Raw genomic sequence first — 126,663 nt, forward strand, 5'->3', positions numbered from 1 at the left:
AATGTGGGAGCTGGTCTCCCACATCAATTCAGACTCTGTGACTGGAAGGAGTCTATCATTGTTGAATGAGAGGTTGTGACAAACATGGTTGAGAAATGAGAATTTCCAGGTGATGCTTTTGATCCAGGTGGAGTGTCTCTAAAATTCCCCCCTTGTAATCTGGAATGCTTGAAGAGGTCAGCATTGGGAAATCAAAGACCCACTTTTCCTCATCCCTCTACTCCCGCCCTTTGTCAGACATATCTACAATCAAATTCTGCTGTACTGTTGAGCTATATGCCTATCCAGACAGATACTCTGGATCAAAACAAAAGCAATTGGAGTGGCCAGTTTCAGTTCCTGGGACTGTTCAAAGCATGAATACCTGTCTTGGGGTAGTCTGAAGGAGCTACTCCATCTCCATGTGAGAAGAATGGGAGCAGGGGTGTGCTAAAAGGAGCAAATTCTTTCATCAGTGCAGGATTATAATTATGCTGAGTAAAACAAATGTTTTATGTGTTAAGTGTTTGCTGGCCAGTCAGAGACATCCCCACTAATGAAGGAATGAAGTCTGCACCACTTCCTGATGAGAAGCTGACTCAAGTAAAGGCATCAGCCTCACCTTCACTCTGGTGCCTGGAAAGGAACAAGGTCTCCACATTTGTGGATTTCTATCCAGTGCCTCATATTATCCTGCTAGTCTGGGCACTTCAGAAGTAGCCGTGGAATGCTTGAGTATGGCAAATGATGACTGAATTCTGTTCCCAGAACCCATGTAAAACAAACAAACAAACAAACAAGACTTGGAGTGGAGGTGCTTGTCTATCATCCCAGCACTGAGGAGGTAGAGGCAGGTAGATCCCTGGGGCTTGCTGGATTACCAGCCAGCCTAGCTTGATCAGTGAGCCCAAGGTCCCACTGACAGACCCTGTCTCAAAAAATAAGATGGATGGCTCCTGAAGAATGACACCAGAGGCTGACCTCTGGCCTCCACACATGACAAGAGACACATGTATTAGACTCCTGCCTGAGAGGCCTATGTTAGGGTAGCTGACTGAGCCAGGGAGTCCACTGTCCTCGAAACTGTCATTCTCTGAGATGATCCGGGGCCCCTGTGTGTGAGATAGGACCTGCTGTGCTATGCTGTCAGGACTGGTGGCCAGGGTACTGTTCCAGTGAATGTTCCTCCCCTTCCTTTGTGGGTTCTGGTGTGAACTCTGAGATGGAATCCCCTGGAGTCTCCTAGGACCAGAGGGGCGATGGCCTACTGAAGAGGGAGCACCCTCTGCCAGCACCTGGCTCCACAAAGGGCCCAGTGAGAAAGGCAGAGGGAGCAGCAACACCTGGGTTTTGATAGTGATGAGGCTTGGAGATGCCCACAGCCATCTGCGATCAGTTATGTAGCTACGTGGCTGATTTTCACTTCTATTCTGCTGTAATTATCTGCAGGCATCCATTCATCTCCTGACTTAAAAATATAAAAACTCCTAACGTGCCTTTCTTAGACTTTTTAGTGCTGAAGATTTGGGGTTTTATTTTTTTTTCCCCTGAGGTGTTGTCTACGGTTTCAGAAAATTAGTCTTATTTAGAGTCCCACAGCTAGCTTATCCTGTGGGTTAGACATGCTGTTTGGCACACACGTAGGAGATGCGCTGAGAAGTTTCCATGAGGTCAGTGCTGCTGCTTGGAGAAAAGCTGTGGGACCAGGGCCATGCTTTCCATGTGTGAACTCCAGAAAGGCTAGCAACAGCATGGAGCAAATAGATGTGAGTAGCAGAACTAGCTGGCAGAGCTTGCTAAGGGATAGCCACGTGAAGAGAAGCAGCCCATTTGCTGTTAGAAATTAGGTAATTAACTAGGAACCAAACAGAGACAGTTGTATGGTGTAACTGGCCACATCTCAATGGAAGAATATGGCAGGTGGGTAACAGAGATTTACCCTGATTTATAGAGCTTTAAGAAATCACTCATAAGGAATATGGCCAACAAGGGCTTGTTGTGTTTGCTCGATTCTTAGGTTGATTTATTTATGGGGGCATGTGCCACAGCACATGTTTGGCACTCAGAGGACAACATTCTAGAGTTGGTTATCGGCTTCTACCATGTGGGCTCTGGGATCAAACTCAGGTTACCAGGCAACAAGGGCCTGTGCCCACTGAGCCATCCTGCCAGTGGGTTTTAATAGTATACTAACTTTACAGTTTATCTATCACTCAGCTTTCTCTCACTGTAATGAAATGCCTTGCAAAGACTACTTATTAAGTAAAGAGGTTAATTTGGCTTATGGTTCTGGAGGTTCAAGTTCAAGATCAGGCAGCCCAATTGATAGAACCCCTGGTGAGGCCAGCCCTGGAGAGCCTGCCAGGGCCAAAGGTTGCAGCTGCCATGGGAACGAGAGAGAGAGAGAGAGAGAGAGAGAGAGAGAGAGAGAGAGAGAGAGAGAGAAGATGAGCAGGTCTCACAGGCCCTCCTGAAAGCATGATGCCCTCTCCATGACCTCAGGATGGACACCCCTTCTCAAGACCCTATCTCTTGAAAGTCTACAGCACCCCCATAGATCTGCATCCCAGAGAAGAAACATTTTAAGGACCTTAGGGGCCACTCAGATTATAAACACAGCACAGGAAGAGGTTTTCGATAAATCACATGAGGGCAGACGACGCCTTTTAGTGTGTAAGCCGAAAGCATTCCTCCAGTGGTTGTCCAAAGTGGTGTGTGTGTGTGTGTGTGTGTGTGTGTGTGTGTGTGTGTGTGTGTGTGTGTAGGCTGCAGAGTTTAGGTTTATTTACTATTTGTTTTTGACTTAGAATACAAGGTAGTGGGTTTCATTATGACATTTCCACACATTTCGTTTTTGTTGCTGCTCCTTCCCCGCCCCCAATCCTTGACTCACCCCTCCTGCTCGTTCCTTCCACCCCTCAGCAGCCCTTTATGTTTATGTCATTTGTAATGACCGCCTCCCCACCCTTTTTAAGACCCCTTTTGCCTCCATGCTCCCCCCTTTCTTTTTGTCCATGACCTATATGGCCTCATATAGACAGATATGTAAGAATTGGATCTAAAATCCACACACGAGAGAAAACAGGCATTTATCGTTTTAATTTAACATAATGATTTCCATTTCTATCCACTTTCTTGCAATATCATTATTTCATTTTTCTTTATGGCTGAAAATTTCTATGGTGCATATTTACCGCATTTTCTTTATCCATCCATCTGTTGATGGACATCTCAGCAACATTAGTATTTTCAAACTACATTTAGCAAAGTGGAAACTAAGATAGGAAAACTTTGGAATCCAAAACCATCGATTTACGTTTTTTTAGATGGTATCCTGGTTAGTTTCTATTGTCAACTTGCCATAATCTGGAGTCACCTGGGAAGAGGGAATCTGAATTGAAGAATTGCCTCAGTCAAATTGAACTGTGGCCATGTCTGTGAGGAACTGTTTTGATTAAGGATTGATGTGGGAGGGTCCAGCCAGAAAACAACCTTCCTCCATGGGCTCTGCTCCAGGTTCCTGCTTTGAGTTCCTGTACCTGTTTCACTCAATGTTGGACATTACCTGATGTGCAAGCTGAAATAAACCCTTCCTTCCCCGGATTGCTTTTTGGTCATGGTGTCTGTCATAGCAACAGAAAGCGAACCAAGGCTGATGGTTTTCTGCCAGACTATTGGATGACACTGTTGGAACAATCTGGTAAGATGGTCCCGTCACTGGGTCTGTTCAGGTGGCAGAGAACAGTGAGGAGCAAGAAGCTCAGTGCTGTCCTGCCTCTGTCCCCAGGAACAAGTGCTGAGGTCAAGCCAAGGCTGGCCCCAAGCCCAGGCTAGACTTCATGGAGGCGGCAATGTGAAGAGCAGGCCGATGCCATGTCTCAGTACTCGCCATCAAGCCACACTTCAGTCTCCGCCCTCTGTTCTCGTGCTCTGAGTCCACGGAGAAGGTGACCAAAGTACCAACAGTGAGATAAGCGAAGAAGAGGCAAGGGAGGGCTTCTGGACTGAATCTAGCTCGGGTCAGGCTTATTTCACTCGGGAAGAGAGCAATAGGCCAGAGCAGTAGGCCAGGACTCGTGTTGAGTTACTGGCTTTGAGAAGCTGGTGAAAAAAGGCCGTACTTCTCCAGAGGGTGAGATTGCACAGCTCATCACCTGGCCCACTAAGCAGCCCTCCCTCCTCCCTCCCTCCTCAGGGAACAGAGCTGGGGGAAGGGGTTAAGGAACCCATCCAGGCCACTATCAGTCTTGTATTAGAACAGAAGACACCATGGTCAGATGTTGAAGCTTGTCCCAACTCACGTGGTTAGGCACAGATATGCCAAAAAGCCAGGTTTTCTCACTCTGACTCTTCCATTCTGTTTTTGTTTTGTTTTTACTTTTGAAACAGTCTCACTATATAGCTTTACTGGCCTGGAACTTGCTATGTAGGTCAAACAGGCCTCAAACTCACAGAGATCTGCCTGTCTCTGCCTCCCTGGTGCTGGGATGAATTCTCCATTCCAAGCACCTGCTTATCTACACAATTCCATTTCCTGTTCTCCTACTCCCCACTTCTAGCTGATGCTGGACACATGGGGCAGACTGTACACATGGGCCATTGTCCCTAATGAACAGTGAAGGAAGGGAAGAGAGAGGGAGGAGCAGAGGATAGCCCCTCACAGGCAGGGCATCAAGCCTTGGCTACAGCAAGGAAGATCTTAAAGCGTTCAGCAGGGAGATCTGCTCTCTTGGTGACTGGTGTTATGCCCAGATTGCGGGGGGTGGGGGGACCATGGAGACCAAATCCCGTATGCAAAAGCAAAGAGACTTTATTATCAAGCTCAGAGCTTGGACTCTCTGTCCGAAGCAGTGGTGAGGGCAGAGAGCCCAGAGCTCAGTCAAGGTGGGATTTTTTATCATAGCAGAGATTGGGGTGAGGGGATTTCCAGAGTTCAGGACCCTGATTGACATTTGTCTAGGGGTATAGGGAATGTTTGGAATGTCTCTTAGATGCAGGCCCCACTGGGTGGGGTCAGCTTATGGCTTTTCCTGGGTCCAGGAGTTGCCTGTCAGAAGCTGTGTCTGGGCCTCTAAGCCAGTCATGGCAGTTGTGTGGTCAAACTGTTCTCCACCCCCTCAAGAAAGGTGACCAAGAGAGGGTCATATCACGTGGTGAGGAAGGACAAAATATAGGCAAAAGGATACTTGAGCCACAAAAGAGGATAGAAACCTAACTTTTTTCTTTCTCATAGTAGATGCTGGAATTCAACTCTTTGTGGACTCAAGTAGCAAGAACAATGTTTTTTGTATCACTAAACAACCCAACATATGTTAACATCTTTGAGACAATGATATGAAAATTGGGCTTAATTTTTAATTCTATTGACCATTAGTGCCACAGGAATCAGATGTGACTAGTCACTGAATACACTTGTCATATTGACACATTTGGGAAAAGTGATTTTTAAACATTTGTTCTGGTGGGAGGGTTTTGTGACCTTAAAATTTCCATTTTTGTTTTTGTTTTTTGTTTAAAACTATTTCAAAAAATTTTTGAGGCAGGGTCTCATTTGGATCTTTAGCTGGCCTGGAACTCACTATGTAGACCAAGCTGGTCTCAAACTCACAGAACTCTGCCAACCTCTGCCTCCACACTTCTAGGATTAAGGGTGTGCACCACCACACCTGGCTTTCCAATTACTCTACTCTCGTGTTATTGCATATGCAAAGTCTGTGGCTAGACTTAAAATAGAGTTCTTAAAATTAAAAAACAAACCAATCACGACAAATGCAGCTTTTAGTTCCATGTTTTCAGGCTTCTTTGGCTTGCTCCTTCTGCCATACATCAGCTCTCTGGACCCTGGATGGTGGAGGCCCACAAAGGTTTCCTAGTGAGATCTGAGCTTGCTTTACCCAGCAGGGCTGCATTAGAGGATTGCTTGACCACATGTGTGGTTACCAGGTGTTTGGAAGGGTCTGTACTTGGCTGAGCTAGGGGAGGTCTTTGCTTCACCCCTTGGCATTTGTATAAAAAACCCTTTAGAGAGACAAAAAGGGGCTGGTGAATAATGATCCAGGGCCTCTTGAGGCTATCCGGTGTTTCTATCTTTCTCTCTCCCTTCTGTTCTTCTATCTAATATATCTCATCCCTCACTCCTCAAGAGCACCTTGGGGTGAAATGTGGGAGCCAGTCTCCCAGCTGGATTCCCACACTGGATCCTTCCTTGAATCATATACATATATGTTTTGAGACAGGGTCTCTTCTGTAGTCCAGATTATCCTTAAAATCTCAATCCTCCTGCCTCAGTCTCCTGAATGCTAGGATCACAGACCTGTGCCACCTCAACCACCAGTCAATATCGTTGGAATGTCACTAATATGCTCAATACAGAGATGCAGACAGAAAGATATGCCCACTGTCTACCATTTTTAAGGACTAGCATATTCCTAGAGCAGATCAGAGGTCAGGTATTCAGGCAAACTGAAATTGGGACTGACAGAAAACACTGCCTTTCCTGGAAGGTAGCCTGGGTATATCCAGGTCAAGCCAGATCAGAAAGGCTAGTCCAGGTGATGGGTTGGAATTTCCAGCTCACTCTTGCATGATCCAGAAAGCCCCATTCCTGTCTCCCTTTCCAAATCCCACCCTCTCAGAGAGTCTCCAACAAAGAAAAGGCACTCAAGAGCCCAGTTCCACATTCTTGGTGACTATTGCAACTTCCTCCCTTGTTGTGGCCAGCAGCCCAAGTCCTCGCCTAAGTGCTCAGCTTTTGACCACACTTGGGCACAAACTCAGCTTGTGGTGGACACGTTTTTTATCACCCCTCCCTCCCCTACCACCTGTAAATTCTCCCTGCTTTCATTTGTGGGCACAGCTTTTCTGGCCTCGAATTCTGGGACTGGAGTACCAACCTGGAAGTTGCTTTGCTCACATAAACCTGTTGTTATATTTTTTCAATTTGACTTGATCCAGCTTACTGAGTAGGTGGAGAATTCTGTTATGGGGGGGGGAGTGCAGAAAACCTATTACCTGGTCCAAAGACTGATGAGAATAAGCTTGGACTTGACTGTGGCTGTTATTTGGGATTACTGCCATGTCAGCAGAAATACATGGACCATATCATAAGAATCTGTGTGGTGTGACATAACCACCATTAGGTGATGTCAGCAGTCCACTCACTGCAAGCATCACTAGGTTGGAGGAGCTCAGAATGGAAAGCTGTGCCTTCTATCTTCCTGGGGAGTCTGAGGCTGATGTTATGTGTGGCTTACCTACAATAGAAGAGGTTCTTGTCTCTGTCACAACCTCCACCTGCCACGTGATTTTTCTCCTGTTGTCTTCAGGCCCATTGCAAAGAACCAAGACATTTGGGAAGTTGAGGTAACTCCCAGTAACTCAGATGGAGTTAACTCCACTTGGAGGCTTGATCAGGGTTGGTAGTGGTGAGGTGAGCATGGGGTTTGCAACATTAGGAAGATTAGGTGATCATTTGGGAGGGCAAGTATGCAAGTATGCCAGTAAGGATGCTCTCTGCTGCGGACAATTGAACCCTTTCTTACATCATAAAAGAAAACAAAAGTCTTCGGGCAGTGGTGGCGCACACCTTTAATCCCAACACTCAGGAGGCAGAGGCAGGTGGATCTCTGTGAGTTCAAGGCTGGCCTGGTCTACAAAGAGAGTTCCAGGACAGCCAGGGCTACATAGAGAAACTCTGTCTTGAAACAACACCCCTCACCCCCAAAAAAGTGCTGTTGTCTGAACAGCAGAAGACCTTTGGCTGGGACCAGCTGTGGGGCTCTAGTTTGGAGCACCCTACATTCTTTCTTTCAATTCTGCCCTGAATGCCTAGGGTTGTTTGGGTACCAATGGAAGGTGTCCAAAGAGATATGCTGGTCTGGGAAGCAGAAGGCAAGCTCATGTCAGTCAGAGTTTTACTTTATTCTTCTCCCTTCACACATGAGACCAAAGGGTCTCACTCTGTGGTCCACACTGACCTCAAACCCATGGCAGTTCTGCATCTGTCCCCCAAGTGCTGGGGCTACAGTCGTGAGTCGTGGCTCCCTGCAGAATTTCTGAGGCCGAATTCAGAGCCCAGGGAGTATGGTCCTTCTCTTAGGAGCTTTTGCCTTACCAACCTAGGTCCTCTCCTACCTGTGTCACAGATGGTCCTGCCACGCCATAGTCATTTTTCTGTTGAAGGGAAACAGCACAGCTTCTCCTCACCAGCTGTCACGAATCAGTGTCATGCTAGACACGCAGATGAAGTGGTGTATGGATACAGTGTTGCCTTATTTGCTGTCATTTGGTCTTTTTCATGTTTCTGATTGAATCCTTTTCATTTTATTGGTTGTTTCTTGAGAGTCAGGTTTTCCTGTAGCCCAGGTTGGCCTCAAACTCCATAGGTAGCAGGAGATGACCTTAAACTCCTGTTCCTCTTGCTAGGATTACAGGCATGAACCATTCTTGCTTGGTTCCCTCTTCAGAGCACTTTGCTAGTTCCAGAAGCTACTTCTGTGGTTGTTATACAATCACCAGTCAGCAGGAACATAGTACAGATGTTTGCTACAAATGCTAATGTAGCCAAGGAAACCATAATCTCAGGTCTTTAGAAGCTCCATGGTGTAGCAGTTAGCACCACACAGAGGGAGAGAACTATCTGGGTCAACCCCAGCTCTACCTGTACCAGCCACATGACTTTGAATCAATGACTCATCCTCACTGTACCTCACTTTCATCATCTGCCAAGTGAGATGACCGTGATGACACAGTAGAATCTGCCTTGTGGGTTCCCTAGCCAGTTGGGTATGCGCAGAATACTTCCTAAGTCACCTGGCATGGAGGAAAATCTTTGGCTTGCTTTAGTCACTTCCAAATAAGGAAATTCTTAAGGAAAACTCTGTACCCCCCTCTCTCTCCCTCCCTTTCTTTCATTCTTCCTTCCTTCCTTTCTTTTTCTCTTTTTAATTTATTGAAACAGTATCTCTCTATGTAGTCCTGGCTGTCCTGGACCTCACTATGACCACCAGGCTGCCTTTCCTAACACATTCTAAAGCAAATCTTATGCTCAGGTTTGAATACAATGTTTCTTTTTATCCAGTAAATGGGATACAGAATCAAAAGCCCATCCATGGGCTAGAGATGGCTCAATGGTTGGAACATTTGCTATGTAATCATGAGGACCTGAGTTTGGATCCCAGCAACCATGTATCTAGATAAGTGCCTATAACCCCAGCACTTGGGTGGGTGGGGGATGGTGGTCAGAGACTGGAGGATTACTAAGGCTTGCTAGTTACTAGCCTAGAAAAAAACAAAAAAACAAAAAAAAAACCCCAGGAGATCCCGGTAAAGGGAGAGACTCTGCCTCAAAGGAATAAGGTAGAGAGTGATGGAGGAGGGCCCCTGACACCCTCCTTTGGCCTCACATTCATGTGCATAAAAACACATGTAAACACACACATACACACACACACACACCATCCCAGAGGGTGACAGTCTCATTCAAGCTGTTCACCAACAAGACTGCCATGTCAGGGTTCTGTCTCAGCCCTGGCAGCCTGCTCACCTGGTCTAACCCATCACACCCCATTAGAGGAAAGGCCTGGACTTGTCTTGCCAGTACTCTGAATCAACTAACATCTTTGATGTCATTTCCTGAGAACAAGCTCTCCTGCTTCCTCTTTCCCACACAGGAGAAAACAAATATCCAAATGCAGGCATTTTCAAAGTCTTTGAAAACATTTTGATTTCGGTGTGTTTATAGGTCACTTACATAACAATACTTGAGAAACTGTTGCAATTTTGAATTTAATGCAAATCTATAAAGCTGGGAGAAAATGCAGGTAGAGGGTTTTTTTTTTTGGATAGAGTTAAAATTTTTATGTTCTTATTTTAAAATTATCAATTAATCAATCAATCAATCAATTTACTTATTAATTTGAGACAGGATCTCATATGCAGCCTTGACTGGCCCAGAACTCAGCTTTGTCCATCAGGCTGGCCTTAGATTCACAGAGATCCACCTGCCTCTGCCTCTGCTGGGATTAAAAGCGAACACCATCACACCTGACCATTTTTAACTTTTATTTATTCATGAAGTTACTGTTTTGTGGTGCTGGAGATAGAGCCCAGAGCCTTGAGCATATTAGGCAAGAGTGCTACCACTTTGTTACATTAAAATGGTAATTTTGTTTCTTTGAGACAGGGCTTTGCTATATATCCCAGGCTGGTATTCAAAATACCATCCCGCTGCAGTCTCACAAATGTTGGGATTACAGGAATGCACCACATGCCTCCACCAAATCACCTCTTTTAAAAGTGAAAGGAGTATTTGCCCTTTTGTAGAAAAACTAAGGGAAGTAGGTTCCCGTCTCCATTACAAAGTAATATTTATTTAATATGGAAATTTGGAAGCTCTAGAGAATCAATTGAAGGAATCATCTCTGGCCACAAACAGAAATAAAGTCCCTACAGCAAACACTTCCAAGCATTTATTCTGCTTACAGACTGCCTTTGATATAGTTATGATGAAAGTATTAATAACTTTTTGAGGAAGGGTTTTATGTAACTCAGGTGATCCTAAAATTCATTATATGGTCAATGATGGTTTTGAATCTGTGATCCTCCTGCTTCTGCCTCCTGAATGCTGCAATCAATAACCCCATCAATTTACAAAGTACTAGGGATCCATCCCAAGACTCTGTGCATGCTGGGTAAACATTCTACCATCTGAAATATATCCCTAGTCTAAAGTATTTATTTTAAAAATTTTTAGCTTTATTTTACTTTATGAGTGTTGCCTCCTCATACACACATACACACACACACACACACACACACACACACACACACACACACACACACACACTATGGGAGCCTGGTGTTTTTGCAGAAGTATGAAGAGAGCATGGGATATTGGAACTGGAGTTGTAGATGGTTGTAACCACCATATGGTTGCTGGGAACTGCACCTGGGTCCTCTTCACCCCTCAGTCATCTCTCCAGTCCTCTAAAGTATTACTGAGTTCACTTAATTAGTTCCATTTATTAGTATTTCCCATGGTGCTATAGCGTCTTTGTAAAAATTTGCCAAGTGTAGTGGACTCCTTTAATTGGGGCACTGAGGAGGCAAAGGCAGACAGATCTATGTGAGTTCAAGACCAGCCTGGTTTAAATAGTGAGTTCCAGGATAGCCAGAACTACATAGTGAGACCCTGTCTCAAAAATTAAAGTGAGAAAAATTCTTTGTAAAAATTTACATGGTATTTCACCATATTTAATTGTTTAGTTTTCCATGATCAAATACTAATTTAAAAATTACCACTGATATTATCAACTGATACCACCAATCGTTTTTCCCTAGTTTTATTATTATTATTATTATTATTATTATTATTTGGGACTATTGTCATTCAAATATTGTTGCCCATCTCCTGAGTTGTTCATCCTAAGAAAGGCTTCCGTTGATCATTGTGAGAACCTGAAGTGAGCTCAAATCCTTCCCACCCTCTGTCAATTCTGTCCTCCAACGGAACCTGGTGTGCCTCCTCCATCTCTTCCACTTCAGTCTCCTACATCTTAAAGACAGGTCCACTGAGTCAGTGCCCAGTCAGCTTTCTGTGTCCCTTCAGACCACCATGCGAACTGCCGCTGAGCTGGCCATTGTTGGGGACAATTCTGAGTATCCTGTTGACTTATTTAACAGTGCCCTGACTTTTCGGATGGATTCGCATCAAAATTCTGGCCTCTTCAGCTTGCTCACCCTTTGTCCATGTCCTGTGCTACAGCTGTGCATACAGTGTCTCATTCTCTGTCTTAGACCTGGGGGCCCTTTGCACACCTTGTGATCTCTTTTTCACAGAGCCTCTTCCCTCCTCTGTGGCCAATGCCACCTATTATCTAAGTGTTAGAGGAAGCATCCTTTCTCTAGAAAACCTTTTCAGGTTTCCTGCCTGGGGCTAGGGCTGTAATTCAGTTGGACTAGCCGTTGCCTAACATCCAGGAGGCCCTGAGATGAATCTCCAGCAGTAGTATAAATAGGTGTAATGGCACCTGCCTGGAACCCCAGGAATCAGGGAGTGGAAGCAAGAGGCTCAGAAGCTTAAGGCCATTCTCATACTTGGTTGCCAAGAATTCAAGGCCAGTCTGGGCTAAGGAGAACCTTTAAAGATCGACAAACACCAAATTCCTACCTGGATCTGGTTTGCCTTCTCTGGTCTCCTACCCCCACCCCCAGACTCCACTTCTCAGACATTCTTTTTCTTTTTGTTTGATTGAGACAGAGTCTCTGGTAGCACAAGCTGCCCTCCTACTCGTTGTATAGCCAGGTTCATGTGAGGCTGGGAGTCCAACCCAAGGCTTTAAGCGTGCTTGACAAGCGCTCGACCAGCTGAGCTACATTTCCAGCCCCGGAGTCGGTCCTGGGGGCTGGGGAACTTTCTCTTTTACTGGATTTGCAAACCACTCAAAGATAGGCTCTGAAAGGTCCACCTTTGCATCTCCAGCTCAGTGCTAGGCTCACAGTAGATACCCAGGCACCCTTGTGGACCGCGTTTGACATCACTCTCCATTCCTCTACCATTCCGCCTCTTTCAGTGCGGATTCCTCTCTATTGCTACCGCATACAAGGTTGTATAGTGAATCCTCACAAATGCCACTTTCCCTCTTATTTGAAGGACACTGTATGGATGCTATAGTATTTTCAAAGCAGAAACTTCCATTGTGGGATCAGAGTGTTCAAGAAACGCAGCAAGAAGCCTGGAAACACAGAAAACGCTTCTTTTCTTTGGGCCCCATACTGGCAAGCTTGCTGCTGCCCTGCCTGTCGTCCCTACGCCTTCCAGGGCCTCAGCGCCAAGGTGAAAAGAAGTCAGAAGCTGGGGGTCTGAGGACGAGCAAGCCCCTGGTGAAACACGGCTCGCTACAGTTCACGCTTCTTCTCCTTTTCTGTTGAATAGTACGTGACTGTTAAATTCAGAATGTGAAACAAAACAACAACAACAAAACCATTTTAATGAGCAGACTAAAACACCCGTCCTCTATTACCTTACTTAGTTTTGAAAAGATACAGGAACACAATTTTGAGTCAGGTTAGAGAGAGGGAGAGGCGACTTCTCTTGGCCTCCCCCACCCTCCCCGCGGGTCGGGTCGCCTCAGCTTCTCGGTAGCTCTAGCTTTCAGGAACCTTGGCCATCATCATTCCTGTCTAACCCCTTCGGAGCCAGCGTCCTGCCCTCCCAACAGGAAGCGATCTTTCTGCTTTCAGGCGCGCCACACGCCTCCCAGCCAGCCAGCAGCTCCAACTAATTAGCACACGTGATGGGAATTGGAAACAAAGTCGCCAACAATAGGAGCGTGGGAACCCCGGCCGCGGCGCAGTTCCAGCGCCCCTCCCCCGGCCGCTCTGCGCCGAACCCCGGGCCTCCGGGGCGGCGTCCCCGCGGCGGGTCGTCCCGCGGTCTTGGTTCCCTGAGGGTCCGAGCTCTTGCAAGGTCCGGCTGGGGGTCAGTCACCGAATGTCGATCAGAGCCAGGGGAGAACAACTGTTACCAAATGTTCTTTCAACTGGTCAGTGGCTGGACCACTTGGTTGCTCATTGTCCCGTCCCACCGTGAGGTTCAGGGACCCCGCTGTGGCGGTGCCAAGGAGACCGGCTCATTGTGCTAAGCAGAGGAGGGGTACCGCCCTGTCGATATCCTGTTAGGCAGACCTGGACCCAGAAGCCCCGAGGCCAGCGTCCCTAACCTAGGAGCTCCTCATCTGGGCCTCTTTCCTGGGTGCCCCTCAACTGGCTAGAAGCAACTCCAGGCTGAGGACACTTAATGTCTCCTGTGTCAAGGTGGTCCCGGAGAGAGACTAATGGAAACTTCACGGTTTCTCAGTCCAGAACACCGAGGACTTAGAAACCCTCAGCTTTACTGAGATAGAATTCAGATCCAACTCACCCACTTAAAACACATGATTGGGCAGGGCGGCGGTGGCGCACGCCTTTAATCCCAGCACTCGGGAGGCAGAGCCAGGAGATCTCTGTGAGTTTGAGGCCAGCCTGGACTACAGGGTGAGTTCCAGGAAAGGCGCAAAGGTACACAGAGAAACCCTGTCTCGAAAAACAAAACAAAAACAAAAACACCATGATTGGATTGATTTTAGTGACTTCCTAGATGTGCACTAAGACCAATTATGTTTGAATATTTTCATTTTCTGAAAAGCAAAAACTTGGCTGTCCACATCACAAGCATGGACAAGGCCTTTGGTTCCATCTCCAGGACTGTAACACACAGACAGACAGACAGACAGACAGACACACACACACACACCTGGCACTGTTAGCTATCCCTTCCCATCTCTAGCTGTCTTTCTGACAGACTGCCGTCTTTGTGGTTGGTTTCTTTCACTTTCCATGGTCTTCAGGGTCCATCTAAGCCGTACTGTAAATCAGCACTTGTTTTTCATTCTCCAATTATATTACACTATGGAGATTTGAACCACATTTTGTTGATGGCACTGGAACTGTTCCCACAATGTGGCCATTATGAACAATGGTATGAAAGTTCACACAGGCTTCCTGTGAACATTCGCTTTCTTGTAAATAGATAGCGGGAAGTGGAGGTGTTCATTCGAAGGTAAATTTATGTTTGGTTTTCAAATCGAGTCCCAGTAGCTTCCGGATTGGCTCAGACCACAATGCAGGCTTGTCTTCTGTTTTCTTTTTCTCCAGGTCCTCACTAGCACTGGCTGTTGAGGGTCCTTTTGGCTACAGCCATTCTACAACCAAATATATAAAGTGGTTCCTCAATTATAAAATTATAAAAATGGATGAGCCCCAAACTCTTTCCAGTGTGAATTTCTGAGGTCCTTCTGGGAATAAGAACTGTGACTTGCCGGGCGGTGGTGGCGCACGCCTTTAATCCCAGCACTCGGGAGGCAGAGCCAGGCGGATCTCTGTGAGTTCGAGGCCAGCCTGGACTACCAAGTGAGTTCCAGGAAAGGCGCAAAGCTACACAGAGAAACCCTGTCTCGAAAAACCAAAAAAAAAAAAAAAAAAAAAAAAAAAAAAAAAAAAAAAAAAGAACTGTGACTTGCACTGTATAGTCTAGAAGGGTCATGGATGGCAACTATTCCACCAGCTGCTAAAAGCAACAGTATTGTTGTTTGGGAATGGGGGGCTGAAATAGAAAGTTAATTATTTACAAACATATTTTGTGGGAGCTTTAGTGACTCCATCTTGGTGTTGGTCCTGACAATATTTCTAGCTAATATATGGAGTTGTACAAGAATGCCCTAGTTAGGGACTGACTTCACCAGACACTCCCCCTTCCCACCTCCAAACCCGAGTTTTCAGTTTCTGTAGCAGGCAAGTTGTTCCCGTATGCGTGATTAAAAAGGACCCTGTATAATTCTAAACCATCAGCTGGCATTAATCCTCACTCTGGGTTGTGTTGCCCACACTCGGAGACTTCTCCTGGAGCCAGGGATATTAATCAGGGTTGATATTTCTTTAGCCATGAGCATAAATTCTCATAGAAGAAGCTGCATTTATAATAAGGGCTTTGAAGTTTCTATTGACTTGACTGGCTATGGCTCACCAAAGGGACAGTCTACTATGCTACAGCAGGAAAATGCTGAGCATGTGTTTATGGCAACGAATGGGATGGGAGCATTGTCCCTTTATTTGTCAAATTCAGATGACTATCAGGATTTCGCATTTTTTGAGTAGGTCTTTCCCCCCAATGGGTATCTGTTGTGTAATGATTAAGACGCCTTCCTTTTAGAAGGAGAAGTCACATTTAGCTCAGAAGAGGCAAACGCCATCCATGAAGCATCCACCCACAGGCACTGTGCTTGGTGACATGTTGGTTTTGCTGTGACTCCACCCTGGCTGCACATTAGTCACCTGGAGACTTTTATGGTATTTTTTTTTTTTGCCAGACTCCAGTGTAAATTAATTAAATCCAAATCCCCAGAGTCTTTTGGGAAGGTGGATGCTGAGATGCTGTTAACTTCAGTATTTTCCACCAGGCCTCCAATAAGTCCAAGTGCAATGGGGTTGAAGGTGGCCTCACCCGCTGGTTCTCAAGGCACAGTTCAAGGAGCAACAGCATCACTGGGGATGCAACTGGAGGCAAGTTCAAGGCCCCCAAACCCCAGGACAGAGGCCTCAAAGTCAATGCTTTAATACATGCCCACCAGTTCTGCTGGGTGCTGGAGCCTGAGGCCACTGGTTGTGTTTTCTAGTTGGCTTCCCTTCGGAGCCATCAGAGGGGCTTAGGTACTGACAGTCAGGTTTTGTCCCCAAAGGTTGTGGTGTCTGTTATTTTGTGATAGGACCTAATGATTCAAATTTTATTTTTCAGAAAAAGGATCGCTGGATGATTCTAGTATGAGGTTCAGTTGCAAACCATAGAGCTGATGGAAGCAATTCCTAAATCATTGCTCAGCAACTTGTTTGGAGGATGAATTCTTGAGCCTGACCCAGTGGGATACCCTGTGGTGGTGTCCTTGAATCCATGTGATTCTGGCGTGTGCTACCTTCAGCGCAGTACTAGGTTCTGAGATTGGGATATAGGTGTGTGTGTGTGTGTGTGTGTGTGTGTGTGTGTGTGTGTGTGTGTGTGTGTATACCCCCTTCTGTGTATACATCATAGTTCATTATAAAACAGTGGACTAGGCCAGCTGTGGTAGCACATACCTTTAATTCCAGCAGAGGCAGGTGGATTTCTGTGGGTTCAAGACCAGCTTGGTCTACATAACAAGGTCCAGGTCAACCAGGACTATACTAGTGAGACAAAAAACCAAAAACTACAAAACAAAAAATCCACTGTGTGAACTACAGTCCTTAGAGGAACACACTTTCTCTGTTTATATAATTAATATATATTATTAATTCTATTATTACCATTATAATGTATACTTTACTTTTAATTATTTTGCCTTTGCAGATTTGAAGGATGCCTCATCTATGCTTTTATCTTTTATTTGCTCATTTATTTGGCACTCAGATATCTGAGCATTTCATTTGACACAGGAAGACAATGGTTTCCTTTATTGTCTGTGGAACCCTTCCCATGGGAAATTTATTTTGAGAGCCATGGTTTCTCCAGATAGACAGCAACTTCCTTAGACAGCAAACTCCGACTGTTACCACCAGAACTGTCTCCAAATTCAAGTGGCTTAAACTGGGAATTTAACACACATCCCTAATTCCCTAGAAAAATACCAGGTTCTTACCATTCCAGAGTACTTGGCAGATCTCAAAGTTACACGGCTAAATACTGTGTATCTCAAGACGTCTGGGCAGAGAGAGGCTAAGTAACTTTGTTTCCTTCTAAACTTTCCCGTTGGAATCAGGCTTCTCCACCAGCATAGACAAGTGACTTCCTAAAATAATGGATTGCAAATGTCCAACAACGGTCACATTAACTTCAGCTGATGCAGCATGGATGTTGATAGCCACTGTTATGGGGCTAAAAAAAATTATATTTTTTGTTTTGTATATTTTCTGCATATAGTTCAGGCCATCTAGAAGTTACTACTGTAGCCCAGGCTAGCCTCAGACTCACACTGACCTTCTTGCCTCAGTCTCCCAAATGCTAGGATTACAGGTACCTAGCTTGGAAATGATTTTTGACGCAGTGTTACTTCTATCCAATGACAGGCTGGGTGCTGCTCAGTGTCCTCCCATAATTCATTCCCACATTCTTTCCATCCCTGAAAACAAGGTCTTTACCAAGCTCCTGGGACTTTCTCCCTTAAGTCATTTTAAATCACCTCAACTACAACAAATGCAGTCTGGGGATCTCCTGCTTCTGATCTAACAGATTATGTCACTCACTTTACCTCCTTGCCCTCAGGGCCATGTAACTCCCTTCTCACTGGGCCATCCTTCCTCCCTGTTTACCCTTGAGGATGTCCTTGCTACAAGGCCCAGATGAGCACATCCTCTCCTTTTTTCTGTTCTGACTCCAATAAATAAAGGTAATCTGACCAAAGGCAGCAACTCGGTCTGTTGCATTAAAATGTAAAGTCGGGTGGTGGTGGTGATGCATGCCTTTAACACCAGCACTTGGGAGGCAGAGGCAGGCTGATCTCTGTGAGTTTGAGGCCAGACTGGTCTACAAAGTGAGTTCCAGGACAGTCAGGATTGTTACACAGAGAAACCCTGTCTTGAAAAACCCAAACCAAACAAAAACAAAAACAAAAAACCAAAACACCAAAACAAATCATAGAACCTGAACTATTCTGAGCTATTCTTTTTTTCCCCGGTTATCTAAACATGAAATTTGGCTTGCACTAAAAAAAAAAAAAAAATGGATTGTGGAGACTCAGAGACCACCAAATATGCACACACTTGCACACTTAAGTATGTGGTATCTTCAACAATAGGGTCTTAGCACCAAGTTTTGGAGGGTAACTGAGAACAATGTCCATAGCTTGTAATGTTGGGGGTAGTCTATGAGACTCCCCCGACCAACAACTTCAAAAGAGGTAACTCATTCCTGACATTAGGTTTTTATTTGATTTCCAGTTGTCTAGGAGAGGCATTGTCTGAACACACACACACACCCTACCACCACCACCAGTTATAGGCTAACTCCACTTAAACTCTTTTTTATACATGTATATTTTTAGGAAGTTTCTATAGTAGTATGTTTTCACGTGTTTTTTTCAAAGGTCTTTTTCTGTGGAATAATCCTTCTGTACCTGTGTGAATATATGTCCCTATGATTGGTTTAATAAACAAGCTGACTGGCCAATAGCTGAACAGAATAAAGTTAGGCAGGAAAGTCAAATTGAGAATGGTGGGAGAAAGAAGGGCAGAGTCTGGAGTCACCAGCCAAATGCAGAGGGAGCAGGAGGTGAATGTGCCATGCTACTAAAGGCACCACCACGTGGCAGAGCGTAAATAAGGAATATGCATTAACTTAAAATGTAAGAGCTAGTTAGTAATAAGCCTGAGCTATTGGCCAAGCATTTATAAGTAATAGTAAGTCCCCGTGTTGGTTATTTGGGAGCTGGCAGACAGGACAGAAACTTTTGCCTACAGTCTTTAGTAGTATTTACCCTCCATATTCCCAAGGATGGGTGTTTTAAATGAAAGCTTTTAAGGAGAGATGTTGTTGCTCCTGTCTGAAATCTACACTCAGGAGGCAGAAGCAGTAGGAGGGTAGGAGTTTAAGGCTAAATGAACTACATAGTGAGTTCCAGGCCAGCTTGGCTACAGTTTGAAACACTGTCTCAAAAACAAAAGCCCCCAAAGTTACTTTAAATATTTGTTATAGTGAGTGTGTGGGGACTTAGGGTCTGAGGTAATGACATAATTGTACACATAAATGCAGGGATAAATTCAACTATCTCCAAGCCAAATATATTCTGTTTCATATAAAAGATGGCATATATTTAAAATCTATGACATGCTCTACCATTTGAACTTTCTGGTTCTATACTTCCTCCACCATGGTGGAAAATAAATTAATTTAATCATTGAAAGAGCGGAAGGTGTAACTCAGTGGTAGAGTACTTGGCTAGTATGTACAAGGCCATGGAATCGATCCCCAGCACTGTAGAGATGACGGAGGGTGTTTACCAATGACCCAAAGACCCCCCCACTAGACTCCACCTCTTAAAGGTTTGTCGTGGCCAGTCTTCTATTGCTGTGAAGAGATACCATGACCACAGCAACTCTTACAAAAGAAAGTCATTTAATTATGGTGGTTTACAGTTTCAGAGGTTTAGTCCCTTATCCTCATGGTGGGAAGCATGGCAGCATGCAGGCAGACGTGCTGGAGAAGGAGCTGAGAGTTCTACATCTGGATCCACAGGAAACAGAGAGATAGATTGGAACTGGCTTGGGTTTTTGAAACCCCAAAGCTTATGCCCTCCTCCCTGCCCTCCTCCCCTCCCCTCGTGACACACTTCCTCCAACAAAGCCACACCTGCTCTAAGGTCATACCTCCTAATCCAGCTCAAGTAGCACCCCTCCCTAATGACCGAGCATTCAAATATCTGAGCCTTGGGGGGCCTTTCTTATTCAAACTACCACAAGGTCCCATCACCTCCCAGTGACACCACGCTGGGGAACAGCCTTTAATGTGTGCACTTTGGAGGACAATCTGGGTCAAAGCACAGTAGAATGCCAAAGCAAGCTTCAAGTTATAGAGCTCCCCTGCCCCATGAGGAGAGCTGTATTTCAAAGCAGGGTTGAACATCTTGGCCCACCGTACTTGGGAAGGCTGTTCGTGCAAAGATACCTGGCTATAACTATAAACTGGAGACAGGAACCCTGATAACTGTATTCTGGGGATTTAGTATGGCAAGTGGGGGGGAGATGATATCTTGGAGGGGTCAAGGTTTGTTGTTATTATTTCATGTACCAACAATTGGGCCAAAGGATCAGTTCTGTAAAGTGAGGACATCCAGCAGAGAGAAACTGGCCATCTATTTTTCTGCCACTTGACAAACAGGTCTGAAAAACCAGCTGCTCTTAAGCAGAGATATGAGAAATACCAAAATCTGTGCCACTTATTTAGAAAGGAACTTGTCCTAGTTCATTAACTTGTAATCCCTGAAGGATTTGAAAAAGCCATTGAAAAAGAGGAAAACATACTTACTCTTAAAGTAGGGCTTTTTAAGTAAGAAACGTGTGTCTTTTGCTTAGCTCATTCAATTATATGTGAAATAAAACGCGATGATTTTATATATATGGGAGGGTATGTGCACGTGAGTACAGGTACCTGGGGAGGCCAGAGGCATCAGAATCCCTGGAGCTGGAGTCACAGAAGGTTGAGAGCACGCCAGATATGGGTGCTGGAAACCAAACTTGGGTATTCTGCAAGAGTACGTGTACTCTTACCCTCTGAGTCATCTCTCCAGTCCCTAGTGAAACACATTTTAAAAGCTGGGCAATAAAGTACCTTCCTGAGCAGAAATGTCTGCTCACAAAGATGTAGTAGCTTGTTACAAAAGCTTTGAAAATATATAAGCCCCCAAACCTTATCTTAAATTTTATTGCTCATTTCCCAGAAAATTTTGTTATAGTTCTGCTTAATACTTATTAAAATGATAGATATAAACATACCAATAAACTTAACTTTTTATTGTAAAAAAAGGTGCATACTAACACATATAAGCAATATAAAGAATAAAATGTATAAGATTTCAGAACTAGTGAGTTTTAAGTCTTGAGAGAATAAACTGAATGTATGTGTTACACAGTATAATCTGAAATCATAGAGTAACTGAATGATTTTCTAAATACAAATTTCTAATATGAACATGGAGTATAAGAAAAAAATTAATGTACTAATTTTAAACATTGAATTGATAGTAAGAATGCTGCCAGATTTAAAAAAGAGTTTTGAAATAGGAATTATTTTATCTCTAGCCACCATAACTCAATGCCATAGATGGGGCCACTTTGACAATAGGGATCTCCTTTTAGCTTTGGAGACAGGCAGTCTAAGAGGAGATCTCAGCATGATGGGGTACCTGTGAACCACCCCCACTTTATAGCCTTACAGATATCTGGCTACCTTTGCTGTGTTCTATAAAGAAAGAGGGGAAGAAGGGGGAGTGGAGAAGGGTGTGAGGGGAGGGAGAGAGGAGGCAGGAAGAGAGCTAGCTTCCAGGTATCTCTTTACAGGAGCCCGATTCCATTATGAGGGCTTCATTTCCCTCCAACCTTAATTATCTCCCAAAGGCCCTGTCTTAATTAGGGTTTCTGTTGCTGTGATGAAACGCCATGACCAAGAGCAGGTAGGGGAGGAAAGGGTTTATTCTGCTTCCACCTACATATCACAGTTCATCATCAGAGGCAGTCAGGATGGGAACTCAAACAGGGCAGGAGCCTGGAGGCAGGAGCCCACACAGGGCCCTGGAGGGGTGATGCTCACCGGCTTGTGCTTTATAGCTTGCTCAGCCTGCTTACTTATAGCCCCCAGGACCACCAGGCCAGGGCTGGCACCATTCACAATGGGCTCAGCCTTTCCATCAATCACTAATTGAGAAAATGCCGCACAGGCTTGCCCACAGCCAGATCTTCTGAAGGCATTTTCTCAGCTGAGGTTCCCTCCTCTCAGATGACGGTGTCCAGCTGATAGGAAAACCCGCCAACAGAGGCCCTTTCTTCAAACACCGTTGAGCTGGGTTGTGGGGCCGTTACAGGACAGAAATCCAGACCCCTGCCACCTCTTTTTCCCTCCTATAGCAGAAGTGCACAGCCTCACTAGATCCTGAGTACAAATGAGTCCACACCTGTGCCCAAACTGCACGGAAGAGACCGCTCAGTGGTTGACAGCATTTGTCTTGTAGAGGACCCAGGTACATTCATTAGCATCCACATGGCAGCCTACAGCTGTCTGTACTCCAGTTTCAGGGGATCAGGCAAAAACACTCATACACTAATAAAAATAAATAAATAAAACAAAACCCAAAAAAGCCCCAGCGGCTCAATCTTTCTGCTTGGCTTAGGGATTCTGCCCTGTTCTATGCTCTTAGCCTCACCTGGGAAGTACCTGTTGGGTGCTCTCCCTCAAGTTGAGTACAGTTAACTTCATCCCTGCCCCCCAGAAGCTCTTGCTTCTGCCCCTAAGGCCACACCCTCTGTGGGGCATTTACCCACCAACCCCACAGCTCCCCAGAGTTTTCTTGAGTGTGAGCAGCAGGAAATATTAGATAGAAGGATTTAGATTGTGGAGATGAATAGACAGAAAATAAAGGATAGCCTCAAGAGGGCCTGGACCTTTTCCAAAGGCCCCGACTGTCTCTGCCCCAGGGTATTTATAGAGACGCCAAGGGGTGGAGCAAAAGACCTCCTCCCCCAGCACAGCCAAGTGCAGACCATCCCAGACACCCGCACTCAGGACCGTGGTCCTAATCATCCTCTATGTGGACCTGCTGGGTAAAGCCACGAGGAACCAGAAAACGGGCTCCCACACCCCTCTGAAGACTTGCATTGTGCCAACATCCAAGTCTCTTACAGGAGGCCATGTGGTGGTACGTGCACAAGTGTGTAAGGGGTGAGGATTGGTGGTACGGATGGGCTTTTACCCAGCAAAAAAAATGCTTCTTTTTCTCTCCAAAATGATCAGCTAGCTCCTTCAGACTCTGGTCTTAACTTTTTGTCTACTAAGAATATCTGTGCCCCAATTCTTTTTTCTTCTTCATCTCTACCTTGTGGTTTTTAAAATAAAAACCAAATCCTTTTGACCCTAAAGTCAAACTCCAGGAAATATTGCTTCCAGCCGATAGGCAGTGCGTTGGCAGCTGGTTAGTTACAAAGCCATGGAGTCTGTGAATTCTAGTCTGGGGGTCACCTGGGACCTCCTATATTTTGACCTTCAATAATTCAAAATTATCTTAGATTTATTTTGTCTTACTTTGCTTTCTGTTGCTATGGTAATAAAACACCGTCACCAAAAGCAACTCGAGAGAAGGCAGGATTTATTTCATCTTACACTCCACCATCAGGGGAAGCTGAGGCAGGAACTCAAGCAGGGTGGGAATCTTGTGTCTGAGACTGAAGCAGAGGCCATGGAGAAACACCGATTATTGGTTCTTCCTCATGGCTTGCTCAGCTCCCTTTCTTGTGCAACCCAGGACCGCCTGCCTAGGTCTGCCATTGCCCATAGTGGGATGGGCCTTCCCACATCAACCATTAATCAAGGAAATGCCCTACAGACCTGCCAATCTGATGGAGGTATTTTCTCAACTTAGGTTTTCCTTTTCCAGATGACTCTAGCTGTTTCAAGTTGACAAAACACAAAAACAAAACAAAACCATCACATATTTATAATAATAATCTCTTGTATTAGTGTTCTTCAGAGTAACAGAATTCATAGAATAAATCTCTCTATATATATATCTATATATACATATACATACATATATATGTATAAATGGGATTTATTAGAATGACTTACAGGTTGTGGTCCAACTAATTCAGCAATGACTGGCTATGAACAGATGGTCCAAGAATCCTGAAGTTGCTCAGCCCAGGGGGCTGGCTGGATGTCTCAGCTGGTCTTCAGTAGACACTGGAATCCCAAAGAAGTAGGCTCTAATGCCAGTAAAGGAATGGACTTGCTAGCAAGGAGAGAGCAAGCAGGCAAAGAGAGAGAAAGCTCCCTTCTTCCACGTTCTTACATAGGCTTCCAGCAGAAGGTGTGGCCCAGATTAAAGGTGTGTCTTTCTGCTTCAAGACCCAGATTGAAGGTGTGTGCCTTCTTACTTCAAATTAAGCAAAAATAAAAAATAAAAAAGATTTTTCCTTGTGTGTTCTCCATTTTGGGATTTTAGTTCATTTCATATGTGGTCAAGTTGACAACCAAGAATAGACATCACAAGCCGGGCGGTGGTGGCGCACGCCTTTAATCCCAGCACTTGGGAGGCAGAGGCAGGCGGATCTCTGTGAGTTCGAGGCCAGCCTGGGCTACAGAGCGAGTTCCAGGAAAGGCGCAAAGCTACACAGAGAAACCCTGTCTCGAAAAACCAAAAAAAAAAAAAGAATAGACATCACTGTGTTTGGACCCTGGAGCTGATAGAGTTGTATGGTACCTGCATCCAGGCTGCCTGGGAAAATAGACCTTCACTCGAATGAAAGTAGCTACCACTTCAACAACAATATTCCCAGTCCAATAACATGACATTCTTAAGTTTGATCTCATTTATACCTCAAATTGACTTGAAGCTGTAGATATGAAAAGCAGTTGAATTTGTAAATTATGAAAATATGCTGCAAATGACCATAAGAGTTAATTAAGAAAATAATATGCTATATATCAGTCTCTACATCTGTGTGTGTGTGTGTGTGTGTGTGTGTGTGTGTGTGTGTGTGTGTGTGTGTGCATGCCTGTGATGTAGAAACATATGCACATACCTGTGGAGGCCAGAGGACAAATTTGGGCATCATAACTCAGGAGCCACCCACCTTGGGTTTTTGAGACAGGATCTTTCATTTTCCTAGATCTCACCAATTAGGCTAGGCTGATTGGCTATCAAATTCCAGATTCATCTGTCTCCTTTCCCCAGTGCTACAGTTACAAATGTGTGCCATCACACCCAGCCCAGCATTTCCATGTAGGTTCTGGAGATCAAACTGAAGTCTTAGTGTTTGCAAGGAGCTATCTCCCCAGTCCCAGATATCTGCATCATTTTAATTGAGATCTCTGGCTGCCACGTACATGTGATTGCATACATATGCATGCACACACATGGATATGTACACACACACACACATTCACCCATGCAATAAAGAGTTCTACTAAAATGTTTTCTTTAAAATGTTATTGGGATTTGTCAGAAAAAAATTAAAAAGCAAGTTATATTTCATTACTTTCTTAGTAACTATGTTATATACATATTGTATTTATTTATTTTGAGACAAGGTCTCACTATGAAGCCCTGATAGGCCTGGAATTGTCTATATAGACCAAGCTGGCCTCAAACTCACAAAAGATCCACCTGACTCTGTTTCCTGAGTACTGTGATTAAAAGCCTGTACCACCATACCTACCCAGCAACATTTTGTGAGTTGCTTTTAAACTCATGATTATTTAGTTGGGCGGCGGTGGTGCATGCCTTTTGTCCCAGCACTTGGGAGACAGAGGCAGGGTGATCTCTGTTGAGTTCCAGGACAGCTAAGGATTTTACACAGAGAAAACCTATCTCAAAACAAACAAACAAACCAAAACCAAAACAAAACAAAAGCCTGATGATTACTTAATTGTTTGTGGGTCAGTGGTCATTAACCAAAAGCTAACCACAAGAGCTGGGAAGTGGCTCAGTTGGAGGAGTGCTTTCATCTAGCATGCATCAAGTCCTGGGTTTGATGTTAAACTTCAAAATCAAATCCACAATTATTCTATTAAAGCATGCTTCATTAACTACTGGCCGGGAATATGGACACTAGCCAGGTCCATCCCAAGATTCCCAGAGAATGGTGCTGAATTAGGTTAGTCTGGTATTCACAAAGGCAAAACCCACAAGGCTATGGTCCTTTCCACTTTTGTCCAGTTGGGGGCAAGCATACTGACATCCTTCCTGCCTACAGAACTCCCACTTACATGTGATCAAGCACATTCTTTGCTGTTGGGGCAACCAACCTTGTTGACTGAAGTGAAAACACATGGCTTGTTACCTTCCCAGAACGACAGCCCCCAGCATTCCCGGAAGTTACCTGTCCTTGGGAACTGGGCCTTACAGGTTTACTTTAGCCCTTCCACTGGATCCTCAGATATTGTGTAAATCCGATATTATCACATATGCCTGTAATCCCAGCACTGGGAGATGGAGGCAGGAGGGTAGGAAATTCAAAGTCTTCCTTGGCTACATAGCAAGTTCTAAGACCAGTCTCAGGTTCAGAAGAAACTCAGGACAAATGGCTAACTGTGGTGCCTATTAGCATAGCCAAGTGCATGCGGGCTCCCCGGGCTCTCTCAGCACCACAAACCTGTTACAGAGTCTACGCTGCATAGTAGTTCTTCTCACCCGCCCCTACCCTAAAGGTCTCCAGACCATGGGCTTCCCTCCCCCCAGCTTCTCATTCTTGCCATTGCAGCCATCCCTTGGCTCTCTTGGCCCCCTCTCTCTTCCCCCCGCGGTCCTCCTCCATCACTCCCTCCTCTCCTCTCAGGGCCTGGTCCATTCTGCTGACCATGTTCAATGTACTTTCTCGCCCTGCTCCAGGCCCCTCCTCTGGCTGTACTCACCCTCATATCTACAATAAAAACCTTCTCCTCAGCCATACCTTGGAGCAGTCATGTCCTCACTTTATACATCTGGTGCCAAACCGCCACCTTAAACACCTGGGATACACGAGACCTTGTCGCAGGGTGGGGTAACGGGGGTGGGCGGACAGTAGCAGCAGTGTACAGGCTGGGTAACTTACCACCATCATACCAGGATAAAAAGATCTTTCTCTACCCCTCTTCCTCTCCCTTTTCCTTGTCCATGTCCCTTTCTGTATAGACAGAGTGGCTTATCCTGGAGGAATTCACAGGAGAACCCACTGAAGCTTCCCCTTGCTGCTCCAGCAAAGCTCAGGATGTTATTAGCATGATTACCGTCATCATCACCATCACTAACATTGTCTTCCTCTTCATCATCAATGATAAACATAAAGTACATGTTTGTATCCTACAAAAGTGTCTCCCTGGATCGTTGCTCTCTTTTTTGAAACAAGGTCCAATGTATTCCGGGTCAGCTCTCAACTCATTGCGGAGCTGAGCATGGCCTTAAACTGATCCCCCCGTCATGATCTCCAAAGTGTTGAGATTCCAGGCACTATTACCACACCAGGCTTTGCTTCATTTAACTTTCAAAAACCAAAAAGTGCGCTGATGAGGAAAGTAAGGCGCGTGGGAGTGAGGTGTGAGCACGGCTTATGATTAGCTCACGGTAACTCAAAGCCAGGCAGATTACCTGATCGCCCCTCCCTTGCCATGGTGCCACTGTGGCCTGTTGTTTCCAATGAAACATGCCTTCCCAGAAAACAGCAACGTGCCTCACACTGGCTGCCAATTAGGAGACCTGAAGTGGAAACACACTCGCCTGCCTGTGGGGTGACGCGGCACAGGGACAGGCGATGTTCTGGCGTGACACGGCACAGGGACGGGCGATGTTCCGGCGTGACACGGCACAGGGACAGGCGATGTTCTGGCGTGACACGGCACAGGGACAGGCGATGTTCTGGCGTGACACGGCACAGGGACGGGCGATGTTCCGGCGTGACACGGCACAGGGACAGGCGATGTTCTGGCGTGACACGGCACAGGGACAGGCGATGTTCTGGCGTGACACGGCACAGGGACAGGCGATGTTCTGGCGTGACACGGCACAGGGACGGGCGATGTTCCGGCGTGACACGGCACAGGGACTGGCGATGTTCTGGCGTGACACGGCACAGGGACAGGCGATGTTCTAAGCAGGGCTTCTGCGGAGCCCCACATTCAGGAGGATGGAGGATGGTTGCTGAATCAAGATTCTTTTGTGACAGTTTGGGGCCATCCTGCTTCGGTTCTGACTTGATGCAGCCTCCAAAGGGAGCAGAAGCTGAACTCTGTGAGTGTGCAGCTTATTTATATACCTATTTATAGCAGTGTGCGCTTGGGGGGATGTTTCTTAATAAGACACCCGGAAACAGCACTTTCACTAAAAATGAGCAGCAGATGGCCATTCTACTCACAGTAGACGGGTGCTTTAAGTATGTAGCACTGATCCCCTCCCATGATACTAAAAAGCTACTTTCTAGAGATGCTGCGTTAATATATCTGATTACTAGATTATGCTACATCACAATCTCAGCAGATATGAGACATCATCAGAGAAAATGCTGGGGTTACCTACTGCTGCATTCACCAACAGAGCAGACGTATCAATGCCTGATACTAATGGGTGCTGTTTACTTAGTGTTTTCCAATGGCCACACATTATGTAATCAATGCACTGTTCATAAGTGGCCTTGGGTGGTGACTATTATCAATAGCCTTGTGCCACAGATAACGGAGACATGTAACAGAGGTTAAATAACTTCTCCACTGTCAGGAAGTTCTTCTGAGGAGCGGGATGGAGACCGTGGCCTTTCAGCCTCATTGCTCCAGGCCTGACTCAGTGCCTAACACTTAGTAGGGCTTTCCTACAAGTTTTTAATTAACCAAACCCTAACGGTTTCAAATACTTCACCTGTTCCTGTTGTGTCAGAGTTTCTTTGGTTGATTTTTGCTTTGCAAGACAGGGTTCATGTAGCCAAATTGTCTTGAGACTTTGAATTCTCCCATCTCAGCTGCCCCAGGGATAGGATTACAGGAATGTCCTACCATGAATAACTATGAGTTATTTTTTTCACACAAAACTTTTTTTTTCTTTTTTTTCTTTTGGTTTTTCAAGACAGGGTTTCTCTGTGTAGCTTTGCGCCTTTCCTGGGACTCACTTGTTAGCCCAGGCTGGCCTCGAACTCACAGAGATCCACCTGGCTCTGCCTCCTGAGTGCTGGGATTAAAGGCGTGCGCCACCACCACCCGGCCAAAACTTTTTTGGAGGCTGGGTTTCACTACATAGCACTGGCCTGGAACTTCCTATGTAGATCAGGCTGGCCTCAGATTCAAGATCTGACTGCCGCAGCCTCCTGAGAGCTCTTAAAATCGAGCTGCACATGAAGGCGCCACCTCTGAGCACCATTTCCAGCAGCACCTGTGAGGTCACCTGCCCAGTGACAGATCACTTGCCCTGACAGACAGCACAGTGACGGAATAAGGGATTCCTGAAGGGTTCCAGACTTCTCCAGTTCTAAAAAGACCCCATTCTTAAAGGCCAGGCCTGAGCACCCCCACTCACTGTGCAAGAAGCCCCAAATCTCCCAGGAAAAAAAAAAAGCCCGTGGCTAGTGACTGGTGGGAAACAGCCTGGTACTCTCAGGTCTCCCTGACCCCACCCCCCAAGGGTGGGCTGCCACCCTTCCTTCCTGGTGCTCACTCAGTGACCTCCCCCATCTCATCTTGATCTTACATCCTTGGTCAACTCTGAAAAGCTCCACCAGACCTAATAAAAGTGTCCCGTTGCCTCCTGTCTCCTTATCAGAAGGTGCCACTAGGCTCTGGGGCACCATATGATCGATCTCACTTGTGTTAGTTCATTGTGCATTGTCTCTCCAGGATGGGAGTTCCAGAGTGGAGCTTAGGACCTCGGTCACCTTTGTCCCCCAGGTGCTAGCATTGTGCCAGGCAGAAGGAGACAGTCAGTACTGGTTCGATGGATAGAAAGGTGAGCGCTCATATCATTTTGTGGTGCTAAGCAAGTGCTGGGCTCCTGAGTTACAGGCACAGCCTTTGGCTTTTTTGGTACCAGGTCTTGTTTTACATATAATCAGGAGGGTCTTGTCCTGTGTAGCATACATAGGCATACATGACATTTCTGCTTCTACTTCCAAGTTGTATGATTATAGGCATGCAACACCACATGCCCAACAGGATAGCCTCATTTTCTGAGGTAAGCATACATGTGTGAGAAATACCGGAACCTAAAATGGCATGAAATCAAGTACCCTCACCGTCAACCTTTTCTTTTTCCCAGCCAACCTGTTGCTTGTTTCTATCTCTGCACAGCAGCCAAAACTGGCCAAAGCAGAGAAGGCCTTCCTGTTAGGTGCCACTGACCCAGAAAACTTAGGAGCCATGCAGTAGAAGTCACACTGATTCTGGGGCAGGATGACCTCTCACTTTGGGGGAAGAAATGGGATGGGGGAGGGACTATGGAAGGCACAGGAATGGTTTGCCAAGTCTTCTGTCTGGATCACCAGGCAGTGGGAGGAGGCAGGTGCTGGGGTGTGTCTGTGTGAAGATGGAGGCAGCAGAGAGATGTTCCGCGATGAGCTTCCAGGTTTGTGACAGCAGCCCTTTGGAAGCTCAGCTGTGAACACAGCAGGGGAAGCAGGCTGTGAAACTGACCTTGGATTGCCCACTCAGAAGCAGCATGTGGTGGGGTATCAGCCCTGCAGGGCCGTGGGCACTAGCAAGAACAAAGCCAAGATGGAAGGACTTCACCTATTCAGAGGAGGGGGGGTTGTTGAGGAGCTGGACGTTAGGGTGAAGTGCAGGAAGATCTTTAATAGGAGCCAGGAGGTGACCCATAGTGTGTGCAGATGGAGAGAAGGACCTGGGAACTGGGTTTAGGCCCTCATGCTGCGCTTGGAACTCATCGAGTCTAGAAACCAAAATGCTGGCAAAAGTGGTGCGTTTCTTTTACTCCCCTCAACGTTCATGAAGCTTTGCTTCACAGAACCCACAGTGGAACCAGAGTGGAACCCAGTGTTCTACCTTCGAACGGGATAAAGATCGGGTTTTCTCTTGGCCGTCTACTTCTATGAACGCTGGACTCAGGAACCAATCCCTAGATTTAAAATATTCTTAAAAGTCGGCCTTCTTGGTGGGGAGGAGGGGAGAGGTGCGCAGAACTTCATACAGCACCCCTAACACTCGCCCTGACTGAGACCAAAGGGAGGGTGTGTGTGTGTGTGTGTGTGGTGCTGGTGAGAAACGTGCATTCCCGCAGTGAGGTCAGCCTCCGAAGCAAACACCCAGGCCGCCACCCTGTCGCCTGCCGAGAGGATCTGGCCGCCAACTCTTGAGGGGGGGGAGGACAAAACCAAACTAAAACAACAACAAAAATCCCAACATAATGAATGTCTCCGGGGACAGCTCCCCCTCCCTCAAGTTAACAGAGAAAACAAGCGGTCCACTTCCCCGGAAATGAGATGCACGGGGGAATTCATTCCATCCCGGAGCTAAGAAGCCTGGCAGGATAGTCTAGCTTTCACAGGATCCGGGCACCCGAAGCACATCATTCTTCTGTCGGCCCCTTACTGTCTCAGCCCCCAGAGCCGCTGGCCACCACCTACACGAGCTGCGCCCCAGGCAACCGTTCCCTGCAGGACCCGCTCAAGCCCGCCAACTGAGCGCGCCTCCCGCCGTGCAGCACCGGCAGCCGGGCGGAGAGCGAGCGGGCGGCGAGCGGCGGCTTCCGGGGCCCGCCGGCGCCCGGACTCCGATTACAGGTTCACACGAGGAGCCCGGCAGGCGCGCCCTCGCGCAGCCCCGCGGCCCCGCTCCCCGCCCGGCCATTCTTCTCCATTCATGCGGACGCCCAGGGCTGCCGCCGCCGCCGCCGCCGCCAGCGCGGCCGCCGTCGCCGTCCGTTCGGATTGGCTGGCGGCCGGGGCGCCGGCACTTTCCCACGGCCCGCGGCGCGTGCGGCTCACCGGCGGCGCTGCAGGCGCGGCCCTGGCACACGGCCAGGCCAATCGGGGCGCGCGGGGTGGGGCGGGGCGGTGGCTAGCGCCGGGCTGGTGTCCCGGGCCGGCCCCCAGCTCCTGCCCGCCGCCGGCCCACCGCCGCCCGCGCCGCCCGCGCGCGGCCCCCAGCCGAGCTCCCGCGGAGCCGACGCGCTGCCGCCGGGCAGGGGCGGGCTCCGGCGGCGGGGCGCAGCCCGCCCGGGCCTCCGCTCGTCCCGCCCCCTGGGCGGCTGCCAATCCGCGCTGCGAGGCGCCGATTGGCCGGAGCCCGCTGTTGCCCAGGCGCCGCGGCCCCGCCTCTGCCCCCGCCCCGCCCCGCCTCCCCCGCCCTCCCCCGGGCCCTGGGAAGGGGCGCAGCGTGGGAAAGGGATGGTTGAGTTTTAACCGGAGGCTGAGCGTGAGTGGGCTCAGTGTGCGCGCAGCACCGCCCGCAGCCGAGCGCCGAGCGGCCGCTGCTGTTAACTCCTCCCTGCCCGCCGCGCGACCCTCCTCGGAGCCCGCGCTCCGCCAGCATGAAGAGAGCTCACCCCGACTACAGCTCCTCCGATAGCGAGCTGGACGAGACCATCGAGGTGGAGAAGGAGAGTGCGGACGAGAATGGGTGAGTTGGCGGCGCCCGGCCGAGCCTGAGTGGGAGGAGAGGCTGGGGTGCGCTGGTTCTTGGTTCTCATTGCCCGGAGTCCAGCAGCCCGGGGCCGACGGCTGCCGGCTGTGAGCGACCCCCCGGAGCGTTCTCCAGCTCAAGTTGCCAAAGAAATCTGAGTGCAGGGGGCCTCTCGAGTCCCCATCCTTCCTCAAGGCAATTGCTTCCTATCTTGCAGAAACTTGAGTTCGGCGCTGGGTTCCATGTCCCCAACGACATCATCCCAGGTTTTGGCCAGGAAAAGACGGAGAGGCGTGAGTAAATACCCCCCCCCCCCATACTTTAAATATATATGCATATTGCTGTATTAGCTAACGGAAAGAACCAAGTTTCTTCTCCTTGGAATTTACAGTCATAATGGAAATGTCCTTTGTTTTTGTCTGCTTCTCACAGATAATTGAGAAGCGCCGACGAGACCGAATCAATAACAGTTTGTCTGAGCTGAGGAGGCTGGTACCCAGTGCTTTTGAGAAGCAGGTAATGGAGGCAGTAGGTAGAGCGCCTGTTGTAGCCGTCTGCACCCTCATTCCCTCCCCTCCGTGCTTCGAACCTCATCCGTGTCTTGAATAAAAGCCTTGCTATATCGTTGTACGTTCAGACCCAAAATTCCAACAGATTTTGTGGACACGCCTCATTATTTTGCTTTAGTTGACGTTTGAATCTTACATATTTGTATATGTGCATGCGTATTTTAAGCTCTCCAACGGCACTGGTGTCAGATAAACCCTTTGTCATCTCTTTAGGGATCTGCTAAGCTGGAAAAAGCAGAGATTTTGCAGATGACTGTGGATCACCTGAAAATGCTGCACACTGCAGGGGGGAAAGGTATGCCTCTCCAGTTCTGGCTGGGGCTGTGCGTGCTCGGCGTGGAGGGAGCAGCAAGCGCAGTCTGGGATTGGTGCAGTCCCCGTCTGCTTTTGCTCTGGGGGTGGGGAGAGAGCGAACAGTGTGTGGTTGCCAGTCAGTGCACCTTCAACAGCACAGCGGCTCCTGGCTCTTGGGCAGTGAGTTCATCGCCCCAGCCCTCTTCCAACTGAACTAAGTCACCTTTCAGCAAGTGTCCAATGTCTCTGAGCGCCTCCCCTTGTGACAGCCAGGATTTAGGTCAAGTCACTCACATTTGTCTGTTGCTATTTAAGAAAAGCTTGGGAAATGGCTTATTAAAAACAGCAGCTATGTAGTCTGAATTTCATATACAGGATTTAAAAAAATGAATTGCCAAAGGAATCCGGAGGGAAGGGACCTGTTGTGGCCAAGCAGAGGAAAATGCTAACAGAAGGTGGGGGGCTGGAGCCTGTGTCTGTCTCCAGCCCAAAAATTCTTCACCAAGGACCAAGTGCCTAAAAGCTTCCCGATGATAACTTACATCTGTGTGTCTAATGAATTTCACTACTCTGTGGTTTCTCTGTCCTTGATGTATTTTTTGTTGTTGTTGAGGGAAAACATTAAAGGAAAGAGCATAGTTTCATCTGCTGGTAGGGTATAATTCCAATTTCTGCTCAGCAGCTTCTAATTGGGCTTTGAACTTGCTTTAGCAAACATATAATGTTGATTAATGCAAAGATTTTGGTCAGCTCCAAAATATTTGCGCTTCCAGGACCCACGGTCTGTGCTGTAACCCTCTATGTGTATTTGCCAGGAAGGGCCGCCTTTGGAGTGGAAGAAATCCGGGAATGAGCAGCGCCTTGAAGGTTTCCTTTTGTTTTTGTGCTCAGGTTATTTTGACGCGCACGCCCTGGCCATGGACTATCGGAGTTTGGGGTTTCGGGAATGCCTAGCCGAAGTTGCCCGTTATCTGAGCATCATTGAAGGACTCGATGCCTCCGACCCGCTTCGGGTTCGCCTGGTCTCGCATCTCAACAACTACGCCTCCCAGCGGGAAGCCGCGAGCGGCGCCCACGCGGGGCTCGGACACATTCCCTGGGGGAGCGCCTTCGGACATCACCCGCACGTCGCGCACCCGCTGCTGCTGCCCCAGAATGGCCACGGGAATGCCGGCACCACGGCGGCGTCCCCCGCGGAGCCGCATCCCCAGGGCAGGCTGGCCTCCACCCACGCGGAGGCGCCGGCCTTGCGAGCGCCCCCTAGTGGCAGCCTGGGACCGGTGCTTCCCGTGGTGACCTCGGCCTCCAAACTGTCGCCGCCGCTGCTCTCCTCCGTGGCCTCGCTCTCAGCCTTCCCCTTCTCCTTCAGCTCCTTCCACCTGCTGAGCCCTTCGACACCCACGCAGGCAGCAAACCTTGGCAAGCCCTATAGACCTTGGGGGACGGAGATTGGAGCTTTCTAGAAGAACTGATGCCGTAGAGCAAGGGAGGGGAAACGCTTAAAACCCCAGGTGCGCTGGGACGGTTGCCAGCACCACCTTAAAGTCGTCAGTAAAAGTGAGGAAAAAGGTACACTTTCAGATACATTCTTTTCTAAAGACTAAAGGTTTGTTGGTTTACTTTTTTTCTTTAAAATTTTTTATCATGTCATGTATTAGCAGTTTTTAAAAATTAGTTGTTAATTTTTGTTTAAAACATTCAGTTGAGGTAGTGATTATAAACCAACACTTTGTGATCCGTTGTCTGTTCCGTGCCCGGTTTACTTTTGTAAACCGGTCTGTCCAAGAATGATTCCATTTGCCTCAGTTTGGGGGATTTTAACATTAGTGTTTGGGGTCTGTTTTCTGGCTTGTATAAGTTGCAATCTTTTTTTTCCTTAGGATTAATTTCCCAAACCACTATGCTCAATGTTAACATGGTTTTGTTAATATTTTGACAGATTAAAGTGTATAAGTGATATTCTTTGGTGGGGGTGGGGTGGGGAGGGGGTCAGCAAAGCATTATATTTCCAAACAAAGCGTTGACAAATCAGAGGAACAGCTTTATTCTAGAAACACTAGCTCGCTGCCTCTTGGAGCAGTGAGGTGAATGCACAGACTTATCAGTGGTCCTGAATCCAGATGACCAGCTATTGTGGCCTGGCAGGCTTCGCTGTGCTAACATTTCAGGTTCAGAAACAGCCGCTGGTAGGCTACATCCCCACTTGGAGTGTTGGCAGCAAGCAAGACAATTATGTAGAACATGCCTGCACTTTCCAGCCCCAAGCAATGCAATGCATTTTCAGCTCACAGATCTCAAGTTCACAAGTGTTAACCTGCATCAGTGATCGTAGTACGCAAGTAGTCAGTTCAGTGCCTGTTAAATGCATAACCTGATTTTCCCGGAACTGCCGTATTTTCTTTTAACTGGAAATTTTTATGTTGTGTTTCCCTTTTGGTGCATGAAAATGTGGTTTTTGTGATACTTAAAAGGGCTTCTCTGCCTTCTCTTTGATTTTTAAAATTTTGATTTGGGCTCTAGAAGTATTGTTTTCCAGGTTTATTCCTTTAGCAGGTATAATTTGAACAGCCTCCACTGAGCTGGGTTTGACCTCTGTTGTACTGATGTGTTGTGACTAAATAAAAAAAAAAAAGAACAAAAACAAAGAACAAAGTATGCTGCTGTGTCTCTCATCCTTAGCCTTTCCCTCTGTTGGTTGAGACAAATCTCAGGTTTCCTGGTTTTCATTTTGCCTAATGATTGGTTTTCTCCCATTGGCCAGTTTCATTATTCTTGGAATTCTAGGCTGTGTGAATTTGTAACGTCAAATGAAGTGTCTTTGTTAGACTACAGAGCTTTGCCTGGCCTCCCAGGAGGGAACAGAGCTTATCTGCTGCTCAGTCAGGTGGCCTGGTTCTGAACTCTCTGGCTCTGGACTCACGAGTTTGAATTCAGGCTGGGATCTGCGCTCTTGGAAGGAACTTGATAAAATCATTTTAAACCGTGCTGATCATTTGATTAGAAGCGGCTGAATGCACCTACTGTGTGCTCAGTTCTTTGCTGGTAAGATAGAACATTTCATGTATCTATTCGCATTTGTTTTCATGGGAGAACAGGACTACAGTGGCCTTGTGTCTGAGCCCACGGAGAAGGCTTGGTGTAGCGCGGTGATGAGCAGTGCTCGGTGATGAGCCGTGGCAGGCTGTAATTCTGCACCTGCACAGCTCCAGGATTCCTCTCTCGTTTTGTTTCTGAGGAATCTATTTAACCCTTGGGCTGCGCTGTGCTCCTGAGCTGTGTGTGAGGCAGCAGACACATGCTTTAAGTTAGAACACAACGCTACCGTGACAGGCAGTCATTGGCCACAGAAGAGTGCCTTCCAGATCCTGCAGTGAAGGAACACGGCTTCTTTACTCAGCAGGAGTTGGCCTGGATCCCAAGAGTGGCCGAGAGGAGAGGAGAAGGCAAAGCCCACTCTGGCAGATGACAACAGAGGGTTGCTGTTCCTTGTGTGCTGCTCTGCCTGAGGAGAAAGCAAAGAACACGCAAAGAGAAGTTCAGACTTGGAAACTGAGCTGTAGCTGCCGGTCCCGGGAAGGACGGGAGGCGGGCCCTTGGGTTTCAAATGTGAGATGCTTTTGCTCAGTGACTTCAGCCCTAGGTCTCTCCTGAGATCGGAAGCTCCTTCTCAGCATTGCCTGCGCCATGCAGACGCTCTGTCTGACACAAGCCTAGGATGGAAGGTGTTATGACGATTCTGCCAAGCATGTTTAAATTTAGCAAACAGGGCTTCCACTGGTGTCACAGCATACTGAACAGCATTGTGCCTCCTTCCACTCAGCTTGCTGGTACCTAGGCTTGGATGGCTGCTAATGCAGTTTGCAGAAAGAGCCTTAGAAGTGTGAAAAATCTAACAGGTCATCCTTGTCACAGGAAAATGGCTGAATCATGATCTGGGAGGGAGCACTTTTGGGAAGGGCAAAAGATTCATTTTCTTCTCTCTCTCTCTCTCTCTCTCTCTCTCTCTCTTCTGCCTTTCTCATTCCCCTCCTTCCCTCCCTCCCTCCCTCCCTCCCTCCCTCCCTCCCTCCCTCCCTCTTTTTGCCCAGGCTGTCCTCAAGTTCCCTATGTGGAGGAGGCAGACCTTAAACTCCTGATCTTTCTGCCTCCACCTCCCAAGTGCTTGGTTACTACATTGAGTAGTCAGTTTTGAAATTTCATAATTTTTTAAAGGAAATATCCTGCTCTCTTTTTCACATACTCACACACACACACACACACACACATACACACACACACACACACACACATACACCTTGAAGGTGACAGGTTTCTGGGTGGTTCAGGTGGAGTGAGAAGATGAAATTCTGGCAAAGAGCCAGCAGAACTGTTCGATTACAACAATTCCCGTTTCCATTTTGAATTGATGCACTAAAAATTAACGGGATCATCAGTTAATGACTCCAGTCTACTTTTATATCATATATGATTTTTATTCATTTACTGGCATAAACAAGAATTTCCAGATGACCCATTAGTGTAAATAAACATCCGGTCATCTTTTTAAAGACTTATTTATTTTAAGTGTCCGAGTGTTTTGCATGCACAAATGTGTGTCTGGTGCCCTTGGTGGTCAGAGAGACTATTAGATCCTCTGAATTAGAGTTATGGACGGGTGTGAGTCACCATGTGGTGGTGGGACTCACACCTGGGTCCTCTGCCATCTCTCTAGCCCCTAGTATATTTATCTTATGAAAATAATATCATTGCTCATAATACTCATGAAAGTCCTTACTAATCACCCACTTAATTGATTAAATATATTCCTGTGAATTAATGAAAGCCATAGAGTTCTTGCATGAACTAGTCTCTATTAGAAAAATCCAAGAAATACCATTGCTAATTTATTTCATCTAGCTAAATTAGGATGTGACTTTTTATTCAGATTTTCCCTTCCCCACTCTGTCAGTCACTAAAATCATGATACTTTAAATATAGATTACTTAAATTTAAAGTCCCACAGGAAATGTTCTGTCTCTTAGTTACGGTTTCCCCTGCCCTTCTGGTCTGAACCAGTACCACAGCTTTGATGCCTTCATTAGTTTCTAGTGCTGATTTATAATTAAAATAACTTCAGAGCCAACATCATCCAAGACATTGCTTCAAATGTGGCCCAGTTTCTTTCACAATCCAAGCTCCAGGGAATGGGGCATCTTGGGAAAGGGGGCTTGAATCCTGGCTTCAGTTCCGGAAGCCTTTATCTAATTGAGTGACCTTGGAGAGGTCATTAAAATTATGTAGAGGCTCTTTTGGTCATCTGCCAAATGACTAGATGGGCAATAAGGGTCCTAAGTGTCTGCTCACAGGGTCATGTAGTGACTGGGAAGAAAGCGGGTGTTGGTCAGGTGACAGATCGTAAAAGAAGGTTTTCACTCAACGTTCTATCAGATCTTGTTCCTACACAGGTTTGATTCAGTGCTTCCCAGTTGTTGAAGTTTTTCAAAATTAAATTAATAATAATTATTATTATTGATTGCCACCTCCTCGTGTGTGTGTGTGTGTGTGTGTGTGTGTGTGTGTGTGTGTGTGTGTATCACAGCCTGAGTGTGCAAGTTAGGGAACCTCTGTCAGGCGTGTGTTTGTTCTTCTCACTATGGGTCCCGGGTATTGAACTCAGGCTATCCGAATTCTAGGGCAAGCAAGTACCTTTAACTGCCGAGCCTTCTCACTGGTCCTGAGTCCTTAATAATCACCCATTTAATCGATTAAATATATTACTGTAAATTAATGAAATGAAAAGTTATAGAGTCTTGTGAAATTAACCATTTTTTTTTTTATTAGTTAGCAACTTACTTACCAAAATCTATCTGCTGGCAAGACTGGGCCAGTGGGCAGTAGCCATGTCTCAGGGACCTGAATGGCTCTGCAGAGGGCTGGAATCTTCTGATATTTTTGTCATGTATATCTTTGAATGTGCCTAATGAGTCAGTAGAGGCTTCAAAAAAAAGCAAATACTGTACTAATTATGTATCTGAAGGTGATACCATGAGAAGATTATGGCAGAGTTTGTTTTCTAGGCTATTTCATTTCCTCCAAGCAAAATAAAGTCAAGAAAAACAACAACAAAAAAACAACTGAAAACAAAACCGTCTTTTCTGCAGTGTTTGGACAACTCCCAGGAATCTATCCTGAAGGTGCTCGCCCTTGGTCCTGGTTCACCTTGCCACAGAGTTAACAAGATGCCGACGTGGTGGCGTCTAGCAAAAGAGTGAGTGTGCGGCTGACTTGTGACTCAGCACACGCATGCCCTGAACGGCACGGTCTGACTTCGGGGCGATTCCATGAGTGGGTTCCTGATAAAAAGGATGAGTTCACCCCATTTTCTCTCTTTGAGGCACTCACTTCTGCCGTATTAGGCAGCAACACAAAGGCTCTCACCAGGTGCCGTGTGTTTGAACTTCTTAGCCTGCAGAACTATGAGCCAAGCAAGTTTCTATTCATAAACCAGCCGGGTTTTGTGGTAATCTGTTATAGCAACAGAAGACAGATTAAGGCATGCCTGTGATCGAATTCATCTGGGGATATATTTCCAAGCTTTCTCTTCCCATGAGGTCTTCCTTGATAACCCTTATTCAAACAGTCATCCCACTCTTCCCTTTCATGGCCTACCCACCTCCCTTTCCTCTTCGGTTCCTCTCCATAGCATTGCACTATCTGACTGTAGAATGACAATACACACTTTTTGATGAGCTGCTTACTGTATATTTTTGGCTGGTTTGTCATTTCCACAGTTCTGTCACTTAAAGCAGCACGTACCATACTGCAGGCTTTCGATAAACATTTACTGAATGAATGAAAGAAAGATGCATGGATGGATAGATGGATGAATGGATGGATGGATGAATGCCTGCGTGCATGGATGGATGGTTGGGTAGATGGGTGGGTGAGATGGATGGGTGGATGCATGGATGGCTGACTGAGTGTATATATGTATGTGTATATGGGTGGATGGATAATGGATAGATGGATGGGTAAATGGATGAGACTGATGGTGGATAGATGGATGAGTGGATGGATGGATGAATGCAAGCATGCAAGGATGGATGGATGGATGGATGTATGCAGGTATGGATGAGTGGATGGATGGAAGGATGAATGGATGAATGGGTGGATGAATGGATAGATAGATGAGTGGATGGATGGGTAAGATGGATGGGTGCATACATGGATGGATGGATGAGTGTATATATGTATGTATGTATGTATGGGTGGATGGATAATGGATGGATGGATGGGTAGATGGGTGAGATGGATGGATGGATAGATGTTGACATTTTTTCTTTGAGCTGCCAGCTCACAAAAAATGACATGGAGACTTATTAATCATGAAAGCTTGGCCTTAGCTTAGGCTTCTTTCTGACTAGCTCCTACAACTTAAATTAACCCATTTATATTAATCTACATTTTCCCTCATAGCTTTTTACCTCTCTTCCATCTTGCACCTCCTGTTTCCTCTCCATGTCCTATGGTGTTCTATCTGTGCCTAGATTCACCTCTTCTTCTTCTCTCTCTGCCTGGAAGTCCTGCCTAACCTTTTCCTGCCTAGCTATTGGCCATTCAGCTCTTTATTGAACCAATCAGAAGGCACCTTGGCAAAGATGCATCTTCACAGTGTACAAAAAGATTATTTCACAGCATTTCCTCCCTTTTGTCTACATAAAAACAAAAGGTTTTAACTCTAACACAGTAAAACTACATACAATAAGAACAATTATCAGTTAAGGATTATATCAGGTAAGGACAATATCCAGTCCATTTGCATTTGGCAAATTTGGAGAAGTACTATATTAGCTATCCTATCTTAGTTCAAAGTTTTATACCTAAACCATTTTCTGTCATAACATGTATCACCATCCTAAAAATATCTTTTTAGACCTTAAGACATATTCTTAGATAAACAACTTAAGCTTATATGTTTCTCAACTTTATAAACTTTACATTTCTTTTCTGAATTTTGTAACAAGGAAAACTGTAAAACTATAACTGTCTAGTCTTAACTCCCCATCAAAGACCCAAGAAGGGTGAAATATTATTTGAATAAACAGGAAGGCCAGAGAAAGCAACTTCCAAAACTATAGAAATGACAGAAACAGCTGGCTGCCTGGATAGTCACTCAAGGTTCCTTTCTAAGGTTGGGGCATCCATCTTCGGTCTATAGGCCTAGAATATCTGACAGACCTTTTTGTAAAACAGGAATTTTGAAGGACTGTCCTACCTTGCCTTAGCAAAGTCTTTTGTGTCCTTCTTGTCCAGTTTTTTTTTGAAAGCATACTGTCAGCAGTTGAGTCAATGGCAGTTTCTTGCCCGGTGGCTAACTTTACCATAATAAAAGAAAACTCCAGATGGAGGTTTTTTGATGTCCATCATCCTTTTTTGAAGAAGATTGGTCCTGTCAGGAGCAGATGTGTCTCACTGTCATGAAAAGCCTTATGCTATTAAAACATTTTAAATGTCATATGCTGTAGGCCTTTGAAGTGTTTGAAGACCATCTATCTATTTAAAATATATCTTCTCTGTATGACCTTGAAAACATACCTGAGATGACTCTAAGTTTAATTGTTACAGATATGTGGTGATATATTGCTTGAATTTCTAAGAAATAAAATCTTGCCTGAAGATCAGAGTACAGAGCTAGCCACAGAGTTAGCCATACGTGTCAGGCAGTAGTGGCACATGCCTTTAATCTTAGCACTTGGGAGGCAGAGGCAGAGATCTGTCTGGATCTCTGTGAGTTCAAGGCTATGCTGGGCTACAGAAGATTAAGACAGTCTAAAAGAGAAAGAGCCAGGCAGTGGTGGCGTACATCTTTAACTCCAGCACTTAGGATCACACACCTTTAATCCCAGCACTAGGGAGGTTGAGACAGGAAGTGATAAGGCTGGGCAGAGAAAGGAATATAAGCAGGCAGAGACAGGAACTCAGGTCTTTTCAGGCTCTTGTAGGCTGAGGAATTGGTGAGTTAAGAGGTGGCTTGCTCTGCTTCTCCGATCTTTTGAATTTCATCCTGTTATCTGGCTCCAAGTTTTTGTTAAGACCAATTAGGATTCATGCAACATAGATGATTAACTACTAACTTGTCTTTCTTTATTATCCTAAATAACTTTCAAGGACAAAAACTTTACATTACATTTTAAAATTAATTGAATAGGTACAATACTTTAAACAAGAGTAGAAACATATATAGTATAACAAAAATAACCTTAAATTTGTATTAATTTATAAAAATCCATATCAATGTAAAATATTTGAGACTAGTGGTTGTTCAAAAGTAGACTCAACAATCCACCCTTTTATTCTATCATATCAGCTATATTCCCCCTTTTTCTCTTCAGAAAGAAATATCTTGATCTAATTTCCTCTGTTTAGCTTTTTTTTTCTGATCATTACCAATAACAACTTGTAACCAACTCCCATAAATGAAGCCAAACATCTATAACCCACTGAATGACCAAAAACCACCTTTTGAGAATGTGGGCTTCATGTTTTCTAGACTGCTTCCTATTGTCTGGGGGCAAAATTTTTAGGGGACCTTGAGAAAATTGGGGTAATGGTCAAGTCTTGGGAGAACTAGCTGTAAAATTTGTTGTCCAGTCTCTGTGCAATGGGAAAGCACAAGGCTTATCTGCAGTCCTGGCCAAAATAGTCTGTGAGGCTGGACCATCTCAGCCAGCAGCCTTGAAGCTGTTCTGGATGTAGAACTCTGAGGAAACTGCAACAGAGGCACTCTGAGAGACTTAATTACCCGAGTTACCTGTTTTCATTGGTGTCTGGTCCTCTTGCTCTGAAAATACACAAACAAACACAGGTAACATATATATCTGCATTAACACAAGTATGGACTGTGTGTTGTATACAAATCAGTCAAAAATGATTTTTTGTTTTATATTTGAGCAGGTAAAATATACATCACCTGTCTTGTAGTTTTTCTAGGTTTATTTCTTTATGACTGTAGCCAGGATTTTCAGGGGAATCTCTCACAGTCAAACCTGATCTTTATCAAACTTGAAGGAATCCATAGCCTTTCATTTCCCGTGGAAACAAAAGTATAACCTCTTCCCCAAAGCAATACATTTTCTACTTCCATTTTAAAGTTAAGGCATTCCTAAAGTATCTAGGCTGCTTTGATTCAGCAATCCCTGTGGTGGTATATTGTGTATCAATAAAGCTTGCCTGAGGATCAGAGGACAGAGCCAGCTACTAGATTAAACATAGAGGCCAGGCAGCGGTGGCACACACCTTTAATCCTAGCACTTGGGAGGCAGAGGTCTGTCTGGATCTCTGTGAGTTCAAAGCTACCCTGGACAACATGATATTGATTCAGTCTAGGAGAGAAACAGAGCCAGGCGGTGGTGGCACACAACTTCAATCCCAGCACTTGAGATCTCATGCCTTTGCTACCAGTATTTGGGAAGCAAACAGGCCATTAATCCCATCACTAGGAAGGAAGTGAAATGGCTGGGCAGAGATAGACATATAAGGCCTGAGGATATAGGAACTATAGCTTTTCAGCTGAGGACTCAGAGGCTTTCAGTCTGAGGATTCGTGGAGATAAGATCTTACCTTCCATTCGGCCTGAGGATTTGGTAGTGGTGAGGAGCTTCTCTAGTGGCTTGTTCCTTAGTCTCTCTGATCTCTCAGCATTTACCCCAATATCTGGCTCCAGGTTTTTATTATAAGACCATTTAGGATTCGGGCAACAAGTCCTTCTTATAATCCTATGTCTCTCAGCAGCTGTCATTCACTCATCAGCAATCAAAAATTTCAAAGTCAACAAGACAACATATAAAATCCAGACTCTGTGTATTTTCCAGCTTTATGTGTCTTATCCTTTTTATATTATTTTTTCTCTCTTTAAATACTTTATCTTATTATTTATAAACTTTTTTATGATTGTTTTTACCCATTTTCTTTTCTTTCTTCAGCATCTAAGCACATTTTTAAACATACTGTACCATTTTAGAGGTTTTTTTTGTGTCTGGACTTGGCTTTACTAAGCATCTGCAGTGTTCTCTGACCATGCGAGACAAATTTTTTTTTTTTTAAGATTTATTTATTATGTATACAATGTTCTGCCTGCATATATGTCTACAGGCCAGAAGAGGGCACCAGATCTTATTACAGATGGTTGAGAGCCACCATGTGGTTGCTGGGGATTGAACTCAGGACCTCTGGAAGAACAGTCAGTGCTCTTAACCTCTGAGCCATCTCTCCAGCCCGCGAGACAAATCTTAAACTGCCATGTCAGCTGCTACGTGGCTCAGCTTAGTGCATGGTGCTGGTGGCTGGTTCCAGCCCACAGGCAGCAGCCAGTAGCCTTCTCTGTATGCCGCTGAGCACCAGCCCTCCTGAGAGACTGCAGGACTAGGAAGGTATATCAGGCACCTTAGACAGAACTTTACTTAGCTTTCTCAGGCCCTATGTTTGGATATTCAAACACCATGTTGGGCATCGTATGTCAAAAGATTTTTCTTTGTGCCACCAGCTCGCAAAAAATGACATGGAGACTTATTATTAATTATGAAAGTGTGGCCTCAGCTTAGGCCTGTTTCTAACTATCTCTTATAACTTAAATTAATACATTTGTAGTAATATGTTTTGCCTCGTGGCTTTTTACCTCTCTTCCATCTTGCACCTCCTGTTTCCTCTTCATGTCCTCTGGTGTCCCTCCAGCACCCAGATTCATCTCCTCTTCCTCTCTCTCTGCCCGGAAGTCCTGCCTAACCTCTTCCTGCCTAGCTATTGGCCAGTCAGCTCTTTATTAAACCAATCGGAAGGTGCCTTGGCAAAGACACATCCTTACAGTGTACAAAAAGATTATTCCAAGGAAGACAGATGGCTGGCTGACTGGGTGTATGTATATATGTATGTATGGGTGGGTGGATGGATGCATGAATGGATGGATGGATAGGTGGGATGGTGAGGTGCACCTTTATGAGTAGAGGGAAAGAGGTGCAGATAGGTGTATGTCTTGGACATCCAAGCCCTACTTCTAATCTTAGTTTAAAAACTACTATGAAAGATTTTTTTTAGACTCACTTTTGTATTTTATCTTTATTACTATTAAACTGCAATTTAAAAATATTTAACTCATGGGTTGGGGATGTACCTCAACTGGTAGAGTACATTAACAAAAGTCAATGTTGCTTTAGCTATGTGTGGTCTAGTGTTCCATTTAAAATATATTTTAGTCATATTAGTTTTAAAAATTGATGACTAAATCCTGTATACTGTGCCTTCAAGATCACTCAGTGAGGAAAGATGTCTGTAGTTAGGACCGAGTCAGAAGCTTGGTACCCTCGTGGTAGGAGGAGGAAACGAGCTCCTGGAAGCTGTCCTCTGACCTTCATGTGTACCGTGGTCTAATCTCCATGTAATGAAAACATCCTGAAATCATAACGGAAAATGTGTATATATCTATCATGCACAATGTGTTATCTTGTCTCTATTGAGCTAATTAATATGTGCTTCACCAACCTCTTCTTGTCAGTGGCAAGAACATTTAAAATCCTCTCAACAAATTTCCATAGACAAGGAAGAAAATTCTTTTCTTTTAATTGATTAGTTTATTTTTATGTGTATAGGTGTTTTGCCAGCATACATGTCTGTGCCTGGTGCTAGAGGTCAGAAGAGGACATGGGATCCCCTGGAACAGGAGTTATGGTTGTGAGCCACCATGTGTATGTGCTGGGAATTGAACCCAGGTCCTTGGGAAGAGCAGCCAGTGCTCTTCACCACTCATCATCTCACCTGCCCCCTTCTCTTAACAATTTCTGTGAATACAATATTGTTAACTGTAGTCGGTATTCTGTGAATAACCGTATGTGACTTTTAGAATTGTTTCTATATGTCTGCACAGAAGGCCTTCCACTGAGTCTATGTAGCTCACTTTGGGTGGTAACGTACGTTTTAACAATATAAGTTCTTTAAATCCAGGAATAGGTTACTTTACCATTTACCTTCTTTGACTTCCTTTATCACTGTACTAAGCCTTTTCAACCCCTTCAGTTTTTGCCCTGTTTAGGTGGTGTTGGTGACTGAACCTGAGACTTTGTGCATGCTGTGTGGGCGCCCTACGGACTGTGCCACATCCCCACCCCTAGCGAAGTCTTCAAAACAGCACAACAACCTCTTCTTTGTCTGCTCACCCTCATTTTCACCCTGGTTCAGGGACAGTTATATCCTGCTGTTGGGTTGGGCTGAGGTAGTGGAGGGGGGGAGTAGGAAGTTCTGGAGCAGCAACAAAGATCACAGAGTGGCAGCACCTAACTTTGGAATGTTGCCTGATCTCTTGTCATCTGGTGGAAGAAAAGGTGGCCAGCCACCCAGAGGGCCTGGAACCTTGTGTACGGTTACAGATGCCTAGCCAGAGTCCACATCATTTCTGTAGATACTTTGATGGGGCCATTTGCTCCCACCAGGTGGAATGTCTTTGGTAATTCCCAGCCTGGTCCCCAGACTCCCAGCTCCTCCCTGTCGTCTCAGGAACAACTAGCTCCTGTAGGGGTGTGTGTTAGGGCTGCAAACGCAGGAGGCACCAGCATTGGAGGCAGGTGTGAGAGTAGGAGAGGGAAAGGTCTTGAGGGAAGGCGAAGGAGCTGTGGGATGAAATTAAGTTTACGTTTCTGCTTGCTTCTCTCAAAACAGAATTTTCCAAAGGAGGACATAAACTAAAGAATCTTATGTTTTTAAGACACAAATATTTAAAATAGAGTTGGAAGGTATTTTTTTTTCACCTTCTGCTGGAATTATGCTTTTCTAAATTCCCAAAGCTTTAGTAAAAGTCTGGATGCGTAAGAAGGGCCTGTTAAAAATGCAGAGTCACTGGGGGGACGTTCAGGCAATCCTGACAGCCAGTTCACACCCCAGATTAGTGAAATCAGAAGATCCAGAGGTGGCAGCAGCGCTTTAAAAACTTCCCCAGGTGATTTCAAACAAGCAAGCAAGCAAGTAAGCAAACAAGCAAGCAAGCAAACAAGCAAACAAGCAAGCGTGCAGCCGAGGCTGAGCATGGCTGCCTGACGAGAGCGAAGGAAGAAACAGTGCTGAGTGGGGTTGCTTCTGAGGCTGATCACGAGTGCAGCCAAGCAAGTCTCAGCCTTTGGCCATCTACAGCCATGTCCCTCTAGTCAGGTAGTAACAGATCAGCAGACTTTGTTCAATGATTGAAGACCGTGGGCGGGGCATAAACTCTGGTCCTTTGGTTGAGACTGATTTTCTCCTTTTCTCTGCACCGACTTAATTCTCGTTTGTCAGTAGATCTGAAGCGTGTCTCCCTGCCCAAGACAATGACATCTGGCCACTGACAGCTAACTGAGGCACTACCATTCTTACTCATCTCTAGCAACTAGACTTCCTCTGTGGAGAGGAGCGTTCAGTGCTGGGCAGGTCACACACACATCTGTGCTGCCCACTGTGTACACTCGCCAGGGAGATAGTCTATTGGGACACCAGGGTGACATCAAGTAGGAAAAAGCTGAAAGCAGGATTAAGGATCAGTCCAACCCTTAATGAAAACCCCCAAGTGCCCTGAGTTCTTCACAATCTTGTCTAGGAAGCTCACCTCTTTTATTATATCCTGCAGCCCAGAAACTCCACTGTGCTCTGTGCTCCAGTAATGTGATTATCCAGGCCATCTTGGTAACTTAACCCAGGAATGGTGGGCCAGCCTGTGTGTATGCTCTACATCATCACCGGATGGGTTTGCAAGGTCTCCAGCCAACGGAACTATTTACGGGTAGTCTTTATGCTTCTTCATTGACTTCCCTTCCTGTCTTTAGTCCCTTCCCCAACTTCCTTCCCTTGCTTCTTTCTTACCTTTCTTCTTCCTTCTGAATGAGTACCATGCTATGACAAAGCCTTTCTGTTGTTTGAAAGTGGCTTCCCAACGCTCATGTGTTGGAACCTGGATTCCCAGTGTGGTGGGGCTGGGAAGTAGGGCCCAAGGGAAGGTGTCAGGTTATGAGTGACTCATGCTGCTCTAGTGGGATTTATGAATAATGGGTTGTTAAAAATGTGAGTCTGTTCCTCCCCTGTGCTTTATGAATGTCATTGTTTGCCCTCTTCCTTTGTCACTGTGAGCCGAAGTGCCACAAGGACTGTGCTGCATGTGGCCATCTAGTCTTAGACTTCTCTGCTTCCAGAACTGTGAGCCAAATAAGCATCTTTTCTTCTCCTCCTCCTCCTCCTTCTTCTCCTTCCTCTTCTTCCTCCTCTTCCTCTTCCTCCTCCTCCTCCTCCTCCTCTTCTTCTTCTTTAAAATAAATTGCAGTCTCAGATGCTGTTACAGCAACAGAAAAGTAGATGAAGATGAGCATTGGTGAGAAATGAGAAATGTGAATTTGAAGTAAAGGTACCAAGGACCCTTCCAGGATATTTTCTCACACGTGTTTATGCTGTCTTTTCTTGTTCTAGCGCTGTAGAAAGCACCTTATTCTTGTGTTGGGTGATGGGCTGGTAGGCACACTGCTGAAAACATGACGGCAGAGGGACAGGAGGGAGGGGGGAGAGGACAGAGTTAGTTTAAATCAAGAAGGTAAGGTGAACGGGAAAACTAATAATCTCTAGTAAAGAGCCATCACAGACCCTGTGCAAAATACTTTCGTGTAAGGCAAGGCCAGGAATAAGAGCCACATGCAAAGTTGGATGGCAGAGGCACCAGGAGCAGGAAAACCTGTGATGAGATGGGCCGGGCCAGAAGAAGGTTCTGGGCAGGAGAAAGCACTGGACTCCTTGATGGGACCTGTAGGCTGGCAGGGCATTAGGTCACGGGACTGTTCAAAAGGAACCAAATGACTCCTGGACTGTCTTCCACTCACTGGGGATTGGTAGGCGAGAAGTGACTAATCTCGAAGAGCTTGGATCCCAAGAATTTGTGATTGCCCACCTGTTATCTCTTAAGAAGCAAATGACCCTGAGTGATGTGGTCACACAAAGTACTACCAAGCCCTTATTTCTAATTGACTGGTAATTAGTATTTGACAATTGAGTAAAACTTGTAAAGTCAATTATTTTCCTTTTAAATCCAGATTTATACAAGTGTCTTCTTATTTGTAAATATGTTACTTATGCCTTCTTCATGTTTTATATTATATATTGAGCAATTTAATATAATTGTATTATTTTAGAATTAAATAATATAATGTGTATGTATAGTCTTTTAAAATCCTAACCAGTCGGTGGTGGCACACATCTTTAATCCCAGCACTCAGGAGGCAGAGGCAGGCAGATCTCTATGAGTTCAAGGCCAGCTCAGTCTACAGAGCTAGTTGTAGGACCAAAGAAACCCTGTCTCAAAAAACAAACACACACAAACAAACTCCTCTAGAAAATCAGTGTCTAAGTAAATTCTGAGGAGGTAAAAGTGTCTCCAGCAGAGATGGTTCAGTGATTAAGGGCACTTGCTTCTCTTTCAGAAGACCTGGGTTTGATTCCCAACAATCTCACTGGTTGGTTTACAACCATCTGTAGCTGTGGTGCCAGGGGATCTGATGTCTTATTCTGCTTGTGTGGGCACCTGCACACTTTTGCTTTGGAAGCATACACAGGCAAAGAGAAGTAAATGCAAACAAGTCCTTAAAGACAGAAAGATGGCGCTAGTGTTTTCTGCGGTCACTGCCCCACCACCTTTCCCACAGCCACTGTTAGTAATGCCCTTACACTTCAGCTGAAGCACAAATCCTCTAATAGGTTCTAAGGAGCAGCCAGGAGAACTCATGGCATGAGCAGCTCTGAGGCATGGCCTGCTGTACCTGTGTGCTTGGTAGAAATACAGAGGATCAGAGTGGATCCCACACAAACTGAACGAGAGCCAGGCAATGGTATGAGGCCTGCAGGTCTGTGTAGTAACTACTATATGATCCCAATTCTAGATTCACATTATTCCTTTAAGACTTTCCTGCTCATGTATTTTTGTGTTTTTTAAAAAAGTATTTGAGTAAGGTAGGTCTGATATAAAACCACTGTTTATATTTATTGCATACAGTTTGGTGAATTAGAGATGATAGACACCTGTGAAATAACCACCGGAGTCAATGCGATAAGAACATAGCTATTACCTCCAAAGTGTTCTCCTGCTTCTTTATTTTAGTGATAAAAACACACAATAAATGTCCTTTGTCTCCTTTCTTCCCTCCTTCCGTGTGTGTGTGTGTGTGTGTGTGTGTGTGTGTGTGTGTGTGTGTGTGAGTTCACGTGTGATGTATGTATGTAGTGGATTCACACACATCCACTCATGGAGGCCAGGGGGCATTGATGTCATCTTTTATCCGTCTGCCTATTGCTCTGAGTCAAGGCATCTTCCCTTAACTTGGAGTTCCTGCTCTTCAGCCAGGCTGGCATCCAGTAAGTCCCAGAAATCCTCCTGTCTTCTTGAACACTGCTGAGCTTACAAGGTGTGTGTGGGACCATTCCTAACTTGTTATGTGGGTGCTGTATCTGAACTTAGGTTCTCAGGCTTGAAGAGCAAGTGCTCTTCCTCACTGATATATCTCTTTAGCTCTCCCCCATCTCTCCTCCTCGCCAGGGTCTCATGTAGCCCAGGCTATCCCCCAACTTACTGTGTAGTCAAGCTGACTTGAACTTCTGATCCTCCTGGCTCTACCCCGCCAGGTGCTTGGATTATGAGCCTGCACTACCATGTCCAGCTGTACATAGTTCTGATAGTGGGACAGCAGAACCCAGGGTTTAGTTTATGCTTGGCAAGTACTCTATCAGCTAAGCTGTACCCCAGCCCAAGATCCACTCTTTCTGTAAATTTCTTCCCCACTCCCTTCCCCCTCTCTGTCTCTCTTTCTCATCTTTCTTTCTTTCTTTCTTTCTTTCTTTCTTTCTTTCTTTCTTTCTTTCTTTCTTTCTTTCTTTCTTTCTTTCTTTCTCTCTCTCTCTCTCTCTCTCTCTCTCTCTCTCTCTCTCTCTCTCTCTCTCTCTCTTTTTTCTTGACATGGTTTCTCTGTGCAGCCCTGGCTGTCCTGGAACTCACTGTGTAGACCAGGCTGGCCTTCAACTCTTAGAGATCCACCTGTCTCTGCCTCCACCTCTTTTGGGATTAAAAGGGCGTGCCACCACTGCCTGGCTCTTTCTTTAATCAAGAAATTTTCTATTCATTTTACATACCAACCACAGATCCCCTCCCCTCCCCTCCTCCTACCCCCCAGCCTTTCCCACAACCCACCCCCATTCCCTCCTCCAACAAGGCAAGGCCTCCCATGGGGAGTCAGCTGAGCCTAGTACATTCAGTTGAGGCAGGTCCAAGCCCCTCCCCCTGCATCAAGGCTGTGCAAGGTGTCCCACCATAGGTAGTGACTGCCTGGCTCTTTTTGTAAATTTCTGAACACACAGGGAAATGTTGTTTTCTGCAGGCACAGAAGATCTCTAGGATTTATGGCTAATGTTTGTCATCACCTGTTACGTTGGTGACTTTCAGAATCGCTGGCTGAGGTCACTCCCTTTTCCTAGACTCCTAGATTCTACGACAAATATGTCTGTGCCCAAGTCTTCACCATGCCTGCTAGTGTGCTCATGGTTCCCTTTGCTGGCAGCAGAATCTTGGTTCTTACAGGACAGTTGTGCTCAGTCTGCACAGGCCCCACTTCTTAGGTCTGCTCATGGGCTACATTCTGCCCACTGATTTGTGATCAGAAGGGATGCAGGACTTTTGGAAGAAAGGATAATAGTAATCATGCCATATCTGCCTCCTGCATACGATGTCTGTGCTGGGGCTCCAGCGCTGTGTTGATCACAGCGCAGTGAGCTACAGATGATGGAATTTGCTGATGAAAAGATCCGAGTCTCTGGTGACTGGGTCACCGCTCAGCCAGTCATGCTTTGGATTGGAGAAGGAACAGGCCCCTAAGCAGTCAAAAATTTGCCTAAAAAAATTATTGACGGTTGAATTACTACTACCTGAAATAAGTGACATTTATTGATTGTTTCCTGTGTGTCAGGCACTACACAAAACTCTTTTCAAATGTTTTACATTCTTAATTCTCTATTATTAGCTCTGTTTTACAGATTATAAAAATAAGATAAGAGTCTGAGTGACTTACTCAGACCCATTTTGCTGGTGCATTCTTGGAGGAAGTATTCGAATTTGGGCAGTTCCAGGAAATGTCTCCATTTCTTATATATGACAACACCACTCATAAGTCTTCCCTTGATATCAGGGCATAAGATGTTTATTTTCTTCCTCAATGAGCCAATCCTCTGACCTCCATTTCTCTGTTGTTATTATTAAAGGGAATACTGACATGCCCCTGCCAAGACCTCTTCCTCAGATTCTGGAAGTTGGGGGTCAAGTAAGGAAATGGACTAAGGTGAGGTGCCTGAACTTTTGAGTATTAAAGGCTCACAGAGAACAAACCAGCCTGCTGAAACAGAGGCCACAGTTGCAGTCCTCAAAGCAAGGATTGTAATAAAAATAAATGGAGTTTATCTACCATGAACACTGTTTTACACACACACACACACACACACACACACACACACACACACACACACACACACACTGATATAATTGCAGAATGGAGGGCAGCTCTTTAGCTAACTACAATCTAATTATAAAGTTGGCATTTGAAAAATATAGTACTTTATCTTTTTACCCACTCCCCCAATTTTTTTCAGGAGTGGTTGAAGTGTCAGGACTTGAGAAAACTTGAAGATCTCCAAACAAAGGAAGTCGGTGGTACAGCTGTCTGGAACTGCAAACCGGGCTGGAAGGTGATGGACTGGACCACCGGATGACACGAGCATCCATTTCCCCTCTTCCAAGCAGCGATAGGATGCTGCTTGTATTTCAGGTAATATCTTACCCAACCAAATTCTAGTCAATGACGCAGAAGTGCGAGGCCAAGCAGAGCTTCCAGGATGGCATTTAAGTGGGCTCAGTTGCAAAAGTTGCCTTCTCGGGGCTGGAGAGATGGCTCAGTGGTTAAGAGCACTGGCTGTTCTTCCAGAGGACCTGAGTTCAATTCCTAGCAGCCACATGGTGGCTCACAACCATCTATAAGTGAAGTGATTACTTAAATTGTTTTATTATTAAGTAAAACTTGGGAGTCAGATATTGGGGTAAAAACCTGATTGGTTGGAGAAGTGACCAGTGACCTCTTCTCTCTCCCCTTCCTCGATCCCCAAAGGCCCATAAATCTTTCTAAGCTCCTCCCAACTACTTCCTCTCTCTCTGTATGTCCTGGGTCTTCCAAAACCTCTAAGGCTAATTCTGGTCAGTCACTAGCTAGCTCTGTCCTCTGATTCAAGGTAAACTTTGTTGTCAGTCTCGAGAGTGTCAGAGTGTGATCAAAATGTCCCACAGCATATAACGGCATCTGATGCCCTCTTCCAGCATGCAGGTGTCCATGCAGCTAGAGCATTCATATACATAAAATAAATAAATACATCTTTTTTTTTTAAATTGCCTTCTTGTCTTCCTATACTTCCTCTTCCTACTGATCTAGAAGAAGGACATGGTGTCCGGAACACAACACAGAGTTTTGGATTGAGGAGGGCAATACAGAAAGATGGCAGCTGAGTCCTTGATAGCCACTTGAATCTGTGGGTGGTTTTTCTGTAGACTTCCACGTGAGAACGGAACTTATTCTTGTTGATAGACTATTTCATTTCCCCTCCCCACTGCCTTGTACATATCATCCTGACATAATGAGGTGAAGCCACATCCATTTTGGATGGCAGGAGTCAGAGATGTGTTAGAATGAGTTCAAGACATCAACTGTGTTATATAGTCACAAAGACAACCAGAGCCAGAGCTGTGAAGGGGCTTTCCAAAGCCTCCCTACTCAGTACTCATTCTACAAATAATTCCTGAACACGTCCCGTGTGAAGTTCTTTGCCAGCCATTAAGACACAGGGATGAAGCAGGGCATGATTCCATCTATTTAGAAGTTCACAAAATGCACCAGGTGGGCAGATCACCAATTTCCTCGAGTTGTGCATCCAGGGAGTTAACTCGTGTTGAATTAAACCACAGTGTCTTTTTATGCTGATGATAAGGAAGAGGAAGAGGAGGAAGAGGATCAAGAAAAAGAAGAGGAAGAGGAGGATCAGACAAGCGCCTTTGTGCCATGGGATAGGTGTGGAGGTCAGAGGACAACTTTCAGGAGATGATCAGTCACTCCTTCCACCTTAGGCTTGGGGAATCAAGCTCAGGCCCTCATACTTCTGGGACAAATGCTTTTATCCACTATCCATCCCACACCCAAGCTACAGCTTATGAAACTGTGCGCTCAGCTCCATGTGTGAAAGTATAAAAAAATCTGGTGACAGAAATGTTTCTGGATACCCAACACACCAAAAAAATAATACAAAATCAAATGTTTAACATATGCCAGGGTCTTTCCGGCAGGGTTCACCCACATGTTGACTGCAGCCTGGGTTCTGAACACACAACACACAGAGGATGATGCACTTACATGCTGACTAGCCACACGGTGCCCATGAATGCTGAGTGACACCGTTAACTCAGATGTGAGACCATATACATTACAGATACAATCTTCCCTGCGTGAAGTTTTCTTCTCTTATAAAAGCAACAGCTTGGTTATAGAAAACAAAGACTTTCAATGTCACTCCTTAGCAGGTAAGCATCAAGTTAGTGACTCTTTGGATTGAATTGTGTTTGAATGTTGAATTTTAGTTGGGCATGGTGGTGAATACCTATGATCCCAGCACTTGAGAGGCAGAGAAGGAATATGAGGAGTTCAGGGTCAACCTGGGGTACATTGTACGTGTGTTCAAGGCCACATAATAGCCTGGCTCAAGAAAGAAAAAAGAAAGTTTGATCTTAAAAACTGAGTTGAGTTTCATAAAAAATTTCAATGAATTTTGACTCCAGATTATGACAGAATGTCTGCCAGGTGAGATGCCCTACTTTACTCCCAGCACTGAGGAGGCAGAGCAGGGGGACCTGAGTGCAAGGCCAGTCTTGGCTGCAGGGCAAGTTTGAAGCCTGCCTGGGATACATGAGACCTTGTCTCAAACAACAAACACAACAGACAGAAAGGGCTGCACTCTAACATGGTGCTAAGCACACTTCTGCCATGTTGAACGACATGTTCATGCGAGGCTATAACATAGACATACCAAAAGTGTTGCAGATGCTCTGTTTGCTGCAGTATCAAATATGCAGCCGAATTTTAATTCTTTCACGTAAAGACAAACAAGGACCGGCGAGGTGCTCAGTGGGTGAAAGCGCTGGCCACGCATGCCTGATGACTTCACTGTGATCTCAAAGTCCAGTAAGAGTGAGAGAGCTAGCTCCCCAAGGTCACCCTCTGACCTGACCTCTACATGCAAACTCTGACACTTGTGTACCTACCCACCCCAGGCCCACACTCACACTCCCATCGACACATCACACACACACACAATAATAAAAATGATGATAATAAAAGGAATAAATAAGCAAGTCCACCCATTCTGTTAGTATGCAATTTTGCTTTAATCCCTAATAAAAATACATACACCAGACAATTGCTTCAAAACACATTATCAACTAAGTGTTTGGTTTGTGAAAAACTGGTGAGGGGAAGGCATGCTAGAAGCCCCGCCTTAAAGACTGAAGAGAATGTGTACAGCAGACACACAGGTTTCCTTTCTCTTTGTGTGACGTGCCTTCCTGGGTGTGAGAACGCATTCAGGCATGCTTGCCTAGTTTCGGCTGCACACTACACAGACAACCTTGCTGCAGGATCACACTTCTGCTGCTGCTTTAAGAACAGCTTGTATGTTCGGGTGCCTGTTTATACGGTGCATGCGGACGGAGGGTGGGGACAATAAAACAATAGTCTCTGGGGGCCTCTGGGGAGAATCTCTGAGTTCCCTGGGATAGGAAGTTCCCTAAGAAATCAGGAGCCACTAAAATTCCCACCAAACAACAAAGTATGTGCAGCCAAGATAAAAGGAGAGTGGGGGTTGAGAAGGAAAAACAAAACACCTCCCCCTGGTTCAGGGAAGCAGGTGCACCCAATGCAAACAATATCATTTCTTCTATTATTTGTAGAGTCTAGGAACAAAACAATACTCAACCCCTCCCCTCTGGGGTGGAGGGGCCTTCAAGGATGCTCAAAGCAACAAGATAAAAAAGGTTCTTAGTCAGCCTGTGCAACTGCAAAGAAACTAAACTTAAAACTAGCAAATAGCAGCAGCAGCAGCAGCAGCAGCAGCAGCAACAACAACAAAACCAGACTAAAAGCAAGGAAGAAGGCCGGGCCAAGATAGTTTAAAGGACATGATCATTGGATGGGACTGTGGACAGCTTCTCTTTGCGCCATCAAAGTCAAGCCTTCAGCTTTGAAGCCGTCAGCTGATGGGCTAATCCCTCCTTATTGTGGTCCCAGCAAAATGCATGAGTCATGTGGCTGTAAGGGACGTAGGCTATGCTGCAGGACTGCAGAGACTTCTCTTTGCATGGCCCCTTCTGAAGTCTTCAGGGCCCTTAGACACATGTCTGTCTAATCACATAGTTTGTGACATCTGCAAAGATAAATTATTCCCAGCCTGTTGAGTGGTCCCCAAATAGGGACCAAACTTCAGGGTTTGTAAGACCTGGACATAATCTGAAGTTTCCACAAATGTCCTTTCCAACTCTACCATGAGTCCCTCTGTTCTTTGGATGCACGGATTGAGGACCTTCGCACAACGTATAGCTAAGGGCGCAACTGAGGCAAAAGGCTGGAGGAGAGTGAGGAGATGAGACTGTAACTCAGGGAACCCCTGGCTCAGGGCTCCTCTGGAGGAAGCACGATAATGTTGGAGGATTGGTTCTTCTATCTATTGCTCCATGCAGGTTATCTGGCCTGTTTCTTCGGTATTTTATCACATAACATCTTAGTAATATTTGGTCAAATAATACCAAGCTTGAAGAATTGCTCTTGGCTTCTGTGGTAGGATCAAGGGAGGATAAGAGACCTCAGCGAGAGGAGTGAGAGTCCCCAGCTGACTTGAGACATGTCTGTGCTTGTCTTGGGAACATTAGTTGGTTTACAGGAAGGACTCAGGCACTTTCCAGAAAGCACCCACAGGAAGAGAACAGAGTAACAAGGTCAACCATACTCAAAAGCCAGGGGTTGTTTTGAATGCAGTGTGGCGTCTGTCGTTGAGATTTTCTTCCAGCCCAGTCTCCAAGGATCCGTGCCAGGGCCTGAAACAAAGAGGCAGAACATTAAAAAGTCATTTCAGTGGGACTGTGTGGTACAGCCTCAGACTGAATGAAACCTAGTGTGACTTGGGGATTCACTTTCAACAGCTGGGTGAAAAATGGCACAGCTGTGGTTCATGCGAAGGATGCGTGGCTATCAGGAGGGGATATGGAAGATGCAAATACTCCTATGGTCTCCACAGCTTTGGACGAGCAGCTTTGGGAGCAGGTGTAATTGGAGAGAAGAAAAATAATGTCTTGGGGCACCCAAGATCATGTGAGCCATCCGCAGGCCACTCACAGAAACTAATTAGGAGAATTTGCATTTGAGAGGAACATGAACCAGAGCCCAGAGCATCGATGTGATGGTGCTGGTTTATGATGTCATAGGCAATCACGTGACAGGCCACCCAGAATATAATTACCACAGCCTGCCTCAGGGTTAGCTCTTTATGTTACTTATTCCTTTAAAACTTCTCTGGAGCTAGGGAGATTTTTTGCTATACAAGTAAGAGGCCCTGAGTTTGAATCCTCAGCATCCATGTAAAAGCTGGGAGCAGGGGTGAGCACCTGTAACCCCATCACTGTAGGAGTAGAGACAGGAAGATCCTGTGTTCTTCCTGGCCAGCCATTCTGGCTGGAATGACAAGCTCCAGGTCCAATAAGAGCCCCGATATAAAAAAAATAAAGCCAGGAGCAGTAGAGGAAAACACCGAAGAGGAAGACAAACTCTCTCTCTCTCTCTCTCTCTCTCTCTCTCTCTCTCTCTCTCTCTCTCTCTCTCTCTCTCACACACACACACACACACACACACACACACACACACACACACACACACGAGAACTGTTAGAATTCCTAGCCACTCCCCCATGATTGTGCATGAGCTAGCAAGATGCTTGGTCATCCCAAGGCCTTACATCCTACGTAATCCATGTTCTGCGTGATCACGTCATTTGTGTGCAGCATGATCACGTAATCTACGTGCATGCATGGCGTAGCTATGTAAGCCCATATGTGCATGTGCAGGGAAATCTATAAAAGTCGGTCCCACACACCCCTCCTCCCTTCTTCCTGCAAGATCTTTTCATAGGCCTAAGCACTCCCTTCTATTCCCCTTCCCCTAATAAACTCTTATAGTGGGTTTTGTTGTACCTCGTGGCTTTTCTCGCACGGTAAACTGTGCTGCTTAATAAATAACAAGAACACCTACACTGATGTGTGACACCATGCACCCCACCCCACCCCCTACTACTCCCTCATCCTCCACTGTACCCCCTACCACCCCATCCCACCCCCAACTACAAACCTTCCCTGTATGTATCGGCTCTGTTACTACACTTGTTTACAGATAAGGAGACCAAGCCTCCAGAAAAGAATTACTAGCTCAAGAATACACCCAGGGCTGGAGAGCTGGCTCAGAGGTTAAGAGCACTGACTCTTCTTCCAGAGGTTCTGAGTTCAATTCCCAGCACCCACATAGTGTCTCACAACCATCTGTAATGAGATCTGGCGCCCTCTTCTGTGTATATAATAAATAAATAAATCTTAAAAAAAAAAGAATACACCCAACTAGCAAGAAGGTGCTTCCCTAACCTGTTTGAACCTCCATCCCTGTCTTTTAACCCTGTGCACACAGTTGGCGGTACAAATGAAGCCAAAGAAAGAGTGGGTTTTTGTTGTTGTTTGTTTTTTGGTTTATTGAGACAGGGTTTCTCTGTGTAGCCCTAGCTGTCCTGGAAGTCGCTCTGTAGACCAGGCTGGCCTTGAACTCACAGATCCGCCTGCCTCTGCCTCCCGAGTACTGGGATTAAAGACGTGCGCCACCGCCACCCGGCTGAGTATTTTTGTTGCTCTAATTGCTAATTCACTTTAGCCCTCAGTTGAAGCTGAGTATCATCGTCTTCATTGGATATGTTTAAGTACTTGGACAAAAGGATGGTGTTCGTTTATTTCTGGCACATCAGACCAGATTGTAAAGGTTGAATTATGCCTTTCTGACTGAAGGGAGGAAACTGGAAAAATGTGCTGCCAAAATTTGCTGACTGATGTATTTGCCCTTGTGTATACGAGAGTCAAGGTTGATGTTCGCCTGGAGAACTTGACCACACATAACCATAAGTTGTTATCCTCTATAGGTAGGCTAAGCTGGTGACTAAGACACACGTGCCGCTGTTCCAGCAGAGAGAAGATCTTTAAACTTCATGGAAATAGAGAAGTTTTTTCTATGAGCCATTTCTGTTGGGAAGACAGGATCGATTGAAAATGATGCTTGAACCAGAATGTCCACGATTAAAAAAGCTCTGACTGGTTAAGGCTTGCTTGCTCAGAACATAGCACCTCACCTCTCCTCTTGTTTATAATTCATCTCATGGAAATGTTGAGTTTGCAAGGGTACAAGTTGTGATTCTGACTATATATATAAAACTAGGTGGGGTTTGGGGGAACCCTAAGTTTAGGAGAATCTATTCTGTTCTGGATAAAAATAGTTCCACTCACTCTTGCTTTGCAAGGAAAACATCAATTAGACTGAACAATGTTCCTTGCAGAACGTAGATGCCGCGTTGTCTCTGGACACCTCCTTTGAATTCGCTCTGCACTGTGTCGTGTCTTCTGTTAGGAGGAAATTATCAACAACAAGAGGAAATCCTGGACTAGTACTGAATAGTCCTTATTTTAAAGGTACTTCCCTTCTTGTGGGAATTGTATGCAATCAGAACAACACTATAAAATGTTGGAATTATTTTACAAGGTTTGACTTTCGGCCCTATTTTTTTTTTTAAAAGATCAGCTTATTGTGCTTAAGATACAATTGTTGAGCTGGACAGCATTCTTCTCAGGCTCCGTGAACTTTAAGGTGAGGTGGAGGTTGTCGCATTGGCCGCAGGAAGCAGGAGGTCCTTAGAGACACCCGTTTATTCTAGAGCACACAATGACTAATAAAGGCCACTTGGGTCACAAACATTTGCCCCTTTTTGAGCAGAGATGACTGTCTTCAAGGTGGGGATACTGGGCAAGCTGGCCCTGAAATTCTCTCCCCATTGGTGTGGATCAGCCAAAGATTGGAGCAGTTGAAACAAGCGGGTCCTGAAGGCCTGTAGTGGGAAAAAGATGTCAGACTTACTCTTTTCTTTCCGGGGGTAGTTAATTATTAGCAGGTGGCCAGGAGCTGCATGGGAGCAGCAGTGGCAACCCGAGGGAATGGGATTTTGTGCCCTCTGGTCTGTGAAGCCAATTAGCAGGCCACAGGGATGCCTAATGCTGTGTCCTTGGTGCTGACCCATACGAGCAGAAGCCCCACACTTCCTTGCTAAGGAGCTCCCAGCTAAGGGAGGGTAAATCGGTGTACCTGGAGTTAGAGACAGTCTAAGTTCAAAGAAGCCAGGGGCAAGCACAAAGTTCTTTGAATTCTTCCATATTGTCTGAAAATGTGCTAGGCTCCGGCATCGTACTCCAGCACCAACCAGTTGGCTTCGGTACAAGTGCAGTAAGACTTTCCGGGGTGATGTCACACTATCTGACATGGTAGTTGCTAGCCACATGTTGCTATCAAGCATTTTTCACGTGCTTTGAGTGAATAAAGAACCAAATTATAATGTTATCTTTAATCTTTTTTTAAAGGTTTCTTCTTTTTTTCCTCCATTTTTATTTATTTATTTATTTTTCTATTATCAGCTTGATACAGTATAAATTCTTATCCTAATAGTGAAATGTTTCATTGAGGCTTGCCCAGTAATTGAGTAAAACCAAAACTTATTCTAAGCCACAGTCATCCTAGGGTCCCCCCTGCTATATAGCCTCCCTGGTTCTGTGGGTTGCAGTCTGATTGTTCTTTGCTTTATATCTAGTATCCATTTATGAGTGAGTACATACAATGTTTGTCTTTCTGGGTTTGGGTTACCTCACTCAGGATGATATTTTCTAGTTCCATCCATTTGCCTGCAAATTTCATGCTGTCATTGTTTTTCTCTGCTGAGTAGTACTTCATTGTGCATATGTACCACATTTTCTTAATCCATTCTTCAGTTGATGGGCATCTAGGTGGAAAGGCATTTAAAGAAATGTTCAACATCCTTAATCATCAGAGAAATGCAAATCAAAACGGCTCTGAGATACCACCTTACACCTGTCAGAATGGCTATGATCAAAAACAGTAATGACAGTCTATGTTGGAGAGGATGCAGAGCAAGGGGAACACTCCTCCACTGTTGGTGGGAATGTAAACTTGTACAACCACTGTGGAAATCAGTATGGCAGTTTCTCAGAAAATTAGGAATTGAACTACCTCAAGACCCAGCCATATCACTCTTGGGCATATACTCAAGGAATGCTCAATCATACCACAAAGATACATGATCAACTATGTTCATAGCAGCACTATTCATAATAGCCAGAACCTGGAAACGTTATCTTTAATCTTAACAACCTAAATTTAAACAGCTCTGTCATGGTCTGTCCACAGGCAGGGCTAAACACCTGCCAGACAGCTGCAGCACTGGCTGCCCATCGACTCCCTTGGGACTCTGGACTCTCAGTAGAGTTGTGCACCTACCTGGCAGTGGCTCCTATGTGTGCTGGTCAGCATTTTTTTTCATCTTCAAGCAGCAAAAAGACCAGCATGAGTGTCTCTGCTCAGAGTGCTTGTCCCAAACCTGGAACCTCCACATCTGTTTTCCATTTCTCAGGATGAGAATGTATCATTTTCCCACCAGGGAACACTGAAGAGTGGCTCCTGGTGCTGTTCTCTGTAGAGAGCATCCTACATCCCCTAGCAGGGCTCTCTCCATACTGAGCATGTGCCTGCATCCTTCTGGCTTCCTCTTCCTCCTTCTCCTCCTTTCTGTTTTTTTTTTGGGGGGGGGGGTATGAGATTTGTTGTTGTTTTTGTTTTTCAAGACAGGGTTTCTCTGTGTAGCCCTGGCTGTCCTGGAGCTCACTCTATAGACCAGGTTGGCCTGGAACTCACAGAGATCCACCTGTCTCTGCCTCCAGAGTGCTGGGATTAAAGGTGTGCACTACACTGCCCGGCTAGCTTCCTCCTTCTCTATAGCAGTTGTGCTGAAGTTCCTTCACATCATTACAAGTGTAGTTTGACAGCCCCATTGTCACACACTTTTAGATAGGGCCACTCTCAGATCCTGCAGTGTCCCTTTAAACAGTCCTGCTTTTGCAGGTTCAGGTGTCCATGGTCACCTAAGGCTTCAAAGATCAAATGGAAGTTTCTAGAAAGAAATAATGCACAAGTCCTGCTTCTCTTCCTGATGTACTGAGCAGCTAGACAAAGTCTCTCACTGTCTGCTCAGTACAGCCCGAGGGGTGAAACATCCTTTGCTCACTGTGTCCATGCACACTGTCTGTGCTACTTGCATAATGGGCACCTGGGAGCTTTCTCCATGACCAGGTCGGCTGTCTTGGTATTCGAGGTGCTTGTGCTCAGGTCACCACTGTGTATCTAATGATGGCACCAAAGCACAGGCATGAAGATGCCAGTCAACAGGAGATGTCAAAAGAAGCTGTGGCTAGCAGTCCCTAAGTAAAGAGGTGACTGTTCTCAGTAAGGAAAGAAAACAAGTCTCAGGCTGAGCCTGCTAAGGCTTACAGTATAATGAGGGCTTGAGACGCTAACCATGTAATCCTTATGATGGTAAGTTGTTGTAATAGTTCTATTTTGTTAGTAGTTAATAACAACCCACTCTGCCCAACTCACCCATGGTTTCAGTGTCCAGTGCTGGTCTCAGTGCATGGCCCCTGCAGATAAGGGGGTGCCACTTTAGTCTTGAGTTACCTGCAAGATCTCTTCCTTTACAGCAGATCCATAGTAAATTTTCTGTTCCTGTTACCCCCAGGCCCTGTACCCTCAGGGTAAGTTGGGAGTAAAAAGCCCAGAGGGATTTGAGCACTCATTCTCTGGACACATTTAGGTGACCCCACAGCACCCTCTAGTTTACGCAAAAGCACTGAAGATAGGACATTCTGATCAACAGTTTAGATTGGCAAACTAGCCAGCTGTATACACCAAATGTAGGGTGGTCAATTTCCAGGGAATTCAGCACAATCAAACAATTTTTACAATGAAGCATTCTAAATTTAATGCGTTCTTTCTTTGGCGGTTCAGAAGGCATTTTAGAATCTTGTAATGCCCTTGAGGAATCATTATGAACAGTAATCACTACTCCATTACACATTAAGGAATAATTAGGATTATCTTGGCTTTCTAATAAGTTCGATTCAAGATGAACATTTGCTGCAAATAAACCAATTTCTAGTTTTGTTCCAGTAATGATTACATATTATTTTGGGGAGCTTTAATGTTAAATTTATGATATCATTTAAGATTAATATGACTCATATAGAATGTCTTAAAATTTACCTATATTCTTAAAATACTCCTTTAAATAAAGGTATTTTTGATGCAACAGGTATATTCCAGAAAGTTGAGTACAAAACAGACTTTTGAAGAATGAATTTTGTATGAGGAAGTATATGCACATGATGATAATGTGTTCATCGTAATAAATGTGGAAAGTGGTGTACATATCACATCATGAGTAACAACTGTGTGCTCGTTTTCCAGTCCTGTGCACGTCCACACTGTCAGTTTCTTTCCTAGCGGGTTCCAGTGTGACAGCATCCCTAATAGAAGCAATGCAAGGGAGGGAGGATTGTTTAGTCAGCCTCACATTTTGAGAGGCACAGTCCGTCACAAGAGGGAGGACAGGCAGTGGGAGCAGCTTGTCACTGGACGGCTGGAGCTTGAGGCTGCAGTTGGAACCCAGGAGCTCAGGCTACTACACTCAAGGCTGGTTCGCTCCACAGTGATCTACCTCCTGCAGCTCAGCCCCGCCTCCTGGTGGGCGTGTCCAACTCGCCCTCGCAGGCCACCTGTGACCCAGGAGAGCTATGAATGAGGCCAACATGCTTATAGATAACAACTTCGTATTGCAACCACAAAAGGCTGGATGACCCTGAAAGTTTTATAACCGCCCCCACCCCCAAACGGTGCTGCCAGGTGGGGACCAACTGTACAGAACACATGGACCTGGAGGGAAACTGTTACAGCCAAAGAGTCACAAATCAGAATATATGAAATTTAAATTCATATCATGCTCTTTGTCTGTAAGAAATTATCATTGGGGCAGGTAGATTGGATAAAGACAACCTACATCATCAGTATGGACCAGTAGCATCTGAGAACAGTGGTTCTCAACCTTCCTAATGCCCCAACCTTCAACACAGTTCCTCATGCTGTGGTGACCCCAAGCATGAAATTATTTTGTTGTTATTTCATTTTGTTTTTTGAGACAGAGTTTCTCTGTGAGTTTTGGTGCCTGTCCTGGATCTCGCTCTGTAGCCCAGGCTGGCCTCGAACTCGCAGAGATCCACCTGGCTCTGCCTCCCGAGTGCTGGGATTAAGGGCACGTGCCACCACCGCCCAGCTTTGTTGCTATTTCATAATTGTAATTTTGCTACTCTTGTGAATTGCAATGTAAATATCTGATATGCAGGATCTCTGATATGCGACCCCAAGAGGGGTTTTGACCAATAGGTTGAGAACCACTTGATGGAATCTAACCTAATCCATCAAAAGTTTGAGTAAACAAGATTTACTTTTTTTCCTTTTGAGCCAGGACATTCATTTCCTTCTACCTCTGTGCATCAGAGCTACTGGGTCTCGAACCTCTGTACCATATGAATTACACTAGCCTCTCTCTCTGTCTTTTGGGCTCAGGTTGGAAGTTACATCACTGACCTTCTTGTTTCTTAGCACTGTTGAGGGGATCATTCATTTTCTGGCTCTCTGGCTTGCAGATGGCTAATCCGGACCTGTCTCTATAAACAGGTGAGCCAATTTCCACACTAGATCACCTCTTAGAAATCCATGCGTATCCTGTTACTCTTCTTTTTCTGAAGACTCTACTACAGTGCTTCGTAAACCTTCACCATACTGTTGACAGTAAAAGATCCATCCTGTCATTCTAACAGATAAAACAGTAGTACCTCATGTCATTTCACTTCATATTTTAAGATACATTTAAAATAAAATTTTCATTTATTGTTACTACAAAGATCCTTAGAAAAGCGAGAAGACAAAAATACACCAAAAGAGAACAATCCATAATCTTGAGAATCACAGGTTTGTAATGCAGTTACTAGCATGTTTGAAGGCTGATTTCAGAAAGATTTCTTTTATGTGTATGTGTGTGCATGGTGTGTGTTCAGGAGGCTTTGAAGGTCAGAAGAGGCTGCCAGGGTCTATACAACTGGAGTTTGGGAGGTTGTGAGCTGCATGCAGGTGCTGGGAATGGAATCCATGTCCTCTGAGGAGCATCTTAACCTATGAGCCGTCTCTCCAGCCTCTGAAGGTGGATTTCTAAAATATTCAACTATTTGCTTATTTATGTATTTATTATTACTGCTCTGTGTGTGTGTGTGTGTGTGTGTGTGTGTGTGTGTGTGTGTGTGTGAGAGAGAGAGAGAGAGAGAGAGAGAGAGAGAGAGAGAGAGAGAGAGAGAGAGAGAGATCAGAGGATAGCCTGTGGATTTACTTCTCTCTTTCAACTATGTGGGATCTGGGGCTCAAACTCAAGCTGTCAGGCTGGGCAGCAAAACACCCCAAGCTGCTGAGCCAGCCCCCTGACCCCATATGTTACTTTTTGCTAGCTTTTCTAATTTATTCTATGATAGTAATGCATTCTTTTCACATTGTTATTTTTCTTGTGTCAGTAACTATTTTTCCTCTATAAGCACTCATTATACCATAGTATTATCTAGCACAAAGGTGTGTGTATAAATTATTCCCTTATGAATAATCTTATGCTGGGTGTGGTGGCACACACCTTTGACCCCAGGACTTGGCAGGCAGAGGGAGGCAGAACTCTTGAGTTGAAGGCCAGCCTGGTCTGCAGAGTGAGGAGTTCCAGGATAGTAGGACTACACAGAGAAACCCCGTCTAGAAAAACAACAAAACAAAACAAAGAGAATACTGTCTTACAGAGGTTCTATTTTCTCCTAACTGTGTTAGTGACCTGGAGTTAGATGGCTAGAGGGAAGGACTATTTCCACCTTCTTCCCGGTGAGTGGGTTTTCTTTGTTTATGTCCCGCTTATGTGAGTTTATGTTTCCATTTCCAGCTGCTGTGATCGCGAACTCCCTGTAAATGTCCCCGGTCCCGGCAGTCCCAGGAATGTGGCCCCGGTCTCCAGTGTGCTACTGCCCTGCTTTGCTTTCTGATAAACACTACAACCAAGAGCAACTCGGAGAGGAGAGGGTTTATTCGGCCTAATGTCCCCTCATAGTCCATCCTTGAGAGAAGACAGGACAGGCACTCAAGGCAGGAGCCTGGAGGCAGGAGCTGATGCGGAGGCCACGGAGGGGTGCTGCTCACTGGTTTGCTCCTCATGGCTTGCTCAGCCTGCTTTCTTATAGAACCCAGGACCACCTGCCCTGAGTGGTACCGCCCACCGTGAGCTGCCCCGCCTCCCATCATTAATCAAGAAGATGCCCCCCAGGCTGGCCTACTGGCCAGTCTGATGCAGACAATCCCTTAACTGAGGATCCCTCTTCCCAGATGATCTCTTTGTGTCAAGTTGACACAAACAAGCAGCCATTACAGCTCTGCTCTTCTGTCTTGACATTGCTTTCCTACCTGTACCACCGTGACTCATCTCCTCTTGTGGGGAATTTGAGAAAAATCACTAAATTCTGTTAGATAATCTTGAAGAGATAGCTTAAAAAGGAAAAAAAAATCTTGTTTTTTTATTAATCCAGGCTAAGTGCATTTTACTATAGTTGGTATATAGAGAACTATAAACTGAATGTTCCTAATCTTTTTACAATTTAGTAGAGAAAACAAAGACATATACATCACCATATAAAAATCGATGGAGAGCCTAAGAGAGGTGCTAGGAGAATTTAAAAGGAGCCTTTATTCTTCAACTAGAGAGATGAAGATCTTTTCATGAGGAAGCAGCCTTTGGCACGACCTTGAAAGATGGATTAGGTAGGACCAAGTTGTGCATGGAGGAGGAAATGGTGTGACCAAGCCAAAACTAGATCTAGAGGTGGAAGTCAGGACACTGGAGGTGTGTGGAATATTTGGTGGTTCCTCTGGGATGTTCCAAGGTTCCATTGGGAAGGTGTTTGGTAGTTTGGTATTCCTCTTGGTTGTTGTCTCAGGAGGTGTTTGGCATTCTGGTTTTTTTTTTTTTTTTTTTTTTTTTTAAGACAGAATCTCACCATGCAGCCCTGACTGGTCTGGAACTCATAGAGATTCCCCACACCTCTGCCTCCCACTGGGAAGATTTTTGGTGGTTTCTCTGGAGAAGAGGTTGGTGTTTCTCTGGGGAGGTATTTGGTATTCTTTTAGGGAGCCATTTGGTGGTTCCTCTTGGGAGGTGTGATGGCTAACCTTGGTCGTCAACTTGATATATTTGAGAAGAAGGAACTTCTATTGAAGAAGTACCTCCATCATATTGGACTGTGGGCCGTTTTATTGATTTCTCATTGATGTAGACGGGTCCAGCCCACTGTGGGCAGTACCATTCCTAGTCAGGTAAGCCTGCTTTGTGTAAGAAGAGTTAGCGGGATGTGAACCTGGAAGTGGGCCAGTAAGCAATGTTCCTCTGTGGTCTCTATTTCAGTTCCTAACTTGGCTTCCTTCAATGAGGCTGTAACTGTAAGACAAATAAACCCCTTTCTCCCCTCAATTTGATTTCAGTCCATATTTTATATCAGCAACAGAAAAATGACTTCCACAGGATGTTGGGTGGGTCCTCTGATGGAGTTCTTTGGTATTTCTTTGTAAAGGTGTTTGGTGTTCCTTTGGGGAGATTATTTAGTTAATGCGTTTATCTAATTATTCTTTATCAATAAAATAATCAGTAGTCGGATATGGGGTAAGAACCTGAAGGATCGGAGAAGCGGTGGCGAAGCAGCCAGTGACCTGCTATCTCTTCCGTTCCTCCATCCAAAAGGCTAAGATCCTCTCTAGGCCCTGCCTTACTACTTCCTGTCTCTCTATCTGTCCTCAGTCCTCCAAAACTTCTATGGTTAATTTTGGCCAGCTAGTGGCTAGCTCTGCCCTCTGATACAAAGCAAACTTTATTGTCAGAATTTGACCAAAATATCACATAACATTTAGTTGTTCTTCTGAGGTGGTGTTTGGTGGCTCTTCTGGGGAAGACAGTTGATGGTTCCTCTCAGGAAGTGTTTATGGTTTCTCTGAGATGTTTGGTTCCTGTGAGAGATGTCTGGTGGGAAAGCTTTTGGTGGTTCTTTTGGGATGGTGTCTCTTTGGTCCTCTAGAATAGTGTCTCTCAACCTGTGGGTCGTGACCCCTTTGGGGGTTGTAGAATGACCCTTCACAGGGGTCACCAGAAAACAGAGATATTTACATCATGATTTCTAACAGTAGCAAAATTACAGTTATGAAGTAGCAATGAAAGTAATTTTATGGTCGGGGGTCACCACAACACGAGGAGCTGTATTACAGGGTCACAGCATTAGGAAGGTTGAGAACCACTGCTCTGGAAGGTGTTTAGTGGGTCCTTTGGGGAGGCATTTGGTGTCACCTCTCAAGAGATGTTTAGTGGTTCCTCTAGGGAAGTGTTTGATAATTTCTCTAGTAAATAAGAGAGACTAGGAACCTAGATTTCCATGCAAAAATCTCTTGATTATTATGGTGGTTCCAATGCATTTAAACCTAGTTTTGTGAACGATACCATTCATAGGAAAATAGTTCAGTGCTCTCATAATGTGACTGATTTTACACATTTCCCCACTCCCTCACCAATCCTTTTATTTCTATTCTTTCTTTCTTTTTCGGCTTTTTGTCATCCTTTGTAGAATTTTAGTTATTCAAGGTGATAAGAATCATGGCATTAAGCCAGGAATGGTGGCACACACCTTTAATAATCTCAACACTCAAGCGGCAGAGGCAGGCAATCTCTGTGAGTTTGAGGCCAGCCTGGTTTCTATATTGTGACTTCCAGGACAGTCTAGAAACAGAAGCCCTGACTTGAAATACAAAAAAGAAATCATAGCCATATCAGGACTTCCTTTACATTAGACTGCTCTGGGTTTTTTTTTTTTTTTTTTTTTTTTTTGGTTTTTTCGAGGCAGGGTTTCTCTGTGTAGCTTTGCGCCTTTTCCTGGAACTCACTTGGTAGTCCAGGCTGGCCTCGAACTCACAGAGATCCGCCTGGCTCTGCCTCCCGAGTGCTGGGATTAAAGGCGTGCGCCACCACCGCCCGGCTTTTTTTTTTTTTTTTTTTAAGGTACCATTATCCTGTTACCAATAAAGTATGAAAAGTGGCGTGGTTCAGAAAGTTCTTTAAAGGTTTAAAAACTCCCTAATTAGAACAAATAGACCCTTACACATAGCCTCTGGCATTCCAGTTTGGAACTCTGTGACAGTCTCCTAGTTCAGGCACCCCCCCCCCCCCAGTCATACCTCTCTCTTGTTGGCCTCCCCTTCCTTCCTGTCCAGGCTGAATATCTGACCTCATTCCTTCTCTCCATAGAAGAGAAGCACAACATTGCTTTTTAATGGATTTTATTGGCTAATAGATGCACTTCAAGCTTTTTTGTTTGTTCCACAAAAAATGGCAAGACTCCAGATTATGGGAACTTTTCGTTGGAACCCACAATGTTTCTAGTCTGCAAAAACAAAGCAACACAAACAAACAGGGCTGAGGACTTAGCTCATTGGTACAGCTCCTGCCTAGCACATGCAAGGACCTGGGTTTGCCGCCCAACCACACAAAACAGTAAACATAGACAAATAAGCAGCTACAATTTAGCAGCCAAATAAGACGGTACATTTGTGAACTATATTTAATTTGCAAGTAGTCATTGGTTACCCCATATGAGGGTCTAAGCACAGTCAGAGCCACCAAAGTGGTCTAGAAGAAAGGTAAAGAAGCCTGGGTCTTTAGGTGCGAGAAGTCGGAAGAGGCATGCTTTAAAAACGAGGAAGCCTGGAGCACAAAGATACTAGTGCCAGACACATGGTTTGTCCTGACGTCTTACATAGGCAAGTGCTCTGTATACGTGGGTTTCTAATAGATGAGATTGACTGATGATGTTTGTCAGAAGTCAATGTCATCAAAAGAAGATTTGTATCCCTTAATTCCTCAAGGAATGAGTAAGGCACAATTTCCTATGCTGAGCTCTTAGCTCCAGTGTGATGGCATCTGACCTTTGCAAGGGTTTTTGGTCTTGAGGGTGGAGCCCCCATTTAAAGCTGGTGGATTATTTTGGAAGTTAGCTAGTTCTAGGAGGGTAGTTTTCCTTGATCCCTTAGCTGTCAAAATACCATAAAACATAGAAAGTGCAAACAAACCAGCAGACCCAATAATAATAAGGAGTTTCAGTAGAATTTTTGCACTTGTAGTAGAAGTGTGGATTGATAGAGAGGGCTGACTTCCAAGAGATCCAAGGATGTTATCGTCTGGTAGGTCTTGCTTCATTCAGATTAGATAACAAGACTAGGTTGGTTCTTGTGAGATTGGAGTCAGCTTTGTTTCCTGGTTCTCACACAGCAGCCCCACATTGTTGTGTTTGGATTCACAACATGGCCAAGGGATGTTTACGTCCCCACCCGGACAGCTGTCCCCACTGAAACAGAAGGAGCAGCGGCGATGTTTATTTCCGGAATGGTAAAACACTGAAACCCTTGGTCTCTAAAAATAGGTCACTGTTTCACTTTGTCGTGAACTGGAATTGTTTACCTAGGAGTAGAACCGTCTGATGGTGTGGTTCTGCCAAGGTGGATCAAGCTGAGAAACGGTCTTATACTTCTTTGAAACCGCAGATTTTAATTTCCGGAATTATCACAGAATCTGGACCACAATTATAAGATTGTTTCCTGTATTTATTCCGAATGGGCAGTTCTGGGAAGTCATGGATGGAGCCAGCCCTTATGTCATGCACTCTCTAAGTCAGAATTGCTTTATGAAACCTGAACTCTGAGCTTGAGACGTTTGCTAGGTGGCTTGAATCCAGACCTTCCCAGGCCATTCAGGAATAAACCAGAATGCAGCGAGGAGTTTTCTCCTAGCAAAAGATCTCTGGTGGTCCTAGGGAAGACAGGGGACTGACTCTTTTTGGTTTGGGCTTTACAAATATCAAACATAGGGTTTGGTGACACAAGCCTGAAATCCCAGCTATTCAGGATACTGAGGCAGGAGGATCAAAAGTTTCAGGCCTACTTGGGCTACAGAGTGAGTTCCAGGTTACCCCCCCTGCTTAGTGAGACCCTGTCTTAATAATACAAAGGAAAACGAAGCTTGGGATGTAGCTCAGTGGAGGAGCTAGTGTGGAACAGTGTTCAGGAGACCTTCGGTTCAGTCTTTGTTTTGTTTTGTTTTGTTTTTCGAGACAGGGTTTCTCTGTGTAGCTTTGCGCCTGTCCTGGAACTCACTTGGTAGCCCAAGCTGGCCTCGAACTCACAGAGATCCGCCTGGCTCTGCCTCCCGAGTGCTGGGATTAAAGGCGTGCGCCACCACCGCCCGGCTTCGGTTCAGTCTTTGGTACCATAAATAAAGGCATATATTTTTAAAGTATACAACTTTCTAATCTGTAAATTTAAAGATACGACTTCTCTGGATAAGCTGGGTTCTCATGGAAGAGTTTCCGGCTGGTAATTTTTGGTTTGTATTTATACAGAGACGTCTCTTCACTTTTCTCTGCTCCTCAGACCAGCTTCCTTCTCCCCAGTGGCTGCATTTCCCACACTTAAGATATTGCCCTTATCAGCGAAAGGATTTATATTAGACTTATAGGAGAGGAAAAAAGGCGTGGTTCAAGAAACTAAGTGTGGGCTCAGTACCCCTGCCCATCACTCTCCTGCGTTGATCACTCCAGTTCTTCTGTTTCCTTGACTCCATGCACTGTTCCCACATCAGTCTCCTTAGGCCTGTTTCTGCCCCATGAACTTGGAATGGACAGTGAGGTGGGATCAGTCTCTTAGTCTCTCGTACCACGTTCTCACACTTCAAAACCTAAACCATTTGGATGAGTGTTCTCGCTGTTTTTGTATTTGACTCAGCACCTCGTATTGTAACCCAGGCCGGCCTCAAAGTCACTATGGAACAGAATAATCTTGAACTTGAGACCCCCCTGCCTTCACCTCCCAGAAAGCTGGTATTAAAGATATGCGCCGCCATGCCCAGCAGTGTTCTCACCTTCTCTCTGGGTCCCACCATGTCCATGCTTGTCTGAGAGCCAGACGGTTTCTTCATCCTTCAAGGCCAAGCTAGGAGCATTGCTTTCCTGCTGTGAGCCGCACAGTTCCTCAGCTGCTTGTTGTGTTATGTTGTTTCCGGAAGCTGAAGGGGTCCTCTCCCTAAGATCTGGTTTCATTTGTCCTGGTATGTCAGAAAAAGCTGGAGTGTGCTTGACCAGGAACTGTGCAGGGTGACCTCGAGCTGAAGAGAGTCCTGAAGGATCTCCCAGGCTGGGCAAGGGAGCATGTATGGCCTGGAGGGTTTTTTCCTTGGCTCACTGCCAAGCACTCAACCTTCGAGGCCTATTTCTTTATTTCTCTGTTTTCATTCAGGAAGTGTTGATTGAGTGTCCACTATGGGGGAGCCAATTTCTTTGAGATGATATAATTTCACAAGGACAGATCTGATCCTTTGAAAGTGGAATTATACTATGACTTCTAGAGATTGGGAAGAGTGGGATAGAAAAGAGATTGGGAAGAGTGGGATGGAAAAAAATGGATTTAAACATTGAACACCATGTAAACCTATGGAAATATCTCACTTAATCTTTTTAACACACACAATTCATGTTATTAAAGAGTAGGGTTTTTTTTGTTTTTGTTTTTGTTTTTTGAGCAGACTTTGGAGTAACTGGGCTCATTAGTTAATTAGGTAGCCAAGGGCATTGAGGAGAGCCCAAAGTCCTGAGGGGAACACTCACGTTCTTGAAGGGGAGCTGAGGCGCTCGGCCAGCCGGTGCACGGGTGAACTGGACAACAAGCAGCCCAGGACATCTTTGACCTCATGTGTCCTGCCTGCCACGGGAACCTCAGAGCAAGACACCCTTTCATGCTGATGTCTGCATAGTTCTTACTGTCTTGTGGCTGCCGTCCAGCCCTGCTACACCTCCACCTAACCCTATAAAGGACTGACGCTAGGAAACTGTTCTGACTTCAAAAGGTAATTTAGTCTGTCTTCCTCAGCTACCCATTTTACTTTCTGTCTCTCCAGGTTCAGTCTTAATACTTACTGTCTTTAGAAGAGACTCTGGACACGTTTACTGCAGTAGCCTGGAACTCACAGATGAATGGACAACGAAGACGTGCTGTAAAAACACAATGGAGTACTATTCTAACATAAACAAGAATGAAATAATGTCATTTGAAAAAAAAAAAAAAAGCCCAGCACTCTTGAGCAGATGTAGGCAGATACCCGTGAGTTTCACGACCGGCCTGGTCTACATAGTGAATATAGTGAGTTCCAGGCCAGACAGGGCTACATAGTGAGACCTTGTCTCAAAAAAAAAAAAAAAGTGGTCATCTTTCTTAGACTGTCGGACAACCATTAACAATTGGAGCTGGAAAGGGGTTGGGGGGGCCTATGGTTCTGTTTGCTCCAGGACTGGTACTACATGCTGCTGGGAGTCTTCTCTTTGTGCACTAAGCAAATATGTCAAAGATAAAAGGACCCCAAACACCGGCTCCCGGAGGACTGTGCCTAAGCTTGGCTCTGAGGATAAGGCTGTGAAGAGATGCAGTAAAAGAAACGCGTGCTTTCTGCAGTCCAAGTGGTCATTTCTTCACAGGATGGAGAAGGTTGAGCTTCAGCACCTGGGAATGGGAAGACGGGACCTATGCCATCCCTTCGGCCCATCGCGGCTGCACGGTGCCTGCTGCAGGGCGAGCAAGCACTCTGCCCTCTGTTTGTTGTTGCCTCAAACAGGACATGACCTCCCGCGGTTTGTTTTCCTTTCTTCCTCCTCCAGACGCTCATCCTGCCTGGATCTGCTTGCCTGGGAGGGAAGAGAAAGAAAGGAAAATAAAGCCGGGGGAGGAAACTGCTTCCCCCCATTGAGTGGCCGTCTCCTTCCCCAGGACATGGAAGGATTTATTTCAGCATTCTGATTGTCCCTCCCACCCAACCCCCCATTTCCCCTGACTCAGCTTCTCCAACTCATCACAGCTGGCCACACAGGTTTCCCACCTGCAGCCAGGGCCCTGCCCCCTTCCCAGACCAATTCAGGCTGGAGACCGGAAGCAATTAAGCAGAGCCAGCAAGGCCCTCCTCACATCCACACATCCTTGAGGATGCTTGTCTCCTTGTCACTCTGCTGATGGCTGAGGCCGAGGTGCCGCGCTGTGCTGGAAATTACCACAGGCTTCCCTGTTCTTGCTTCTGTGGGTTAAGCCAGGACACCTGCAGCTGACTTTCCCAGCCTCAGCCTCCCACAATGCATCTTGGTTTTCTAAATCCTCTGTTCTGCTTGGGGATGACCTCAGAGAACGCTGACTCCCTTAAACTTCTGGGTCCTGTGGCTGAGCTGACCTTCGGTGCATATTTTGGGAAGTCTGAGCATGCCCCTTGCCTGGAATCTCCATAGCTCTTTCATTTGTTTTGGATGTGGATGGCCAGCCTGTTCTCAATTCTCTGCAGAGTGTTGTACAAAATCCAGGCTGCAGTGGTCTCCAAATCTCTCTGCTGCCTGTGAGCCCTTTCTAGGTGATGTGCTGGAGCTGTCACTGCCCTAGGCTTCTACTGCAAGTTGCTTTCTGTGTCCTTTAAGTGTCCTTGCTAATGTCCCTAAACCTGAGCCCTGACTGTTTCTCCAACATCGCGGGGTTAGCTGCCAGGCCTCTGGCTGTTCTGGGCTCTGGTGTCCCATCTCTGGGCTCTGTCTACTGTGGGACCAATGCTGTTTATGAGACTTACTGGCCTGCCAATGCTATTCCTGTGGTGCTTCATGTCTTGAGAGTAAAGAACAGTTAGTTAGCTGTCTACTCTTTGGGAGCTGCGGGGAGGGTCCTGGGGCTGAGGGAAACACAGCAATTGGCACCATTCAAGACATCAGCCTAAATTCCGTGTTTCTTTAGTGGAACATGGACTAGCTAGTTCTCTCATTACCCTGACCCCTGACAAAGGAACTAAAGAAAGAAGGGGTTCTCTGGCCTCGCGATGGACAGGGAGACAGACGGTGGTAAGCGTGGCTCAGCTGTGGCGGCAGTAGTTCGAGTCTGCCGGTCACACCGTGTCCACAGACAGAAAGCAGAGAGAGGACGCTGGCGCTCAGTCCCCTTTCTCCTTAAAAAAAAAAAAGCTTTGTTTAAAAAAATCAGTCTGGGACCCCAGTCCGCGGGATCGGTGCTACCCGGTGGGTCCTCCCTCCTCAGTAAGCGAGCCTCTCTGGAAGCATCCTCCCATCAAGATGACACCGCAGACTGACAGCTCCAGAATGGAGGAGAACTCTTTTCAAGCGTTACTTCACAACTTGGTCTTTTTGTGGGAAACAGGCCAGTTTCTGTTTTGACTATCCTATGATGAATTCTGTGTGGTAATCAGAGTTGGAAGGGGCTGCACTTTGGGATCTCTTGTGGGTGCCTTGTAGGTTGAAACCTTTGACAGCTTACTAGGACTTGGGGCCTCTCCCTGTACCTTGGCACCTGGGCCTACCTCGCACACCGATGAGCTGTATGTGGTACGTCATGCCACATGCCGGTGACTCCAGCTTATACACCTTTTTCTGTGTAAAACCTTGACAACCCAGTGGGCACGAGATACAGCTGTCTTGCAGAAGAACTGCAGCTGTTGGAAAGGCCCAAACGTTCAGACACCGGTTTGTCTCTGGGGGTCCAGTTTCCGCACCGACTCCTCTAGGGCTTTCTCCAGCCTAAATGAAAATGTCTCTTCAGATGGACCTTCCATCTTATCCTGCAGGACACGTTCCTGCGCTCATAAAGTCTGCTATACAGACTTTCGTTTTCTTTCAACTTAAAAAATTGACTGTGCCATTTCATCCTTGTGGAAAGAGCCTGCTAAAAGACTTCCTGGACAGATGCATGACTCAGGGGTGTGGAGTGGACTCAGGGAAACAAATCGAGTGTCCAAAGTCCTTTGGGGGAGTTCGTTGTCTGATAACCTTCTGGGCTTTGCAAAGCGGACAGGTGAGACTGGTTTCTCACAGGGTCACAGAAAGTGGCCGCTAAACCCGGACATTCTACATAGTGAGCCAGGCTGGTTATCATGCCCTGCAATGTCCAGGCCCTCTCTTGGAGCATGTGGGTCAGAACATCTGCGACTTGGGCCTTTGTTCTGTACTTCTGGGCCAGTTTGCCCGCGTCGCATAGAGTAGGCACTACACGATGCTATGGTGACACTCGTGTCTTTTTCTTCATTCAATTTGTCTTCTTTGAGAGCCGTGACTATCATTTAAAAAAAGGATTCTGTGTGCATGTGTGCACCCACACGGAAGCAGGTCAAGATTGGGGTTCTTCTTCAGTCTTGAACCTGGAGCTTGGTGATTCAGCTATGCTGGCTGGCCAGTGAGGCCCCAGGGTTCGCCTGTCTTTGCTTCCCAGCATTGGGGTTGCAGATGCACACCACCACCTGCTGTCCTGGGGGTACAAACGCAGGCCCTCATTCCTGTGCAGCAATCACATGGCCACTGAGCCATCTTCCCAGCCCCTCACCTATTGTTTTCTGACTTTTTTGGTGACAAAAATGTATTCTTTTCATGTTGCTATCTTCTCAGGTCTAGCGACGTTCTTCCCAGCCAGACGCATCTCTCTCCTAAGAAATCCTAAGTCGTTGAGTAGAGGACATTTTCAGTTTGTTGATATTCTACTTTATGTTCTTTTTGGAGCATTTTAAGCTAGTTCTAGATAAAAATAGTGCAGCTTTCTGAGAAATATGGCAATTTTGGTCTCTGCAATTTGGCCTCTCTAGTCAATATGTCTTATGGGCTCCAAGGGATGCTAACATTGGAAGGGGGCAGGGCTATGGCTGTGTTGCCCGTAAGACAAGGCACAAGTGAGGACTGAACATGATCCTATTGCTTCCAGACCTCAGGGACAGCTAGGTGTGTCCTTCCTAGCAGGCTTTGTCCACTGAGTTCCGGAAATAGCAGAGTGTGGGATCCAGAGCTGAGCGTCCCAGCCAGCAGAGTTAACCGTCCCAGGTGCACATCTTTTTTTAATGGATTCAAACGGTTCTAAATACTTCAGCTTTGCGAGCTCACGCAGGCCGAGGTGAGGCGTGGAAAACCCATCATGGTTCAGCCACTGGAGACTTGCAGCGGTGGAATGAGACACTGGAACCTGCTGACAGGACCAGATGTGTGTGAAGTCTTTGGCCCTCTGGGGAGATCCATTTGGGGAAATCTGCCACCTACTTACTTGGTTACTGTTTGATCCATTAGTGTCCGTTAATCTGGTCCAATGGACTCACCTGCCTCCCTCAACAGAGAAAGCTGTGGTCTGTCTCCATTGATGTGTGGGGATCTGGGGACAGAGATACAGATCCAGGAAGTTCAGTTTGTTCCTAAAGAAAATACAAAGGAAGGCCAATACTGAAGCCACCTGGGCAAATCTGTGAAGAAACAAATTACTTCTAGTCTAGAGACTACTAAATTCCAACCATCACACCTATGTGTGCATTGGACACACTCAGACAAACCAGGTGCTCTCTGTTGAAGTCTGAAGCCATTGCCAGATCTCTGTGTGTGAATCACTTTATTTACTTATTTATTACAATAATTGATGTAAAACTTAAGTGTTGCCAGAGAAAGTGTGTAGGATCGTCAACTTCTCTTAACTTGACTTTCTTCGCAGTTTTGCTGGTGTCAGCTGGTTCCCACACAACCCCTTTTCTTTCCTCTTCAATGGCTAGCATGAGCTGTTTAAGTGGTTGCTCGAATTACACGTTTGTCGAATGCCAGGTGTTCCTCCACAGACTTGAATAGCTCATAACTCTGAGGGGAGGTGTGATCGTTCCCATCTTCTAGAAGAGGAAATTGAGGCTTAGAAAGTTCAATGGCTTTCCCTCCGTGCTGCGCAGCTGGGATTGAAATGCAGGGCCTTCTGACTGCAAACGAGGTCCTCCATGTCGTGGATACGCGGGTCCTGCTTGGGCTACCACTTTTGTATGGCTGCTGGGGGCTGAAGCCAAATTCAGCCTGTCACCAGCAAGCCATCGTCCGGTGAAAAAGAATATACTGAGCTCAATTCTGGATCCTGGTGCTTTTGATGCTTTTATTTTTCTCTTTCTAAAGTTTGGGTACTTGCTTAGTTATCAGCTACCTACCTACCTGCCTGTCTGTCTATCTACCTACCTACCTACCTGCCTACCTATCTATTATCTATCTATCTATCTATCTATCTATCTATCTATCTATCTTTCATCTCTGTCCATCCATTTAAACACATTTGGTTATTTAACAGGTGGTTTCAAAACATTGTTTTTGAGACAGGATCCACACATGCCGCCCAGGCTCGACCTGAACTTGCCTGCAATCCCCCTGCTGTGGCTTCCTCAGTGCTATATTATAGGTTATAGCACACATCCCCACATACAGCCTTCAAATGTTTTTGTTGTTTTGGTGATATATTCATGAGATAGAGATGCAAATGAGAAAGAAAACTTACATAAAGAAATGATGTTTAGACTTAATAATTGCTGAGGCTTTCCGTAATCCAACATAAACCTCATTTCTTTCCTTCCTTCTGATCCCTGCTCCCAGCCCCCAGCTTTCTGTGTGAAAATATGAAGCCATTGCCAAACCTCTGGCTGTGTGCAAATTGTTTTCTGTTTTAATTGAAGTCTCAGACACAAATATCAGCAATGAAATGCTTGGAGTTTTTTTTTTTTTCTCTTGTTTTTTATTCTGGTGTCAATGAAGTTCAGCTGGCTCTAGTTATAAGTGATCCAACAGTTTTATAAGCAATCATTTCCCCAGGCACAGTGGCAAATGAAATGCATTATGGGAAACTTGTGAACAATATAATTTTATCTCACTGTTGAGAGAAAGGGAAAAAAAGAGAGAGTCTTGGTCACTGCTGGGCATTTCCTTTAATGGTGCATTTTCTGAGTTCAGGGAACAGACTGAATGCCTCAAGTTGGGGCTCTCTGACTCCTTATGAATGGTGATAGAGTTATGTCCGCTACTTTGGAGGACTGACGCAGCAGCTCACGGGCAGATTGGTCGGGATAATGCCTCCTGAGAGTTTGTCCGTGGATATGCCAAATGATTTAATTGGCATGTTGGGTGATTTTTTTTTTAAAAAACATGTTAGTTTAGTATGTGTTAGAAAAGTATAATGAAAAAGTTATTAACAAATGAGTTAGTTTTTGAGGTATTATTAAACAATCCTACTGGAGGCAGTACACAGAAAAAAATGTATAAACAAAAGTGATAGTCCAAAAGCTAAATCAGCAACAAGGAGAAAGGGTATTTGTCCATGACGTAATATGGAATGCAGAATGCTTGTAGATGGACACCTGGCAATCCGCAGGTTTTCTCCCTTTAGAAGAGGCTCAGCTGGCTCAGTTCATCCTCAGGACTCCCTAACATGGTGCTGGAAACTGGGGCAGCCTTTCCCAACCAATCGTCCAACAAAGATGAGAGAGACGTCAAGAACTCTCAAGAAGATGTCAGCCCTGTGGTGGTGCTAGCCTGTTACTAAATCCAGCACTGCTCACCTCCAGCGTTGCTGTGATGTGTAAATTAGATTTTCTGCTAATCGAAGCTGGAGGCACTCCTGACACGTTTTTTTCAGATGTCTATCTGGCTCCATGACTGGTGTGGGCTGCTCTGAATCTTCACACTAGATTGTCCTACATCTATTATAGCCAGCAACTGTTTATTTTCTCTCTCTCTCTCTCTCTCTCTCTCTCTCTCTCTCTCTCTCTCTCTCTCTCTCTCTCCTAAGTAAGTTAAATAGAAAGGAGAGTCGGGACCATCTCCCCAGCTGCCACCTGTCTAGCCACACTGTCCCCTGAAGGCCCTTTCTTTTGAAAGGGAAGCAACCACTTCCATGAACCAGCCCTGGGGCAAAAAAGTCCACCTTCTCTCTCAAGAGCTCACAGACCCTCGTCTCCATTGGTCAAAGGAGGTCTGGACTTTCTTCATCTATCATGGGAGCCTTGCTTCCAAGGTTTGCTGAGGATACATCCTCCAGCTCATCAGCCCTGTTCATCTTTCTTTGAAAGAACTCAGTTACACGTGCTGCTGTGCAGAAGTCTGAACACTCAGGGGTTGGTTTTCTGCTTTCCACATTTAAGTGGGTTCCAGGGGTTGAACTCAGGGTGGGAGGCTTTCAAAGCAAGTGCCTTTACCCACTGAGCCATCTTCCAGCCAGAAATTTACTTATTAAATCCATAGTAACTCTGAGCTAAGACACCCTGAAGGGCACACACAGATGCACTCTTTCTCAAGGGACTGTTTTCTTTTGTTCTGTGTCCCTGCAAGTGACATTCGGAGGAGGGAGATGATACAACGGACTGATGCTGGTCGTCCTAAGAGCAAGATGGCATTCCTCCTCACTCCGAGAAAAGAAGAAAAGAAATTTTAAGATAAGCCCCTCCAGGGGCTTGCCACTGTCCCTGTGCCTGAGCTATGGAGAAAAGCCACCCAGGCAGAGTCAGCCCACCTATTTTATGATAGCCTACATTTACCTTGGAAAGCCCTCTGTGGCCCTCTCGGTGGAAAGTCTCCCGCCACGGAATCAAGACATGTTCAAGTCTTCATCTGGGGCATGCAAAAAACCGTAAGTATTTCTGCAGTTTCTGGCCTGGTAAACGTGTCGTGCAGTTTATTTCTCACAAAGTGACACTTAAAACACGTGATTCAGTTTAACAACAGACTTTGGCTTCTAGCTACTTGCTTGTGTGTGACTTCAGCAGGTTTGCTGGGGTTGGCTGTGGGTGTTTGTGAAGCGTGTTGGATGAATTAACAATGCTCGTGCACAGAGAATTAAGTGTTACCTTGCTTCTTTGCTGCTCCAGCGCTCTGTGTAAGTCCCAGTGGCAAACCTACTCTCCACAAACTGTTCCTAGCAGAATACTCTTCCTGGGCCACGTTCTAGAAAGAACTTAAAACAGATGAAGACTAAACACACATTTTGGCTTTTGACCCTCACTATTTTGTGGCATGGTTTCGAGCTCCTCTTTCCAAAACAGAAAGTTTTTCTGCAAGGAAATGCTTCCTTCTGAGAAGGGTGGTGGTGGCACATGCATTTAATCCCAGCCCTCGGGAGGCAGAAACAGGTAAATCGCTGGGAGTTCGAGGCCAGCCTGGTCTACAGAGTAAGTTAGAGGACAGCCAGGGCCACACAGAGAAACCCTGTCTCAAAAATTAAAAAAAAAAAAAATTCTTCCTTCTAGGTTGCCCAGGAGCATAAGGACCAAGTCCTGTTGGCTTCAGAGAAGACCTGTGTAGAATAGTACCATGCACTTATGAATCTGTTTTGTGAGAGCCTACCAGTTCTGCAGTAGATGGCCTCTTACTTGTGCATGTACATGGACTAAAATGGAACCAGTGGGTATTAAATTTCAAGAAAGAGAACAGCGAATTTGAGAGGGGAAAACGGTGCTTGGGCCGTGGAGGCAATGGGGAGGTAGGTTTAATCCAAGCACACTGTGCGTGTGAATTTTGGATAGAATACTTCCTTTGGGTCTGTGCTCCGCTTGGACACTGCAGCCTGGCTGTGGTTGGGTGGGCTGCAGATGGCCTCATTCTAGTTCTGTCTGTTCTCTACTGAGCGGGGACAAGTGGGAACGTGGTCAGTGCTGCTTAGAGTGCAAAACTAGGGGATGGGCTAGGTCTGGCCTCCCAGCCAGCTCTGCTGTTATGTGATAGTGTCTGGCAATTAGTTATTAGTCGCGCAGTAGTACCTGAATGCATTTTATGAACATAAAAGTGAAAGTGAGTTTGAGTCCCCTTGTCTGTCTTTCTCCAGGATTAATTCAGCCCCAGGGCCATTGTTACCATGTTGGCCTGGTCTGAGGACCTTCAGATACTATTTAAACCTCATGCTGTGTAGGTATTAGAGCGTATGAGATGTCACTCTGCAGTTCTTGGATTACTCTTCATTTTGTTTCTTGAGGCAGGGTGTCTTCTTGAACTTGGAGCTCCCTGATTCTGGCTAGTCTAATAGTACCTGGTTTGTTTTATGTTGCTGTGATAAAACATTGTCCAAAAGCAACTTGGGGTGGGGAGGGGGCTTATTTGGTTTACAGTCACACTCCATCATTGACTGCAGTCAGGGCAGGAACTCAAGGCAGGAACTGGAGGCACGAACTGAGGCAGATACCACAGAGAAATGCTGCTTCCTAAACTCATCACCTTGCATTCTCACATCATCCAGGACCACCTGCTCAGAAGTGGAACCACCTACTGTGGTCTGGGTCCTCCCACATCAATCATTAATAATAATAATAAAATGCCCCCACAGACTTGCCTGCAGGCCAATCTGAAGGAAGCATTTTTTTAAATTGATGTTCCTTCTTCCCAGATGACCTTAGCTTGTGTCAAGTTGACAAATATTAACCAGCACCTCTACCTAGCCAGCTTGTCCCAGGGATCCTCTGTCTCTGGCTCCCGAGTGCTGAGATTACAGGTGGCCACCATGCCTGCTGGACTTTTATGTGGGTTTTAGGGGTCTGAACTTCAGTCCTCACACTTGTAGTCCAAACACATTGGTCCGTCTCCCCAGCCTCTATTTATTAAAGCCGTTTAACTCTTATAATAATGATGGGGATGATCTGCCATTAGTGTTCATTTTAGGTTCTTCAAAACTGAAGCTGAAGTCAGACAACTGGATTTAACTGAAACAGCCTGATTCGGATGCCAAGCTCTTGCTAGCTAAGCATGCTTATTCATATGATTGTGTTCAGACCATAGCTAATTTGTTTACCTTCACGGTGCAATAATTTTAACCATTTCACTATGTTAGCATCTCTGGGTATTGTGGGGAAAATGATAAATTAATAATGGCTGTCCATGCAAACATTTGCACAGTTACAAGGCTTATTTTGTATGTAACAACAACAATAATCCAAATTCCTGTTTACTGAGTACCTTGCACATGTTAGGTATTGCTATAGCACATTGTTTGCATGCATCTATTATTCCATTTAAAACTCACAATCACACAGAGAAATAGATATTAGCCCTGTTGTGGAATATTAGTTGAAGATGTGTTGGATTTGTTTATGCTGTGGAACATTTGTTTAACGATGCAAAGATGTGTTCATTCTTTTATGTTGCATTTGTTTAACTCTGAAGCCGTGTCATTTTGCCTGTCTAAAACACCTGATGGTCTAATAAAGAGCTGAGCGTCCAATAGCGAGGCAGGAGAGGGATAGGCAGGACTTCCAGGCAGAGAGAATAAATAGGAGAAAAAGAGAAGAGCGGGGATGCCAGGGCCAGACACATCGCCATACATGGGATAAAAAGGAAGGGAAAGATATACAAAAAAGAGAAAAAAGCCTAGAGGCAAAAGGTAGATGGGGTAATTAATTAAGAAAAGCTGGCTAGAAATAAGTCAAGACCAGACATTCATAAGAAAGAATAAGTCTCTGTGTGATTATTTGGGAGCTGGGTGGTGGGTTTCCCATAGAGTAAAAAATTAAAACAAACAAACAAACAAGCAACCTAACTACATAGTCAGCTGACAATGTGAGTTTCCTAAGGCCATTCCACTAAAGGTGAGTGTTAGGTGTGGCCCAAGCCTACCTGCCCCACCATGCCTGGCCTCCCATAGTTGGACAAAGTGGGACACTTGGGGAAGAGGCTGTATGTATGCCTTGGAAAGGTCTCTTTCTCTTTCCTTTGTCTTTCTCTGTTGCTTGGCAATGGTGAGTGAGCAGCTTTGCTCTCCAATGTATCTCCCAGCATGATGCTCTCCCTCACCATAGTCTAACAACAGTGGAGCCAGCCAGCCAACCATTGTCCAAACCCTCTGAATCCAGGAGACAAAACACAGCTTTCTGTCTTTAAAGTGTTTCTGTTAGGTATTTCTGTCACAGTGACAAGAAACTGACTACCACAAAATCACATTCTGTCGGAAATGGGACCCACCAGGCACAAACCCTATGGTACACTAGTCCATGTGGCCCCAGGGTCCAGAGCTGACAATATAGAGTAGAATAACCCAGTGCAGCCTCATCATACCAGCCTAGGCGAGCCACGAATTGTAGGCATCTGTGTTGGCTAGTTTTATGTCATCTTGACACAAGCTAGAGTCATCTGAGAGGAGGGAGCCTTAATCGAGGAATTGCTTCCAGAAGACTGGGCTATAGTCAAGCATGTAGGACAATTTCTTAGTTAGTGGTTGATGTTGGAGGATTCAGCCCCTGGGTAGGCAGTCCTTCAAGCTATAAGAAAGCAGGCTGAGCAAGCCGTGAGGAGCAAGCCAGTGAGCAGCATTCTGCTATGGCCTCTTCATCAGCTCCTGCCTCTAGGTTCCCTCCTGGTTTGAGTTCCTTCCTTGGCTTCCTTAATGAACTGTGATTCAGGATACGTATGTCAAATAAATCCTTTTTCCTAAGTTGCTTTTGGTCATGGTATTTCATTCCAGCAGCAGTAACCCTAACAAAGACCCATTCAAGAACCAGATCTAGCCAGGCTCACTAACAAAGACCACATCCATTCAAGAACCAGATCTAGCCAGGCTCATGGACAGTTTTGTTAGTGTTTTCTGAATGAACTTCTTGATTCAGTCCTAAACTGTTTAGGCTTTTGTCTTCCATACCTTCTTTCTACTAGTCTCCAAATTTCTGGCTGACAGCTCTGATCAGCTTTCTCTGATCCTTCCTTGTGGTTTGGACAGCCTTCAATCAGTTGAGAAGCTGCTCTTGGTGGATAGCTTATCTTGGAATGATTTTGTTCTTCCTATGACTTTGTTGATGAAATAAAGGATCTAATGTGTGGTTGGGGAGAAACGGTTCAGTAGTTTAGAATGCCGCCACCTTATCTTTTAGAGGACTAGCATTTGGTTTCCAGCACCCACACGGGGTGCCTCACTGCTATCTGTAACCCCATTTCTAGAGCACCTGCACACATGTATATATGCACACATATGCATAAATAAAAATAAATATTTAAGAAGGAGTGTGGCTGAGAAGTATAGCTCAGGGCTTCTGCTACTGAAATGACTCTAGTCATTCCAGACTCCTTTACTGGAACATGGAGCATGCATTCAGAAGTCAAGTATCAAAGGTAGAGTTGTTTTGCGTTTGTCACAGGCAGGGAACAATTTGGAGATAAGTGGTTTGGATGTATAGATCCATTCCCAGGCTGGGTTATTTATGTTCAAATTCCTTAGTGTCTAATAACAAAGATGTCTCTTCCCTTTAGGAATGCCAGGAACAACACCCCCAGGGGACTCATGTATCACAACCAAAATTATAACAATTCAGAGCCTTCATATAGTTGGAAGTTTAGTTGTCATACCGACGTTAGAGCTAGGGTTTCCTTCACAGCCGAGTTCCTTTCCCTCTGTAGATGATGAAATGCTATTACAGGCAGACGCTGCAACTGCGAAGATGAACTCTGAGTTCTTGAGTCTTTAAAATGCTGTTTTTGATGATTAGGGTGGTTGAAAAGGAATGTGTCCAAAAGTTGTGACTCTGTCCTCACACCACAGATAAGGGAAGCTCTCATTCCTCATCAAAGGAGCTTCTCTTTGCAACAGGTGGAGACCATTATACAATGCCATGACTCATCAAAGTACAGGGAAGAACTGCTTCTGTGGTACCCAGGCCCAGTGGATACATCTACAATACAACTCCTGCGTCTAAGGCTCTGGAACATGGAGGAAGAAGGGGCAGAAGGATGTTATGAGCCAAAGGATCTTGGGATCTGCTGTGAGATTGTGACTCCAGAAATGACAGGATCACTTTGCCTATTCAACAATATGGCTGCATAAACAGGATGTGGACAAAGACTGCACCAATAGACATGCTAACATGGAAGGGGGAAATATTTTGCGGCCCCACACCTACACAAAGAAAGTACGGATAACTAGGAATGCTAAGATGGGGAGAGTGAGTAAGCCAGGGATTAGCCCTATGACTGGTTATCCAATACCAAGTGGTCAGTCCTGAAATCATATGCATATAAGCAACACCAAATGGATTCAGCAAGTTGTATTTATATATTCATGTATATATACGTGTGTAACAATAACAAAGAAAAGGAAGTCGTGAATTTATGAGAGGTGGAGGGCATGGAAGAGTTTGGAGGAATGAGAGGAAAAGAGGGAAATGATATAATTATATTTTAATTAAAAACCAAAACAAAAGTTGTAAAGCAAATGTTGAAAAGAGTCCTGGCTGTATCCAGATCAACTCAATTAGAATCTCTAGGGATCTCTTCATCAGCAATCTTGTGAAAGTTCCCTAGGGGATTTCAGTGTGCACTGAGCAGGCCACAGGTGTAGCGGGAATCCATCTTCTTAGCTCTTAGTATGGCAGGAGCCCAGAGCAGGGAGGTCTCCTACAGCTCAATCTTCATCCCCCTGGTTGCCAGGAAATATAATCATTTGCTATGTGAAATGGATTGGAAACACCTGGTGGATTATACTCAGTCCCTTCACTTATAGGAAATGTTATAGTCTGAGTGTGCCCCCTAAAACTCATGTGTTGGACATTTAATCTCCAATGCAGCGTTGAGGCCATTAGGGATGTGTTTAAAGTCATGAAGACTCCACACTCACTCGTGGATTAGTGAGACAACATAAAGGCCTTGGAAATGGGGACCATTCTCTCCTGCCCTCTCCTCCATCCACTGTGTGAGAAAGCAACAAGGAAGTCCTTGTTCTAATGCTTGTTTTTATTGTTAACTTGACACAATCTCAAACTGCCTGGAAGAGTTTCAGTAAGTGATTGTCTAGATCAAGTTGGCCTGTCTGCCTGGGGATTGTCTCAAGTTCATTGATGGATATGGGAAGATCCAGCCCACTGTGGGCAGTACCGTCTCTTGGGTCCAGGTCCTGGATTGTGTAAGTGTAGAGAGGAAGCTGAGTACAGATGAGGATGCAGGAATTCGTTTCTCTCTGCTCTTGACTGTTCTTGTGATGGGGCTAGCTGTTTACGTTTCTTCCTCCTGACTTCTCTGCCTTGATGGACTGTAGCCTGGGACTGAACTAAATGAGCCGTCTCTTCCCCAACTTGTTCTTTGTTAGGGTTCTTATCACAGTCACGGAGAAGGAAACTAGCACGCTTGCTGAACTTGGACTCTCAGCATCCAGAACTGTGAGAGCTAAAGCTCTGTCTTTATAAGTTAGCCGGCTTCAGGCATCCTGTCTGTTGTAACGGCACAAGATGAGCCAAGACAGAAATTCAGCCCTAGTGCCATGTGGTCAGTGCCGGTGTGGGTCACCTATGTAAGCTGGAAGCTTCTTCTAGAAGGCCCCATGTTCTCTGTCTTTCTCTGCCTCTGCCTCTCTGACTGTCTGTCTCTGTGCTGACCCTGCTTTACTTGCTACTGAATTTATTTATTCATATTATTTTGCCAGAGAGACTCGGGAAAACAAGGCTATAAAACTTTATTCAGTAGAAGAGAGTGGAGATGGTTGGGTTGACCCAGCTCTGTTCTGGCCCCTCTGGACTTAAAGACTTGCTTTCTTAGCCTGGAGTTCTCATTCCCAGGAGTGTCCTTGTGTGTTGGGATGCACATCCTCAGCCCCGTACTGGAATTCCCTCCCCTTCTCTTTGTACACTTGTTCCCACTCACTGGAGCCTGTTATAAATACTGTCTTCTTTGCACGCTCCACCATCAGAAACATATCTCTTGCATTTTTATGCTGCTGTAGCACTTTGCATCTTGTGCCTTAGTTTATTTATTCATTGATCAAAGCAGAATGGATATAGGTTTATTAAGAGAAAGTGAGAAAAACTCCAAATAGTGTGTATGTGGGCATTCTGTCTTCGCCAGTGCTCTATTACTATGAAGAGACACCATGACCAAGGCAACTCATATAAAGGAAATCATTTAATTGAGGGCTTGCTTACAGTTACAGAGGGCTAGTCCAATATTATCAGGGCAGGGGGTATGGTGCTGGAGAAGTAGCTGAGAGCTACATCCCGATCCACAGACAGCATGCAGAGAGAGACACTGGGATTGTGTGGGCTTTTGAAACCTCAAAGTTTAGTGACACACCTCCTCCAACAAGGCTACACCTTCTTATCCTCCCAACAGCCCACCAACTGGGACTAAGCATTCAAATCTAGGCGCTTATGGAGGCCATTCTCATTCAAACTGCCACAGGTGCCAAGGGAAGACCACCCTTAGTTTATTATTTAATTGAAAAACAAAAACTAGGGCCAGGCATGGTGGCACATGCCTTTAATCCCAGTATATGGACAAAGAAGTGGGAGGATCTCTGTGAACTGCAGGCCAGCCTGGTCTACATAGAGAGTTCCAGGCCAGCTAGGACTTCATAGTCATACCTTGTCTCAAACAACAATAACAGCAAAACAAAACAAAATAACAAAAATATAGAACAAAAACTGTGTGCATATGATATACAATGTGATGAATGACGTTTGTATGAAGTGTGTCATGGCTAAACTGAGCTCATTAACATGAGTGTTATGTCACACACGTTTCCATTCCTTGCATTTTCATTCTGTCTCTTAAAATGCCTATCTTTCTGTTGAGGGATGTAGTTTGAAGTAAGGTACTTGCTTTGTGTGCATAAAGCACCGTGTTTGATCCTCAGTAACACCAAAATAAAGTCTCCATTATGTTGTAGAGAAAACAGGTGTTTCTTGATTTTGGCCATTGTTGGTAGTCTATTAAGATCCACTTCTCCTTGAGGTAGAAACAATTTCCAAATGTTGCAAGAATAATTCGAGTCCCATATACTCTTCTAGAACGGCCCACTGAACCACAGAGAAGTGTCATTTATATTTCCTGTCTGTGAAACTGGGTGGGCCCTGTGGCTGCCTCTACAACTGAAATGTGAAGGGAGGGAAGTGGAGTTAGGTGGGGTGCACAGCACCCAGAATTTGGATTTGGAGCCAAGCCCTGGTCTGCCCAGTTAGAAGCGCAGTGGCTTTGAAGTCACCCTGCTAGAGTGACCATAGACCATCCAGAGGTAGAGGGAGCACCTGAGGGGCACAAGGACCCACACAGGCCCCTCTTCCAGCTGACACCAGGGCGGGCAGAGATGAGTTGGCCCTGTCCAAAGCTATACGAGTTTGTTGTGAGTTTCAGGCCACCAACCGTCTTTGCAGTTTGTAATGCTAATAAGTAAATAGGCTTTATTTTTCTTCCTAACCGAAACAATTTCAGTTTTGTTCAAGCAGCCTCCATCCTCTGGTCATCCAGGTGTCTGTTTGTTTATTTTAAGTGGAATTCTGTCTGCTGTCCATTGTTTATTTCCCGATTCAATTCAGACTCAAACGTAGATGGAGATGTTTGTTGTAGACATCATTCACTGATTGGTGCTGGGGACTGAACCAGAATCTTACACATCTTACACATGTTAGGCGAGCATTCTGCTACCAAGCCATGGCCCCAGCCTTTGTTTTACATTTCATTTTTGAGACAGAGTCTCACTAAGTTTCCCAGACTAGGCTTGAACTCATGCACAGGCAGGTCTTGAACTTGATCCTCCTGGCTCAACTTCTCGTGGCTGGGATTATAGTTCTGTTTTCTAGGCCCGGCTTGGTTCAGGACTGCTTAGTAAGTTCATCTTTTCTCTTCTGGGAATCAGCTGGAAGCCACTTCACTCTGCTTTTGGTTTTGCCACATGAAGACATTAAGGTCCCTATCTGTACCTATGTTGTCACCACCCAGAAATGATTCTTACACACGATGGACACGGGCCGGGAGTATTACAGCAGAATGGCACTGACCATAGTAGGAACAAAGGTCTTGTCTACTGTGGGGTCCCCAGGGTCCTAGGATTCTTCTAGATCATTTGTATCTCTAAGACAGAGCCTTTGTTCTCCAGTTCTTCAGTAGTGGTACCTGTCTTTCAGGTACCCACAAGGAGGAAGGGACAAGAAAAAGGTGAAGTAAATGCCCTGTTGTCTCTTGAGAAAAATTCTTAGAGGATGCCCAATACATTTCTGCTCACATCTTGTGGCACTTAGTGCAAGGGAGGCTGGGTAAAGTAACTCTTGGTGGCCAAATGCTCAGGCTGTAGCAAGCTGTATGGTGTGGGCTATCAGGAGACAATGGCTGTAGCAAGCTGTACGGTGTGGGCTATCAGGAGACATATGGCTCCGACACAGTGAGATGATGGATTCCTTCACCACTTAAAATCAGTTTATATTGGATCTTCTGTCCATGTGTAGCCCAAGAGATCCAGACTAAGTTCCCTCTGTAAACCACCTCACCTAGAACGCCTCCTTCCACCAGCCCTTTGTCATAGGAGTTCAAGTTCTGGAGATCTGGAATTAGCTGTTGAACACCTGTGTCCACTTTCCCTCCTTGTTTTACCTCTTCAGAGTGCCCAGCTATGACCAGGTCATGCATGTCTTAGTCAGAAATGGAAACAACTTTTGTGTCAAATGACAGCCTCATCGCAGAACTGGAAACTTTACACCCCTGCTCCCTGCCTTTTCAGCTTATTTGTCTGTTGTCTGGCGCATAGTACAATGCCTGGTACATGGTAGGGACTTGATTTATAATTGTTGAATGAGTGAGTGACTGGATGAATTTGGATAGAGTGATGCACGTAGCCTAGATAGCTATATTGAGGGATTCCATAATTTCATCTTGGCTGATCTGTGATCCATTATTGATGTCTGCTGGGTGTTCAGTATTGGAAATACAGGATTATTTGCTGTTCTGGTGATTGATAGAGAAAGCATCAGATGATGCTTTTCATTAAATATCCATTCTTACTTGTTTTGCACATCCTGTAAAGATATGTATTTCAGTCAGTCACCATCATGCCCCATAAAATTACATTTTCCACATTAAAAAAACTATGATAGTAATGTGTGTATCATAAGGATCAATCAGCGTTTGCCGAGTCTCCATTATGTCTCCCCAAATAGTGCACTTCTTTCTGTGGCAATCCATTAAATGCCCAGATACGTTTTAATTTAAAAATTTTACATACAGTTTCATGTACATTTAATTCAATTGCCACCTTTTAACTCAAAAAAGAGAAGCCTATCCACTCTACTATATTTTGTTGGTGCTGCTTAAATTAAGCAGTGGCAAATAGCCGGGGGACGATTTCAACCAACAGAAAGCCTGTGTGGAGGAGGTCTTGTTGTTTCTGAGGAAAATAACTCTAAGTATATACTATCATCTAGGGGAAATGACAGCAGCAGGAATGTCTGAGTAGTCATGGTGATAACGGGAAGCTAATGACAGCCATGTGTGCAGCGGGGTCCCCCGGTGGGAAAGGACATGGCTATTTTCGGTGGAATGTCTCATACCGAAGGGAAGGACTGGCTTCCACTAAGAATCTTTTAGATGCCACCATATGTAAGGAGGCAGGGTCACCCAGAGAGAGTGAACATGGGAGTGAACACGGTCGAAGTGCACTGAATGCATGTATGAAAATGTCCTAATGAAACCCATTGTTGTATACAACTAACACATGCTAATGAAACATTTGGAAATAGGAATTTAAGAAGAGCCAATGCCAAATTACTTTCTTTTTGTGAATCATGTTCCGTTTTTTTTTCTGAATTCTTTAGGTCACCAGGATCCCAGCTTTATCTGCCAACTCTGTAAACTCCAGATGGCTAGGTTTAATTCGTTTTTCACAAGTTGAATGGAAAATGGAGCAAAAGCATCCGTTCACGTCCGTCTCCCCTGCCATAGTGAACATCTTGGGCAAGCCCCTAAACCAATGCTGTCCTCCTCATTCACCCTTCCTTCGTGGAATTTTGTCTGTATTTGTTTTTTAAGGCAGACTCTCACTATATAGCCCAGGCTGATCAGAACATCAAACCTCCCTGTAACACGAAATGCTAAACAGTCTTATTAATAAAAGATCCAGAGCCAGATATTAGGGTGCAAGCTGAAAGATCAGAGAGGCAGAGAGTAAGCCACTAGTTTTTACCCCTATGAAATTCTTAGTCTCTACAGAGTAACTTCCTGTTTCCTCAGGCCTTATATACCTTTCTGCTTCCTGCCATTTTACTTCCTGGGATTAAAGGCATGTGTGCTTCCCAACCAAGTGTTGAGATTAAGGTGATGGGATTAAAGGTGTGTTCCACCAAGCCTGGCTCTGTTTCTAGTATGGCCTTAAATTCACAGAGATACGGATGGATATCTGTCTTTCAAGTGATAGGATTAAGGGTGTGTGCCATCACTGTCTGGCTTCTATGTGTAATCTAACAGCTGGCTCTGTCCTCTGATCCCCAGATAAGTTTTATTGGGGTGCACAATATATCACCACACACACCCCCTAACTCGACCTCCCAAGTTCTGGGATTATAGACATGCATCACACTTACCCACTCTTACTTAATTTTATCCTTTAAATACTAAATCTTCTGTGTGCATGAATAAATACATGATGTGTGTATGTATTTGTGAGTGTGGGCATGCACATGCCACAATGTGTGTGTTGTGTATGTGTGTTTGTGAGTGTGTGTGAGCATGCATATGCCACAGTGTGTGTGTTTTATATGTGTGAATGTGTGTGTGAGCATGCACATGCCACAGTGTATGTGTTGTGCATGTGTGTTTGTGAGTGTGTGTATGTGTGAGAGCATGCACATGCCACAGCATATGTGTTGTGTATGTGTGAGTAAGCACATCCCACAGTGTGTGTGTTTGTGAGTGTATGTGAGAGCATGCACCTGCCACAGTGTGTGTGTGTGTGTGTGTGTGTGTGTGTGTGTGTGTGTGTGTGTAGGCTAGAAGACAGTCTTGGCTATGGTCTGACAGGATCTTCTTGCTGCGTTGCGCCCCAGCCTGGCCGGCCCTGTGCTTCTGGGATTCTCTCGTCTTCTGTGCCTCCCACCTCATCACAGCACTGGGATTATAGGTACAGCTTGAGGGATTTGAACTCAGAGCCTCACACTGCTGTAGCAAATCCACTGGGCTATCTCCCAGCCCCTTCTGTCCCGTTCGTAAAGGAAAACACCATACAGGTTGCCTGCCTTTCATGTCCTAAGGGGGCCCTAGGGGTTGCAGGAAAACTAGAAAGAGACCCTTGTTTGAATTCTTAAAGAGAGAGCAGCTCAATTATTAATAGTGAAATCAAATGTAATTTGTGGTCTCTCCATTTCCATCCCTTTTCTTTCCTGTTGTATCTACCATTAGAAGTGTGTGTGTGCGTGTGTGTGTGTGTGTGTGTGTGTGTGTGCGTGTGTGCGTGTGTGTGTGCGTGTGTGTGTGTGTGTGTATGTGTGTATGTGTATGTGTGTGCGTGTGTGTGTGTGTGCGTGTGTGTGTGTGTGCGTGTGTGTGTGTGTGTGTGTATGTGTGTATGTGTATGTGTGTGCGTGTGTGTGTGTGTGTGTCTGTGTGTGTGTGTGTGTGTGTGCGTGTGCGTGTGCGTGTGCGTGTGCGTGTGCGTGTGTGTGTGTGTGTGTGTGTGTGTGTGTGTGTGTGTGGTATATAAGCACGGCATACATACGGAGGTCAGAGGACAACTTGCAGCTGTCTCTTGTCTCTCTCTCTACCGTCTGGGCTCTGAGATCAAATTCAGCTGGCCAGTTTAGCCGCTAAGCCATCTTGCTGGCCTGTAACTCTGGATTTGACTTTAAATGATACTACCTTTCTCTCCCTCTATTCTATGATTCCTTCCCTGGAGGACTTACAGTGCTCTGAACAGGGGTGGGGGTGGGAACATATCGCACAGGTACACTGCTGCTGTCACGTATACCTTTATGGTTTTTATTTGTTATTGAGATTGAATGCCACAGGAGAGTTGGATGGCACTTAATCTCGGGGATCTTGATAAAGGGCAGATAGGCAGCAGGGAGGCCCTTTCATCGACCTGCTTCTTACTAGTTGGTGGTTTTCATCACCAGCCTCCTGTGACTGATCCCCTTTCTGCCTGCAAATTCCCCAGGGAACTCAGGCTAGACTACGAGCAAATGTACTTGGCCCGACTCTTCGGAGTACCCCTTCTGAATAGCCTGGAAAAGGTTCAAGATGATGACGCAGATGAAGGCAAGACTTAAAGGGATCGTGCTCTTGAGTTTGAAGCATGATTAAACGAGGAATCGAGTTTGCCCCGAAAGCCCAGTTGTTTCTTTCCACAGAATCTCTGGGCTCCTTGGCAATCATGCCTATGAGTCCTTTGGTGGCATCTCATTCGGTGCTTCCTGCGGGACTGTAGATTGTGGAGCATGCACTAAAGACCAATTTACTCTCTGTCTCTGTCTCTCAGTACAGTCTCATGGAGCCAAGTGTAGCCCGAGAGTTGCTATGGTAGCTGAGGATGGCTTTGAATTTCTGGTCCTTCTGCCTTTGCCTCCCAGGTGTTAGGATGACAGCAGGGCACGGGCATCCTCTGTCTATGCAGTGCTGAGGACTGAATGATGAAGGCTTTGATGTCTTCCTAAGCATCCAGTGCCGATTCTCAAAGTGTAATGCCCTTGGGATAAAGGTGAAGAGTGGGAGGATGGAAGGATGGCCAAGAGACTGAATTCTGGCAGCAGAAGAACTTCTGCTTCCTGATGTATCTTTCTCTGAAGGTATTTCATACACCAGCAGAACTTGTGTATGGCTTTCATGCACCAGCAGAACTTGTGTATGGCTTTCATGTTTCAGCAGAATTTGCTTATGGCCTGGACACTAGGGAAAAAGGAAATCTTGAGATTGCTGTGTTTTGTCCTGGGTCCTGCTCCTTCGTTCTTTGTGTATCATCAGAACCAATGGAGCACAGGTACTTTAATATTAGCAGCACAAGGCATGTCCAAAGTGGACTCTGGTGCCATGCACCAAAGCTCCCAGCAGAACAAATGCTGCTGCAGCATCTTGCAGCTGGAGCGAGAACAATGTGGTCAGGTGTTCCTGATCTGCTGCATCCCAGTTTGTCTCTGGTGCTACCAAGGTCCTTAACTCATGAAATCAGGAAACTATTGTCTCATCTTACTTTTAGGCAGGAAAGAAGCAAATTTCATGCTGGATCAACATCTTCTGCAGGTTTCCAAGCTGAAACTTCACACTGATTCCGTGGCGCAGGTAGAGAGGCCAGACTCTGGGGTGAGGGCAAGAATAACAGGCTTGATGCCAGAGTTCCTCTCCTGTCCTCATGCAAGGACCTGGGACTGGGGAAGCAAAACCACTGTGGCTCCCCTAGATGGAGGCGATGACTCGGTAGCTTCTTTTATATCTCAGTGTCAACTGAGCATTTGTTTGAAAATGCTTAGTGTCATCAAAACAATAAAAAGATTTCTATGTTCCCTTTGTCTTCTTCCTTCTGTGCTCACTTTTTCCTTTTCTCTCTATTTCTTTTCTTTCTTCTCTTAAGATATTTGTTAATGTCTACAGGGCAGGAAAAGTGATTTCTTCATTGCGTGTGAGGGGCCTGCACAAATGACCCCCTTCTATTTCCAGTGCTCTAACATAGTTTATCTACTTTGCTTCTTTTTTTTTCTGGTCACATCAAGGTTTATGGCTCCAAGAAATTAGAAAATTATCTTTTTAATTTTATTCACGTCTTTTACCCTACTCACATTTGATAGGCAAGAAACATAATTTGAAAAGATAATGTACTGTATTAGGTATATGAAACTAAATATAGCAAGTGGTGGTGTACCTGTAATCCCAGGATCTTGGGAGGCTGAGGCAGGAGGACTGTGAGCTCAAGGACAGCCTCAGCTACATAGTAAGACTCTGTCAAGAAAACCAAAAGACCAAACAAGGAAAAATATTAAAAAATGAACTTAACCTCTCAAGGTGACCAGAAGTTCTGCTTGTGAAAGCAGGTGACTTGCCTCATACAACCCGATGTCTCCAAATGCCTGGCCCTGTCTCTCACATGCCTAAGGAACAAACTTGACCACAGACACAAAAGTTATTAATACAAAGTTACCATAATTTTATTATGATCTACCAGAAGAAGAAATCATGTTTACATGGTTACTGGAAACTTCTGGGGAGTCCCATCTGGAGTTCCACACATTACTGGGGGCATTTGGATCTCCTCTCAGGGTCCTTTTTTAAAATTAAATTTTGAGATTGCAATATAATTACATCATTTTCCCTTTCCCTTTCTTCCCACCACTGCCCCTTGTACTCTCCCTTTGCTCTCGTTCAAATTCATGGCCTAATTTTCTTGTTAATTGTTGTTACACACACGCACACACGCACACGCACGCGCACGCGCACGTGCACACACGCACACGCACACGCGCATGCGCACACACACACACACCTAATGATATACATACAGCCTGCTCAGCCAGTGTAGTGTTACTTGTCTGTGTGTTTCCGAGGCTGACCATTTGATACTGAATAACCAGTTGGTGTGCTCTTCTCGAGGGAGCACGGGTTCCCCTGCTCTCAGCTCCCGTTAGTTGTCTGTAGCTGTCTGTCTAGGGTGGAGGCCTCACAGGCTTCCCCTTCCCCATCAGCACGCCTATTGGTGTCATGTTTGGTCAGGTTAGGCAGCCATGTTGTTGACACTTCATGGAGGTAGCTTCTGACATTTCTAGGAGACACAGTCTTACAGCAAACTCCCTGATCCTCTGGCTCTTACAATATTTCTACCCTGTCTTCCACGGTGATCCCTGAGTCTTAGGCGAGCGAATTGTGTTATAGATATATCAGTTGGGATTAGGCTCCACGACTCTGCATTTTGGTCAGTTGTAGTTTTCTGTAATGGTCCCTGTTGCAAAGAGAAACTTCCTTGATGAGGGGTGAGGACCACTGTGGGTGTAAGGGCAAATATTTAGACTGATATTATGCTGGTTTAGTAAAGTGGTGGTTGTAGGTTCTCCTCCAAGATCTATGACTTCCCTAGTTCTGGGTAGTTTGCAAGGCTTCCAGTACCAGACACGATTTTCCTCTTGTCTTAAGTCTTAAGTGGGTCTGACGTCAAATCAGAGAGCTCTTGGTTGCCACTGAGGTATGTGTGCCACTGCTACACCCGTAGGGTAATTGTGTTATCCTGGTCATTGTTGTGGTTCCGTGCATCATAATGGTATTGAGGCTTATAGGTATCACAGCTGTGTAGGGTTGTTGGTTGCTTCCCTCCTTTTGAAGCTTGTGTAGCACCTTCTGGTACCATGAAAGCTGGTGCTTTGGCAGGAGGCTTTCAGTCAGTTCTAGCTTGGGGGCCTCTAAACCTTTGTCTAAAATGCAAGGTGTCTTCAGTAATAGGGACTTACCTTCCACCTCAAGAGGGAAACCAAGGGGAATAGTGACAGCCTGTAATGTTTTGGAAGTCTCTTGGACAACTTTGACCAACAACTCAATAGAGGTGTTGAGGATTTTGTTAGATGGTCTGTGGATCTTAGGTTACACACACGCACACTCAGAAACAGACCTTAGCAGAATCATATGGCTGTGGCTTTATAAGCAGCTAAACCATGGCTGGATTTTGTGGGAAGGAAAAGTACATTATCCCATTTAAGGGATAATTATTCCTCCCATCCCTTTGGCATGTCCTCTTAAGGTGAATCAGCCTTCCTGAGGGGTGGTCTCTCCCTGGCAATAGACAGGTCTAGCTAGATTAATGTTTATATTTTGGATAGTTCAAATGTTAGGTCTCTACCCAAGGCCAGAGGTAGATTCCACTTTTTGACCAGAAGGAAATAGCTTTTTCTTAATGGTCCCCAACAGGACCCAGATCAAGGCTCCTTTAAGGCCATCTTCATCATTATTACCACCACCATCATTACCCAAAGGAACACAAACAAAAATATTAATCACACCCCTTCCTACCTAAACAGAAATTTTAAGACTCACACTAGGAATTATGTAACAGAATAACTAAACTATTGCACATGGTTTATGTTCTGTAAGTAATGAGAGGGTTGGGTTTTAGGTGAATAAATCCCTCTTGGATTAATTACAGTTTACCTAGGCAGAGCATCAGAGTTAGGCAATATATTTATCCTGCTAAATTTTAAAACAAAAACCAAAAAGAATCCTCACAGTACACGGCTCTAGCCATCTAACCACCGGTTTGGGCAATGTTTTTAGTTACATTATCAAGTTTTAGAGTCCCCTGGTCATTATTAGTTTTTCTTTGTAGAATGCTCTGGAAATCTTTCTGGTAGGAATACTCACTGAGTGAGTCTCAGGTGTGTGGTCCTGCATCAGAAACACAGGAATGAACTGCAGGAAGAACCTGGGACGGCAAGGAGACCTCCTCCTTCAGGAGCTTACCTTCCTATTGGGCAAAGAAACTGCCAGGAAACACCTGTCTCTCAGCACCCCCGTTATTTATGGATATTCATGCTTAGCTCGTCGACAGGCCCAGAGAAGCTGTGGTAAAACCATGAGAATCATTTGACACTCTGAAGCAATGAAAGGAATTATGGTTTCCCAAGTGGAGCTGCTATCTGCGGCTTTATTTGCACGTTGGATTTTGCACACATCCTCACCGTGCATGAGTTCCTTTGGTTAGGGTGGGTCACCTGTGGCCTTGGCCTTCACGCGCCACATTCTTTCACACAAAGAGTGACTACTACAGATATCAGGATTTTCTGACAGTTCCTGCCCGTCCAGCAGCTTTCAGCAGGTGCATTTTGTGTTTATATTTAGTCTCTTAGACACAGTAGCAGGCTTTTCGCACCATGAGGTGAATGAGGGTAGGATGGCCTGCTTGAAATCATTTTCTTGACCACATTCTCAGGGAGTCACTTCCCAAGGAGAAGGATCAGGCAGCTTGGGTAGTACTCTCTACCAAGAAATTAGTGTAAGTAAAAGCCGACTGATCTTAGCTGGTTCCTCGGAAGACTGGCATCCCAGTCAGAGGGAGAAGAGCTGAGACAGAGAGAGGAAGCTAGTTTCCTGAAGGCATGGGGCTCTTGTGGCAGACAGGAACAGAAACTCCCACAGGCCACCTCCTTGGAGACAGCCTTCTGCTTCAACTAGGGTACAGTAAGGCTAATTTTGACTCAGGTTGAGTCCTCTGCCCCACTTTTTACAATGAGAGGAAGTACTCCTCACTTCAGCCTGCTTCCTGGTAGTTCCCTGAGAAACTCTTCCACGTGAGTCTTCTTCGGAGCACAGTGTAGGCGTTTGATGGGTGAGCTGTGTGCCAGGCCAGAGTGCTTTCAAGAGGGTTGCACTGCTCTCTGAACTTAAGCTGCCTGCTCTGTGAAACTGAACTTCTCTAAGAATTCAGTGCTGAGGACAGGACAGGGTTCCTCCTAAATGGGATAGTACTACAGAAAGTGTTTAAATGATAAGACAAAATCAAAACATTGTAGAATAGGGAGACGATTCGGTAGGTAAGAGCACTTACTGTGAAGGCATGCAGGCCTGAGTTCAGTTTCCCAGCACACACATAAAACACAGAGAATGGTTCTGTTTGCCTGTAACCATAGTGATGGGGTGGGGCAGGGTAGGCAGAGGCAGGGGGATCACCAAGGCTTGTTGGCTATCAGCCTAGCCAAACCCAAAAAGATCTAGTTTCAGCAAGAGACCCCATCTCAAAGGAAGAAACCACAGAGTGATAGATAGTACCTGATGAGTTCCTCTGGCTTCCATGTGCACACAGTCAGGCATGCACACTTGTACACACATCTGTCCAAATAGTACATACATAATCTACACACACAAGCACACCCCTCCACCTGTGTTTGTATGGTGGAAAATGATATGCAAACAAGATGAACAGAGTGGATGATCAGCCTCCATTTCTTTGCTAGGTCTCTAAGAATTTGTTTTTTGTTTTTTTGTGTTTTTGGTTTTTCGAGACAGGATTTCTCCGTGTAGTTTTGGTGCCTGTCCTGGATCTCACTCTGTAGACCAGGCTGGCCTTGAACTCACAAAGATCCACCCAGCTCTGCCTCCTGAGTGCTGGGATTAAAGGCGTATGGCACCACCACCACCCCTTTTTAAAAAGCGATTATTCATTTCCTTTGGAATTTGTTGAGACTAAGATTCTTTCTGCATCCTCCTTGGCCTCCCCCAATCTCTTCGTAAAAACATTGTTATGGTTACATCCAATGGTTTTCTCTTCATGTTCATCCTTCATGAAAAATGTGGACTCTGATACTTTCTATCTCTTTTTTATTAGGATTATAGATCTGGATTGCTTGAAAAATAAATAAAAACCACATACACTATATATGCAGTGACAGATCAAACTATTTCCCGAAATGCATAAAAAGTCGATTAAGTTGTCTTTACTTCTGATAGCACCCCAGTCAGCCAAGCTAACAGTTAGATGTGTGTTTTTCATGCTTCTCTTTGTGCTTACACAAGTATGGTTAACTGTTCATGCATAAATATGAGTCCTCTTTCTTGCCTTTTACAGTAAAAAATGAATATAAATACAAGTAAATATTACTTTGCAATTGGTGTTTTGCTTTAAAATTACAGTCCGTCCCTCAGGATAAAACACATATATTATTTTTAACAGGTACACACTATTTCATAGTATGGATATCCTGTGGTTTATTCAATCATTTTCTTACCTGTATTCAAAGTTTTCAAATTCTTTTTTCTCTTAACCCAAATATTTTGAAGTACATTGCAGCCTTTATTTCTATGTGATGGACTTTCAAAGTCGTGATGTCATTGGACCAAGGATGTGTGTATTTTAAAATGTATTATATACCCACTTATGATTGTTAAAAACGATGGCAACCACTCTGTGCTCTCACCTGTAGTATATGGAAGAGCCTCTCTCCCATGTCCCAGACACCGTGGGTGGGATCAACATTCCTGACAGGTCTTAAATTTTAATTAGTGGAATGAATATATATATATATATATATGTATATCTCCTGCTATATGAAATGTATTTAATTTTGTATGTGTACTTGTTCATGTGTGTGCATGTGCACAAGTGGGTGCATGTTTATGTGTGTACATGTGGAGGTCAGAGATTGACTTTGGATTCTTATTTACTCATTTTCCACCTTGCATTTTGAGACAGGGTCTCTCAATGAACCTGGTCATCGATTTGCTGGGGGGATTCTGCTTGCCTTTGACTCCATTACAAGGGCACCCTGTCACACCCAGCTTTTACATGGGTGCTGAGGATTGAACCTAGGTTCTTATGACAAACACTTTACCAACAAGGCCATGGCAGATGCCTGTCTCTATCCCTGTGTGTACATGTGCGTGTGCATTTTCTCCGACCTTCTCAAATGTGCAGCTGTCTTCCACCTGCCTTGGATGTCTTGTGTCGTCTCTAGCTCATAACATCAGCCACGCGTCTGAGTCCTATCAAGGCCCGACCTTGCCTCTTGATCCCCAATGTGTGGATCTGCCATCCACCTCCTTGTGAGGGATGACTCCCATTTTTGAAACGGTAACTCCCTTTTATTTTCATCTATTCTTAATATTTTAAAGCTAGAGTCCATGTATGAGAGAAACATTGACTATTTCTATCTCTGAGTCTGGCTTGTTTCACGTCCTACAATCGATGCGATTCCACCCTTCTTCATGAATGGATAAAACTCCACTGTGTCTCTCGGCCCTTCTTATTTATTTATCCATTGATAGGCAGCTGGGCTGTTTCTATTCCTTGGCTATTGTGAAAGGTACCACGATGAACATGGGTGTGCAGGTATCCCTATTGCTTCCTTAGGGCATGTTTTAAAGATGGTTTTAATAGATAGGTCAGGCGGGAAAGTGAGAATCTCAGATGATAGGTGCAGAGCTCTTAGGGGTGAGTGAAGTGTTCTGAGGACATCACAAGGAACAAACAGATTCTACAAGGAGTAGAGACTTGTGTTTTGTAAGCTAGGCTAGTTTTCGGGGCACTCTTTCTGGTTCCCATCTGATGGGCAGAAAGACTTAATGCAAGTGTTGACTTTGTCACTACTGTGAAGAGGGCAGAGTGGGTCACCCCTGGAAACAGCAGATCCTGTCCCTGGTGGTGACAGAAAGAATGCAGATGACTGAGCTCTGAGGGCAGGACCAGGGTTGGGGAGGACTTGGGCGGGAGGCCATGTAGGGAGGTGATGGAGGATGCAGGCTGTACAGACTTCCACGACTTGCCAGCTGAGTAACTTAGGACATTATTGGATATCTGCTTGTCCAGTTCATCATCTGTAGAGGGCAGTACGAATGACATCCATTTCATATGGTTCTGGGGAAGTCCAATGAATTGTGGGAAGCACAGTGGATTGAAATGTAGCACAGTGCTAGCATGTCGTAAACGTTAGCCAGCATCACTTCCGTGTGGCCTCTCCTCTCTAACAGGATGCTGTTTTGGGAGGCTCCTCCTTTTACTTTGTTAAGGGAGATAGCATCTTCTTATAGTCCTTACTCTAAAAATTATGCTAACCTCCCAGGTGTCTCCCTCATCTAGATTCTCGTAACCATGTGATACATCCTATCACCACATGCTCTTCCTGTTTTCATTTTGACTCTGGACCCATTCTGCCCGTAGGTATCACATTTTAGTCCACAGTTTGTTTTGCTCAGGCTGGTCCCCATAGTGTCCTCAGAACTGCTTTGACTTCCTTACGAATAGAAGAACAGGGCTGGGGAGAGGGTTCAGCAGTTCCGACTTGCTGAGTAAAACTGATGACCTAAGGTAGGATTCCCAGAACCCGTATAAAAGTCTGACACAGTAAGGCATGGGAATATGGGAAATGGAGACAGGAGCATTCCTGGAATTCAGGCTGGTTAGCCTGGTGGTGAACAAGAGAAACTATGACTCAAAAAATGTGGAAGTCAAGCACCAACACCCGAGGGAGTCTTCAGTTGTCTACACACACGTGGTGGCATGCTGCCTCTCCTCCTCACACAAGGATGAGAAGGGCCAGGGCTACAGCACAGTGGTAAGGTATTTGCCTAGTGTGTGTAAGGCTCTGGATTTCACCCCCAGTACAGTAAACAGGAAAGGAACCGGAGAAATAGAATGATTTAGAGCCAGGCATGGTGATGTGTACATCTAATTCCCGCATTCTGAAGTCGGAGTCTAGCTAGTTCCATGCTAGTCCAGGGACTGTAATGAGACCCTGTTTTAAAACAAACAAGGAAGTGTATTCTGTAGCATGCCCTCCACTCCCAATGGTCCCCTCATTTCCCTTCCCGCACTTCCTCAGGTGCCATTACTGTTAGATCCAGATTAATACAGACATTTCCAGAAAGCACTTTCTGACTTCCTGAGACTTCTGCAAGTGGGTCATCTCCACTAGATGTTTCACATGTGTTGAATTCAGCACAGTTAAAGCTGAGCTGCTGAATCACTCATGTTCATTTTCGTACAGCTCCTCTTAATGAATGTCAGCAGCAGAGCATGGGGAACACATCCTGCCAGCTCTGTAGGAATTAAGCACACCCAATAAGAAATAATTGACCTCAACGCATTTCTTTATCTCTAATACTGATCACTCACTGCATTTCTCAGCTCTGTATTTATGTATGAAATATGTCTTTATCCACCTCCTTTTTATGCTATTGGCTGTTGTTTTCACTGTAACTATGTTCTGCTATGAATTATTCTCTTCAACAATTGAAATATCTTTTCTATTGCACATGTGTGACTGTCCTAATCTTCTCTGATATGTCCAGTGCTCCGCTGTGCAAAGCACAAGCCCTTCTTAGGATTACAAAACCCTCCTCAGTTTCTGCCCCCTGCTGTTCCCACCACCTCCCATTGCTTGACTCAGCTTGGGTGTGACTGACACCAGGCCTGTTCCTGCCTCGGAGCTGTGCTTGTAAAATTCCTTCTACCTGGAAGACCCTTCATCCAGGAGTCTAGCTGGAAGACACTTTTGAGATATTCCTCTGCAGGGAGCTAATGAAATCCCGAGGCAAGGAGTATTGTTGACATGGTTATTGCCCTGTCAAGAACCGGGATGCCTCAGCCCTATTGGAGTGGAAAGGCCTCCCCGCGCCCCCAGGGTGAAGCTCAGAAGGATGGCCAGGCCTTTCTCAGGTCTGAGTGTGAATGCTGACAGAAAATGCTCACCATAGCCCCTCCCCATGTTTATGGTCTGAAGATGGCTCCGCTACGGAGACTGTCCCTACGATATTAGCTAAGCCTGCTTCAGTCCTGTGCAACACTTCCTCCCTGTTCAATTGTATATGATAAATTCAGTGAGCTTCTAGGGTGCTTCAGTTCCTACATTAGAGAGTATAGTCCACCCGACTCTAGCTTTTCTGTGTCTGTGTGTCTGTCCTTGCTGCATTCCCTCACAGTCCCAGTTATGTCCATTCCTGAAGCCAAGCAAGGACATAGCATATCGCAAAGGTTACCTTTTCCTTTTCTTTTTTACAACAACAACAACAACAACAACAATAATAATAAACAGTGTGTGTTGTGAATATGTGGAAGTCAGAGGATCATTTTATGGAGTGCATTTCCTCCTTTCACCATTTAGGTTCTGAAGATCAAACTCAGGTTTGGCAGTGAGTGACTTTATCCCCCGAGGCATTTTGCCAGCCCGTAAATGGCACCTTTCCATTGTGCTTCTCCCTGTCATTACACTCACATTGGAGACTCCACTGTGTATCACTGCGCTCACATCAGAGACTCCATTATCTCCCTGTCTGCCTAGCTGTCTGTCTATCTATCTATCATCTATCTATCTATCTATCTATCTATCTATCTATCTATCTATCTGTCTGTCTGTCTGTCTGTCTGTCTGTCTATCTATCTATCTATCTATCATCTGTCTATCTAGGAAAGACTTTTGGTTAATCTTAACTGTCACCTCAGCAGGGCCCCGACTCACCTAAGAGGCGTGCCTCAAGATGGGTATCTAAGGGTGCTTTCAGGAAGGATTAGCTAAGGGAAGAGCACCCTTTCCCAGAGTGGGTGGTGCCCTCTGGTGGGATCCCAGATGGAGAGACGTTTGGGGCTGTGGGGAGCGGTGCTGTTCTGGCTCATGCGCCTGCCTTGCACCTCTCTGGGGAGGGGCCTTAAACCATCATTGCAGCCACCTCACTACCCTGGGCTGACATCAGAATCAGCACCTTCAGCCTTTCAATATGGCCGAAGACCAGTGGTTTTCTGAGGATTTTTTAGGCCTTTAACACCAGACCGGAAGTACCATTCAGCTTTGTGGTCTGAGCAAGTGGGGTCCTCAGACTCAAACAGCCATTGTGGGTAATGTTTGCAAGATGTTCTAGCAAATACCTTTTATCAGCACTGATCCCAGTTACGTTCCTCCAGAGAATGCTAATATCCATCTCTCTTCTCATTATCTGCCCATCTGCTAGCTATTTTACTCATCTATCTTCAATGTAGTAAAACACAGCACAGCACATATGAGCGCGCGCGCGTGGGTGAGCACACACACACACACACACACACACACACACACACACACACACGCCTGTTAAAAACAAATGACGTGTCCACAGGTCTGCCAGGCATTATGGCTTATTAATATCTCTGTCATTTAACATAATGTAAGTGGCTTATTAAAAGTAACTGAGAAGATTAATAAATAACAGTCCCCCAGCCCCGCCTTTCTGAGAGGAGACAGGGTCTTACCATGTGGCCCACCGTAGTCTGGAAGTCAAGATTCTGCGTCAGTTTCCTAGTCTGGGATTGCAGGTGTAAGCCACCAAGCTCAGCACCTCAGTACCCTTTCGTGGACACCCTTGTAACCCATCCACGTTTGGGACTTGGTGACCAGGGACTCTTCAGTGAACTCTGCCACAGCAACAGGCGGTCTCACACCACTGTTTATATTTTAAAAATAATCCTGAGTTGGGCGGCGGTGGCGCACACCTTTAATCCCAGCCCCCGGGAGGCAGAGCCAGGCGGATCTCTGTGAGTTCAAGGTCAGCCTGGTCTGCAGAGCGAGATCCAGGACAGGCACCAAAACTACACAGAGAAACCCTGTCTTGAAAAAAAAAAAAAATCCAACTTCAGGTCCTCAGGAGAAGGAATCTGTGTTCTTCTACATTGCGTTCCTTGCAGTGTCTCGTGTGTGCTGTTTAGTGAATAGCTGTTGATTGAAAAACCAGGAAGCAAAGTTGGATCATTTCCTTCCAATTTCTATGCCATTTTGCTTCCTGGAACAGTGTCTGACCCCTCCCACAAGATTTTTGTAGTAAGGGTGTCACTGAGGCTGTGGGGCCCTCTTCTCTGGGTCTGGAATGACACCCTTAGGTGCTTGACTGACACACTCTGGAAGGCACCTGGTCATTGAGTTTTGTCGAGAAATGGCTCTGTGCCAGGGCCTGCTCCCTCTGGCTCGCAGCGAGGGAGGACCTGCTCTGCCAGCCAGCCGTGAGCAACGCCGTCTTCCTGACTGCCAAGGAAGAAACGGTAATTGCCCCTCGTTTGTTTGAATAACCTAAGATGAGGCTAAACAAGGCTATTCAGCAGGAAGGAAGCAGCGGTTGGAAGTGAAGTGCCCAAACAGCATAAATGCCGGAAAGGAACCGGAAAACTCCCCTGCACCCGTTATGAGAACCTGCTGGGACCTCTAGGCGAGCGGTGGAAATGACCAGGAAGCAGAGATTTGTTCCGTCAGATAAATCTAATTGCAGAACTCTAAATATGAGCGCATTCCACTTTGGTAGATTTTAATCCCACTATAAGACTTATCATCTTTGAGGACTGTGTGTTTATTAGTGATGTGGAAGGAGTGAATAAAGCTTTGCTTATGAGTCCTCTATTTCCTAACAGGATAGTCTCCGAAGATTCCCGTGCAGAACGATGCCTTGGGCAGAGGAGCGCTCATCAACCGTGGTCACACACTGCCCCCTGGTGGCTCAAAGGAATCTCACAGCTTTGTCCTGAAAGGGAGGTGCCGGAGAAAGATGGACCAAATCTCTCCGCATCTCTGTTGTAACTTTCTCCCTAATGCTCTCCTCTTCCCTCTGCACTGTTTCACACCATCCTATGTGCCACGTGACTCCCCATCATTCTTCTGAGGCTCTATTCCATCGAATGGCTAAGGAGACTCAGTGAGTCCCTACTATGTGTAGGGCACTCGGCCACCGATTCAGAGGGAACTTTCAGAACATTAGTCAGAATCGCTCTGTCCATTTTCTAACAGGCTCCGACTCTCATCATTTGAGTGATTACGTATTTATTCATCGTCGGTTTCCCCTCATAAATCCAGAGAGTGACGCCTGTGGAGATAAGGGTCATTTCCATGTGGTTCCTGCTCTCTATTTAGTACCCATGCCAGTATTTGGCACTTAACGCCCCCTCAGTGGGCTCACGGAGTAACTTCGTGATCTCAGTTTCAGTGTGGTAACTGTGGATAGTGACACACCAGGATCTTAGGACAGAGAAGAGAGCTGCCGATTCTGAGATGTTCAGGGGATGGGGTTGTGTTCTACCAAGGTTCCCAAAGGAGGCCATCTGAAAAGCAGGAGGAAGTGGGAAAGTTAGTCCAGGTGGTTGAAGGGTCTTCGAGCCAGGAAAACAGCATGGACATGGGCATGAGAAAGACCTGGTTATGGAGAGCTGTGACCACTGTGTAGTCAGCCATGCTGGAGGGAGATGCCAAAGATGTCTACGGTGGGAAGTGCCACTGGGAAGGAGAATACAGGTCTTTGGAAGGTCTAGATGCCACAGTTTTACTATCTGTGTTAGGGAAGGAAGTAGGTACATTTGCTTCTTAAGAGTTCTGTTTTCAGAGGACCGCCTGCTAGTCTCAAGGCTAAAGGTGCATTTCCATGTACCTATGCACAGCATGTGGCATCTCTACACACACACACACACACACACACACACACACACACACACACACGAAAGCACAAGTCACAAAGAATGAGAATGAAATAAAGATGGTCACAGGCACCACTGAGGGCATCAGGATGGAAGGGAAGAGAATAGCTTTTGTCCTGTGTTCCAAAGAGCAGAGAACAGAGAGCAAATGAAGCAGCTTTCTTTGCTTGTGTGAGCACTGTGACCAACAGTGCTGAGTGCTTGTTGAGTGCTTCAGTGAACCACAGGGCTAGCTACTGGGCTGAAATTGTTGCAGCCAAATTCTACAGTTTTCCTCGTTCTGGGCTCTGTGCAAGTTGCATTAATTACGTTCTCACTGCACAGTTTATCCCTCAGTACCTCATGGCTTACCTCATCGAAAGACCCCATTGAGTTGCTTAGATTTAGCCTACCATTGGGACGGTTTCAAGTACGAAGCAAGAGAAGAAAATCCTCTGAATTATCAACTATAGTTTAATCTTTTTATTATTATTTTTGTGATTTTTTTTAAATGAAGTCTCATGTAGCCCAGGCTAGCCTCAAACTTGCTTAATAGCCTAGGTTGACTGGAACTAGTCACGCTCCGCGACTGAAAGTCAAGTTGTTAAACCTTTCAGATTTCTTATTTGGTATTTATTGGCTTTAAAAATATTTTTTATGTAATAGATTTTGATCATATTCCTTCCACTCCCCCAGCTCCTCCCAGGTCTTCCCTGTCTCCCTACCCACCAACTTCATTTTCTTTGTCTCTCTCAAAAAACAAAAACCCAAGAATCAATCAATTAATCAAACAAACAAAAAACTAAAAAGACAAAAAATACAAAACTTAAAACCAAAACCAAACAAAACCAACACAAAAAACAGACAAAAAAAAATGGAGTCCATTTTTTGTTAGGCAGCTGCTCCTGAGCATGGGCCTGCTCTGGAATATGGTTGATATATGTGTCTCTCCATTGGAGAAAACCGATTTTCCTCTGCCAGCAGGCATCAGTTGCAAACAGCTTCTTGGTTAGAGGTGGGACTTTGTGCCTATGTTTCCTTCTCTGTGCTGGGATTTGACTGACTTGACCTTGTGCGGGTCTTATGCATGCTGCTGCAGTCTCTGTGAGTACATATGTACACCAATCCTGTTGAGTCTGGAAGACACGGTTTCCTTGGAGTCAGAGTCAACTCTGTGTAGTTGTTTTTTTTACTCTTTTCTCTGTGGGGACCTGCCACCCAGCTCCCAAATAAATACACAGAGACTTATCCTTATTTATGAAGGCCCGGCCTTAGCTTGTCTTATTTCTAGCCAGTTTTTCTTAACTTAAATTATCCCATCTACATTTTGCCTCTGGGCTTTTACCTTTCTCTCTTCCATATACCTATCTTTCCTTCTTATTCCATGGCTGGCTGTGTGGCTGTGTGGCTTTGTGGCTGGGTGGCTGGGTGGCTGTGTGGCTGTGTGGCTGGCCCCTAGCGTCCTCTCTCCTTCTCCTTTTCTCGCTCCTCCTTTTCATTCTTCTTTATATCCTTTCTCCTGCCTTGCTATTGGCTATTCAGCTCTTTATTAGACCATCAGCTGTTTTAGACAAAGTAACACAGCTTCACAGAGTCAAACAAATGCAACATAAAATAATGCAAAACATCTTTGCATCATTAAACAAATATTCCACCCCATAAACGAATGTAACACATCTTCAACTGATATTCAACAATACCCATGGTTCTTAAAATCTTTCTGCCTCCTCGTCCTAATAGTCTCTGAGCCCCGAGGGGAGAGATTGGATAGAGACTGCCATTTGAGACTGAGCACTCCAAAGTCTCTCACCATGCACATAGCCAGGTTGTGCATCTGTGTTGGTTTTATCTACTGCAAGAAGCTTCTCTGTCAAAAGTTGAGTGATGGCCCCATCTGTGGATATATTATTACTTCATTAAGAGTGATTTTATTTGTATGTTTTAGAAGAATAATTGCAGTAGGTCTTCATCTAGGGCCCGTGACCTATCGAGTCTAGGTTCTTGACCAGTTTGGCAGTGTCAGGTATGGGTTCCATCTGAAATAACACGTAACAAAATTAAATCACATGTATGTGTGTGTCTAAGTGTGGACCTATGCATGTGAGTGCAGTGTCTGTGGCAGCCAGAGAGGGCTTGACACTCTCTAGAATTGGAGCTAGGCGGTTGTAAGCTGCCTGATGTGGGTTCTGGAAACCAAACATAGATCTTCTGCAAGAGCAGTTCATACTCTTATTCACTCATACACACACACACACACACACACACACACACACACACACACACACACACACACACTTGAAAATTAAATAGACTTCCCCATTTAGTGAAGAGCCCTCTACAGTCTTTCGTTCTCTGGAGATTGTGTCTGGGTCTCTGTGTTAATTTCTGGTGACTTGCCATCTACCGTAAGAAGGAGTTTCTCTGATGAGGGCTAAATGGTGCAGTAACTTATGGATACAGAGCTAAGTCAGTAGGAGTAGGTTTGTAGCTATGTTCGTTAGCAGAATATAGTGGCAAGTTTCCCCTAGGGCTTGTCTGGCCACGGGTTCTTTGTCTCAATTCTTTTGGATCAGGCCTTAGATCCAATCAGAAAGTCGTTGGTTACTCTCACAACATTCACAACACTGTTGTTCTAGCGACATGTCTTGTCAGGCTGACCATTATTGCAGCTCACAGCTGGGTCAGACTAATGGTTATTCTTCTCCTCCAGGAGAGTGCACAGCACCTTATATCACCATGAAAGCTAGCCAGCAGGGATGAAGCTTCCAGGTGAGTACCAGCTTCAATTCTGTCTTCTGTAGCTTCAGCAGTAGGGTCTTTTCATCAAATTCTGGAGAGTAACCGAGAACAGTGGCAGTAGCCTATAATGTTTTGGGTCCGTGGCACCCCAATGACCAAAAAACTCCAAAGGAGGCAACCCATTCCTGGCACTGACCCTTTTATTTGATAGCTTATGGTGTGTAGGATGGGTAGTGTTCCCCTACTCTCAGATAACTCTCTATTTAAATTCTCTATTTATAGGAAGCTTTTGTGGCAACAGGTTTCCATATGGCTTTCTCAAGGCTCAGAGGTCATCATGGCAGAGGGGCAAAAGAATCGTGAGAGCCAGAGGGGGTAGATGGTTGCAACATCCCCTGACCACACAGTAGGGCAGTTGCACTTACGAATTGCAGCTGTTGTTACAGCACGTGTGATATCACTGCAAGTTCAAGCCCAACAAAATTCAATCTTGGAGGGGGAGGTCATCAGGAAGCCCCATCTCTAGCTGAGGAGCTATGACAACTGATAACTTTTAGGAGAGGGAGAGTACGTTTTTATAAGGGTGTGACCCCTGGTAGGTCAACCACACTCAGATAGGTGACTCTACACCCTGCAGTATATGGATGGCACAAAATTGGAATGTATGGGTAATAAAGGACACAAATATGGGGCCTGGGTGGGGAGTTAGGGGTAGGTTTAGAAGGGATGGGGGAGGAGTGGAGGGTGACTGTTATTGAAATCTATTGTATGAAATTCTCAAAGGGTTAATTTTAAAAGTGAAAATGAATGAAATCTGAAAACAATAAGAAGGTTTATGTGTTGTCCTTTTCAGCCATTCATTCATTCATTCATTCATCCATCCATTCATTCATTCATTCATCCATCCATCCATTCCACAACTATTTATTAGGCTTCTGCCATGAACCTGGCATGTTTGTTAGATGTTGTGACTGGCGAATCACAGAGCTTTCCAGAAACTCAAGGATGTGATGGTGCTCTACCGATCTACAAGACTGTAATTTGGGAATACAAACTCTCTCCAGGGGAAGGAAGAATGATGAAAATATTTTAAGCGAGGACAGGACACAAACAGATTTCTGCACTAGAATCCCACCTTACCTGGAGTGTGTGGAATGGACAGCCATGGGTGAATTACTTGGCAAGAGACTCCCCTGCTCTTTGCAAGGTCTCCCTGTTCTCCTGCATTTGGTGTTCGCTTCATTCCACAAAAGTGAACCCCCAGCCAAGCAAGCACAAGCTGGTTACATTTAGAGATCTCACCTGATGCTGTAGTAGACATTCTAAGTGTGTAGATCGGCTCACATGCCGTAGACTTGTTCCCTTCCCCTTCTGGGTTTTTGCTATTCCCTTCATGACTGCGTGCTCTTTGCTTTGCATTACAAATGACGCTCCCTTCCTCTGTAACCATCAATTTCAAACCGAATGTGTGCACAGTTACAATTTTCTAGGTAGGTAACCAAGACATTAAAAGCTGGGGAAATTCTTGAGGTGCTCTGTTTTTCCTCATTGTTTCCTTTATAGTGTATTGTTCATCTCCCAGGGGACAGTGAAAAAGCCTAGAAGCAAAATACTGTTGCTGAGTGAATGCTTGTTACTGAGTAGATGAATGAATCACACATGGAAAACTGCCCACAGCTGTTGGAATTTATAACCAGCTCTTATTGTTGCGTTTTGCAACATGTTCCCTCACCAGAGTAAATATATATGATTTACAGAGTAAATGTCGTATATTTAGGCTTCAAAATGATCAGTGGAAATAAATTTATTTATATTCTGTTCGAAAATTGATGATATATGGGTTCTCATTATAGGGTAGTAGTGTTGTGTGTGTATGTAAGTGTGTAAATATAGCTTCTCACAGTAGACACAAACTTAAAAATTAAATTTCTAATAAAGCTTCCAAAAGAACCTTAGTAATGCAGTTATGACACAAAGCAATCTTTCAAAAAGCTATTTGAGATGAATTTAACATAAAGTTCATGAGAGAAAAGCACCCACCTCCATTCCTTCTAGATAAATATGAGAAAAGTAACTAATCTTTTACATTAAAGGAGCATGTGTTGCTTACTAGAGGTCAGGGTTAGTTGCTAGTACTTGGAGTCACTAGTTCCTTCCTTCCTTCCTTCCTTCCTTCCTTCCTTCCTTCCTTCCTTCCTTCCTTCCTTCCTTTCTTTCTTTCTTTCCTTGTTTCTTTCCCTTCCTCCCTCCTTCCCTCCCTCCCCCCTTCCTTCTCTTTCTTTTTTAGACAAGGTCTCACTCATCTCAGACTGTCTTGAACTTGCTATGTAGCTAAGGATGGTCTTGAATTTTTCATCCTCTTTCCTCCACCCCCTAAGCGCTAGGACCACAGGCATGTGCCTCCATCTCCTAAGCGCTAGGACCACAGGCATGTGCCTCCACCTCCTAAGCTCTTGGGATTGCACCTAGGACTCCGTGTGTGCTAGGTAAGCACACTACCAACTAAGCAACATTCCTAGCACCTCATTTAATTTTCATTACAACTTAATAAAGCGAGTATTGTTCCTACCCTGCAGTTTGTAACTGAGGAAATAGGCAAGAAAGGGCTAAATAATCTGTTTATTGCTACAGAACTGATAAGTGGCCGCAACTGGGTTTGAATCAAGACCTTTGGCTCAGACATCCTTACTCTTGCCCAGTACACCCCGCTGCTTTCTAGAAGTCAGAAGCTGTCTCCAGAACACAGATCCTACAGTGGAAGACCAGGCCCAGATGACAGGCTTTGAGAATAACCTAATTGCCTGGTGTTTGTCCAAAGAGCACAAGACAAGCCTAAGATGATGACGAGAATTTTGACTGCGCAGTTAAAACAATGAAAGCAAGAGGGGCCGGGAAGTGAGGCGGGTTTGGGAAGGAACGTTGGGAGTTCTGTATGTGGTGTCTTACTTTGGGATTATCGTTATAGAGAGATGTTGCACCACCACTGGACACAGGAGACCACAGTTCAGGGGACAGATTGAGAGACAGATTTAGAACTGCTAGCATATGGACACCGCTTGAGTTGTAGGCTTGGCACCGTGCTCTGAGGGAGTGACAGTAGACAGAGCGAGGAAGACGCCTGAGGACTGAGTCCTGGGGGGCTCCAACATGTGCACGTCAGCTTGAAGAAAGGGATCCAAGAAAGGAGACAGCAACACTATGAGGAGAGGAAGCCGGGAAAGTGGGGGCTAGAGAGAGGTAAGGGAGGAAAGACAACCAGGAGGGCGTCGTCATCATCGTCATCGTCATCGGTGAAGCCAAACCACAGGGCAAGAGGAATGAGCATGGAGAATGTCCACTCTGCACCACGGGGGTCACTGGTGGCCTGACCAGAACCACACAGCTTTGTAGAACGGAGGTAAAAGCCTTATTGTAGGGGATGAGGAGAAAAGGGAACGGAAGAGGTGTCTGAGTGTGAGTAAAGACAGTGTTGCAAAGTGGAAGAAAAAATAACATGGCGAACTTCTGGGAAGAAGAGAGTCCCTGGGGCAGCCCATCTGAGATGCTGAGGGGAGCCGGCTGCTGGAGATCGGAGGAAAAACCTGCTTCGCCTAGCCCGCCTGCAGCAGTCAGCCTGCGGTAGTGCATGTGAGTGGAAGATGGTCGATGGGCGTTGTTGTGCTTTAGATATGGTTTAAAATTTCAAAGATATCCCCTCAAGGTTCAAAATCTGGAAACTTGGTCCCCTATGAAGTCGTATAAAAGTGGTTAAAGTGGAAGAGGTAGAAGATGGTTAGGTCATGGGAGTACCACCCTTGGAAGGGGTTGGCAGCAAGCTCAGGGAGCAGGTCAGGATTTGTGCAATTGGATTGTATCTCCAGGGGGTGTGCTGTTATAAGCTGGGGCCAACCCATGTGCTTCATCCCCTCTGCACAAGGCCAGTTCCCTGGGTGCTTCTCTGCCATACTGTGATGCAGCCAGCAGGCCAACACCAAGTTGTTTAGATTCTTCAGCCACAATGTTTGTGGGCCAAATAAACTCCTTGGGAAGTCACCCAGTCTCAAGTATTTTGTTACATCAAACACAAAATGGACTAAGATAGAGTCTTAGAAACTCTTGCTTCATTTTTTCCAGTGAATCAAAACGTCATCAGATGATACTAATCCTTCAACGACACTGGTGGCAGATGTGAGTACCAACAGGCTCCGGCAGCCCTGCCCCTATAGTCTAACGGATGCAGCCCTCATGGGCAGCCCTGCCCCTACAGTCTAGCTGGATGCAGCCCTCATGGTGTCTCTGGTCTCTCTGCTGGACTGGTCCTTCTCACTGCCTGCAGCTTTACTGTCAGACATTCTGTTTTCCATGTTCCTGGCATCTCCTTGTTTCTCAGGTCTCCAAGGCGTCTTTCAGGGCTTCATGCATCACTGCCTTAGGGGGATGTTTATGGAATCTGACTCTGCTCCACATTGTTTGGCCTCTCAGGGGCTTTCCTTAGAAAGCTGATGTGGATGATGTCATGGGCTGCAGCTGGGTTGGCAGGTAGGTGGTCTAACATCTCATCTCTAACAGCTTCTGAGTGTCTGGGTGGCTGAACCTGGGCAAACACTTTTCCAGAGCTCCCTCCTTCCCACAGGTGCTAATACTCGAAGAAAAGTCTTTCTATTGAGTTTACAATACTCCCTTCAGCACTTCCCAATATAGTACCACCAGATGGACCAAGGCCTCAACATATGAGCCGTAGAAGACTTTCCACATGTATAATAGCGATGAATATGCACAGTACATCTCCTGGAGATGCCTGCAGACTGTGTGTAGAGGATGCAGCATCTACAGGAGAGAGAGGATTAGATGTTTAAAGGAAGACACCACACAGGGTTAGTACAAAATACTAGGGCTATGTCGCCAAACCCTGTGGCCAGCATGGATGCACACTTACCCATCTGAAGACGACTTAGTTCAGCTAGATGGCACTTTGTCAGGAGCAAGTGGGAACTCGAAGTTTCAAAGAGCTCTCTAGCTGCTGCCTTGTGTAACATGATATGCAGACAGCCAGCTGCCCAGGAAGATGGGCTCAGTGGGGACCAATATTGGCTTGGTTGTAGATGTAACCGTCTTATTAAATAAGAAACACAGAGCCAATGCAGAGATGAAAGCCCAAGAGGTCAGAGCAATAGCTAAGAGCTAAAAACCTTACCCCTTCACTGCCGCTGCTGTCCTCCTCAGCAAGAGACCTACTTCCTGTGTGTTTGTCTTTATATAGACTTTCTGTTCTGCCTTCTCATTGGTTGTAAACCCAACCACATGACCTCCTCGTCACTGCCTGTCTGTACAGACCTCCAGGTTTTCTATGGTTGGTATTGAGATTAAAGGCATGTGTCTCCATGCTGGCTATATCCTTGAACACACAGAGATCCGCCTAGCTCTGCCTCCCAAGAGCTGGGATTAAAGGCATGCACCACCACCGCCCAGCTTCTGCTATGGCTTGCTATAAGCTCTGACCCCAGGCAACTTTATTTATTAACATGCAAATAAAATCACATTTCAGTACAAATAAAATATCATCATACTTGGTGGTATAGATGGAAGTTTGGCTTTAAATTTCTTGCTAAGGAGTTGTGTACAGCTAGGTGGCAGAGATTTTTATTTTTCATAGAGACTTATTTTTCTTGTTATTTAGAATAGTCCTTTGTGGGATGGAGAGTTGGCTCAGTGGTTAAGAGCCTTTGTTCTTGCAGAGGACCCAGGTTTTATTCCCAGCATCCACATGGTGACTCACAACTATCCATAACTCCAGTTCCAAGGGATCTGATGCCATCCTGTGACTTCTACAGGTACCAAGCATGGATGTGGTGCATAGACACATGTGCATGCAGAACAGTCATATACATATAATAAAACAAAATAAATAAATCCAAAAAAGTAGTCATTTGTATGATACAAAGCTTAACTTTGAGGTCAAGCAGTGTAAAAGCAAGCATACAGTATTAGACTACGGAGGAATGAAAAAAAGACAGAAACTCATGACTAATTATCTGTGGTCAAGCATTACCCAGAGTATTCTTCTCATTTGAATACATTAATTCATTTTCTTCCTTCACTCAACTACTCCATATGGAATGTCTGTATTAATGAACACTTGTTAAAGTAGGAACTCAGCAAAAAGCTAGAGACTGTGTATCACAGGAGAGTAAATGAATAGAAACAGCTCAGCACAAGGGGCATCAAGATCATGATGGGGGAACGCACAGAGACAACCAAACCAAACTAGTGGGAACTCATGAACTGTGGACCAATAGCTGTGGAGCCTCCATGGGACTGGACTAGGCCCTCTGCATAGGCAAGGCAGTTGTATAGCTTGACCTGTGTAAGGGGCCCCTGGCAGTGGGATCAGGATCCATCCCTGGTGCATGATCAGGCTTTTTGGAGCCCAGTGCCTATGGTGAGACACCTTACACAGCAACCTTGGTGCAGGAAGGAGGAGCTTGGACCTGCCTCAACTGAATGTACCAGGCTCTGCTGACTCCTCATGGGAGGCCTTGCCTTGGAGGAGGTGGGAATGGGAGGTCAGTTGGAGGGGAAGCTGGTGGGCAGGAGGAGGGGGGAGAGGGGGATCTGTGGTTGGTATGTAAAATGAATAGAAAATTTCTTAATAATAATAAAAAAGAAAAAAACAGCTCAGCAAACAAAAACAATAACAACAATGTACAGCATATTAATAAGTAACAGTTACCAAATGTTTCTTATGTACTGGGTCCTGCCTAAGCCCTTTCCCATCACCTCACTTAATTGTTTCTGCAGTCTATCAATATTATATGAATCATCTCAACAGATATTTACTTTCTAGAATATTTTCTTTGTAGGCTGTTGGTCAGCCAGGCTTAGCTCCAGGCTTTTGTTGGGTTCAAATCTGCTCCACATGTCTCTACTTTCTCTTTGTTCCAGAAGCTTCCTCAGGACATACTGTCATGGTAGATCATGGGGTGAGGGGTGTTAGCTGCCAAGCTACTGGACATTTACAGTTCTAACCCAAACACCAGATCCACCGTTCCTGCACTGGTCAGAGGATGAATGATGCACGGCCATCAGAAAGATGGAGAAACACACTGTTCCTTCTTTAGTGGGAGGTGCTGCAAGCTCATGGATCCATGGAACAAGTCAAAAACTGAGTACAATGACTCAGAGACAGAGAGTTGCTCTTCTGTCATCATTTGCAAGTGGAGAGATTTAATGAAGAGAGAACGGGATTGGTACAGCTAGAACCTAAACCTGGAAACTGGAGACACCTGACTGTCAAACCGTTTTTGCACAGGATGCTTTGGGGGCAGGTAGGGACGTGGGTTAAGAAGGGCTGTATAGGGAAGGTCATGTTTGGGGCTAAGCCTGAGCACTGTTGGGTCAGGTTTGAAACCTAACTGTGGAAAACAACGGAGGTCATTAACACTTGTGAGAACAGTTTCACTGGGGGAGGTGGGAACAGAGGCAGATGGTGGTAGATTAAGGGTGAGTGGGAAGTGAAGGAATGGAGCCAGCTTCCAGAGCCTGGCTAAGAGGAGCAGGGAAAATCTGGCAATAGGATTGAAATAGGGAAGAATGTCACTGTTTTGTTTTTCTTAAAAGTCATGAGTACTTTATATATGTTCTCATCTACTAGCTTGGGTCTAGCTTGTTTCCTGAGACTTTGAGGTGGGTCTTTAGGTTAGGAGCATCATTCTCCCTGGGTTTTAGGTGTGGACTCTCATGGTTACACTTCCCTCTGAGAACAGCCTTGGCTGTGATTAATAGCTTGTGTCTTAGTTTTCACTGGCTTCTAGGAACTTTCTAATTTTCTCCCGGAGTTGGGTGGTGTCATCTCTTGCTATTGACTTCTAGTTCTATTCCATTATTATCTGAAAGGGTATAAGAAGCAGTCGGATCTTTTTTTGTATTTGTTGGGCCTTCCTTCCATGGCCTACAATGAGATCTCTTTCAGAGAAAGCTCTATTGGCTGCTAAGGATGTGTATTCTGTTACTGTTGGATGGAATATTCTGTAGATGTCTATTTGTGTTGGTTTGAGGTAGGGTCTCATGTAGCTTAGAGTGGCCTCAAACATGTTGTATAGCCAAAGATGACCTTGAACTCCTCCTGTCCCTGCTCTTTTGGTGCTGGGCTTATATAAAATTTAAATAAATGTGCATCACTATGGCAACTTGTAGATGCCTATCAAGTTCATTTGATGTATGGTACAGTTTAACTCTGAGGTTCCTTTGTTGGTATTTTTGTCTGTATCGTCTCTTTATTCAGGATAGTAGGGTATGGTAAAACCTGCTGTCATTGTACCTGGATCTATCTTCCCTTTACATCCAGTCAGTGGTGTTTGTCTTATGAAACTGGGTACACCAATATTTGTTGTTTAAATATTTGCTGTCTTATCTTTGTGGTGCACTGATCTCTTGATTGAGATGGAATGATTTTCTGTATCTCTTCCTACTAATTTTTTGCCTAGTTTTCCAGATGTAAGAGTGACCATTACTAATTGTTTTCTGATTCACTTGATTGCTGTACAGTTTTCCATTCATAATCTCTGTGAGTGGTCTGCCGGTGAGATGTGTCTCTGCTGGCACATCCATGTTTCCTTATTTATTTTTGACAATGAATTAATATTTTGTGTACACCATAAACTTTGCTCAGATGGAGTAATAACACGTGTTTTACTTTATTATTATCATTGGTTTTTGGTATTTTGAGACAGGATTTCTCTGTGTAGCCTTGGCTGCCCTGGAACTAGCTCTGTAGACCAGGCTGGTTTTGAACTTGTAGAGATCCGTCTGCCTCTGACTCCTGAGTTCTGGGGTTAAAGGTATGGTTCACCACACTCGGCTACTTTCTTATTTTTTAAGTTTTATATGCATTACCTGTAATTGCAGTTTGAATGGAATCCTCCTATTTGAACACTGTTTCTGGAAATACAGTTTCATTTTTCAAGTGTTCAATTTTTTTTTTTTACTAAACTCTTGTGATAATTACTATGTAGAACACTTCAATCCAACCAATACATATTCATGATCTTTGCCTTGTGGTCAGAAGTTATAGATCAGGCAGGTGTCATCAACAGACGGATGAAGACAATGTGCTAGCCACAAGGGACTTCTATTCAGCTCTTAGGAAGAAAAAAATGTTATTTGTACAAAAATGAGTGGAACTGGAGGTCATCATGTGGAGTCCAATAAGCCATGTCCAGAAAGACAAATGTCTCCTTTTCTCTCATATGGAGACTACAGACTAGAAGGGAAACAAGACTTGAAAATGAAGACTTATTTGGGACGGGGAGTGGACCGGAAGAGAGTGAAGGAGGACACAAAAGCAAAGTATACCTGTGTCGTGGTGGCAGTGGTGGTGCATGCCTTTAATCCCAGCACTCAGGAGGCAGAGGCAGGTGGACCTCTGTGAGTTTGAGGCCAGCCTGGTCTACAGAGTGAGTTCCAGGACAGGCAGGGCTGCTACACAAAGAAACCCTGTCTCAGAATAAAAAATATCAAAGTACACGATAGACTTACATGAGAATATCTTAATTAATTAAACCCACTATTTTTTTTTTTATAACAAGTGTATGCTAAAGAAGGAAAGGAAATGAACAAAAACACAAAAGCAAACCCCAGAGTCCCCAGTGTTTAGTGGAGAGGTGCTCTTCGGCTTGGTTGTGGTCTCCATCTGTTCCCTCAGATGCTCCTCTCTTGGTACAAATGGACTAAACTAGAGAGTGAGGGGTGACACAGAGTGGAGAGTTGGATAGGACACCAAAGGAGGGAGAAGTGATCATTGTAAAGTGTTTGACATTGAGTACATGTGGTCTGGCCTCACCTCTGTCACTGAGCTGATTAATTTATTTAAATGATATTTAGAGAATGAGGTGAGCTTTACCATGAACAGGCTTGAAAGACTTCTTGGAGGTTGCTTACAAACATAAACGGGCTCTTCCCTGGCGTGCACCTCCACAGCCGCCTGGCTTATCTGCTTGTATTCTGTTGGTGAAAAAGAGTCACAAATCACACCTTCCTCCAGTGCAGGACAAGTACAGTCTGAAGAGGACTGACCCCGGAGATATCAGTCCGCAGCAGTGATGGCAGCCCCGTGGAAAAAGATCAGTTGTCATTTGTGCTGGCAGCTGAAAAAGGCTGTGGTCTGTCCTGTGGGAAGCATGCTCTGGCCCTCCTGTGTTCTCTTCCTTTCCTCATCATGCTCAACCTCAGAAGCTGAGCTCTGCACACGGCACCCACAGGCTTCCTAAGGGTCCTCGGTGTTTTGGCTGCGTCTGGCCAACGTGAAGTTGTGATTAGATTGAAGCAAAGGAGGAAATGTGTTCAGGTGTTCCTTTGCCATACACCATGCCCTGTTTGCCTCTGCTAGAGGTCACGTTCCCTCTGGCAGAAGAGACCTCCTAGGTCTTCAGACCATGCTGGGCAGGGAGGGTTTCTCACTGCTTGTGTTTCTCAGGCCCTTCAATAGCCTGCTTGCTATAGGCAGAAGTTTCTCTCCTGCCTGCCTATTCCCAAATACTCAGCAGCCACTTTCTAAATAATTGACTTGGAGGCTTAATATTACTTATAAATACTCAGCAGTAGCTTAGGCTTATTACTGACTCACTCTTATCCTTAAATTAACCCATAATTCTTTTTTTTTTTTTTTTTTTTTGGTTTTTTCGAGACAGGGTTTCTCTGTGTAGCTTTGCGCCTTTCCTGGGACTCACTTGGTAGCCCAGGCTGGCCTCGAACTCACAGAGATCCGCCTGGCTCTGCCTCCCGAGTGCTGGGATTAAAGGCGTGCGCCACCACCGCCCGGCTTAACCCATAATTCTTATCTATGTTTAGCCACATGGCTTGCTATCTTTTCTCAGTGCGGCATTCTCATGTTGCTTTCTCTGCGTCTGGCTGGTGACTCCTAATTCTGTCCTTCCTCTGCCCAGAATTCTCCTACTCTGGTCACCCTGGCTATACTTCCTATCTGGCTACTGGCAAATCAGTATTTTATTAAACCAATTCTAGTGACAAATCTTTACAGTGCACAAGAGCATTATCCCACAGTAGCCTGCATTGGCTTTCCTTAATTTGCTCACCTAGCCTCAAATAGAACAGTCATGAATGTCTCCTTATTCTTTGTAAGGTGCTGTTTCCTGTTTCCTGCTGGAATCTGCTGGAATCTGCATTAATATGACATTCAGTAAAAATGTAGTGGCCCTTGGATACTTGATCCTGGCGGGTAGCAAATGGACAGAAATAGTTACACAGATGCCAAGAGTGGATACATGGCATCCCTGTAGATACAGTCACGGGGAATGAAGGACCAGGAAGATTATAGTTAAGGGGGGGCGGAGCAGGGAGCTGGGCAGATGGCTCAGTGGATAAGGTGCTGGTTATGCAAGCACGAGGACTGGAGTTCAGATCCCCAGAACCCATCTCAAGTCAGATATTGTAGTGTTCCCCTATAATCCCAGCATCCTGATGGCAAGATATGGCGGGGACACAGGAGGATCTCTGTAAGTTCAGGGCTCAGCCTAGCTAACAATAAGAGACCCTACTTCAAAAGAGATCGACGGAGGACAGACAGCTGAGGTTTTCCTGTGACCTCCACACATGCACTGTGTTATGCATATGTCTACACTCGTACTTTGAGACGTGTACACATATACAGTTCTCTCTCTCTCTCTCTCTCTCTCTCTCTCTCTCTCTCTCTCTCTCCCCCCCCCCCCCCCTCTCTCTCTCTCCCCCTCTCACTGGCAGAACAGGCAGCCACGGGGAACAATGGACTCGAGGCAGGAGCTCTGCTCTGGGAATAAGATAAGGACAGGATCAAATAATGTTCTTTATTCCAGTGCTCACAGGGACTGCCCAGTGGGGATGCCAGGATTTCTGTGGTGACTGGATGCTGCGAATCTCTTACCTTTAGAGATAAGCTGTGTGCTTATCCTGTTCAATTTCACCCATTGCACCAGAGTGTAACATGTGGGGGATGGTCATTTGCTTTCTAAATTTACTTCTGGTCCAGAGAACTCTGTTAGTTACTTTTCTCATTTCTGGGGCAAAACACCTGAACTAAGCAACTTAAGGATGGGTTTGTTTTGGTTCATGGCTCGAGAGTCCGGTCCTGATGGGGGAAAGGCATGGCGGGAGGAGTGGGAGACAGCTGGTCGTGCTGTACCTGCAGTCAGTCAGGAAGCAGGCAGATTACCGGTGCTCGGTTTGCTTTCTTGTCCCCATTTCCATTCAGTCTGGGAAGCCAAGCCCATACATGGATGTAGGTGATCCTAGACAAGTCCAATTGAAAATGAAGACTGCTGTCCCTTGGACTCATGGATAGATGGAGGTAGGAAGGGAGGAATGGGGCTGTGAGGTCTCAGCATCAGTCTTGATGCATGACTAAATGAGACTAGGTGCTTTTCTTTTCTTTTTTTTTTTTTTTTTGGTTTTTCGAGACAGGGTTTCCCTGTGTAGCTTTGCACCTTTCCTGGAACTCACTTGGTAGCCCAGGCTGGCCTCAAACTCACAGAGATCCACCTGACTAGGTGCTTTTCTACATGGAGGACAGACAGTGTTGATACTGGGGTAAAAACCATGAGCTGAACATTTGGTGACCAGCAGGGTGGCAGTCATTGGTGCAGCTCACTAAGCATTCTTGGTTTTTTCCCTGTGATTATGATGGGGGAGAACCTGCTTGTGTACTTGGTAGAATGGGCCCATACTGCTTGCTTTGGTGTGGTGTATGCTACTGTGGGGGGAATAGGCAGTGCCTGACAAGCCATGCTTGCAATTTCCCTTCTCCACAGTGACCAGCAAAGTCAGCTCCACTGGCCTGTGGCTCCAGAGTGAGAAATGGCACAGACATAAGTCCACAGTGACCCACGCTGGCTATGCAGCAGGAGTAGCAAATAACGTATTGCAGTTTTAATTCACAGTGATTATAAAACATATTTTAAGATCACAGCCTGACCTAGACTTTCACCATGACTTGAGCTGTAGTGAACATAATTCTATGCAGAGCATGGCATGGGTGTGGAGGTCTGAAAAACCGCACCCTGTGTGTCAGAGTACATAGTACTGTGCAAGGGGAGTGCCATTCCGGAGGAAAGAGGGTCTCATGGGACACTTTAGTGTCATCCTGTGCATGAATGGGAGGGTAGTGAGGTGGCCAAAAGACCCAATCAGTGTGCAGAGGTGGCCGCAGACTGGAGCAGAGATGTGCCACGAGGTGGCAGGAGATGTCTAAGGGCTGTAGTTATGGAATGAAGAGGAACACAGGATGCGGTCTGATGTGGAGGGCTATCTGATGCTACTTGCTGCTCCCTCGGGGATGACAGTGGGCACAGGGGGGAATCCAAGGTAGCTCTGAGGTCTGCCAAGGGTTGTTTCAGGCTCTGCATTTGCCTCAGCAGTTTCCAGCAAATGGCCTGATAAGAGGCCAGGGGTGGTTGTTCTGGTTGCTAAAGCCAAGGACTCCACGTCTCTCTCTTCAGGTCCTATCCCTCAGCAGAAGAGTGGATGATGCAGTCCTGCCTGTTGGCACAGTTTCAACTTTTCTCCACGCTGACAAGTGGAGAGGGCTGGTGAAGAGCCCATAGGCAGATACTTAAGTTTGAGTCTGGAATGTTTCCCAAAGTTTCTTGTGTTAAAATCTTGGTCCCGACACAAATGGGTTCTAGTGGGATCTCTCTCTCTCTCTCTCTCTCTCTCTCTCTCTCTCTCTCTCTCTCTCTCTCTCTCTCTCTCCTTCCTTCCCTCCCTTCTTTCCTCCCTAGGTGAGCAATTCTGTTCTGTCTCAGGCAGCCATCATTATATGCTGCTTTTCGACGGGCCGCAGTGTAAGGGAATCAACCAGTCATGGGCTGAAACCTTCAAGATTGTGAGCTAAAACAAAACCTCTTTCTTGACTGATTGTCCTGGGTATTTGTACAGTTCTGGTAGATACTCTGACAGAGCAGGCTTTTGAGGAAAGAACAGTATTTTTTGATACGTGGTTGCTCCATAAAATTTTGGGTATAGAAGATGCAGGAGAGATGAGTGACTCATCAGATCAATGGGATCTTGGGAATTTTCACAGAACATTTCAGTGGCATTTACACAACTTAAACATAACACTCACCAGACCACAGGCGCGTTAAAAAATGTCTATGAGTGGATTCAGGCTATGAACTGGTACTTCTCTAAATGGCATCATTCCCACAAAGAGCTCTTAGTTCATTGTGAAGGGACTGGAGAAGCCTCAGATGTTGTTAGCCTTCCTGAAACAATGTGTGTGTGAGACGCAAGGCATTGTCTTTGACCTCTCCTGTTTTCTTGTCGTAGCCCTGCCTAGGCACATCTTTCATTACCACGTAAGCAGCACTTCATTTCTTCCCGCTTGGATGTCTTTCCATCCCACCCCTACCTTTTGAACAGGGTTACATGAGTTTCCCATCATCCCCTGGTCATCATGGAACATCCCACAACTGAAACAGGTATTTTTCATGCAGCAGCCACTAGGCCTCCTCCACACAGCTGGAGCAGTGTGTTCACAGTGAGGCGTGGGGGAGACAAGATGGAATGGCATCCCCTGAGGGAAGGTGGCAGCAGTGAACCAACGCTTTTGGCTTCAAGGTACAGAGCTCAGGGATAAGGAATCCTCCAGCTGGGGGTCAGCAACCTGATTTTTGTTTCTCTTTACTTTCCAGTGCTGAAGATCAAACCCAGGGCCTCACGCATGCCAGGCAAGTGAATGCCAGGCTATTATCAAACCCAACTCAAAGACAACTGTGAGAACAGCTGGTCTAGAGTAACTTCACAGACACAATCCGTCTTCCCCAGAGAAGTGAGATTTGGGAAGTGTTTGCTGTAACTGTGGGTCATGGGAGGCAGGCCCAGGACTGGAGGCCCAGCACTCACTTCTCTGTGGCCTGTGTTGTTATTATTATTTTTAACATTAGGCTAATTCTTGTTTAAGGAGGGACACACTGTAGCGTGAGTATGAGGGGGTGTCCATTATTCTAATACCCAGAGCCTCAGGGGAATGAGCTGTTTCCCTTCAACGTGCCAAGGGGACTAACACCACCACTTACTGTTTCGGGGCCCAATTAAGCTTTGGGTTTGTGGTCTTAGGGGCCAGTGGAAAACCTCTGAGGTCACATTTTCCTACTGACTTGTGTAAATTAGTATGAAAATAGAGCTTGCCCTGTGCTAATCAGGAGTCCGATGTCTAAAAGCATGCAGATTGGGTTGAGACATGCTCAAGCACTTAGCCCTGGCTGCTCTCTCAGAGAACCGGGCTTTGACTCCTAGCCTGGACAAGGTGGCTCATAACCATCTGTACCTCCAGACCCAGATCTGACACCCTCTTCTGGCTTCCTTGGGTACTGCACACAAGTGGTGCCCAGACACACAGGCAAGCAAAACACTCACACACACACACACACACACACACACACACACACACACACACACACACATAAATAAAATCTAAAAAAAAAAAAAGCGTGTGTATCTTTTTGTAAAGACATGTTCTCACTGTGTAGGCTTGCAGTCCTAGTATTTGGGAGGCAGAGGCAGATAGTGAGTTTGAGGCCAGCCTGATCTACATAGAGAGTTCTAATATAGCCAAGGCTACATCGGAGAACGTGTCTTAAAAAAGAAAAGGTACACGTATCATTGATTACAGTGTTATACAGTCTTATTATCCCACAAATCATAAAGGACAGTCAAGATAGGACACAAGGTGACCTCAACCTTAAACTTAGCCAGTGTTCTTGTGGGTGACAGCCCCATTTACTTATTCACAAATCTGCATTGTTTCCATTATTTATGATTTCTGCTCAAACTGGATGCTGTTCGCCTGGTCCTGTACTATCCATCTGGGCCTCTGGCAGGACCCTGCTGTGTCCAT

At 45.4% G+C, this 126,663-nt stretch overlaps 1 protein-coding gene and 1 long non-coding RNA gene across 3 annotated transcripts; both read left to right on the top strand.

Moving 5' to 3' along the window:
• Positions 1 to 32,053: 32,053 nt before the first annotated feature.
• Positions 32,054 to 35,856, top strand: Hey1 (hes related family bHLH transcription factor with YRPW motif 1). The gene is made up of 5 exons (XM_052715903.1): positions 32,054 to 32,335; positions 32,556 to 32,631; positions 32,771 to 32,854; positions 33,121 to 33,202; positions 34,093 to 35,856. The coding sequence occupies exons 1-5, from the start codon at positions 32,247 to 32,249 to the stop codon at positions 34,662 to 34,664; spliced, it is 903 nt and encodes a 300-aa protein (XP_052571863.1). The 5' UTR covers positions 32,054 to 32,246; the 3' UTR covers positions 34,665 to 35,856.
• Positions 35,857 to 52,771: 16,915 nt separating this feature from the next.
• LOC128097407 (uncharacterized) lies at positions 52,772 to 117,315 on the top strand. 2 transcript variants are annotated; one of them, XR_008213855.1, is made up of 4 exons: positions 52,772 to 53,033; positions 80,289 to 81,125; positions 110,773 to 110,831; positions 114,915 to 117,315. It is a non-coding gene; the product is annotated as an uncharacterized LOC128097407 (long non-coding RNA). The 2 variants fall into 2 exon arrangements; XR_008213856.1 differs by lacking the exon at positions 114,915 to 117,315 and adding an exon at positions 113,433 to 114,773.
• Positions 117,316 to 126,663: the final 9,348 nt, after the last annotated feature.

Source organism: Peromyscus californicus, unplaced genomic scaffold (assembly GCF_007827085.1).
Source record: "Peromyscus californicus insignis strain IS unplaced genomic scaffold, ASM782708v3 Scaffold_5__1_contigs__length_169319896, whole genome shotgun sequence".
NCBI classification, from domain to species: domain Eukaryota; kingdom Metazoa; phylum Chordata; class Mammalia; order Rodentia; family Cricetidae; genus Peromyscus; species Peromyscus californicus.

Excerpts from the sequence above, each read along its gene's own strand:
- Hey1 (XM_052715903.1), top strand. The coding sequence starts at position 32,247 with ATGAAGAGAGCTCACCCCGACTACAGCTCCTCCGATAGCGAGCTGGAC. Across the intron at positions 32,336-32,555 it reads GAGAGTGCGGACGAGAATGG|AAACTTGAGTTCGGCGCTGG; the intron begins GTGAGTTGGCGG and ends CCTATCTTGCAG. Across the intron at positions 33,203-34,092 it reads GCACACTGCAGGGGGGAAAG|GTTATTTTGACGCGCACGCC; the intron begins GTATGCCTCTCC and ends TTTTGTGCTCAG.